The sequence below is a fragment of the Hippocampus bargibanti genome, linkage group LG06 (genome assembly GCF_051943395.1).
Source record: "Hippocampus bargibanti isolate YZ-2025 linkage group LG06, ASM5194339v1, whole genome shotgun sequence".
NCBI classification, from domain to species: domain Eukaryota; kingdom Metazoa; phylum Chordata; class Actinopteri; order Syngnathiformes; family Syngnathidae; genus Hippocampus; species Hippocampus bargibanti.
Genome location: NC_142739.1, coordinates 18,873,219 through 18,997,500, shown reverse-complemented (window position 1 = coordinate 18,997,500; position 124,282 = coordinate 18,873,219). Strand labels below are relative to the sequence as shown.

Here is a 124,282-nt window from a genome sequence, read left to right as displayed (position 1 = left end):
ACAGACTCTAAAGAAATGCAACATCAAGCCCAGCGATCTGGAGTCTGCTGCAGCTAACAGGCCACTGTGGCGTTCCTTATGCCACGAAGGGGTGACACAACTTGAAAACAAACGCACCCAGAGGAGGATCGTGCGGCGCGAGCAAAGACACCTCTGTGCTGCTTCAGTACTGCCTCGCCAGCCCGGTCCTGGCCTCACATGTCCTGAATGTGGCAGGATTTGTGGCTCCAGAATCGGGCTTCATAGTCACCTACAGTGGCATCGACTCCAGCGCCGATAACCACTGTCCAATACCCCACAAAGCAATGGAAGCGACGTCATCTTCGACTTCGATGGACTGCCAAGATATATATATATATATATATATATATATATATATATATATATATATATATATATATATATATATATATATATATATATATATGTATATGTGTGTGTGTGTATGTGTGTGTGTGTGTGTGTGTGTGTGTATATATATATATATATATATATATATATATATATATATATATATATATATATATATATATAAGAAGATCATTGAGAAACAACACGAACAATGAACGAGGTGCACATTATATGTTCGTTGTACATATAATGTTGCACTATTTTTGGAAGTAAATTAATCAACAAAAAAAATAGGATCAATTGTGGAGCCGGAAGGGCCGGCCCTTTTTAGTGAGCCGATCTAAAAGAAACGCCTCTCTAAAAAGAATGAATTCTCATCACTACAGGGCTCTTCCCGTCCAGATGGAGGCACTAAATGGCGAATATTCCGCCAAAGAAGAAACCGATGAAGTCTGAAGACACCAACCCGCAGGCAGCTAACGTGAGCAGCACCCAAGGCAAGGCAACCGCCAATCAGTAGAGTAACAACAGTGCAGAATTTATTTCCTAAAACTTTCACTTGCCGGTTTAATACCAACTATTAAGTGTATTTCTTGTTTCGGATCAACAATAAAGCTGAAATTCAATATACTCACGGCTAGTCATGAAGCTCGTATCAGCCATGATTTAATGCATTTAATTCGAACGCAACAAATAGTTATGACTGTTGCACCTATGACGTAATATTGTTTGGGCTGGACTAACATTGGTCATGTTAAATTCCTTCGGCCTTTACTAGTACATGTATTACATTCATTATTTGCGAGAATCAATGTGTTTACAACAACAAACACACAAACGTAGTTTATGCTATCTTACTCCATCAATGCATGCCATAACTTGGCGCACAGGTGGCATATGCTCGACTTTCAGAATGTTGATATGAAGTGACTAAACTTTTATTTCGATTGAAAATTGAAAAAAGTGTCATGTGAGTGGTTGTCGACATTAATGGAGGGAAAAGGTTTGAACTGATTTATCTCTCGATTTTTTTAATGAACAAACTCGGAGTTTGAACTGAACTGCATTGATTTAAACTATCCACTGCACTGTCATTTGTGATTGCAAGAATGCTGATGCAGCGGTTGCTGCGACTGTGAGCTCAAGTTAATCTGTCCACCACTCAGCATCAACTATGTCTGTCCACTGCCTCCTCCGCTGCAGCATCAGGTAACTCGAGCGGGTGGCACTATCAGAACAAAATCAGTACATGTATTAAGGTTAGGTTAGAAGTGGTCGTTAATGTGTCTGATACTGTAATTAAAAAAAATATATAAACCACAGCAGTTCATTATTATGTCACGAGACTACTCTTTCTTTTATTTTCATTTGTAATGTGACAAGCATATAATTCTGATTCTGACTCTTGCTGAAGCTCTTAGTAATTAACATATGATGACATATTGGTACCGGTACTTAAGTGATGACATAGATGGTGACTGTGTGTACTGGGCAATTTCCGTGTGGTTGACTGGTAACTGTTCGAGCAACTATACAGTGTCTCCCCCGAAGTATGGTGCGATCGACTCCAATTACCTATGACCTTAATGAGGACAAGCAGTATAAAATATTGATTGATGGATGATTGAACCATTTCAGGGCGATATATCACAGAACATTACTTTTGTTTCTCTTCTTCAAAACAGAACAACGATACTTACTATTTGCTAGAAAGAAAAGCAGTTCTCTTTAGAGATGTTGGCATATTAGTGAATAACACTGTACTCTTGCGTAAATTGTACTTTAAAGAAATATGTATGTCAAATGTGGAACCAGTTTAAAGGATAACCGACGTCTCCGGACAAGTTGTGTCCATAATTTGTAAAATGGCTTCAAATTATTTCTACTGAGCATATTTTAATAAGATTCCACCGCATACAGCTATATTTTACGTTTTAAGACTCACTCTGAATATTCAGGAAGTCGTGTTTATGAGTTGGTGACGAGTCCGTACGTGACGTCACGAAAGGACCGCCCCCTGACTGAAAAAAGACACATTGTAGCAGTCCTTTCATCACGTCAGTGTATTTTGCTGTACATATTTGGTCTGACAACCGTGTTGCACCCAAAAGCCGCCAGAAGAGGGCATCCAAGCTACATATAAGGAATTTATCAGCCTGTGGAAGCGGAGGTGGCCACTGGTGGTCGCCATTTTGAGCCTCTTTTTTTTGGGGTGAGAGATTTTCCCCCAATGTTGCCTCAAAATGGCACATATAATTCTTTAATCGATTGCAAACATGTATGCTTTCCTCTTCAGAACTATTTGAATCCTATTCATAACTGGATGTGTAACAAGAAACCATATTCTCCGAATCTGAAGCCATTGTTTTGATTCACAAGCAATGCAAGACGTCTTGGCGTGACGTCACGAACTGGGGGCGGGACTTTCTGAAAATGCCCAATTCGCAGCTAAATTTTTTGCAGATTTTGGACACTTTAAGCCATTTTTATTGGTGTTTTGCATTTGACTAAAAATATCATACTGCGTGTTTTGGGTATTTTAGATGCTATAAAACGTCTTTCTGATGTCAGTTAAAAAACAAAAAAGTGACGTTGGTTGTCCTTTAAGAGAAAATGAATTCACTTGTATGGTTTTTGTAGTGTGTGTGTGGGCAGTATTTCTATGGGAAAAATTACTCTGTTCATGTTTTTTTTTCTTCTGTAGAATGGAAAGAAAACATGTAGCCACACATTTATTCCTGCAGAGAGCTTTGTCTGGAGCAGACGCTGTCAATGCTCTTAGACCATTTTATTTTGCCGTCCATCCTGACTTCTTTGGTCAATATCCCAGAGAACGGGTGAGTCAGTCATTCATGCATCCAGACTTTTGCATTTCCTTAACCATGACATATGCGTCGATGCAACCTAACCTATAGCTTTTTCTTTGTTCAAATGCCCCTGCCTACACTTTGGAAGACCCACCCCACAACTCATCTACCATTGTAACAAAAGTGGTTGAGGTTAACTTTTAGTTGGCCATCATTTTTTTTCCAAGTGCATTTGTTAGATTTAGAAGAGCAATCCAATTGGCTTGGATGTGAGTTTCCGAAAAATCAAAATGTGACTTTCCACTAAAAAAAACAAGTCCCAGTCAATGATCACAATCCTCATGAAAGTTTCAGATGTGGAATTTTTCCAAAGTGCCAAACTTAAATTCCTGTAGAACTCAAAACTTTATACAATTGTACCAGAAACTTTCCATAAATTGTGCACAACATGGCCCCCGTTGACTGCCCCCGGAAGTCAGTTAGTCAGCACGTCAACTTCACAGGTTCAATTCCCCCTGGCCCCCCCCTGGACCTGTGTGGGTTTTCGCTGGGTCTTTTGGTTTCCACCCACATAAAAAAAACATGCATGGCAGGTTGATTGGACATTCTTAACTGACCTTAGGTGTGAGTGTGAGCGCAAATGCTTTTTCATTTCTCTCTGCCCTGTGATTGGCTGGCAACCGGTTCACGGTGTCCCTCGCCTACTCCCTGTAGACAGCTGGGCATTGGGCTCCAGCATCCCCCGTGACCCTAATGAGGATAAAGTGGTTTGGAAAAGGAATGAATTAATGTCTCCCCCTTTTCAGCACTCGTTGGGATGTTGCCACATAGACGATTGGTGTAACCACCTGGCCTTGCCGTTCCGTGTCACAAATACATTTTACACAAACACAATTTTTACATAATTTTACATGAACACAATTTTTGTTGTTGTAAAGTGTCATTGGGTGTTCTGAAAGGCGCTTGAACTTACATGTATTATTATTATTATTATTATTATTAGTAGTAGTAGTAGTAGTAGTAGTCTTTTTGCATTGAAGGCAAAGTAGGCAGTTACCTAACGACTCAAAGCATGGCGCTGCAATGAAATATAGCTTGTGTATGGCAGTGGGCACCCACTTTGAAATGCTCATCATCACCACCACCAACAAGACAGTAGTGAAACTATCAAATCAAGATGTTCATCACACCAAGGTGGAGCTCGGCTGATGGCATTTTAGCAACATTTGTAATTTCGTGGGAATTCCATCCTCCATCTAGCTGTACCAGAGGATTTGTCTGATGTTTGTAACGTCATGTCGCCGGAAGCTCATTGCATCATATCTGTATTTGGTGTTTATGGGTTTGATTTACAGGAAGTAAATGAAAATTCCTTAAAGAGGTTAAATGGCTATTTGGAAAATCTCCTGAAACCGGGCTCACATTCAGTTCAGCCGATGAAGCTCACTTTTTATGTGAGAGACACAAAAGATAGCAGGGACATGCAGCAAGATCTTCAGACCTCAGGTACACATTTTATACTGCAATACAGATGCTCCTCTACTTACGAACATTCAAGTTACAAAAACCGGTACATACAAACATTGCTGGTGCGTCACAACAGCATCTTGACACTGACAAAGGTGGAAGTACACGCCGAAACATGTAAGGTAATTGAATACCTAAAAACGCCACTGTCTGGAAGAAAAGAATCTGTTGTAAATTATACTTAAATAAGCCATAAAGGACAACAGACACCATTTTTTGTTTCCTAACTGACATCAGAAAAACGTTTTATAGCATCTAAAATACCCAAAACACGCAGGCTGATATTTTTAGTCAAATGAAAAACACCATTAAAAATGACTTAAAGTCTCCCAAAACTACTTCAAAATGACCTCAGAAAGTTTCAGTTTCAGAAGGTCCCGCCCCCTTGTTCGTGAGTCACGCCAAGACATCTTGCCTTGCTCGAGAATCAAAACAATGGCTTCAGATTCGGAGAAGATGCTTTCTTGTTACTCATCCAGTTATGAATATGATTCAAATAGTTCTGAAGAGGAAAGCATAAATGTTTGCAATCGATTAAAGAAGTCCTTCCAGATCAATTTGAGCCGTCAGGACTCCATTGTAGCGTCCCAGAAAATGCACAGGATGGCGCCCACCACCATTGGAAATGGGCTGATTTGTGTCAACTAGTATCAAATACAGTAAAGTCTCGTGTATCGTCACACCGTTGGTCACGTGACCAGCTTTCGTGTCTTGCACAGTGTAGCAGAGCTGCAATAGCATCTGAAACATACTGTAGTCTTCTTATACAGTATACAATTGTTCAACACCAATTTCAACCATGCAGAAACGTAAGAATTGTGACCTCGGAACGAAGTACAAGGCAATAGTGGCTGTGGAGGAGAATCCTACAAGAAGCAAATCCTCCATTGCGAAAGAGTTCGACGTGCCGCAGAATACTTTATCAACGTCAGCAATGTAAATGTTGCAGTTTTTGTTTTACACACATGTATTTAATTGTGTTGTATTCAGATATCTTTATCGCTTGCAATAATCACTGTTTTTCATCCAGTATGTACATGCAGGCGTTTGTGGTTTCTCTCGCCTGTATAGAACAATGTTGAGTGCTACTCAGAGTCACTATTGCAAGAGTGCGTTATGAAAAAAATAAATGATGTTTTTATTTAATGCATAAGTTTATTTTTCACTTCACTACAGTACAAAAGCATGCTAGATACGCAATCCATGAACTCAAGGAGAAAATGACATGCCATATCAAAGATCCCCCATTTAATGCAGTTCGGCGCAGGATCGGATATATCGATAGTCCGGTTATATCGATATTTTTTCCGACTCCCGAGAATATCGATATAACGAGACTTTACTGTAGTAGTCTTGGATTCACCATCGTGTTAATTATGTGTTTTCCTTCTAATTTCACTATCAACACGGATCAACACGATGTTTTCAGACCAAACAAAGTACCCAAAATTGTGTGTCGCTTTCTCTATCAGGGGCGTCTGGAATTTTCACCAATTCGAAAACAAGAAGAAAATATTCAGCGCAAGTCTTAAAACGTAAAATATAGCTATATGCGGTGGAATCTTTGTGAAATACGCTCAGTAGAAGTCATTTGAAGTGATTTTACGAATTATGGACACAACCTGTCCGGAGGCGTTGGTTGTCCTTTAAACATACGTACATTCCATACAAAATGTAGCACTGAAGCAATTTACGAACAAATTCACCTTATGAACGACCGTTCGGAACGTATGTCGTTCGTAAGTTGTGGAGCGTCTGTATATTGACCACCGTATCCCATCTGTGGTCTGACTGTAGAAGCTTGAAACATTGTGACTTGGTTTAAGGTTTCCGTTCAGTGAGCTTTGTCTTGCGCACCAGCGATGTCCTGAGCACAGTGACAAATGTGTTGAGATCCTGCAATCTGTCCGTGGAGCACATGAAGGTACTTGAAGCACTTGCTAAAACTACCCAAAGCCCAGACGAAGCCGGCGTTCCTTTCTCCAGACCCATCAAGTGGGATAAGAGCTACTATGCCTTCACTGGCTTCAGAGACCCTGAGGAGGAGCTGCAGCATGCCGCCACAGTTGAGCCAACACTCAGGTTAGTAACTCTGGGCCAAAAAAAAGGATTACTTGTGACTGCTGGCATAAACTACAATTTAAATGTACGTTGTGTAATTTGATCTTTTCTTTGGCAGCACGTGGCTTCAAAACAATGAGTCAGAAGCGACAAAGAAGCACAATGATAGTCTTCCCCGGAGAGAAGAACTCAAACGGTTGAAGAAGCACCTGTGCCAAAAATTTGATCTTGTAGACATCAGGTACACTCATCATGAAAGCACCCAATTTTTAGAACTTGTGACTTGTTTGGCTAAAACGTGGGGAAAATACAGCATAACTTGACACTTGCAAATTTGCATTTTCAACATAATTCCCCATTTTTTGGAGAGAATTATTTTTTGTGTCGTCGTTCAAACATGGCAATTTGCTGCATGCTATTACTTGCTGCTTCCCCAATGTAACTCCTTTCAAACCTTCAAATTTTTATTTCCAAAACCCAATTCAAATCAGCATGAAAAGAATATTGCAAAAAAGAAAAACACCAATTCACTTACATCACATTTTATTTTGAAAAAAAAAAAAAAAAAAAACAGCTCGCTTACTTTTTGCTACAATATTGTGAATAACGGCAAATTGATTTTTCATGCATGCACCTAATTTTGTGCTTGATGGATGTGACTTACCGTACACAGGAATGAGCACCTCCATTATTAGAGCCATACCCTTTTTCAACTGGGTTTTGAGATTAAAAGAAACAATGCTGTTTCTTGTTTAATGAACATGGAATGAAAAAATAATTGTGTCCTCGGGGTACTGGAACAGATGACATTTGACTTCATTTGAACTTCAAGACAGAATGAATGTGCGTCATCCTGCAGCAAATTTAGCAAAATTTTCAATCCAATGTGCAGGTGGCAGCGCAGTTGGGGAGTGACCCACAGGTGCTCTCAGCTTCAGAGTCTGAATCGACTGGCTGTGCAGAATCCAGAGGCCCTGCTCAAACTGCAAGGTAAAAATACTAATTGGGGACACGATCAGCTTATTTCATGTGATATCAATTTGCTTGTTGGAACGAGGGTCAGCACAGCATCGTTTGAATTTCTGGTCATCCATTACGAGCACATTCCTTTTAAGATTTATAATTGTCACATTATACTAGCATTTAACAGTTTCCCAAGTCAAATTTCCCCATTGTGGGACGAATAAAGGTATTCTGATTCTGAAAGTAGGTTATGCTGACAGCCCTAGAAAGATGAAATGCTTTAATTAAAGGAACAACTGCGTCAGATTGTCATTTTTCAGTGTCTACTGGCTCATCAAAAGGCACATCTACTGTGGGTGGATGTGCCTTTTGAGTTTTCTTCCTAAGGCTGTAAAAACAAGTAGTGCACTCCATTTCGTCTAAAAAGTGTGCTCTCGCAGTCGCTTTTTTTGGGGCTTTCTTCATTGTTTGCTTTAGAAACATGAAAACTCAGTCATATTGTGCATGTGGGTTTTATAATAATGCGTTGACACAGAAAAATTATGTTATCACGTGAGGGATGATCTTGACCTGCCTGAAAATTGTAGATGTGTATCATATGCGCAGTAAAACCAATGATGGCACTGGATGATTCTGGGTGTCTAACATGTCACAGAGAAAGGTGTTGTTGTGTCAGGCATCTTCACATGGAATCAAAATAAGAAGAAATTAGGTGGGTGCATGCAAAGAACACATCACATCTTGCCTATGCCAGTTGTTGAATGCACTACGACACAGGTGTCAAAGTCTAGGCCTGGGGGCCAAATCTGGCCCGCCACATCATTTTATTCGGCCCTCGAAATCAAATCAAAATTGTGAAATTCCGAACCAAAATTTCAAACTGTCCCATGTAACCACAAGAGTAGTCATTATTTATTACTTTAAATTTGAAAACTACATATTCATTAATTTGTTGTGCGCTCTTTATGTAATATGTGGAGGGGATGAAACATTCTAAAACATTCCCCAATTTCATAACTGCCCCCGAGAGGAAACCGTAACAACAATGTGACCCTCTGCAAAAAATGAGTTTGATACCATTGCACTACGACGACTGGAGCTCTTGCTTCTGCGGAGGTTCAAGGCACGGAAGTTAATTTCAGCCTAGGTCCAATTCAATACTCGTTGACGCGATAGCATCTGCTAAATGTTTGCGGAAAAATACACATTCAAAGAAATCGCCATCGATCTTGGATTACTCGCTTGGTGACCACAGATGACCACACTTTCCTCCCTGCCAATTGACTTTTTGATTCATCTGTTACATACTGTATATTTTTATCCGTGACACGACAATGCCTTTCTCTGCGGCATGTTATAAACACTGCCACCAGGCAGTCAGGAGACTCAACTGTATATATTTTGTATTTTTTTATTGTTTTTTTTTTGTCAACGTAGGCAAACATGCGGTTTCAAATATCCATTTTCGTAATTATTTTATTGTACTTTTTTTATTTACTAGATTTTTTTATGTGTGAACATAAATAAAACCTACGGTTTCAACTGTATGACGTCCGGGTTGAGTGAACGCTGGCGCGTGTGGCTCCCGCTGCTAACTCGCAGAATGGGCAAGCTACGGCCCGCGGGCCACATACTTAGGCTTTTTAATCCGGCCCGCCGAACTTGTCCAAATTATAGTAAAAACAGTGTCTGAAACTCATGACAAAAAGTTAGCGGACAACAGGGCTGAAAAGTTGCCTGCCCCATTTTCACAACTTGAAACACAATAAGACGACTAATTGCAAAAATAAAACATTGTTGCAAAGTCTAATGGTTTTTTTTTAATTAAGGATGTACCTACCAAAAATGCGACCTTGCTTAAGTTACGGTAAATGTCCATGGCTGTAGATTTCACTGCAGTAGTCATTTGTCATCATGGTGCACAATGCAATGTTTGCATTGCTTGCTACAAGCCACTAAGCCCCTTTCATAGTACAAGTACACTTTACTGTTACGGTTTAATGTAAATTTATGTTTTGTAGCGTCACATATGTTGTTAGCTTCTTTTGAATCTTTCTTCTGGGCTGAGGTTCTGTGCATCTATTTTGGAAAATGATATGCAAATGCACGACCATATAACGCTTGCGAAAGTCCGGAAGAAAGAAGCAGGCTTCTGATTGGCTGCTGTGCCGAGTATGCAAATTTCAACTGCAGGTAGCCTATGTCTGTGTGCTTGGCGACGGTACACGTGTACTGTTTGCGAGGTAAGGCGAGGGCGTCCGTGGAGAGTTTGTAGAGCGCGCGGTCAGGACAATTCATCCATGATTTTGCGGAATTTAACACAAGTAGGTATTTAATTTAAAGCATTCTTTACTTACAGTGTATTATAGGTGTTCAAATACCTGACATGTTTCGGCGTCTACTTCCGAAACATGTCTGTAAGTAAAGAATCTGCTTTAAATTAGATATCAAGTAGACAGGATGAACTTAGTACAACGAAGTAGGTATTATTGAGCTTGAATATTTCATTGTGTAATATGTTTTGAATGTTGAAAGTGATTCCACTTTTCAATAAATATTGATTTCTTTAACTTTGCACCTTCGATTGAAACTTATTAAAAACAGACGCAATCTTGATAAATCACAGTGCATATGTTATTTTAATCTATTTCAATTTCCTCCTGCCAGTATCTGTGAAATAGAATGTAAACGCCATATCTGGCATATTCCTTGAGACAAATTTATTAACTGATCAGGGATATTTTTCACATTTGAAACACAGTTAATAAATTGGGTTGTAGTGTTCTTACTGTGCTATGAGGTTTGTACACACTACATTTAAAGGACAACCGGCACCATTTTTGTTTGCTTCCTACTGACATCAGATAAACGTTTTATAGCACCTAAAATACCCAAAACACGCAGGCTGATATTTTTAGTCAAATGAAAAACACCAATAAAAATGACTTCAAAATGAATCCGGAAATAGCCAGTTTCAGAAGGTCCCACCCCCTTGTTCGTGACATCACGCCAAGACTCCTTGCTCGAGAATCAAAACATTGGCTTCAGATTCGGAGAAGATGCTTTCTTGTTACTCATCCAGTTATGAATATGATTCAAATAGTTCTGACGAGGAAAGCATAAATGTTTGCAATTTATTAAAGGAGTCATCCCACATCAATTCGAGCCGTCAGGACTCCATTGTAGCGTCCCAGAAAATGCACAGGATGGCGCCCAAGCACCATTGGAAATGGGCTGATTTGTCTGCTGGGAATTTGTGTCAGTGAATATTAAATAGTTGTCTTGGTGCAACACACAACGATTCACCATCGCGTTATTTATGTGTTTTCCATCTAATTTCGCCATCAACACTGATCTACACGAAGTTTTCAGACCAAAGTACCGCAAAATGCATTGTGTGTCGCTTTCTCGGTCAGGGGCGGTCCAAACGTGACGTCACATGGGGATCGTCATCAACTCGAAAACAAGACTTCATGAATATTCAGCGCAAGTCTTAAACGTAAACTATAGCTATATGCGGTGGAATCTTTGTAAAATACGCTCAGTACAAGTCATTTGAAGTGATTTTAAAAATTATGGACATAACTTGACCGGAGGTGTCGGTTGTCCTTTAATGCTTTAGGTTTAGTATTTCCGGCCCAAACACTCCCTCCAAATGCTCCTGGCCCAGCCCCTCTGTCAAATTTTAGAACCCATTGCGGCCCGCGAGTCAAAACGTTTTCCCACCCCTGCTTTAATGTGTCCTTGAGAGCATTGAAAGGTGCTTATAAATGAAATGTATTATTATTATTATCATTATCAACTCCCTCCCAGCCCTGCCCCCCCTGCCACTTTCCACTGCCACACCCACCGAACTCGTACACGTTACACGCTGTACTAACATCCAGAACTCTATTTTTTACTTTTTTTCTGCACAACCTCACCTCAACCGTTTTTGTTTTGCATTACTACACTACATCACTTTACATATGACACTACCTCAAACTACATGTATTGTCTGTTGTCAATTGTCTGTCTTTTTTAGCCACATTATAAGTGCCTGCATGCTGGGTCCGAGAGGACAGTAATTTCATCTGTGCTGTATTAGCATATTTGATAATAAAGCTGACTTTGACTTTGATTTACCACTCCCTTCACCATGAGTGCAACCAACTGCTGCACAGTGAAGAACTCATAAATACAGTAGGGCCTTGGCTTACGAACTTAATTGGTTCCCAGACATTGTGTAAGGCGAAAAGTGTGTATCCCAAAAAATAATTTCCCATAGGAAACCACAAAAATGAGAATAATCCGTTCCCAGGTCTCCATAAAATATAATTTTCAACTAAATAGGCCTTAAAACTACAGACAACATACTTTATTCTATGCATAATAAATGTGCTATTGTATTGTAATGAAAGAAATACACTGCACTGTATAATAAAGTCACTTTATTTACATTTGTGATGGTCGTTGATGGCTCTTAATTGACGCCTGTTGCTTTCTGACTTGTAGGGTCTTACGAAACTGAGGCATCACATTATCATTCATCATGTTGATGATTCTCATAGCCACAGTATTTTCTGGATGGAACTGTTCAATAAAAGCCTGCACATCATTTCACTTAGCCAACATTGCCTTGATGCTCTAACTTGATGGTGCAGCCATCTCCTCCTCCCCGCCCTCAGATGACAACTCCTGAATGGCTTGCTTCTGCTTGTCCTCATGAAGGCAAATCAAATCCTCTGTGTTGAGGACCTCATTATGGTCAACAACAAGCTCCTCAATGTCATCTGTATCCACTTCGAGTCCCATGTTCTGTCCAATGGAAACAATGTTGTCCAAAACAACAGAGTCATGAGGATCAAATCCTTCAAAGGGCCTCTCAAGGATGCATGCGGGCCACAAATTCTATCATGCTGCTTTCAAGGATCGAAGGGTAACATCATGCCAAGCCTTTTCTGTCAGCTAAACACAATGATACACATTGAAATGGTCCTTCCAATAATCCCTAAGGGATCGTTCGGTGCCATTAGTCACGTGAAAGCATCGAGTAAATAAAGGCTTTGTGTAAAGCTTTGTTGCGAAGGATGGTAGCAATGGTGGACTTAGTATATCGGTACCGGGCCGCGAAATCAGACAAACGCACAGCTCGTTCGTGTTTCTCAATGATCCCCTTCTTCTCCTAGACTGTAATTTTGTTTTGTGTCTTCTTTGGCTGAACATGAGCCTGTGGTGGGGTCTTTTTCGGTCCCATAACAGCAAAAGTATCCGTAAAAAAATCGTTGAAGACGATCGACGTGTGCATTCAGTGAAATGGGGTGTGGAAAGGTAGGCCGGCTGGGGCGCTGTTCGGTCGTGTGCTTTGGTGTTCTTCCGCCGAAGATTACTCCGCCAGCCGTGGTTGGGCGAAGCTCCATGTGTAACCCGAAAAGTAGTTCTTATGCCAAGGTTTAATTTTCATAGATTTAACGTTCGTAAACTGAAAATTTCGTAAGGCAAGGTGTTCGTAAACCGAGGCCCCACTGTACTAAAGCATGTGGAGAGCAACTGTTCATGAAGAGCAAACAACTGAGCCACAGTAGGCACTAAATCGTTTGTTTTCTGAAGTCACAGTTCCGCAAATACACACATTTGGGAAACGTGATGACTTGACCTGAAAGTCGAACATTGGTTGCATTCAGGTGGGATCAGTCATGATAATGTCTGTTCCATTTTGTACTCATGTACACGTGGCTCAGTTCTTGTCAGTGATTTGGACACATGTTCCTTGAAAAGTAGTGCTTATGCCAAGGTTTAATATTCATAGATTTAACGTTCGTAAACTGAAAATTTCGTAAGGCAAGGTGTTCGTAAACCGAGGCCCCACTGTACTAAAGCATGTGGAGAGCAACTGTTCATGAAGAGCGAACAACTGCGCCACAGTAGGCACTAAATTGTTTGTTTTCTGAAGTCACAGTTCCGCAAATACACAAAGACAAGTTCTACTTCATGATTGAACTGCTGATTACCAATTATCGGATAACTTTTTAGTGACAGCGATGCGTTATAAAGGGAAATGTACTGGTACTGCCGTTCGTCTCTGCCATCTCTGCCACCCAAAAACAATGTGCACTCCATGACGAAAGAGTTTATGTAAATTCATCTCTTTTATCATCCAGGATACACTGTTGTGTTTGCTGATCAATCGGGGATGAATGCCTCGGGCCACGTCATGCTGGGAACGACGGACGTTCACCATCAGTGGACCAAAGTAATCCGCTCCCTTTGATCTCCTTTGAGGCATGTTTGTTCTCCCCTCTGCGCTCACCTGCTGAGCTTGTGCGTTTCACAGATGTTTGAACAGCTTCCCGCCTTGCGTAGCCTGAAACAGCAGACAGAGTGGCTCAAAGAGAGGATCAGTTTCCTCCTGGGTGGTACTCGAGTCGTTCACACAGAGAGGCTAGGACCAGTGGAGCCCATCACGGAGCTCTCTGGCACACTTCACACCTTCCATACCAATCTGATATTGCGGAGGCTTTGTCTCCACCCCAGAAGTCTTGAGGGGCTCAACATGATATTAGAGAAGTACACATTTGTTTTTTCCGATCAATGTGGCCCATACATTCTCGGTGAAGATGACAAGATTTGTCTTCCTTTCCATCAGAGGCCGCTCAAGCCCCAGCCTTCATGAGATGGGGCACTTCATCATACCTACCAACTGTGACCCGCCCAAGCTGCAGGCTTTCCTCCAGAGCCACGCAACCAATGCCCGACAACGCAGCCAACGGAAAAAAATGTGAGTCGTACACAAGGCGAAACTCATTTGGTTCATGTGTTAACAGCAAACTTATTTGTAATACAAAGACGCTCTTGTTTTCGCCAAAACTAATTATTTCTCAAGAATAATCACACCAGAGATTAATGGAACTGTCCCGAAAACCCACATAAGAGTCTGCGATTAACCATGTTAAAGCAGGTATTAAGGCTAATTATTACCTGACAACTCTTTCTCATTAAAAACCCCCAAAAAGTTTCTCTTGAAAGTCTCACCAATACTGTTTATTCCAGCAAAACAGACAACTTGTAGGCTCGACCTGCTTCCTGGCGACCTCATTAAAAATCTATTTACGATTTTAAAACCATCCCAGCTGTCTTTTGGGCAGTAGGTAGGGGACACCCTGAACCGTGATTTGGAGACAGGACTAGTAGGTGATGATGACCCAACCGGATGTCACTGTACGGATTCTGCTCCGATTGTTACGGACATGATTTGCGCCGAGTTGTACAAGAGCTGGGTCAACTGTTCAGAGGCACTGCTATGAAGATTTCTTCATTGACCAAATAGGTTGAGAGGGAGACCCCCCATCTCCAAAGATTATTCCCTGCAGTGTTTTAATCTTGTTAAATGGATTTTGATATCATTCTAACTAACAGTGTTCCAATGTTGTGTTGAATGTTGCACACTTGGCATCTGTTACAGACTCGGTCATCCTGCAACAGGGATTTTTTTCTTTTTCTTAGTTCTTCCCTGCCCCTCTGGTCAGGGGGTGTGGTGAAGACTCGTCAACTGTGGGCATGTAAAGCTCCTTTGAGTCTGTTTGTGAGTAAGGGCTACATAAATAAATGTGACTTGACTTTGTGTATGTGTAGGCTGCAGGCAGAAGAGGAGGCCGTGATGAAGATGTGTCTCCAGAGTCTTTCTCTTCGGGGTCTTTCCAAGGAGCGCAGTGTCACCTCGAGCCAGATGATTCTTTGCTGCAAAAGGCTGTTGGAACAGCGTTCGCCCCTCTTACTGGGCCTCCATATTTGTGTTTCTCACTTCTACTCAGTAATGCAGGACGGAGACCTTTGCATCCCCTGGGACTGGAAAGGTTGAACCTGCTAAGGTTCTGCATGTCCTCAATGTATCATTTGCATTTTGGTTTCTACTGGGTAAAGTATTTTTTTTTTTTTTGTGGTTTAATCATGTCCTACATCCGTTGCGATTCAACAATAATTTAAGAGTCAGTTCGCAATGACTCAACTAAATGCTCATTTCGTTCACTGATATTTGAATAAATAATCATTTTGGAAGAAGCACTTTATTCTTTGCTGAAGATGACCAAATAGAGGATCTTTGTCAGTATTTAAACTGTAAATACATTTTGCCATTGCTTTACTCGAGTATTTGGGAAACGTGATCACTTGACCTGAAAGTCGAACATTGGTTGCATTCAGGTGGGATCAGTCATGATAATGTCTGTTCCATTTTGTACTCATGTACACGTGACTCAGTTCTTTTGTCAGTGATTTGGACACGTGTTCCTTGTTTTGTGCACTATTTTTGTGGAATTTTGTTTTTAACCAAAATAAAGGCTGCCTTAAAAACTGATCGGTTTGGGACTAGAGATGGCTTGTTGTGTCCCCCAATCATCCAACAGTTATATTATCAAATGTTTACCAACTAAATGTGTTCATTTTGTATTCAGCCCCTTTGAAACGTGGTTTGTCAAAGAACGAATAAATCGTGTGCATGAATAGTGGCGCTTAATAAGCCAATGCTTTTATTGTGATGTGGAAAAATAATTTTCAACTCTCACCAAGATAAAAATTTCAGCTGCTACTTCAGCCTCCGTCGGAGCTGTCACTGCTTCTTTGTGACGTGTCTACAAAAACAGCTGACAAGGTTGAGAAATCTGGCTACGTGGTAAGACTGCAAACCAACCTCTCTATCACCCCCATTGAAGTAGTATGTCCCTGTTGATGGTTCTATCTTTGACAACGGGGCTTACATGGTAACTTTCAACTGACTGGAATGTATCCATCCATTCATCCATTTTATAAACCGATTTATCCTCGGGTCACGGGGAACGCTGGAGGCCATCCCAGCAGTCTTTGGGTAGTAGGCGGGGGACACCCTAAACCCATTGGCAGCCAATCCCAAGGCACACAGAGACAAATAACCATCCAGGCAAATGCTCACACCCAGGAACAATTTTGAGTGTTCAATGTTTTTGGAATGTGGGAGGAAACTGGAGGAGCCGGAGAAAACCCACACGGGCCTGTGTAGAAGATGCAAACTACACACAGGAAAGCCCACAACCTCTGCACTTTGGGGCGACACTGGACCAGCGGGCCCGCCGTACTGGAATATACCGGTTTGAAATAGTCAAACCAATTGATGAACTCAGTCTTGTCAGACGGGGACAGAATAACATTGTGAAATAAAGAGTCGCAGAACATATAGTAAATAAAATTGTACTTTTTTGATTCAGCCCAATAGGCAAAATGAATTAAAAATGAGGATGACCTCAGTGAGCCCAGTCTATAATCACTTCTCACATCTGGTGGCAATCAGATTTGCATTTCATACAGCTCTTGATGCTGAAGTCCGAATCATAATAAATAGCAAGGCTCCTCAGAGTGAGTGTGTGTGTCTGTGGCCGAGTGGGATCAAGGTGAGAATGAAGGCTCATTTACGCTGGACTTGTGTGAACGATGAGGGAAGCTGGATCGGCTGCATGGGTTTCTTGCAGGAATCTGGTGACACCCTCTGGACTACCGAAGGCAGCAGCTGGTTGCGTTTGATGATCTGCAAGGCCAGCTGAGTATTCCCTGAAGACGTGGACACGGGTGATCAGTTTTGTGGCCTCAATTTTGAACAAATGGCTCTTAGGCCCGAGTGCAAAGGCTGCATTCAGACTGCACACATCTGATTCAGATCACAATATTTTGGGGAGTGACTTTACAGGTAGTTTTCAGCAAGTGTCCAAATCCGATTTTGCCCTGTTTAAACTGGGCTACATCATTGTCGCACTTGACAGGGTATTAAATATAAAAGCATATCGATGGAAAACCAGCATCAAGGGCATTGAACAAATGTTCAAACCGGGGATGAAACAGTGTTGGGTTTTTCATTACCATTGTTTTTTTTCTTCAACTTTCCTCTTGTTTTTTTTAAAATAAATTCATTTGCAGAGCAAGTTTGTTTTGTTGAGCTTATTAGTTTTAATAAGTATTTTGAGTGTCAAATAATTGTTTTCAAAAACTTACAAATTATTACATTACATTACATTACAAAACCTAATGATCTTCGACCTTCCTTCTTATGTATGATTGAACAGCAATAGTTCAGCTCACATATGACCTACTACACCGAAATGAACGAAGGACATTTTCATTCCAATTATTTTAAAAAATGTTGAATACATATTTTTAACAGGTTATTTATGGTATGTCAGCAATGACTGTCATGATGTGTGGCAACAACAGGAACTTGTTTCAGAAATTGAGGTGGCAACTGACCATTTTGTAACTCCAAGTACACCCCTAACAAGATGGCTTCAGGTGGAATCTCCTTCGTGTTCACCATCGATGCAGCCTGAAGACGACAACAAACGTGATGAAAGGAAATCCTGGAAGAGCAAAACTTATGAAAACAAACTCAGCCAGGCTCTCCCTGAAAAGGCAAGTAGATTTATACAAATAATGTACTCTTGGAAGGCAGTACACGTTAAAACAGGGGTGGGCAAACTTTTTGACTCGCGGGCCACAATGGGTTGTAAAATTTGACAGACGGGCCAGCCGGGCCAGGACTATTTGGAGGGAGTGTTTGGGCCGGATATACTAATGCATTAAATGTAGTGTGTGCAAACCTCATAGCACAGTATGAACACCACAACCCAATTTATTAACTGTCTTTCAAATGTGAAAAATAGCCCTTAACAGTTAATAAATTTGTCTCAGGGAATATGCAAGATATGGCATTTACATACTATTTCGCAGATACTGGGAGGAGGATATGGAAATAGATTAAAATAACATACGCACTGTGATTTATCAAGAATAAAATATTGGGATACTGAAGAAGCAAAAGTGGCTATATAGATTCCCTCACCCATGATGCCAATGTAGAAGACAGGTCACTTTGCGCCTCAAGAAGTAATCAATGTCAGGTGACCGCTGACTGGGTTTACGTGGTTACCTGTTGAAGGCACTTCCGGGCTTTGTCATATTCACTCCGTAAGCAGTATGCGCTGCCAAGGTTGAAGAGCATCATAGCTCGAGCTGAAGTCACACTGCTGGGGTAACAAAGAGGGGCCTGCTTGCCTGCTGCAGAGAGAGAAAATACACAATCAATGACAAAAACACACTCCCAACTCATTCATGTCATTTTTTTATGCACAATAATCGGTGTCATAAGCTGCAACCGACCATTATTCCTAAAATACAGAAGATCCTGCATTCATTTTGTATTTGTTTGAGGTAAAGCTGAAATAAAATGGACTTACAAGATTCAACAGAGTCGTCACCTTTATCAGAACCTGCTGAGGAAAAAAAAAAGAAAATTCCTGAGCAAATCATAAAAAAGTCTCTCTCTCTCTCTCTCTCTCTCTCTCTCTCTCTCTCTCTCTCTCTCTCTCTCTCTCTCTCTCTCTCTCTCTCTCTCTCTCTCTCTCTCTCTCTCTCTCTCTATATATATATATATATATATATATATATATATATATATATATATATATATACACACACACACACACACACACACACACACACACACACACACACACACACACACACACACACACACACAGTAAAGTCTCGTTATATCGATATTCAAGGGAGTCCGAAAAAATATCGATATAACCGGGACTATCGATATATCCGACCCGGTTTGCATGTAATTTTCTCCGTGCGTGCATAGAAATAGTATCGATATAACCGGGACTATCGATATATCCTATATCGATATAACGAGACTTTACTGTATTTTAATCCAGGCGAGAAAATTGGCCTTTAACAGAAGATACAGGTAACATCCGAGTTACGACCGGTGCGACACAACCATGACCGCCAGACCCCTTTAAAAAAAAAAAAATTAAATTCTACGCCAGTCACTGCAACGCCCTTGCAGCGCAATTTTGGCCAGCCAGGATCTCACTGTCGCACAGCAATCGACCGTGTGATGGCACCGGAGGGGGCGGCGGTGTCCACCGGCCAAGGCGAAAGTAGAGGTGGGTGGGCGTCGGTGCTTGGGTGTGCGGAACCACCGTGACGAGAATGGGGGGAGGGTCCCCCGCCACGGATGGCACCGTGGCGGCGAGAGCGCGCCGGCGAAAGTGCGCCGGCGAGAGCGCGCCAGCGAGAGCGTGCCGGCGAGAGCGTGCCGGTGAGAACGCAGCGGCCGCCCCGCAGTGGCGCCCCCGCGGTTGTCTGCGGCGCCGACGCGCTTGACCCGCCACCTTGCCCCAAAGCAGAACGAACTGTCTGCGTCAAACTGTCAACACGTCAGCGGCGAACTGTCCACGCGTCGGCGGCGGACTGTCATCGCTTCGGCGGCAATGCATCAGCGGCACCACGGCGACAAGAACGTGGCGATGAGAACGCGTTCTTGCCGCCACGTTCTCTTCGCCGCATTCTTTTCGCCGCCGCGTTCTCGCTACCGCGTTCTCGCCGTCATGATGGCGCCGCTGCATTGCCGCTGACGACATGACCGTTTGCTGCCGACGCGATGACAGTTCTGCTTCGGGGCGAGGTGGCGAGTCGAGCGCGTCGGCGCCGCAGACAACCGTGAGGTCGGGCCGTGCGTTGGCGCGGGTAAGGCAACCGGTCGCACACCGGCGACCCAGACACACGCCCGCCCACTCCCGTGGCATCCGAATCAGATCGTTTGCAAGCCATTTAGCACGGAGTCTCTATTCAACATTTTGAATTGATTTCGACTTACGACCATTTTGTCGGAACGGAACCCGGTCGTAACTCGGATGTTACCTGTATTTGCAGCTAAGGTCTGAACAGTCAATGTAGCCATTTTATTTTTACACTACTTATGCGAAAAGCAGCAGACCTGGGTCTTGCTCGTTGGTCAGCACCCCAATAGAAACGTCTATGACATTCTCTGGGTTGAGGTGTGTGATGGCATCGGAGATCCTATCCAATGAAATGAGGGCCTCGGCGGCATAGAGGTGACCGAGGAACCTGAGGTCAAAAGTCAAATGATTCCAATCATAGGTCGTTGACAGTGGTTGCGTCTTGACGTCAAGAAGCACTTTAACAGATCTTACTTGAGCGATCCCGACACCTTGGGTTGGTGGAGCAGTTTCTCTGCATGGTTTAAAGCCATCAAGTTGTCTCCTAGTGCCAAAGCCACGTACGCGCTGCATGCCAATATGGAGCACCTACAATGTACAGATGAGACAGCCCAATGACCTGAGGTTTTGCACTTCCAGATTTTGAAATTCTGCTACTGGTCTGTAATTTGCATAAAGGTTTAAAGCACGGTGTCAAAGTCAAGGCCCGCGGGCCAAATCTGGCCCGCCACATCATTTTTTTCGGCCCGCGAAAGCAAATCAAACTTGTTAAATTCCATGATGATTGCTAAAATCTGAGCCAACATTTCATATTTTTGGATGTCAACCACAATAAAAGTCATTATTCTTGACTTCAGATTTGAAAACGAGTTATTCATTAATTTGCTGTGTGCTCTATATGTAATATTTGAAGGGATTTAAACATTCTAATGGGTATCCCAAATTCATAACGGCCCTCGAGAGGAAACCATAACTACAATGTGGCCCGCGGCAAAAAATGACTTTGACACCCCTGGTTTAAAGGAATACTTGAAAGAAATGTGGATTGAATACAAGCCTATCAGGGTTGGGTCATTTAGTGGAACCCATAGTTCAAATTCCACTCTCTGAATTCCTTCAGAATCAACATAGTGCGTTGTTAAATGCTTCTCGGTGTTTTGTTTTTGCTTGTGTGAAAAACATTGAGTTGCCTTGTGTATGAAATAAAACCTGTCCTACTTGCCTTATTACGGTTTTTGCTTGCACATCGCTTGGAAAGGTACGGATAGGACAGTCAAATTACCTGACGTTTTCCACTTCTTGTTTTCTGAGAGGAGACGATGGCGCCGCAGAAAGTAACCTGTCAGCCTCCTGTCCTTTCCCACTGCAAAAAAACATTAGGTTGGTCAGAGCACGGGAAAGAAGAGTGACATGCAACAAAGGGGTAACACACCGTAATAATTTTCAAATTCAGAAATGTTTGGCATTGTCTTGCTTGCTCAACCTGATGATGAAGTTGAGATAAATTATGCTAGTTATATTAGAAACTTGTTCGCCATGTGCTTATATTTGTACACATATCTTGTAGTATGCATGTGCATGTCAGACCTGCAGGCATCACTGTTCTCACTGCCACTCTCTGTGCTTCCTGACTGACTTGAGCTTTTGGAGCTGTTTTCCATCTTGGCGTCTTGCTGTTGGGTTTCAGGCAGCAACAGCAGAGAGTTCCTTAAGCAAATGGCAGCAAACTCCATACTGGCTACTGGAATGGCTGCCGACTGGCCCTCACTGCAAGATTGACAAACAGAGCAATGTAGACATTAAAAAGGGGAATATAATTCAAATTGTATTTATCTTGTTTTAATGCATGATACGATGAATGATGAGGTAGTGAGCTTCAGTACAAACCTGTAAATAGTATTTTGCATGGACTGGGATGCCAACACAATTTTGCGATGGTACCCTTGTCCAACAATTGACTGAACAATACCTTTTTTACAAGGTAAACCTTTGCTCTCTTGTTCTGAACCCTGTACGCAAACAGTGACAGGAGTCCTATTAGAAAGCAAATAGACTAGAACACAAATATACTGCAGAGGGGTCTCAATGATACATGAGGGAATTGTGTAAATATGATCCAGTTTTGGAAGGCATGACATCAATTCTTTTTTTTAATTCAAAACAATAATATAAAAACACATGTAGAAAAAGGCAGAAGTGCAGACACATACACATGTAGAAAAAGGCACAAGTGCAGACACATAAGTTGGGTTCATCGGAAAGGAAATCACAGAAATTTGATTTGGCATACCCCTTTGTGAGCAGAGATGCAACACTCTGCAAGTCGTAGCCACAGTCGAGGGTTTGAATGGTAAACCTGCACTGCCTCAATCAGACACTCGAAAGCAGCCAGAGGCCTGCCGATGTGCAGCAGCTGGATGCCACAATTATAGAGGAGCTCATAGCGTTTGTTGGCTAGTAGAGCACACATGGGGATACCTGTAAATTTTTTGGCTAAAAAAGGATAAGGGAGAGTAGAAGAAAGTGGAACTTATTAAATTTCAGAACAACACAATCCGTGAACAATGTAGCTTATTTTCCGCTGTATAAGGCACACCGGAGTATAAGGCGCACGCACCCCCATCGAATGGTGTATTTTCAAACATAAGTCGCACTGGACTATAAGGCGCAACTTCTATGAAAGAAAAGTTTTCCAAATATAATATATAAATATATTTTTTTTCCCCAAATATAAGGCACACCACATTATAAGGCGCTATAGTAGAGGCTGGGGTTACGCACTACTTCTACAGGGGGGAATGGAGTCAGTGGCTGCTGACAGTCGTTGCGAGACCTGTTAGATTACATTAGATGTACCTTTATTCGTCTCGCAGTAGAGAAATGTATATTTCACAGCAGCAAAGTTATGAAAGGAAGAGGAAAGGAAAGAAAGAAGTAGAAAAACAAAATCCAGGAGATGCTGGTAAGGCAGCCACTCTCGCAGTGCCATCTTGAAGTAAAAAAAAAAAAAAAAAAATGGCTCAATATTACTTCGCACATAAGGGCGCACCTGCGTATAAAGCGCAGGGTCATCATTTGAAGAAAATCAAGGCTTTTGGGTGCGCCTTATACTCTGGAAAATATGGTAAACGTTGGAAAACATTTATATATTTATATATTGTATTTGGGAAACTTGTTTAATTCATTGAAGGTGCGCCTTAAAAATATGGTACTTTATTTATTTTGTGGTATTCACACCTATCCTATATTCGCTTAGTCACCATTGTTGCAGTGTGTAATTTTCAATATGGGTAATCTGACAATTGACATTTTGTGCCAATTTCATGCTTTCAAAGGTCGAAATATATGGAGCCAACATTCTGTCACTCACCTTGCCTGTTGCAGCCATCTCCGAGCTGTGCACAAGTGTGGTCGTTTTCTTGCAATGCCTTCTTGAAGTAGAAAATTCCCAGGTTATGTTTTCCCATTGCAAAGTGAATGCAGCCTAGATTGTTCCAGAACATACAACGAACACATTCACCTGTGTGGGCACAATTGAAAAGCGAAAAAAGGTAAACGACTGAAACTCGACTCACAGGACAAGGATAATTTACAACCTAAGAGTCAAAAAGGGATTTGCTCTCACATCAGTGGCATGTAAAAACAATGTTAGAACTCGTGCAGAGAAAGACCATCATGAGAGGCAAAGTAAACCTGTTTTGATGGGTCCGGGGTGTTCGGCTATATTGGAACTGTTGAGCAGCTTCACTGCTTTCCGGTAGTTTCCTCTCAGATATTCAAAGTTGCTCTTCAGGAATAAAGACGGTGCAGACTGACACGGAACAAGAATAAAGGTTCATTAAATGTTTTTCTTTTAATGTCAAAACCATTTCAGAGTTTTGGTTCTGATTTTTTTCCGGTATATTAAGATCCAAATTGAAAAGGAAAACTTGTTTTCCTCGATCTACAAAAGTTCTGTTCCAAAAGTATTGGAAAATCAAGCTAACTTTTTCGCCCAAGATGGCGCCCGAGGAGGAAGCCATCAGCAAATGCTCTCATGAGCCTTGCTTTTTTTTGTTGTTTTTGTGTTTTCTTCTGTCACCTTGTGTTGTTGTGCGTCGTGTGGAACGGATCCGGATTGTTTTTCAGAATTTTTGGCCACGACATTCATCAAGGAGGAGACTGCTGAGCGGTTGCACCTTTTCGGCAGCATGAATATGCCAGTACTACGTCTGTGTAAGCTCTCAGTCGTACAGGAGTGGTCCATCGATGAAAAGGTTTCTTCAGCCGTCATCTGTACTTGAAGGTGTACATCTGTATTTGAAGGTGTCGGACGTTTCACTTCTTATCCAAGAAACTTTGTCAGCAAACTAAAGTCTTACTGGTAGTTTAGGCCCTATATATATATCCCTAGTGTCCAGACATGGCGGTGCCGGACTCTGCTATGATAGGTCCCTGCTCTCAGGTTGGGGGGAGCAGAGGACGACTCCCTGCAGCTCCACTGATTGTTCCTATTGTTCTGACTAACGACTGGCCTGATTGCCCCACTTCCACCGGTATCACCTCATTAGTATTACTAATCCTATGTTGCCTAAGCAGGCTATTGTATGAACGATCCAAATTGAACCTCACCCCACCATATCGGTTTAATGAAGGATTTAGTTGTTTTATGAAAATCGCTTCTTTTACTCCCATTTCAAACCATCTATGTTCTTTCGCTAAGATTTTAACCTCATTGTCGTCAAATGAGTGGTTGCTAGCTTTTAGGTGCTTATGTACTGCCGATTGAGGCCCACTAGTATTATCCGTGCGATGTTTGATGTCTGTGACAATTTTCATTCTTACAATGTATTGAATAAACTACATTACTGTGTTTTTCATTTGGCAGCCTATCTTTTGGATGCACTAATTTTTGCCTTAAAGTCTTTATCGGTTTGAAATAAGTAGGAATTTTGTGTTGCCAAAGGAATCTGTAGTTATTCAGAAACTCCTGCAATGTAAGGTACTGCTACTCCTCTCCTTTTTGTATCTTCAGAAATTTTGGTTTCATTCCCTATTCTTTCTTTCTGACATTTGTTAATAGACCACTGAGGGTACCCACAGTTTGTGAGTGCACTCCTTTTCTCTACCTTCAACGCTTGTTGGTATTGGTTTAGCCCTATGCTGGAGGGCTCTGATAACTCCTAGTTTGTGTTGTAAAGGGTGGTCAGTAAGTCAGTAAGTATTGGTCAGTGTGCGTATCCTTCCGAAAGATGGCGCCCTTCTGTGTGGCTGCCTCCACAGCAGCTCCTTCCTTTTCTTTGCGACTTTTTCACTTTTCCGTTTTTGCTTTGTTTACTTTCCTCATTACAGAAGGAGACGATAGGGAGTACAGGGGACTGACAAAGGACTTTGTGGACTGGTGCCAGCAGAATCACCTCCAGATCAACACCGGGAAAACCAAGGAGCTGGTGGTGGACTTCTGCAGGAATCAATCCTCACCTGCACCGTTGAAATCCAGGGTTCGGACATTGAGAGGGTGACCTCCTACAAGTACCTGGGTGTTACTCTCAACAATAAACTGGACTGGACTACAAAAACTCCCTAATCAAAAAGGGACAGAGTCGCCTCTTCCTACTTAGGAAACTGAGGTCTTTTGGAGTTCAGGGGTCACTCCTAAAGACTTTCTATGACTCTGTGGTGGCCTCAGCCATCCACAATGGAATTGTCTGCTGGTCAGGCAGCATCACCACCCGGGACAGAAAAAGACTGCAACACCTTGTCAAGAGGGCCAGTTCTGTCCTGGGGTGCACGCTGGACTCTCTGGAGGAGGTGGGCAACAGACGGCCGCTAGCTAAACTAAAAGCTATGATGGACAGCCCCCCCCACCCCCTCCTGCCCACCCTGACAGCACTGGGTAGCTCCTTTAGCCAGAGACTATTACACCCGCGCTGCAAGAAGGAGAGGAACCGCCGCTCGTTCCTACTGACTGCTATGAGGCTTTACAATTCTCAGTGATCACATGTGAAAAAAAAAACTGCACACTTGTATATATGGGTTGATGCAATAATATGCCTTTCTTGATACTTGCACTATGTACAGTTTTTTATGAAACAGTTTTGCACAGTATACATACTACATTTACATTTGCACAGTATACAGTTGACAGTTTTATTTTGTTATGCTCAGAATATCTTGTTTTCTATCCTTTCACCACCACCCCATCCCCTTTCAATTGCTGCTGTGGACTGAAAATTTCCCCATTGTGAGACGAATAAAGGTTTTCTGATTCTGATTCTGAAAGACTTCTGTTTTTAGCGCTCTGTCCTCTTTTATAAATACTTTACAATCCAAAAAGGCTAGTTGGTTCTCTTTAATGTCATCACGAGTAAATTTAATGTTGATGTCTACCGAGTTGAGGTAAATTAAATTTATTGCTTTTTTAATTATGACAAAAGTATCATCCACATATCTAAACCAGTGTCCAGGTTTTGTCCCCAGGAAAGATGTGAGGGCATGTTTCTCCATCTCTTCCATGTACAGATTAGCCACTATGGGTGAAACTGGTGCGCCCATAGCACAACCATGAATTTGTTTGTAAAAGTTCTCCCTAAATTGAAAATACGTAGTATTAAGGCAGATTTCCAATAATTGGCAGATGTGGTCCGGTTTAAGTTTGGTTCTTTCATGCAGAGAAACGTCTGCCAGCAGTCTCGTCCTCACCACTGAGACTGCTGCTGGGGTTGGGACAGAGGTAAAGAGAGAAGTCACACCGTAAGATGCCAATGTTTCCTCAGGTTCCAATATGAGGTCTTTGATCCTCTTTACAAACCCCGTGGTGTTCTCTACGTGATATTCTGTGTTACTAACCAACGGAGCTCAGATAGTTTTTAGTTTTCATCACTTTGCTGCTGTGAAATGTAAATTTCTCCACTGTGAGACTAATAAAGGCATATCCAATCCAATCCAATCCAAATATTTAGCTACATTGTATGTAGAAGAGTCAATGCTACAAACAATGGGTCTGAGGGGGAACCCTTCTTTATGTATTTTTGGCAGGCAGTTGATACAGCGTGGGCTCTCCCGGGTATAATCTAGAATATATCTGCATTGTAAAGTAATTATAAAAGAGGATAGAGCGCTAAAAACAGAAGTCTTTAGGACGGCTACGCACATTGACCAATACTTACTTTTTGACTCTAACCACCCTTTACAACACAAACAACACTCAGAAGCCTCCAGCATAGGGCTAAACTAATACCAACTTGCATTGGAGGTAGAGAAAAGGAGTCAAAACATATCAGGAGAGCACTCACTAACTGTGGGTACCCTCAGTGGTCATTCAAATAATGTCAGAATGAAAGAATGCAACCAAAAATTCTCAAGATACAAAAAGGAGGGGAGTAGCAGTACCTTACATTGCAGGAGTTTCTGAAAAATTACAGAGTCCTTTGGCAACACAAAATTCCTACTTATTTCAAACTGATAAACACGTTAAGGCAAAAATTAGTGCATCCAAAAGATAGGCTACCAAATGAAAAACAAAGTAATGTAGTTTATTCAATACATTGTAAGAATGAAAATTGTAAAGAGCAGTACATTGGGGAGACTCAACAAATTCTCAAAAAAAGACTTTATCAACAACGCAGGGATAATACAAGTAGGCCTCAATCGGCAGTACATTTGCACCTAAAAGCTAGCAACCACTCATTTGACGACAATGAGTTAAGATCTTAGCGAAAGAACATAGATGGTTTGAAAGGGGGGTAAAAGAAGTGATTCTTATAAAACAACAAAATCCTTCATTAAACCGGTCTGGTGGGGTGAGGTTCAATTTGGATCGTTCATACAATAGCCTGCTTAGGCAAAACAGGTTAGGCAACATTCGTAATGCTGATGAGGTGATACCGGTGGGAGTGGGGCAAATACGCCAGTCGTTAGTCAGGAATATAGGGACAATCAGTGGGGCCACAGGGAGTGGTCCTCTGCTCCCCCCAACCTGAGAGTAGGGACATATCATAGCTGTGTCCGGCGCCGCCATGTCTGGACATTAGGGATATATAAATAGGGCCGATACGACCAGTCAGACTTTAGTTCGCTGACGAAGCATCTTGGATAGGAGGCGAAACGTCCGAAACCTTCAAATTTGTACAGATGACGGCTGAAGAAACCTGCTCATCGATGGACCACTCCTGTACGACTGAGAGCTTACACAGACGTATTATTATTATTATTATTATTATTATTATCATCATTCATCTATGCAAGTTTTAATAATTGAATGGTTTTACAGGCATATTCTTTTTCGACCTCTTAACATCAAGTATGTTTCCTGTTATAGAAAGTGAGTCGGGTGAATTTAAAGCAGAGGTGCTCATTACGTCGATCGCGATCTACTGGTCGATCGCGGAGGTAGTACTGGTCGATCGCAGCGTGACAGTAAAAAAAAACATTTGTCAGCCTATCAAACATCCCGTCACTTGATTGACATACAGGGCAACCATTCAGATTACAATTGAATTTTTACCTTTAGGTCGTCGTGCATGCGTAAACAACGGCGCTAAACGCAGCAAAATTTACAAGATAGTCAGCGAATTACCTCAGATTTTAAGTCCTTGCTAAAACATATGGTGATCAACATGAGTGAGAAAGCGGGACCAAGTAAGGGGGCAAAACATATTACTTTCATACGGAATGGGAAAATGTGGAGCGGCATTTTCAGACTGTTCATGGAAAATACGACATTGACTTCCCGCCGAAAAGCCAGCTGAGAAAGAGAACGGTGGACGAACTAAAATCCCAGTTGTCCGGACAGCAGTCATTTTTCACTCAACATACTTCAAAAGCGAAAGCCCCCACCGAAGGATTGTTCCGGGTGAGTCACGCCATCGTTAAAAACAATAAGTCCTTCCAAGACGGAGAGATGGTAAAAGAAGCATTCGTTGAAGCAGCTGACTCCTTGTTCAGAGACTTTAAAAATAAGGCAGCGATATTATCTTCAATCAAAGCTCTGCAGCTGTCAAGACATACACGGCGCGGTGAAGCCACGGCTGAGGATTTAACCCAGCAAATGTGGAAAGACACCGGAGATTGTGAGTGTTCTCACTGCTGAGGTCCAGGGCTCATGGACAGTTCTGTAACTTACTCACACAGGAAAAGTACCCCAACATGAAGAAATGTGCTACCTCCTTGACTGCATTATTCGGCTCCACTTATTTATGTGAGTCAGCCTTTTCCTACATGAAGATCATTAAGTCCAAATACCGTTCCACCATGAATGATGAACATTTACTATTTGGAAATGTGCTTGTGACTGGCTGTCAGCAGCTACTGTCCCGACTATGCATCCCTGGCTGATTCAATTCAGTGCAAGTCATCAAAGTAAACTCAGGTAATTACAAAAAATGTTAAAGTTATGTGCTATTTTATTATGTATAATTTTACTTATGGTTTTGTTGTTATGTGCTTTGTTTTATTGTTTTTATTGTAAAGTGTCCTTGGGTGTTTTGAAAGGCGCTTGAAATTAAATGTATTATTATTATTATTATAGTTATGTATTATGTTATGTATATGTAGTTATTATGTGTGTTGTGCAATATTGGCTTATTCGGTTATGCAAGGTACATCAACATACATTGTACATACAAAGAATCCTTAAAACATTTGAAAATAATTATGTTTTGCATTTTTGTCTTGGGTAGATCATTTTGACTTGGTTGTTTTTACAAGTAGCTCGTATGCTGAAAAAGTGTGAGCACCTCTGATTTAAAGAATACTTGCACATTATGGCACGTGGTCAAGATGATACCATCTCAATTTGAGTCAAGAAAAAAATAAAATGAAGTACACTGGTGAGCTGGCATGCTTTTTCATGCCACATTGTCACGTCGATGCCCAAACTAGTTCATTGTACTCGACAACTGACAAATGTTACAAACTGAGGACCTCGCTTATTTCACAGTGCTTGTATATATATTGCTGTGAATAAATACAGTTCTGTAATTGATGTCGAGGAAAACTGGACATTTACTGTACAGAGGTCAGTAAATGTCAGTCATGTAAATGATTGAGTCCTATTGTTCATTTATTGAGCCAAGCCGATTGATTATTTTACATTATAATTCAACCACTTGTCAAATCTGTCCTCAAATGGAAAACACCTGCGTGTTTCACTACACTACAGAAAATAACGACTAGACTACTTCTCTGCCACAATCATTTAAGAGAACTTTGGCTGCGTTTTGATGTGAAATCCACGTGATATTTATTGCTAGGATGGTACTTAGGAGCTGCTATGCAACTACAAAATAGGGCACTGTAGCGATTTTAGAACTGTTGCGAAACCTCAAACATATACTGTTGCGGGTCATCGATGAGAAGGTTTCTTCAACCGTCATCTGTACAAATGTGAAGGTTTCGGACGTTTCGCCTCCTATCCAAGTGGCTTCGTCAGCGAACTAAAGTCTGACTGGTCGTATCAGCCCTATTTATATATCCCTAATGTCCAGACATGGTGGCGCCGGACACAGCTATGATAGGTCCCTACTCTTAGGTTGGGGGGGCAGAGGACCCCTCCCTGTGGCCCCACTGATTGTTCCTACATTCCTGACTAACGACTGGCCTATTACCCCCACTCCCACCGATATCACCTCATCAGCATAACGACCCTCATCAGCATTACGAAAGTTGCCTAACCTGTTTTGCCTAAGCAGGCTATTGTATGAACGATCCAAATTGAACCTCACCCCACCAGACCGGTTTAATGAAACGAAACCTTCACATTTGTACAGATGACGGCTGAAGAAACCTTCTCATCGATGGACCACTCCTGTACGACTGAGAGCTTACACAGACGTGTTGCGGGTCATGTGATAATGGGGTTCCAAAAGACTCACATTTCCTGCTGTGTTCATCACTGACTTGATCTCCCTTTTGCACGCTTTGGAGGATTTCATCTGTATGTGGGCTCTTACTTTGTACTGTAAAAGGAGAGAATGAGTTATTATGGAGGGGGAAGCAGAGTATCTTGTCAAGCATACCTGGTGCATCTTTGATTTTGCTGCCTCAATCATGGCTGAAAACTCTGCTTTCTGGTTCCCACCATCTTTGTTGTTCTGTAACCCAAACATGCAGTTTAATGCTTACAATGCAGTCAAAAGGAAAGGGTGGGCATAATGGTCATCACCCAAATAAATGTTCAGAACGTTCGAAACACTTATCCTGTGACAGTAAAGTGTCCTTGAGAGTTTTGAATGGCGCTTATAAATGAAATGTCTTCTTCTTTTCCTTTTGGCTTTTCCCTTCTTGGGGTCGCCACAACGAATCAGTCCTCCATCTTCTGAGGTTTGATTTGCATTTTTGTTTTGGCCAAGGCGCTTATAAATGAAATGTATTATGATTAATTATTATTAGTAGTAGTATTACTATTATTACTACAGTAAAGTCTCGTTATATCGATATCGGTTATATCGATAGTACCGCTTATTACGATACTATTTTCATTTCCCTTGCACATTTCTAGTCTTTTTATGTATAATTAGTACCGTTTAGTACGATATCCGGTTATGACGATAATCCGGTTATTACGGTGCTCCTTTTCATCCCCCGCCGGCCATTTTTGTTGTTTATATCGATATATCCGTCGCGCCATTGGTCAACTTGGTCACGTGTCTTGTTACGTGAGCCGCCATCGGTTGCGCCATTGGTCGACTTGGTCACATGAGCCGCCATCGGTCGCGCTATTGGTCGACTTGGCCGTGTGACTTTGTCACGTGACACGCCATCGGTCGCGCCATTGGTCAACTTGGTCACGTGTCTTGGTTACGTGTCACGCCATCAGTCGCACCATTGGTCGACTTGGTCAGGTGACTTGGTTACGTGCCCAGCACCCGTGTAGCAGAGCCATTTTCATTTTCAGACGCTAGCTCGTGTGTAGCAGACGAGATTGAAGTGTTTGTGTTAAAAGGTAAAAATGGGAAGCAGAAGAAGATTGATGACTTTTTTAAATTGTATACATAATACAGTAAGATGTAAGCGTTGCAGTTTCCCTGTTGTGTTATGTACATGCCCACTGTACTGTATATGAATGCAATCGTTTTTTGCAACAATGTTTCTTGTTTTGTCTGCTGAAGCGCGATGATTTTGAAAATTATTAACATTCCATACTGTGTATTAAAGGTCAGCCGATGTCACTTTTTATTCAAATGCAAATAAAAATGACTTCACGCCAAGACGTCTTGCATTGCTTGTGAATCCAAACAATGACTTCAGATTCGGATAATATGCTTTCTTGTTACACATCCAGTTATGAATATGTTTCAAATACACTGTAGTTCTGAAGATTAAAGCATACATGTTTACAATCATTAAAGAATTATATGTGCCATTTTGAGGCAACTTTGGGGGAACATCTCCCAAAAAAAAGGGAGCTAATGGCCAGCTCCGTTTCTTATATGGCGCTTGGCTGCCCTCTTTTGGCGGCTTTTGTTTAATGCAGTTCGGTGCAGGATCGGATATATCGATAGTCCCGGTTATATCGATATTATGTCGGACTCCCTTGAATATCGATATAACGAGACTTTACTGTATTACTATTATTGTATGTGTATAATTTGCATCTTGCAGCACAAACGTGAATTTACTACTTCGGTCAAACCAGCAGAGGCACTGTGAATCAGTCTCAACTAGTTTGTGGTCAAACAAAAAGAATATGATTGACATCCACAAGTTAAACCTCACATTGCCCCAACTGCTCAGTGTAGGTCCCAAAAGGAGGTCGTTCACATACAAAGTGGGACTCTACTGTTAAGTTGAAATACATTTTCTCAATCATTTTATATTTAACCATCTTTAATGAATCTTTGATACAATATTTAACTTTTGAATTGAACTCTGAAAAGTTTTGACTTTTCGTCAAGCTTGTCTGACTGTTGCCTAGGATTTTGGCAAACGTAAATTGGGAAATGGTTCATTTATTTGCACGTGCCCTAAATGTGACAATATGAGACAATGCTTTTCCTTTCTTTCTAAATTTGAAAGAGGGTAACTGCATAAACACCTCCTCGGTCAAAAACTATCAGCATACGCTATGTCTTCTGACTATTTTTCCCCCAGGCCTTCCTTTGTTGCTTCAAGGTGGGTCAATTGATAAATGTGGCTAATTGAGGATACAAGGTCATAATCCATCCAAAATTTGACGCGGTGTCCAATCAGTTTTTTGCCTTGAAGCAATCAAAGAGCATTGCTTTTGACATGCCGGAATTCACATGAATGAACATAACAACTACGTGATTGCAGAAACAGCAATTAGCACCTATTGCTGCAGTTTAGCGGCTGTAGAGATATCTAATTTGAATGGTCTTCAAGTCCAGGTTCAGACTGAATTAGAAAAACTGCAAATGTGACTTTCCATCTTGAAATTGAGTACCTCTCCTTTTCCGTTCTTGTTGCTTCCTTGTACAGAGAGCTTATCCAGCAGAGCCAACAGGTGAAGGGCCTTCTCTGGCTGGAACGTGAGCAGGTACAGATCCACCAGTAGGAAACAGACAGCCTGAGCAAACTTCTCTTCTAGGACAAATTACAGAATGACCCCATGCCAAACTGGATGGCTACATTACAAAGCACAACCCACTAATCTTTACTTTCCGGATTACATACATTTTCAAACGTATGGTCATTTCAGCACAACATACCAAACGGTTCCAGAAACTGATAGAGCTTCTCCCCGATAGAAATGGCTTCTGAGTACTGCCGCATATGATAGTGGATAATGGCTTGATTGTAATACAACAAACTATTTTCAACATCATCCAACCCATCGACATCTTCCGTGGCTGTGTGAACCTGAATGAATCAATGGAACCAAGGAGGGAAGAGTGTTTTTGTTTTTTTATACGGCACATTTCACTTCAAATGTAAAACATTATAAGATGAAAGGAGCTGGCAAAATAGGGGCCCCTTACCTGGGTCTTCATTGCCATTAGGCTTTGCTTGAGGTTTCCTGTGGTAGTCTGACCACTTTTGTAAAACTCTACAATGGCTTTATTCAAAGCAATCTTGTAGTCGTCCTTATTCAACTCCTGCAGAGCATCAAGGTGTCTCAAAGAGTCATCGTACTTCTTACCCTGTGAATACAGCAAGGTTGAGGGGGTTGTTTTTCAAATGGATCCCAGTAGAGGTACCAGTTACCTAGTTCGTTCACCTTCTGTATTTTCACAACTACAAGACACATATAACAGTCTCAGATTTTCTCCTAAACGGACGGGGCGTTGACCAATGCAAGTCCTCTTGTGTATGCACCAACTTCCGAAATCATTGAATGCTTTTGCGCAACTTTGATGGGAGGGCCTGCTGAATACATAGACCAGGGGTCGGGAACCTTTTTGACTAAGAGAGCCATAAAAGTAAAATATTTAGAAATATTTTTCAGTGAGAGCCACACGCACGCACGCGCACATACAGTGGGAAGGGTGGACGTGAAAGAAGACATTAGAGGCAAGTCCCAAGTGGCAACCAAGCTGGGGAAAAACTTTAACACTCACGAAAAATGGCCATTAATACATACTGCAGGGCTCGAAATTCGCGGTAGTCCGGTCGCCCGAGGCGACTTAATTTCCCATTTGGCGAGTTCATTCAGTTACTAGCCAGCCCGGTTGATTGTTGAAAATATATTCTAAAAAACGTTTTTTTAAGTTGAAAAAATAAACACAGCGTTAAAGGACAACCGACGTCTCCGGACAAGTTGTGTCCATAATTTGTAAAATGTCTTCAAATGACTTCTACTGAGCGTATTTCACAAAGATTCCACAGCGTATAGCTATATTTTACGTTTTAAGACTCGCGCTGAATATTACGGAAGTCTTGTTTTTGAGGTGGTGACGAGTCCGTACGTTACGTCACTGAAGGAACGCCCATGACCGAAAAAAGGACACATTGTAGCAGTCCTTCCATCACGTCAATGCATTTTGCTGTACTTTGGTCTGAAAACGTCGTGTAGGACCTAAAAGAGGCAGAAGAGGGCGACAAAGCTCCATGTAAGGAATTAATCAGCCTGTGGAAACAGGCTGATTAATTCCTTACACGGCTTTGTCGCCATGTTCTGCCTTTTTGGGTGCAACATTTCCCACCCTTGATGCCTCAAAATGACACGGAATAAATTCTTAATCGATTGCAAACATGTATGCTTTCTTCTTCAGAACTATTTGAATATTTGAAAATAACTGGATGAGTAACAAGAAAGCATATTCTCCGAATCTGAAGCCATTGTTTTGATTCTCGAGCAAGGCAAGACGTCTTGCCGTGACACCACGAACATGGGGGCGGGACCTTCTGAAACTGGCCACTTCCGGTTTCAAATTGAAGTACTTTTTAGACACTTTAAGTCATTTTATTGGTGTTTTACATTTGACTAATAATATCATACTGCGTGTTTTGGGTATTATAGATGCTATAAAACGTTTTTCTGATGTCAGGGAACAAAAAAGTGATGTCGGTTGTCCTTTAACCGAACCTCCATACAGTACGCGTAAACAAATCCTAAATGTGCCGTTGAATGTATTACCACTGCGCATGTATATGACGCCTCTCGTTGAGTCTCGCGTAATCTCACGTAATATGACAACCAGATTTCAATACTCGTGACCATATTATCGTCCATATGCTCATGTATTTTGTTTTTCTACTTTCATTCTTTTCATCACTTTGCTGCTGTGAAATGTACATTTCTCCACTGTGAGACTAATAAAGGCAAATCCAATCCAATATCAATACACGTCTTTCTTGTTTACACCTTCAACTGTCAAAACAGCTTTGTAATGTGGAATGTTCTGCAAGGTGTTAAGCCGCCACTTGAGATGGGGAAAAAAGAGACCTAGGTCGGAAGTAGAGAAAAGAGTTGCTGATCAGTAATACGAGACAGAAAAATGCCAAAGGCTTTACAAGTCTGCATGGGAGCACGGCCGGCCCTGGTTTCATTACGATGCGCCCGATACATGTTTTGTAACCCGTATTCTGTGTTTTATAAAAACCGCAATTTGACGAAGAAATCCGCGTTGTAGACGGCAGTGGCAATTTCAAGTGTGAAAGTGTTATCGCACACGAGTAGCGTATTTCAGCATTTTTATTTAATGTATTTTTATAGTAACATTAAGTGGGCAGGACCCCTCGTTTGCAAACGTAACATTTTGCTGACTTAATTATGGTGCTCAATTTTATTTATTTTTATTTAGTACTTATTTGCCAAGTTTTGCTCTGTCCTGAATATTTTTTCTTTTATTGTGGTGCTCTGAATTGTTTCATTGTGGTGCTCTGAATTATTCTCATTTTTTTAATTGAACAACAGTATCAAAATACTCTTGAAATACAATAAAATGCATATTAACTATGAACAATTGTAGTCTTCTGTGCCGTTTTTACACAAGGATGAACTGACTGAGATCAGACACATTTTGGCTAGTTGATTTTCTGAGTAACATTGTGAGGTAACTAGTCCGGCTGGCTGGTAAGAAAAACTATGAATTTCTAGGCCTGTACTGTGAGTCAATTATAAGCCTAATCACTATCTTCCATGAAAAATGGGGTCACTCAAACGGTTTATGAAAATTAAAATACAAAAACTCACCACAAATGATTCATATGCGCTGGCTGCCATTTCTTTCTCCTGGTCTGTCATTCCAGGTGATGAGTTGTTATGCTTTGCCTCATTTTGCTCTGATCAGAAAGAATGTAAATGTGAAAAAATGTGCTACATGACAGTTCATATTATTGTGTTTGCACTGTACAGTGGTTACATCAGGATTATCAGTCGTCCTCACGTATTCACTCCTCTTTCATCTATAACTGCTTCAAACAACAAAACGTATGGAGGAAAAGTGGTTAGGATTGCACGGTTGTTTAAGTCTAATGTGCTGTGTGGCATTATTTTGTCATTTTATGTTAACTGTTCGTTTGATGGTGGCGCGAGCATCTCTTTTTGTCTGTTGTCTGGTTGAGAAGGAACATTTTTCATCTGTGCTGTGGCACATTTGACAATAAAGTTTCTCTTCATTTCTCCTCACTTCACTCCAAATCAATTTGAAATGGGTTTGATATCAACATTGCTTTAGTACATCAAGTACATCAATGCCTATTAAGATAGAAATAGAATGTACACCAAGACAGTGTTGCACAAGCCAAAACTCTAGATCTGCTGTAGTTTTTTCAAAATAGAGGAGTAAGAATAAATGACGTTTGGGATTTCCCTGTCAGGGATTGCCATAGCAAGCCACTCACATGGTATATTTTGCACAGATGGATGGCTTCATGACATAACCCAACCATTTTTATCTGGATTTGAGGAGGGCAGTGGCATATAGAATTAGGGTTCTTCAATCTCTATTTTTTTTTTATAATTAGTTGATTTTTATTCATTTGAAAATTACGGATATGGTTAAAATAAATTGAAATTAAAATTAAAATTGAAATTAAAATTAAATCTTCTGAAAAAACAAACAAACCTGCAATCATATGTGACTTTGCAATCAAAGGTGAAGATGGTGATGAAACTCACATTAACATGGTAAAATTAGGACTTTCATGTCTATTATTTTGTTATATATATATATATATATATATATATATATGATATACTGTCATGTGAAATTGTGTTTTTTCATTCAGGTTTACAGCCGACTGCACATAATGAATTCACGCCGTGCATAGAAGAAAACTCCCTTCTTGGTTTCTTGCAGGTGGATAATTTAACGTTTGCTTCATACACGATTACTCACCAACAACGACTATTTCATTTGAAGGTGAACATTTTTTGTTCTATGCAGATTCTTTTCTCTGTACCACTTAACTATTTTTAACTATTTAATTTAATGTAATTTAACTATTAATTTAATTTAATGTATTAATTTAAAAATTAAGTTAATTATATATAATATATATATATATATATATATAATATTAGAATAAAATAAAATATAAAATATTATTATTATAATTAATTATTTTTAAAAACATTAAGTTAACTATTATATTTTTTCCTTTCATCGTGTATGTACATTAGATGTGATATAGAGGTACGGTGTTGTCACCTTTGAGCATTCAAGCTTGTAATAATAATCATAATAATAATACTAATACAAGCGTCTTGCGAAACACCCAAGGATACTTAATTACCTTCTCTTTGCAAGTATTCTTAAAAACGTTTGTTTGGTCTGCCCAGCGTGTCATAATGATAATCGAAGCAGAAATTTAACGAGGTGCAGAAATTCTACGTAGCCACACAGCTCGGTTAAAAACATGGATATCTCAAAGAACAGTAACATTAGTAGTCACATACACAATAGGTTCATAGGCACAAGAGTGACGAAATGCATCGAAGCCCATCTTGTCAAGGACTGTATCCCAAATTTTAGTGCTGGTTCAACTCATTTGACTTGCTAACTGGCTAACGTTAACCAATGCCCTTACCTGTGTTTTCTGCCATATTTTGACCCTTCTCACTTCAGATAATGATGCGAAATCCACGTGTAAAATGAAATAACCAGTCAATTGAATTGATTTGCGCAATACGCGTGAATAATTGAATGATATGGATCTACTGTCTTCAGCAAAGAAAATCAAAAATTGGTCTCGTTTCATACGCTTCTTTGTGGGTAGGGTGCAGTTTGCAACTAAGGCGTAAAAATAAAGTAGCGCCCTCTGTGGGTTAGGGAGAAAACAACTCGAATAGACCCACAAACTGAACGTCGAACGCGAAACAAGAACAGTTTCACTTGTTATAACAACTTTATTGTTTGAGGACAACAAGGATGATGATCAGGCATCAGAGGGTACATTCAGCATCAGACAATGTTTTGATTGCGTAGTAGTTCACTCCGTCTATGTAAGCTCTCAGTCGTACAGGAGTGGTCCATCGATGAAAAGGTTTCTTCAGCCGTCATCTGTACTTTTTTGAAGGTGTCGGACGTTTCGCCTCCTATCCAAGAGGCTTCGTCAGCGAACTAAAGTCTTAAGGTCCTCTGCTGCCCCCAACCTGAGAGTAGGGACCGATCATAGCTGTGTCCAGCGCCGCCATGTCTGGACATTAGGGATATATAAATAGGGCCGATATGACCAGTAGTAGTTCACTCGTAATTTATTTGGACATGAAGATGCATACATTTTGACATTAATTTTTACTTTTCAATGAAGCTGTAACGTTATACTCATGAATAAACATTGCTATAGTTGACACATGTGGGTGTTGGTGGTTTGATTGGAAGGAGGAAGAACACTGCCTTGTGAAGCCATATATTCCCAACATTAAACAAGGCAGCCAGAGATGAATAAATTGAATAGATTCCTGGAGATTGCCAACAAACAAACTAACCTAGGTTTTGGGTTAGTCTCCTTGTGGGCGGCTGGAGGAGAGCAGATGATTTCGTCTGTGCTTTTTAGGTGCCCTGCAATGAGCTGAACTTCCTGTACGGCATGGTGTTGCTTCTGGTGTCTGCTCTGTCTATGCTCCTGCTGGCTTACATCTTGAGTAAAAAGATGTGGAAAACAATGACAGGGTTTTGCCAACATGGCATTAATTCATCCTGTTGTCAGAGGATGTCTCACTGTCTGAAGATAATCTTTCAGATCAGCACCACAGCCCCGGTGGCACTGTCCAGTTGGATAGCTGTGGCTTTGCTAAATGGGAACAACTTTGAGTGTGCAATGACAGGTCTCAACGTGACTGATTACAGTGAGCGTCTCTGTGGAGGTGCCACTTCTTTGGTCGAGTGTCGGAAGGAACTCCACACATTCCCTTGTGGGAGATGCAGCAGTATCAATGACAGAGAAGCTGTCCTTTTCACCATCAGAACTCACTCACAGGTCAGTTTTCAGGTACTCTAAAGTATTGCTCAGCTTTAAAAAGTATTTCATCCTTAAAACACAAGAATATTTTTGAAGGTGTACAATACAGTATATGCAAAAATGTGGTTACAAATTAGCATCAAATCAATACAGTTAAGTATTTACACGCAACTCTAACGGATTAATTTGAAATAAAACAATCCTGTCAGTGAAGTGCAATAAAGAAGCTGAATTTCATTCATTCGTTCATTCATTCATTCATTCATTCATTCATTCATTCATTCATTCATTTTCCATACTGCTTTATCCTCACTTAGAGGATGCTGGAGCCTATCCAAGCTGTCTCCACGCACTAGGCGCAGGACACCCTGAATTGTTTGCCAGCCAATCGCAGGCCACACAGAGACAAACAACGATAAGCTCTCACACGAGGAACAATTTAGAGTGTTCAATCAGCCTGCCATGCATATTTTTGGAATGTGGTAGAAAACCGGAGGACCCGGAGAAAACCCACACAGACCCAGGAAGAACATGCAAACTCCACACAGGAAGGCCAGAGCAGGATTTAAACTCACAACCTCTGCACCGTGAAGTCGATGGTCTATTCGCATTGCTTAAAAAATTGTAATTAATTAAAATTAAAATAGCACGTTTGAAAATATAACCATGTTTTATACTTGGATAAAAATCCTTGATTCTAAAGTCTGGTGAACCAGCACACAACCATTGTCATTTTCCTTGAATGAGTGAAGCTCAGTGTTAATGTTCAAAGTATGCATTTTGTTAAAGACTTTTCAGTCATAAAATCTGTCTAAAATCTTCTACCTTACTCTATTTTGTTGTTGGTCATGGTGATTTATTAATGTTTCACGATGAGACAGTAAATATCTGTGCAAATGATTGAATTCAAACATAAACATTAGAAAACATAAATCGAAATTATGTCTAAAATTAACTATTGGTCAAATCAATATAGTAGTGACTTTCCCCATTGCGGGACGAATAAAGGTATTCTGATTCTGATTCTGATTCTGATTCTGACTTTGTGTTTTATGCAGTTCCTTTAATGTATGACAGTGATCTAAAATAAAGTAATGAAAATATTTTCCCACAGGTATGAAACCATTTGAAGTGCTTATATTTCATTATATATTTATATATATGCCAGTATTTCCAGATTCTCAGCTGGCTGTTGATTGCATCTGTCATGTTGTCCAACCTTTTGCGTACCTGTTTGGCCCGGTGCACCTCGCCTGTCAGCTCCCTACAGCTCAAAATTTGGAGGCTTTTTTCTCATGAAGAGAGCAAGATCATGGACTCCTCCAGCATGATACATGCCAAAGAATTAGCAGAGAGAAACCTAGAAGGTTTCTTCAAACAGACAATGCCCCGACCCCTCATCACTCCTTCCAACAAAGACTGGGAGAAAATCTCCACACTCAACAAATTCAACTCCAAAGACTACTACTATAGGACATTACATATGTTGAAACTGGGATCAACCAAATGGCCTCTGTTAAATCAATGGAGACTCCTGCAGACAATCCTGCTATTTTTAATATATATGAATAAAGCCAGAGAGAGAGAGAGAGAGAGAGAGAGAGAGAGAGAGAGAGAGAGAGAGAGAGAGAGAGAGAGAGAGAGAGAGAGAGAGAGAGAGAGAGAGAGAGAGAGAGAGAGAGAGAGAGAGAGAGAGAGAGAGAGAGAGAGAGAGAGAGAGAGAGAGAGAGAGAGAGAGAGAGAGAGAGAGAGGGAGAGAGAGAGAGTATTAATTGAACATTTAGAGAGGCAAATATACATTTTTGAATTAAATTTTACAACTTTTCCTTTTTTCCCCACATGAGTTTTCGCTGGGTCTTCCGGTTTCATCCCACATTCCAAAAACAGACATAGCAGGCTGATTGAACACTCAAAATGTCCCTAGATGTGAGACTGACTGGTTGTTTGTCTCTGTGTGCCCTGTGATTGGCTGGAAACGAATTCAGGGTGTACCCCGCTGAGAGACAGAGCGAGAGAGAGAGAGAGAGAGAGAGAGAGAGAGAGAGAGAGAGAGAGAGAGAGAGAGAGAGAGAGAGAGAGAGAGAGAGAGAGAGAGAGAGAGAGAGAGAGAGAGAATTATACACTTGAATGAAATTGAGAATTTCACAATTTACTTTTGAATAAACAGAAAGTATCGAGAAACAGAGTACAAACAACTAGTGCATTCCTGAACTCATTGGCATTTGGTGGCACAAGTGCAAAAGTCTAATGAGCATTTGTGCAAAAAGACCTATTAATTAGGGCCGATACGACCAGTAAGACTTTAGTTCGCTGACGAAGCCTCTTGGATAGGAGGCGAAACGTCCGACACCTACAAAAAAGTACAGATGACGGCTGAAGAAACCTTCTCATCACAAAGACCTACTGTATATCCTACCATAGATTATGCATAGTCTATAATGGGAGTTCACATTAGTGGGCTTTTACAACGCACTTTGTCTGAGTAGTCACTGTTTCGAGGCTGGAACAGACAAACCACTGAGAGGATGTGAGTCCATCTTCATTCTGCTTAGCTGTTGCTGATGACCGTCTGTGTTGCAATCACAATGGTATGTTCTGTATGGAAACATTCAATAGAAGCATTGTCATTCTGCATGATTTGTTGTTTACAAGATTCACTTCCTTGCATGCCTTATCGCAATAGATAATTTCATCATGATAACATGGTTTGTCATTGTACTCCTAACTTGCAATGGGTTATGGTAGCACGGTAGTATACATTCAATTGAAGCTGATTGTTCAACTTGAAAAAGGAATACAAAATTGGAAGTTTAGACTGCTTGGATCGAGTAGTTTCCATGTGTTAACCTTTAAAATGATCAGGGGATAACAGTAAATGTGAGGCTACTCTTCCAAAGCTGCAGTACTGCCAAGAGACTGGGGTTGCCTATCCGCAAAACAGGATATGCAAGATTTTCATGGCACAGTTGCAGGAGAAGAGTAGACAAAAACAAAGGGAAGCAGTATTCATTCTTAGCACGCTTTTGCAGCCTCTCTTTTACTGATGGCTACTCTATTTTGTGATTTCCCTTTGGATAAAGTGTAGATTTGTTGAAAGCAAAAGCCATTATTGAGTAGGACCAGTCGAGGGACAGAGGGAGGAGTCAGAAGGAAGGAACACAAACCAAAGGGAGGGGCACGTTTTTTGTCTTTAGCTGTAACAAGGCAAGACCTCGCACATGCTTATCGTTTGCTCGACCATTTTTTTCATTCTGCCGTATCTTTGTTTTCTGGTGTATAACATTTGGAGCGCATCTCAAACCCCACTGGTACCATGGATAAATTCCAGACTGTCCTGCGTTTCTTCATGAATCAGAAAGCCACAATTGGGTACAGTTTTATGGCTCTCCTGACAATTGGCGGGGAGCGAGTCTTCTCCATGGTCTCCTTTCAGTGTCCCTGCAACCATGATCAGAACTTTGCCTATGGGCTCATATTCCTGCTTGGACCTGCGGCTGTGCTCCTGGTCTTGGGTCTGTTCTTCAGCGGCAAATTGTGGAGGCTTTACACTGGGTGCTGCCTGAATCCCATGAAGCTTTGTCCCCGTGGAAGATGCTTTGGATGCTTCAGAGTGTTAATAAGCATCTTTACAGGGGCTTGTGTAGCTCCTATAATGTGGCTCTCCGTGGCCCTGCTTAATGGAACTTTTTATGAGTGTGCTGTCAGCGGTCTCAACGAAAACGTAGTGGTGGACCTGTTTTGTAAAAACAAGACCATGAAATGTCGTGAGGAACTAGCCAGAGTTCCCTGTGGCAGGTCCAAGTTGTCTGATGAGGAGCGCATGGATCTGCTGCTGATGTTCAGGGCCCAATCTCAGGTAAGGGAATTGTCTATAATATTCATCCTTCCTTTGTGATGTGTTGTGTGTGCGTATTACTTCCCATGGGGCCGGAGGTGACTGACAGAGACAAGCCCCAACACGAAACTTAGAAATGTTGGCGCTTGTTACACTTGCCGGTCTATTCTCTCCAGCTTTGTAATGAACAGTCTGTAGTCTGGCTCTCGATTGGGATGAGAGGCAGGGTACACCTTAGACTTACCCGAGGCCTGGCATATCAAGACAAATATTCTCATCCTAATTTACACTCACCGGTAGTGTTCAGTGAAACAAATGTACATGTTTTTGTGCGGTGGAAAGAGTGAATCCACACAAAAACCGAGGTCATACCCAATGTCATCGGATTTGCTGATTCGTTATGCTTAAACTCAGTGGCGGGCCGTGCATGTACTCCTAGGCCTTCGGTAGTGCTTCGGTAGTACAAAGATTCCACCGCATATAGCTATATTTTACGTTTTAAGACTCGCGCTGAATGTTTCGGAAGTCTTGTTTTTGAGTTGTTCACGAGTACGTATGTGACATCACTGAAGGAACGCCCCTGACCGAAAAAAGGACACATTGTAGCAGTCTTTACATCACGTCAATGTATTTTGCTGTGCTTGTTTGGTCTGAAAACGTCATGTTGCACCAAAAAGAGACAGAAGAGGGCGACCAAGCTCCAGAGTGCCTCTTTGCAATTTTTTGCTGATGATGCTAGTGCAGCGTCTTCGACCGGTTCGACAAATTCGTTGTGTGTTCTACATACTTGGCAATAAAGATGATTCTGATTCTGATATAAGGAATTTATCAGCCTGGACACTTTAAGTCATTTTTATTGGTGTTTTGCATTTGAATAACAATATCATACTTGTTTTGGGTATTTTAGATGCTATAAAACGTTTTTCTGATGTCAGTTAAGAAACAAAAAAGTGACGTCGCTTGTCCTTTAAATGAATAACCAAATTAAATTTGATTTTAATGGGTGTTGACTGTTCGGTGTGTACTTCGCTTTTTAATTTTGGGATGATGGCTAATTAAAAATGCAATGCAATCCGCCGATGTGCATTGCTGTGTAAAAGTGTTGAACATCATTTTTTGTTTGTGTACCTGTGTGCAGATTCTTGGCTGGTGCATCATCATCATCGCAGCCACGTTTGGGCTTCTTGGGACCTGCTACACTAACTGCCGTTCAAAAGTTAGCTTCCTCCAGCTCACATTCTGGAAACGCTATGTGGAGAAAGAAAAGGAGCACTTTGATGCCTACGCTCTTGAATATGCTTCCAAACTGGCTGAAAGAAACCTACAAAGTTTCTTTGAGAACAAGGACCCCGATCCATTTCCTTTTCCCAACCACAAGTCCTGGGAGGAGATTTCTGCACTCTACACTTTCTCAAGGAGCGAACAATATTACAGCACTTTGCAACGTTACGTGGAAAGAGTCGACAGGGATTTTGCACCAGAAAAGAGACTGGTACAGAGAGACATGGACTTGGAGTATGGAATTGAAATGAAATAGTTTTTTTGTTGTTTTGTTTTGTTTTTTTCTTTTTAACGAGGGTACAATGAAAGAACAGTGTGAAAACTATTGAAGAATTAGTGATGGGGACAACCACTCTATTTTACTGCCTTGTTGCCTTTATTGCTTTCTGCTATATAATTTTATAAAATGCATACTTTGGATTTGCGCATATATAAATAACATGTTTGAAAACTCAACATGTGAATAATATTCATTTACTCTTTGACTGACAATACCTTGGATTTGGTATTTTATTTGACCATTCCACATTTGGATGCAATATTTTGATGTGGTGGATACATTCAAGTGTTGAGGAAATTGATTTTGTGACCTCCGGATAAAATAAAAAGCGCTTAATCTTGCATATGTGACATGTAACGCAGCAAGTTTCTTAAAAATTAAATGTTATGAGCAGGGGCAGAATAACTGAGGGATCGTGTACAGATTTTGTTTCAATACATTTTTACAGGATGACTGGGCATCCAGTACACGATAACATTGGCTTTGGAGTCAATAGAGGGGGAGTGAATATCGTGTATACTTGCATTTGTGTATGTATGTGTTGTGCAGATAAATCACCTAGCAACAACGTGTTTGGCGGTGGGATATGCAGCTCTGACGAAAACAACAAGTGTCAAGGGATGGGTGAACAAACAAACCAAATACAGTAAATTCTCGTTATATCGATATCGGTTATATCGATAGTACTGCTTATTACGATACTACTTCTATGAACGCAAGGAGAAAATTTACATGCCGCAGGATCGGATATATCGATAGTCCGGTTATATCGATATTTTTTCCGACTCCCGAGAATATCGATATAACGAGACTTTACTGTATAATTATAAAAACACATTGACAACAATGTACGAATCCGTAGGGGAAATCTGTATACTGTTTACATTACCAAGAGACAACTATCACTAAATGTCATGTTGCATCTCTGCCAATCATCGTGTGACAATGTGCAGTGTGGGGCAGGAATCAACATTTTCTAGACGCAATTAAAAAATATAATATATATATATACTTCATTTTTACTCTTGGTGAGCGTGAGCCTCTTCACCAGTGAGGTGCCTGTAATGGATGACTGAACTTATGCAAGTCAATTATGCAATTCCACCATTCAGTCTTATTAGGTACAGTATTTCCTTCATTTATATAGATTTTTTTTTCAAATTATTGACCAATAAATGACGTGCTCCCAATGAAGATGTAGTGTGGATGGTTGAACAAACATGCAATTTTTTAGGGTTTTCTGAAAAGGTGAGGATTGGAGAGATCTGTTTGTCTGATGTATCAAATAATTATGTCATGCAATGAAATACTAATAAAATATTTAAAAATCACCAACTTTGATATTCTGGATTTTTCTTTTAAATTGTGGCTCGCAAAGTTGAGTACTTTTGATACTAATTACAGACCCCTGCCTGCTTTGTAAGTGGGAAAATTACACCGGTGTGTGCATGTGTGTGTGCACGTGTGTGTGTGCTTATGTGACGGGTGTCACAACAGTGACTGCCTTCATCTCCACGATGCTGCCGTCTTAATAAGATGGATGGATGTGTCTTTTTATTTCTTTTATTTCTGCATCACAGTATGGCAGAAGGGATGGGTGAAGTCGCATGGGTTTCGTCTTGTAATTAACATGAATCTCGTCCAGATTGTTCTCAATATGCAAAACATTGTAGATAACAAAACAGAATGAACAACGTGTGATCGTATAGTGGTTATTTACAGAAAATGAGAATACAACACAGGTTCACTGTTATTTACATGATGTGCCTGAACGCACCATACGCGGAGACTCGGCAGAACACGCGGTGCGCTTGCAAGGGCGCACAGTTCAACCCGCCACGAACATTCACGGGCAAATGAAACACGACACAAGAAACTAAATATTGTACAATAAAAACGAAATTAAGCAATTATTACCTGCAACACGGTATGGCAGAAGGGATGGGTGAAGTCGCATGGCTTTCGTCTTGTGATTAACTGCGCAACAGAAAAGCACTATGAAGCCAATGTGCTTCAAAGTTCCACTCGACAAAACGTGAATTAAACAATGGCACAAAAAGTAATCTGGACTCGAAATGAATAAGGGAATTAATTAGATAACACTAGACAGTACAAAAGAGGAAACAAAATAAGATATTGTCATGAAAATGCGCGTTAATCCAGACCATCAGAGAATTGCGACTCACCATGAATCTCGTCCAGATTGTTCTGGAAACTATGGGCGGGACTTGAGCCACACTGTACGCCGTTGCGTCACTTCCATCATAATTTAATAATTTTAGTGTACAACTCCGTTACATACACCCACCTTAAATTATGCAGAAGTGAGGCAACATACACACGGGAGACAATAGAAAGACCAACAGGCAAAATAGACAAGGTTATCGGCCAAAGATGTACAAGGAAGTCAATCATAGGAATTCTTTCAGAAGTGTGGAGGAATAGGGGGGTTCAAGACCCATTCCCATCACAGACTAGTAGAAATGCCATTTACATTTCACAAAACAGCACATAACTATACCCGTTATTGGGAAGCCATAAAGATAATGGCGACAATTGGCACACAGCACAAGCCAAAAAACAGAATCAAATGGTCATATTAAACCCATATTAATGTTGGCATCCCGACTCTCTGATAGGACATTTCACATATCAGCCTGTCCGGGCGTTTAACTGTCCTACCACATCTTGTGAAATTGATGGGGCCCTGTGTGTCTTGTGGTTGTGTGCAAATGACCTCCTCAAGTTCAGTCTCATCTGGGGCTGAGTCAGGAGTCGAGTGTGCTATGTCAAACACCAGGTCTGTCGAAAGTTCAGTCTGTGTGTGGATGTCATGGCCTACTGACTGACTTCTCTCACTGACATCCCCTCGACATGCATCGGCGGAATCATGCTCTGAAGAGAAGTGCTCATATTCCTCTCTCTGAGCCGGAGACTGCATGACCCAGTTCTCAGTGCGCAGCTGAGTGTCCTCCTGATCATCAGGAACTGAGCTTTTGTCACTCCCACAATGTGCGTCCATCTCTGACCCATCTGAACACGAACCAGGCTCCACCTGCCCCGAGAATGTCAAGAAGTCAACCGGGAGCTGTAAGTTCCTGTGTACGACCTTCTCTCTGCCTGTGGCATCATCCCGGATCCTGTACACATTGATCAACGGCTTCACAGACACCACGTCATAAGGGGTTGACTCCCAACGATCCGCAACCTTCCGCTTGCCCTTCTCGCCTCGATTAGCTAGGAGCACCTTGTCACCAACAGCCAATGGCGACCCCTTGACTTTGCGGTTGTAGATCTGGGCGTGGCGGGTCTGTTCCTTGGCTGCATGCTGTTGAGCAATTTGCGCGGATTCAGAAAGGTCTCTCTTCAAGGTGCTCACAAACTCATTGTGACTGACAACATTGTCTCCAAGACATGATGGAACATGATGTCAATGGGCAAGCAAGGGACACGTCCAAACATCAAATAGAATGGTGCAAAGCCCGACGTCTCATGTACTGTGCAGTTATAGCACAAAGTCAACATGTTCAACATTTGTGGCCATTTGGACCTAGACCTTGGGGGAAGTGTTCTGATCATGCCTCCAAGGGTCCGGTTGAATCTTTCTGCGATGCCATTACCCATGGGATGATACGGTGTTGTGTGGGACTTGTGCACCCCTGCCATCTCAAGAAGATCCTCTATGAGTCTACTCTCAAAGTTGGATCCGAATGGATCCTTTTGGGGAACCCATAAATGCAGAAGAACTTGTCCCACAGGCAGCGGGCAACTTGCTTTGCTGATTGGTTCCTGCAAGGGAAGGCAAGAGCCAACTTTGAGAAGTGGTAGGTGACAACGAGGAAGTCGGTGGTTTTCTTGTCGACTCTGCTGTCCAAAAATCAATGCATACTACCTCCATTGCAGCCGAAGTGCGGATGTTCTCCAGTCCACCATGTAGGACTTGGTGTTTCAGAGACCCAGGTATGACGAACTGAAAGACTCTTCTGTTCATGTGGCGATCTTTCCTTACTCTGTAAAGAGTCCCGTCACGAACTTGCAGCTTCTTCCAGTGCCTCAGCAACAAAAGCACACAGCTCGTCTCAGCTGCTCTTTCATGTTTGGTGGGTTTCATATGTCGCTGCACGTAGAAAATGACTCGGTTGACTGTTGAATCTTGGTGCTGTAGGTCACGTAACTGACTATGGGGAATGACAATGGAAGGGTCTTCTTCAGGTAGCTGTAGTGACAATGGGGTTGCTCCAGGGAGTCGAGAGGTACCGCCAGTCTGATGGATGTCTAAAACTGCAGACACCTCCTGCGCATCAATTGCACTTCCAGAAGACTGATCAGGAGCTTCCCCCTGGGGAACTTCTCCATCGTGATCACCAGCCATGTGGACAGCCTGACAGTTGGTGGTGAAACGGAAAGCATCCTGTACAGTCTCATTCACGACCCCTTGGACTCTGTTGAGTAGGTATTGGTAGGGTTCTTTCACCAGGTGATGGCTCACGAAACACTGAACGAAGGGTTCTCGACTCAGTGCATCAGCCACTATGTTCTTGGGCCCTGGGACGTACTTCAAGTCAAAGTCATATGCTGCCAGCTTCGACACCCACCTCTGCTCGCAGGCGTCTAGTTTGGGCTTCGTCAGGATATGTCAAGGGGTTGTTGTCAGACCATGCAGTAAAATGTCTGCCTTTTAGCCACTGGGAAAACTTGTCACATACGGCCCACTTCAAAGCAAGAAATTCGAGCCGATGTGCAGGATAGTTCAATTGGGCTCGTGACAGCGTTTTTACTAGCAAATGCCACTGGTCTCGCAACCTTGTCATCAGGCTGAAGCTGGGAGAAGACGGCTCCAATGCCGTCAAACGATGCATCGACAGCAAGGATGAAAGGTTTCTCAAAGTCAGGATGGGCCAACGTTACACTGTTTGACAGATCGTGCTTCAGAGTCTCGAAGGCAGTTTGACATTCAGTGGTCCAGTCCGCCGGTGTCAACTTCACATGACTTGATGTGGGTTTGGGATGTGGGTTTCGACCTTTGTCTGGCTTTACCACAGGTTTTCTGGCCTGAAAGGAGCTTGAAAAGGGCTTTGGCCTTGATGGAGCAGTCATCAATGAAGTGCTGATAATACAACACTATTCCCAAGAAATATCTAATTTTCTTCTGCGAGGGAGTGAGGCCATCACTGTCCATTAGGTCGGGCACCTGCACACTGTTTATCGCTTCCACATTTTCAGGGTCTGTCTGTACCCCTGACTCTGAGACAACATGGCCAAGGAACTTCACAGATCTCCGAAGAAAGTGACACTTCTTCGGAGCAAGTCTCAGATTATGGTTCTTCAAGCGGGAGAAAACCATTTCCAATCGCTAAAGCGCAATCTCTTCTCTCGGACCAAAGACCATGAGATTGTCAAGATAGCACAGGAGGCTGGTGAAGTTCTTGTCCCCGAAAATGGAAAGCATCATCCGCATGAATGTAGCCGGGCTGTTCGGAAGGCCTTGTGGCATCCGGTTGTATTCATGTAGGCCAAATGGGGACGAGAAGGCGGTGTACTTCTTATGGTCCTCAAACAGGGGCACATTATAAAATCCCGAGGTGAGCTCCATGGTGGAGAAGAAGACATTTCCTCCAAGTGCGGCATGAGCATCAGCCTGATGGGGCAATGGGTGAGCATCCCGCTGTGTCCTCGCATTTTGCCATCTGAAATCCGTGCAGATGCGCAACTCCCCATTCTTCTTCCACACTAAGACCAATGGAGATGCGTATTCACTCATGGACTTCCGAATGATGCCCTTTTCTTCCATCTCATTGAGAGTCATTCTCAGCTTTTCATATTGACTGGGTGGCACTCTTCGATAAGGCAGGCGGAATGGTCTGTCATCCACGAGGTGTATCTTGTGCACAAATTCAGAGGCCTCTCCACAGTCCATCCTGTTCCGTGAAAATACTGCTTCATATCTCTCAATGAGTTGGAAAAGTCTGTCCCTCCACGTATCGGAGACAGCACACGCATCCAAGTCCAGATCATGTAGTCCAAGCTTGTCCAGTGCTATTTTGATGTCTTCTTTGGACCTTGGCCAAGCGGGGGCATTCTGAACAGATTGGGACAAAAAATGGATGTTGTCAGGTTCAGACAAGTCTTCTGTCGCAATGCAGGGAAATACATCTGCAAGCTTTGTGTTTCTTCTCAACACCACTTTTTCAGTCGAGGGGTTTATGACCCTCACTGGGAGCCATCCATCGCCCCACATCGGTGTGATAATTCTGCCAACCAGAATCTTCCTGGATCTGCACCCTGCTTGGGTTGGTTCAACTATGACCGTGCTGCCAACTGACATCGGTGCGCAGGCGGGAAGCTTAGCCCAAACAAGATGTTCACTTTCTGGTTGCAACATCACACACTGCTGCAACTTCAGCGTGCCAACTTTGTCAGGAATCGTTCCACCCCTCCATTTCTCTGTGTTGGAAAGCAGTGAGAAAAAGTGGTGGGAGTCATCATCAATCGTACTACCAGGCTCTAACATGAGCCGCCAGTAGCCTTCAGTCTTCTGCATCAGGTGACGGATTTTCTTAATGGCATTGCTGCCCAGAATTATGTTGTCGGTTTGTCCAGGGACCACAAACATGGGCACAGCTAGCTTGTAATTGTACACCACTATTTCCAAATCGCATATAGCCGAAGCCGTCACCTGATGACCACCACATCCAACAATGACAACGTCATCTGCAGAGTAACGTTTCATGTTAGGGTTGCACACTAACAATCATGCCATAGCCGAATCACTCAATGTGCAACCAGTAGAGCCGCTGTCAATCATTGCGGTCAGGGAAATGCCTGCGACAGTGGCAGTGGTGTAGAACAAGCTATCCGAATTCAGGACCTTGTGTGTGCCTTGGAAGATAACAGTCTTCTCCGTGGGGACACTGGAAGTGAGGGACTCTAATATCGATTCAAGATCATCTGTCGAACTGTTGGGAGGGTCATGAACTTCATCCGCATCATACTCCCATGGACGCGCAGACATTAGTTTCCCGACAGTGGTGATCTTGAGGGCTGCACTTGTGTGGGGCAGTTGCATCTGGAGTGATCGGGTGAAAAGCACAGAAAACAAAGTATCTTTTTGCGGCAGTGAATAAGCGCAGAATGGTCAGCGCTAGCACAGACAGCACATGGTAGCTTATTCAAACTGTCCACCATCGGAACTCTTGCCTTGCGTCTACCAGAGGCAATGGGTTGGTTAGCTCCCTGCAGCAAAACTCTTTCCAGCATGGAAATGACACACTCAAGATTTGCGGAATCGGGTGGACTGGCTGAATGGGATATTTGATCGTTGTCCTGGCCCGCTGTATTCTGCAGCATTTCACCCTTATTGACATGAATGGGTGTGGCAGTTCTGGGATTAATTTCTGCCTGGTACTCATCCAAGATGGCTTGGACCTCATCTGCTGATTTATCTACTGTTTTTTACTTAAATGTCATGGAAAGATCTTTGGATGGGCAATTTTTAATAAACATCCTTGTTACATCCAGGGAAGAACAGTCAAAATCTCTGCCCTGTTCTTTGAGACGATTGGTGGCAACTTCAGCTGCATTGTTAAGTCTCAACCAATCATATGGGGCCTCCTTATCCCTGGGCAGCGTGGTGTAAAAGTCTGCTAGAGGGAGAGGTGAACAAGGGGCAGTAGAAAAATGCTTGCGAAGAAGGCTATAGCATTTGGGTTCTTGGTTACATCAACTCCACTGTTTCTTGTGCTAACCTTGACAACATCTTTAGCTCTACCGCTGATGTTCATGAGGATTTCCTCTGCCTGATGCTCAGGAGCTACTTTTGCTCTCCTTATATAGTTCCTCATTAGGTCTTCACACTCATCTACATTTACTTTATCAGTGTCATGATCTGGTTGGCGACCAACGGGGGGCGCTGTCGACGTCCACATTGAGCCATGCGCTGTCGCGTGAACGTGCGAGAGGGATCGCACTCACGCCCACGACGATCCGTGCTGCGTCTTCGTCCACCCCAGGCTTAGCCCCGTTCCCATCAGGCCACCGCCCGTCTTATGCTGGAGAGGCAGCGGTTGCCGTCTCCACCATTGCTCCCTGGCGAGTGGACCTTTTGGGAGACTGTTGGGACTTCTGGAAGCAGCCCCTTGAAGGGGGGGTACTGTCATGATCTGGTTGGTGACCAACGGGGGGCGCTGTCGGCCCCGCCTGCACCTGCACAGGTGCTGGTCGTCCCAATCAGATTGACGACCAACGGGTAGCGACATCAGCCCTGCCTGCAGCCTCTCAGGTGCTGGTCGTCTTAATCAGTGACACTTAAAAGGACACCCGGCACGACCATCCGGTGTCGGTTCATTGTTTGCTGCATGTTTGTTGCTTGCTTTGTCTGCAATTGCATGCTGTGCATGTGTTTGTTTAACCTTGGTGGACTTTTACACTTGGTTTTCTTTTGATACTTTGTATTTTTTCTGTTCAAATAATTTTGATGTTTTACATTTTGTTCCTGCTGACCTTTATTTTAATACAATTTGTCAAACAACCTCCTGCTCACTTCTGCCTGCTTTTTGGGATCCGATCCCGCCATCACCGCCTTGCAAACCGTGACAATCAGTGTGGTCACCCTTGAAGGTTGGGGGTTTGCGAACTTCCCTGTGCGGCAGTATCAGGACGTGATGAGTCAAGACTTTGTGTTGGCGTGTCAATAGGCGTGTCATGTAGGAGTTCATGGTAACGTTATGTGTTGGGCTCAGGTGTGCAACAATGCTGTCTGCCAGCTGCTGGCCAATGTGTCTAATTATGTCACTCATCTGACTAACGACGTCAGGTGACTGGGGTAAGGGATCTGTCGCTGGTGTGTTCGGAGTCTGTGCGCTCATCGGAGATGTACTGCACTTGGTCTGGGAAGGAACTCTGTCCCCACTAACATAAGTGGCCTCAGCTAGAACCTGCCCACTCCCCTCTACTAAATCATTCTGGATGGGACTCCACAACTGTAACATGGTCATGATGCCTCTACCTCTACCAATACACTTATTCAAAGGTGTGCTAAATGTCCCTTGGAAGGAGCTCATTCTCAAACTTAACACAAAAAAACTTACAGGAAAAAAAGCACACCAAAACAAAAACAGCAAGCTCAGACAATTAACACACAATTTAAAGAACAGGGTCGACACACCGTCCACCGAGTGATGGAATGAAGACTGCAGCATCACGGTCCCGGTCCGAAGTGGAGAGTCACTTGTGATCGACAGGTCACGGCACCAATGTGACGGGTGTCACAACAGTGACTGTCTTCATCTCCACGTTGCTGCCGTCTTAATAAGACCAGACGCGTGGATGTGTCTTTTTATTTCTTTTATTTCTGCAACACAGTATGGCAGAAGGGATGGGTGAAGTCGCATGGGTTTCGTCTTGTGATTAACATGAATCTCGTCCAGAATGTTCTCAATATGCAAAACATTGTAGATAACAAAACAGAATGAACAACGTGTGATCGTATAGTGGTTATTTACAGAAAATGAGAATACAACACAGGTTCACTGTTATTTACATGATGTGCCTGAACGCATCATATGCGGAGACTCGGCAGAAAACGCGGTGCGCTTGCAAGGGCGCACAGTTAACCCGCCACGAACATTCACGGGCAAATGAAACTCGACACAAGAAACTAAATATTGTACAATAAAAACTAAATGAAGCAATTATTACCTGCAACACAGTATGGCAGAAGGGATGGGTGAAGTCGCATGGCTTTCGTCTTGTGATTAACTGCGCAACAGAAAAGCACTATGAAGCCAATGTGCTTCAAAGTTCCACTCGACAAAACGTGAATTAAATAATGACACAAAAAGTAATCTGGACTCGAAATGAATAAGGGAACTAATTAGATAACACTAGACAGTACAAAAGGGGAAACAAAATAAGATATTGTCATGAAAATGCGCGTTAATCCAGACCATCAGATAATTGCAACTCACCATGAATCTCGTCCAGATTGTTCTGGAAACTATGGGCGGGACTTTGTGCCACACTGTGCGCCGTTGCGTCACTTCCATCATAATTTAATAATATTAGTGTACAACTCCGTTACACTGATACATGTACTGTATATTCAAATTACCTTGATTGACATCTTCTTCTTTTCCTTTCGGCTTTTCCCTTCAAGGGGTCGCCACGGAAAATCAGTGTCCTCCACCTACAGAGGTTTGATTCGCATGTTTGTTTTGGCCAAGCTTTTACGTCGGATACCCTTCCAGACACAACCCTCTGTTTTATCCGGGCTTGGGACCGGCACAATAAGACACTGGCTTATGTCCCACTGTGGCTACAGAACAAGCAACTCTTGATTGACATAGTTATGTTAAATACTGTAACGTCCGGTGGTTGTGTTGTGCATGTTTGAGGGCTGGGCTTGTCGGGGAGATGTGACGTCACTGAAAGAAGGAAGGACCTGTGACAGGTTGAAATGTATCTTATTTAGTATTTTGGTTCCATTCGCATAGTTACATTAGTTTACAAATGATATATAGCGAAAATGTTTATTTAAGCAAGGAACGCCTGCTTCGGTTTGTGATTCGTGTCGGACCGATTTACAGGGTTGGACAGGAAGTTGTTGTACGCATACGTTTGCATTACATCTGGGCATTCAAAGTAAACCACTGTTGAGTCAAGACGTATCGCACTGCTTGTCTTGTGGTTTTTTTTCTGGATCCCACAACACCGTATCTCCCTTACCATAGTGGAGAGCGCAACATTTTGGAGGCACCGCTGGGATACTTGCGTTCGAGTGTTGTCTACTCGCCGTGGGTAGAAGCTCGCGCTGAATATACCCCAATCAACCCAATCGGAGTGGCATTGGGTTGTTTTTTTTTTCTACATGTGCTCTGGTTGCATCTCTGTGCGTACATCCACCACTAGAGGGCACTGGAAGTCTATGAAGTGAATCCGGCCAGTTGAACTGCGTGTACCCTCTCGAAAATGGAGCTAGAGGAATTACAGTTGGACGTCAAAGGCAAGTTATTTGGACTGAATTTTCAACCGTTGTCACAGTTATGTGCTGAAATCCAAATATCTGGACTGAAAAGAGAACAACTTACAGACAAGACTCGAGGCCAACGAATTAATATTTTACATCGGGAAAGCTGAATTAGAGCTACAAGATGGGGGAATGTCTGATTTGCTAGGATGGCTTGATTGAAAGTATAAAAGATTTTGAACTAGGAATAGCCAAACCAAGTGAAAAAGGTGAAGATGCAGTGCGAAAGAGAAGCATGCCCCCAGACACTGGCCCCTGGCGCAAAGATTTCAAGATATCTGGACAAATAGGTGAGCTCGGACAAAAAGACAAACTCACATTTCCTAGTATGGTGAGACAGATAGAAAGTGGGCTCAATAAAGGCTACCACGGGGACGAGATCATCGACGCAGTGGAGAAGTTACCTCGAAGGGAAAGGGAACCTCACCCTACCTTCTTTCCGAAGGATTCTCCGTTCTCACTATCAGGAGAGAGGAGCCACTGAATTGTACAAGCAGCTCTCATCGGAAGTGCAGACCAATAAAGAGTCTCCACAGAACTTCCTACTGAGGGCAATGGATCTTTGTCAAAGGATTATTTTTGCATCTCAAGAGGCTGAATCAGGTTTGAAGTATGATCCGACATTGGTCCAGAGTTTATTCCTGCACACAGTTCTGACAGGGTTACAGAGTGACAATGTAAAGAGTGACATGCAACCTTTCCTCTTGCTAACCACCACATCAGATGAAGTACTGTTAGAAAAATGCAAAACAGAGCATGTGCAAATGAAAAAGAGCGGCAGGAAAAAAGAAAAATGCTGCTCCGGGGGTGAATACAGTGAACACTGTCCAGTTAGATGACACACCAGCCCCGATTGGGAAGAAGACAGTCTTAAAGCAGAGTACTGTTACTGTGCCGAATGAACTCCTTTCAGAGATCAAAGAGATGAGGTCAGAGATGATGCTGTTAAAGGAGCTGCGTGCGGAAGTGTCCCAGATCGAAGAGACTATTCAGAAACCAACAGCCACTTCTCCGCCCACCAGCGGAGGGCCTGAATGCCTGCCTGACCACTACCCTGTACAGGTCGTCTTTACTCCACCTTCACCATATCAGGTAGATCCACCAGCCAGGCACTACTACACCCAGCACTCCCCTTCAGCTCTTCAGCAGTACCACCCAGCGCGAGGTCCCAGGCCGATGAGGGGGCAGCACAGTTCCAGCAGCGGTTCGTCCCTCAGAAGTACTACATGCCCCGTCGCCCTCAGCCCAGGTGTTATTCTTGTATTCAGACAGGTGAAGAATATTGTCAGCACTATTTTAAATGTGGAAGTAGTGAACATTTCAGAGCAGGCTGAAAAGCGCAGAACCCAGCCAGGAGCCATGCTTTAAACTAGAAAGGGTTACCCCAATGGGACATGGTGTGACCACAGAGACAGATAGGTCCCAGTGTTACAGTGGTGCTATGAAAATGGAATGTAAGCCCCACACATGTGGCCCCGTTCTGAAGAGACATAAGCAGTCATTTGTCGAGCGTACAGATAAGAAACAGTGTGGCAAATTACCTTCGGTCAGGGAGTTAGTGGGAAAGAAATGTCTTATTCGGTGCTTTTTGGGTAACAAAAGGGTTGAAGCACTCTGGGACTCGGGGTCACAGGTGTGTGCTGTACATGAGTTATGGAAACAAACAAACCTACCTGACGTGTCATTGAAAAATGTGAATGAGCTTATTGACCCTGATAATACTCTCAATATTGTGGCAGCTAATGGAACAGATATGCCTTATGTAGGATGGCTTGAGATACCATTTAAACTTGGTGCTAATGATCCAGGGCTACTTGTACCAGTTTTAGTACTAAAAGGTAACCAGCAACAGTGTCCTATCATAGGGTTTAATGTCATTGAACGTCTTGTGTTAGATAGCCTCTCTGAGACACAAAAAGGGGATACAGAAAAGCTCTTGAAATCGGTTAGACTAGCTTTTCCCCACCTTAGGCGCAATAAAGCTGCCACTTTCATAAAAGCAGTTAGTGTGGGACAAGCACATGAGTACCGTGTAAAAACAACAAATGAGAGATTCACTATAGCTAGATATAGCTCACTTCTTATTCCATGCAAAGTACAGGCTAGGCCCTTTAAGGAAGATGTTACATTGGGTTTTGACCCAAGTGAAAACCCACAAAAGTTTTGTGACTCGTTGGCCTCAGTAAAGGCAGGTTCTATCCCTAATATAGTTGTTAGTGTCCAGAACCCTACTAACCATGACATTAAGTTGCCAGTAAAGACTATTATTGGTACAGTGCAGTCAGTAGGGTCTGTCTACCCAGCCAACATATTTAAAAGATACCTTCCTTCAGCGGTTGTCATGTCCAGGATACCACCATCCCTCTCATAGAGCAGTGAGACCCCCCCAATTAACCTTTCTCATCTGGACGAAGATAAAAGAATGACCGTTCAGCAGATGTTGAGAGAGGAATCAGCATCATTTTCAAAATCGGACGACGACATAGGGTGTGTGGAAAACCTACAATTGGACATTTTGTTAAAAGACATAGAGCCCGTTTCAAAGACATATATGTCTGTACCAAAGCCACTGTACAGAGAGGTGAAAGACTATTTACAGGACTTGATAGCACAGGGGTGGGTGGGAAAAGTCCACTTCCTCCTACTCATCCCCTGTCGTCTGTGTCAGGAAAAAAAGATGGTACACTGCATTTATGTATTGACTACAGAGAGCTGAATCGGAAAACACACCCTAACCGGCACCCCATCCCACGGGTACAGGACGTGGCGGACAGCCTTGGGGGTAACACCATCTTCTCGCTCCTGGACCAAGGCAAAGCATACCACCAGGGGTTCGTGTCCAAAGAGAGCCGACACCTGACCGCCTTCGTGACTCCCTTGGAAGGGATCGTTTTTACTGGCCCTTTATGCAAAAAGAAATAGAGGACTATGTACTGAGAGAGTGTGTGTGTCTAAAACACAAGAAGCCCAACCGTGAGACCAGAGCCCCTCTCACTAATATTGTGACTACTCAGCCTTTTGAACTTGTCTCTGTTGACTTTTTGCATCTTGACAAATGGAAGGGTGGTTATGAATACGTGCTTGTGCTGGTAGACCATTTTACACGTTTTGCCTGCCATTACGGCGCCACGCCTGGGCGTAGCGGGCACGAGGGGTGACGTAAACATTAGTGGCGGCTCACTGGGGGTGGCTTGGCCCCCATAAAAGCCCCCAAGTTCGCCGGGAAAGAAAGTTGGGAGGCCCAGTTCGAATTGGTGGCCGATGCAGCGGACTTAAAGAGTTTGATGTTTCTCTTTATTTGTAAGTAGGTTCGTTGTCAGATCTCCCAGGCAGGTGACGCGCAGAGATTGATCGTGGCGTGGAGTTGAGCAAGTCGTGCCGTGATGTCCGTCCGACGCCCGGCGTTAGCCGGGCGTGAGTCCGAGATGAGTCTGATATGATTCTGCCCCGTGGTTCACCCAATCTCTCTGTCCCGCGACAGCTCCTTTATACAATTTGCAAGCGTGTGCTATGCGTCAGGGTGATACGCACATCAAGGAGATCAAAGAATTGAAAGACATGAAAGTGTTGAAAAGCGCACTTCAAAATCATACACTCGTGTGACGCAACAGGGCTCCCCTCCTGGATCCGAAGTCGGTGAAAACGATGAAGGAAAAAGAAATAAAAACAAAAGTCATTCTGCGACATGGTGAGGCCAGGCAAGATGACGGTCACCGGGCATGGCAGGCGTCGGTGGGGTGGTTTCCGAGGAGGTTTCGTGGTGCCTGAAGTCGTTGTACGGGAGCACGGCAAAGAGTGCCCTACGACTGCCAGTTTGAGTCGATCGATGGAAACTTTCCTCGCGGCCGTCGAGTCGATGCCGGAAGGTCTTCTCACCGTGAGTTGTTCGGCTGGGATCGGTCAAATCGGAGAATCGATGAGGGATTGTGAGGACGAAGGTGCGTGGGGTTGGCCATGCTGCTGGGCACGGACAGGCGGGTCATCGGCGACGGTGGCGTTGATCGCGCTGCCATGGCGCTCTGCAGGACGCTGAGGAAGAACGCTGACGTCGGCGGCCGTGTCGGCCATGAAGCGTCTTCCCGAAGTCCGATCGTGGACATAAGCGATGTCCGACGATGTCCGATCGTGGACATATATGATGTCCGATCGTGGACATAAGCGATGTCCGACGATGTGCGATCGTGGATATATACGATGCAGCTAGTTGCAGAGTCGCCAGGCGAATTGGACGATGTCGGCCATCAGGGTGCGGCAGGTTTCACGGTGGGGTCGGGGCGCCCACGTGTGGTGGCGGCCCATCGGGAGCTCGGCTTGAGGGGTCTTGCTGTGAAGATGCCGGGTTCACGGGCGGCTGGGAAATCTGGATCTTTCCATTTGGAGAGTTGATTGGGCTGAGGAGGAGGGAAAAAATCCTCCTGGCTGGCTCGCCAATAAAGAGTTTGATGTTTCTCTTTATTTGTAAGTAGGTTCGTTGTCAGATCTCCCAGGCAGGTGACGCGCAGAGATTGATCGTGGCGTGGAGTTGAGCAAGTCGTGCCGTGATGTCCGTCCGACGCCCGGCGTAAGCCGGGCGTGAGTCCGAGATGAGTCTGATATGATTCTGCCCCGTGGTTCACCCAATCTCTCTGTCCCGCGACAGCTCCTTTATACAATTTGCAAGCGTGTGCTATGCGTCAGGGTGATACGCACATCAAGGAGATCAAAGAATTGAAAGACATGAAAGTGTTGAAAAGCGCACTTCAAAATCATACACTCGTGTGACGCAACAGACTGGCCGGACAAGGGGAAAGTGACACAGTTGGCACTTTCACTAAGTGATGAGGCTACTTCTTGTCTGCTGCTGCTGAGCCCCGGAGAGAGACTCGATTACAGCGCGCTGGTGGGCACTTTACAGTGGCGTTTCGGCGAGTTTAACTTGAAAGACACCTTGCGCTGCGAGTTGAAATAGCGTGATTGACGTCCCGCTGAGCTGCTGCATTGTCTTGCCCGTGAGATCGAGAGCCTCGGCCGACGGACATATGCTGGGATGCCAAAGGACATCCAAAATGAACTGATTCGTGACCAGTTCATCCAAGCACTCAGACCGGATGAACTGCGCCTGCACGTCCAGCTTGCCCACCCAGCGGCGCTCGGAGAAGCACTCGCTCTTGCGACAGAGAGGGACATCACAGCCAGAGGAGTACTACTGACAGCAGCTTGCCCCGTTTTGTATAACGCTCGAGAAAGTCCGAAGCATGACACAGGCTTCTGATTGGCTGCCGTGCAAATTGCAAATTGACAAACGAAACGAAATTCTAAAATTTCTAAACCAAACGAAGATTTCAAAATTGGAATAATTTATTCATTTAGATTTCTAAATCTTCATTCAAATGTTCGCTTTATTGAATAAAGCAAATGTTTGTTTAAAAAAAAAGTTGTTTTTTTTTGGGTTATTATTATTATTATTATTTTCTTGAAGAAGTTGTTGGCCACCTGGGCAGAGACGTTCTGGAAGCTGTACGCCCGACGTAAAAGTTGCACGTTCCGGGCATCTGGGCAGACATTATTTCAGACACTGGAGTGACCCCTGTATCTTGGGACGGGACTTTTTAAAAGCCACAAAATGTGTGGTGGACTTGGGGGCTGGAGTGCTCACCCTACCGAGCGGTCAGCATGTGGAGCTGATCACGGCGTCTCGGCATAGTGCACCAGAGGTGGCCATCAACACGGCAGAAGCAGAGAGCATGGATGTACTGATGACCCAAACCAGCCTGACCAAAACAGCAGCACTGCTGACTCCTCAGGTTTCGACGGTAGTCAGGTAGAGTTTGCTCGCCCTGTGATGGACTTCGCACCGGGGGGGTCACTTACAATCAACCCAGCCATGTCAGTGAAGTTGACCCCGGGTCAATCAGCAGAGACCGGAGCCGGACCGGGGCTATCCAGTCCATTTGGGAGAAGAACTGTGATGGCTTAGGTGTCGACCAGGAGGAGCAGGTCTGGCAGGTACTGTGGGAATTCAATGACATTTTTGCTGTCAGTGAGAATGAGGTGGGCCTCACTTGGTTGCGCACCATATCGACACGGGTGACGCGCGACCAGTGAAGGTTCGTCCTCGACGCCTGCCTTTGGCCCAGCAGGAGGCCGCAGATCAAGAGATCCAAGCTGTCATGATCTGGTTGGTGACCAACGGGTGGCGCTGTCGGTCCCGCCTGCACCTGCACAGGTGCTGGTCGTCCCGAGCCATGGCGGACTGCCACGTTCGGATTGGCGACCAATGGGTAGCACTGTCAGCCCTGCCTGCTGTCTCGCAGGTGCTGGTCATTACAATCAGTACCGGCCGGCACGACCATCCGGTGTCGAGTCATTGTTAAATGCATTGTGCATTGTATGCTGTGCATGCGTTTGTTTCATCTTGGCAGACTTTTACTCTATTTTTCTGTTTGAAAGATTTTGATATTTTAGATTCTGTTCGTGTTGATTTTATTTTAATACAATTTATCAAATACAACCTGCTCCTCCCTCCTGCCTGCTTTTTAGGATCCACATCTGCCATCACCACCTTGCAAAACGTGACAGAATGACCCGACCCGGACCGGTCTCATTTCCACCCTGTGTCTGGCAGTGCAACGTCCACGTTAGCCCACGCCTCGTCGAGTTTGAATTGCATCACTCGACGAGCCGTAACATCCACGTCAATGTCCGGCCGAGACGTACTTCCAGGTGGCCGTCCAGGGTGACACAGGGTGTCTGGCAGTGCACGCCCACGTCCAGCCACGCTGTCGTTGTGCGTGTGGAATTCATTCGCATCCACGACGAGCCGTGCAACGTATGCGTCAACGTCAGTCCGAGACCCCACTCACCGCTGGATCCCGGAGCGGCTCAGGACAGGTCTCGTTTCCCCGGTGCCGGGCAATTCACGCCCACGTCGGCGTCCAGCCGAGATCTGGTCCCATACGGCCGTCCGGGGTGCCACTCTGCGCCTGGCAGTTCGACGTCCGCGTTGAGCCATGCGTCATCGCGCGAACGTGCGAGAGGGATCGCACTCACGCCCACGACGATCCGTGCCGCGCCCACGTCCATGTCAGGTCGAGTGCCGTTCCCATCGGGCCGCCACCCATCGTATGCAGGAGAGGCAGCGGTTGCCGTCTCCACCATTGTTTCCTGGCGAGTGGAACTTTTGGGAGACTGTTGGGACTTCTGGAAGCAGTCCCTTGAAGGGGGGTACTGTCATGATCTGGTTGGCGACCAACGGGTGACACTGTCGGCCCCACCTGCACCTGCACAGGTGCTGGTCGTCCCGAGCCTTGGCGGACTGCCACGTTCGGATTGGCGACCATTGGGTAGCGCTGTCAGCCCTGCCTGCTGCCTCGCAGGTGCTGGTCCTTACACAAGTGACACTGAAAAGACGACCATTGGTGTGGGGTCATTGATGAATGCATTGTGCATTGTATGCTGTGCATGCGTTTGTTTAATCTGGGCAGACTTTTACTCTTGGTCTTTATTTTGATACTTTGTATTTTTCTGTTTGAAAGATTTTGATATTTTAGATTCTGTTCCTGTTGACTTTATTTTAATACAATTTCTCAAATACAACCTGCTCCTCCATCCTGCTTGCTTTTTAGGATCCACATCTGCCATCACCACCTTGCAAAACGTCACACAAGCTATGCTCAAGGCAGATATTATCGAGCCCTCCAACAATCCGTGGGCATCTGGCGTGGTCATGGTCCCCAAGAAAAAGAGCACCAATTCGCAGTTTTGCGTGGACTACAGACCGATCAATTAGGTCACAAGAAAGGACTTCTACCCACTGCCACGCGGAGACGAGACCTTGGATCCGGCCTCAGGTTCTGCGTGGTTCTCATCACTTGACCTGCACAGTGGCTACTGGCAAGTCCCTCTGACCACAGAGTCCGGACCCAAGACAGCATTCTGCGCCACCCGAGGACACTGGAAGTTTAAGGTCATGAGTTTTGAAGTATGCAATGCACCAGGGACATTTGAGCGTTTGATGGACACAGTACTCACAAACATTCCGAGGCAAAAGTGCCTGTTGTATTTGGATGATGTCCTCGTCCATGGTCATTCTTTTGAAGCGGCAATGGAATCTCTGAGGCTGGTGCTTGGGCAGATTGCAGCACCTGGGCTGAAACTGCACCCAGATAAGTGCCACTTCATGCGGCAGAAGGTGGAGTTCTTCGGCCATCTAGTGGACGGTAAGGGCATCAGCACGCTGGAGGAGAAAGTCCGTGCAATCAAAGACTGGCCAGTACCAATGGACCAGAAGTAGTTAAAATGTTTTTGGGGACAAGCCTCGTTCTACAGGCGGTTTGTGAAAGGATTTTCTTGTATTGCAGTACCCTTATCCCGGCTCCTGTGAGTGCTCCTCTGATATGTTTTGACTCCTGTGGATACCCTCAGTGGTCATTTAAAGGACAACCGACATCTCCGGACAAGTTGTGTCCATAATTTCTAAAATGGCTTCAAATGACTTCTACTGAGCGTATTTTACAAAGATTCCAGCGCATATAGCTATATTTTACATTTTAAGACTCGCGCTGAATATTCTGGAAGTCTTGTTTTTGAGTTGGTGACGAAACCTCGCCCTACGTCATTGAAGGAACGCCCCTCAGCGAGAAAGGACATACCTTGAATCACCTCAATGCATTTTGCAATACTTTGAAAACTACGTGTTGATCGCAAAATTAGAAGGAAAACACATAACGCGATGCTGAATCCTTGTGTGTGGCACCGAGCATCTATTTGATATTCACTGACAAATATCGTAAGGAATTAATCAGCCCATTTCCGCAAAGCTTTCCACTGAGCTTTGTCGACCTCTTCTGCCTCTTTTCGGTGCTACATTTCCCCCCGCCCCCAGATGACACATTCGGTGCTACATTTTCCCCCTCAAAATGACACGCAAGTACTTCTTTAATCGATTGCAAACATGTATGGTTTCCTCTTCAGAACTATTTGAATCATATTCATAACTGGATGAGTAACAAGAAAGCATATTCTCCGAATCTGAAGCCATTGTTTTGATTCTCGAGCAAGGCAAGACGTCTTGCCGTGACACCACGAACATGGGTGCGGGACCGTCTGAAACTGGCCACTTCCGGTTTCCAATTGAAGTACTTTTTAGACACTTTAAGTCATTTTTATTGGTGTTTTGCATTTGACTAAAAATATCATATTGCGTGTTTTGAGTATTTTAGATGCTATAAAAGTTTTTTCTGATGTCAGTTAGGAAACAAAAAAAGTGACGTTGGTTGTCTTTTAACAAATGTCAGAAAGAAAGAATAGGGAATGAAACCAAAAATTCTGAAGACACAAAAAGGACAGGAGTAGCAGTACCTTACATTGCAGGAGTTTCTGAAAAACTAGAGTCCTTTAGCAACACAAAATTCCTACTTATTTCAAACCGATAAACACTAAGGCAAAAATTAGTGCATCCGAAAGATAGGCTGCCAAATGAAAAACAAAGCAATGTAGTTTATTCAATACATTGTCAGAATCAGAATCTCAATCAGAATCAGAATCATCTTTATTGCCAAGTATGTGGAACACACAAGGAATTTGTTTCCGGTAGAACACGCTGCACTAGTATCGTCGTCAAAAAAACTGCTAAGTGGCACTATACAGTTCCATTTTGGCTACTGTTGAAAGAGTTCAAAGAGTTCAAAGAGTTAATGGCTTGGGGGAAGAAGCTGTTTAAATGTCTGCTGGATTTGGTGCGCATGGATCGGTAGCGCCTGCCTGAGGGGAGTAGCTGGAAAAGGTGGTGAGCAGGGTGGGGAGGGTCCAGTAGGATTTTCTGCGCCCTAGTTTGGATTCTTGCAGTGTGCAAGTCCTCGAGAGTGGGTAGTGGGTATATACAGTAAAGTCTCGTTATATCGATATCGGTTATATCGATAGTACCGCTTATTACGATACTATTTTCATTTCCCTTGCACATTTCTAGTCTTTTTATGTATAATTAGTACCATTTAGTACGATACCCGGTTATTATGATAATCCGGTTATTACGGTGCTCCTTTTCATCCCCCGCTGGCCATTTTTGTTGTTTATATCGATATATCCGTCGCGCCATTGGTCAACTTGGTCACGTGTCTTGTTACGTGAGCCGCCATCGGTCGCGCCATTGGTCGACTTGGTCACATGAGCCGCCATCGGTCGCGCTATTGGTCGACTTGGCCGTGTGACTTTGTCACGTGATACGCCATCGGTCACGCCATTGGTCAACTTGGTCACGTGTCTTGGTTACGTGTCACGCCATCAGTCGCGCCATTGGTCAACTTGGTCACGTGTCTTGGTTACGTGTCACGCCATCAGTCGCGCCATTGGTCGACTTGGTCAGGTGACTTGGTTACGTGCCCAGCACCCGTGTAGCAGAGCCATTTTCATTTTCAGACGCTAGCTCGTGTGTAGCAGACGAGATTGAAGTGTTTGTGTTAAAAGGTAAAAATGGGAAGCAGAAGAAGATTGATGACTTTTTTAAATTGTATACATAATACAGTAAGATGTAAGCGTTGGAGTTTCCCTGTTGTGTTATGTACATGCCCACTGTACTGTATATGAATGCAATCGTTTTTTGCAACAATGTTTCTTGTTTTGTCTGCTGAAGCGCGATGATTTTGAAAATTATTAACATTCCATACTGTGTATTAAAGGAGAGCCGATGCCACTTTTTATTCAAATGCAAATAAAAATGACTTCACGCCAAGACGTCTTGCATTGCTTGTGAATCCAAACAATGGCTTCAGATTCGGATAATATGCTTTCTTTTTACACATCCAGTTATGAATATGTTTCAAATACACTGTAGTTCTGAAGATTAAAGCATACATGTTTACAATCATTAAAGAATTATATGTGCCATTTTGAGGCAACATTGGGGGAGCATCGCTGACCCAAAAAAAAGGGAGCTAATGGCCAGCTCCGTTTCTTATATGGCGCTTGGCTGCCCTCTTTTGGCGGCTTTTGTTTAATGCAGTTCGGCGCAGGATCGGATATATCGATAGTCCCGGTTATATCGATATTTTTTCAGACTCCCTTGAATATCGATATAACGAGACTTTACTGTATATATATATATAAGGCCTAAACTACACGGTAAGAATTTAGTTTGCTGACAAAATTTCTTGGATAAGAAGCGAAACGTCCGACACCTTCAAATAAGGACAGATGTCGGCTGAAGAAACCTTGTCATCGATGGACCATTACTGTACGACTGAGAGCTTACACAGATGTCTCAGTTCGGCAGTTTGGCACACATATCTCTAATGGTTTGATCATTACTGATTCCTGCTGTTTTCATTCTCCCCAAGTAAGACTGTCACATCTTTCACCAATATAGGTGAAATATGTCGATTTTTCAAAATAGGAACTCACGAGTCAGGAAAATGTCAATATGGAAAAGAAACGTATAAAATACAGGGAAAACGTATAAGTTGACGAATACGGGGTTTTCATAATGCGTTAAAAAGTCCGTATCAGTAGATTGCACTCCGTGACAGTAGGTAGCGGTAATGTATCTTAACGTTTCTTGTCAAACATTACGACAGGAAGACAACTCGCAGACAAAAATAATCGAAAACACGAACGTTTCTGTTTCTTTAACGAAAAAACGAAGAAACCTGCCTAAAATATTTATTAAATAAGGCACAAATATACATTTATAATCAGAATATTATCAGAAGGTGAAGCACTGTCTCGATTTTAGATATATTTAAAATTATTTATAGAAGGGGGTGAATATAATCGATCATCATCGAACTACCGGAACATGCAGCAGGTGATGGCGGCTGCCCGTAACACCGTGGTGATGGTTTTGCTTACTGGTAGATAACCTGCAACAACGCGAACATGACTGACTATGCCGAAGAGCAAAAAAATGAACTGGAAGCAATCGAGTCTATATATCCGGACTCGTTTACAGGTGTGATTACATGAATGTTGACAATGGCAGACGTCTAACACCCAAGTAGCTACCACGAGCAATCGACTGGCAGGAGAAAAAAAAGTCATTTTTTTTGTTTAGGTATCTTGAAAACCTATCCGTTTGTAGCGTTTTTAATATGCATTTTGACATTGCATTCGTGACATTGTTTATTGTGTAATGTTACATAACAGCATATTGTGATGTATATCAGGTACCCAAAGCTAGCTCAATCAGCTGGGCAATCTCGAATGAGAAAAAGTAGTACAGGACATGGTTGGATGGATTTCATCACATTAACGATTTTCATACGATTGCAGTGCTTTCAGAAGACCCCATCAGCTTCACTATCACTGTAACGTCAGACGCGGGGGAAAATGGTGAAAGTGAGTATGTTGTGCATGATAGTAACGCAGACTGTTTTGTCCTTTGTGAAATATCTTGTCCTTATAAATGTATCAATTAAGTACTGGCTCTTATGATGGCGTTTTAAAATTGAAAATACAGTGGAAGCGTCAAAGTTTCTTCCATGATACTAGTTGTCTTCCAATCTATCTTTATATTTACAGTGAATAGTCAGGGTTCCAATGTCAACTTTTTGTCATAAAACCTTTATTGATTGTTAATATATATTCAATTAAAATGTATATATGTTGACTGTATGTCATGATTTTTACCTCCCTCTCCCCTTGCAGCTGTAGAAGCAACTTTAAAATTTACATATGTTGAAAAATACCCAGATGAAGCACCACTTTGGGAGGTCCACTCCCAAGAGAACCTGGAAAACAGTGATATGGATGACGTCCTAACACTACTGCAGCAACAGGTCTGAACATAACTTCGCAATCATTTGGAAATCTTCGATGGAAATTGTCACCTGAATTGACTTAAATCTTCTTTGCATTCCCGTCTTAAAATCAGTCTAGGATGTTTTGACTGTTATAGGAAAACTAGTTGAATAAAATATACAGATTTTATTTAGATCAAATCGTCCATCTGCCTATCAGTCATTCTGTTTCTAATCTGTTTGGGGGCAGGAAGGATATATCCAATAAGCTTTTCAGTGCTTTCTGGTATACGATTACCATTGAACATTCTTGTTCCTGTACTACAATAATGGGCACGGATGTCACAACATGTTTTTAATTTCAACTTCAACCAGTTCTTCAACATTGCCTCGACTGCACCACATGTTCCTTCTTTTCATCTATCTATACAATTTTCCCAATATGAATGGGCTGGTTAAATGTATGCTCACTGCATATTCAATTTAGTTACATGATTCTACGTTTTGGAGTGCGGCAAGCATTAGTCTGGATGTCATCTAGCATCTCAACAATAACTCAAGTCCATTGCATCTGTTTTTTTTTGGCCTGGACAGGCAAGGTCCGATGGGATTCCAACTGGGTTGGTCTATTACAAATGAAAATTGCCACCTCACAACACAGTGAACAAACAATACAAATATTTTTTTCTAAATGCAATGGCTGCAGTGATCTGGGAATGTGAGTTGTCAGTTAATACGAATGATAAACCTGGACGTACAATCCAGATCTCACTCAATTTAAACATTATTTTCCTTGGCTTGTGTTCCATTACGTTTTGTGGCATGCAGCTTAACAGCTTTGAGGTGTGCTCATAGAAACAACAAACTCGACAATATTCTTAATAAAATGCACATCGTCGTCGTAGAAGATAAGTCTAATTTGTCGATCAGGTGATTGTAAGTTTGTGTGCGCTATCCAAGTAGAGGATAAACACAATTTTAATTATTTGCTTCGATTGTTAAATCTGAAAGCAGCAGTACAGTGCATTAGAAATCGATTATGTAATTGCTCATAACTTAAAATATATAAATACATAAAATATTATTATTAGTAGTAGTATTGCTGTTGTTGTGAATACGTTTTATTTATAAGCACCTTTCATATGAATATCATTATTTATATATTTCTTATACAATATTATTCATATAATTTATTAGTAGTAGTAGTAGTAGTCGTAGTGTTGTGGTCATTAATACATTTTATTTATACACGCCTTTCATATTATTGTTTTTCATACAATATTGTTAATATAATTTATTATTATTGGTAGTTGTAGTAGTTGTTGTGTTTATTATGTTATATTTATGAACACTTTTCATATTATTATCATAATTATAATTCAAGAATACGATTAATATAAATTATTGTAGTTGTATTAGTTACTTGTTCTGTAGCCACAAGGGGACATAAACCAATGTCTTTGTTGTGCGGCGAGACAGCATGCAGGTGGAAAGATGATAAAAGTTACAGCCAGATGCAGGAAGGGTATTGTGAGTTTTCTTTATTTGAAGTTGTGGTTGATATCAGTTTTCGGCAGACCACAGGTAACACTGCTCTCCAGGCTGTCCTTTCTCCCTCTTCTTCCTCCTCCAAGTGACTGGCTCAGTCTGGTTTTAAAGGTGCTTCACCTGAGCTTCGGGCCAATCAGGTCCCAGTGGCAATTGGCCATTCCCAGGTGGTTGCAATCACCTTCTCAGAGTCAATTAGTGGTCGCCCAACTCTACTGTTTTGGATTGGATTGGATTGGATTTGCCTTTATTAGTGTCGCAGTGGAGAAATTTACATGGGGAGAAATGAGCACCTTTCTCCCATCCAAAATCCAGAAAACACAAAATTATTTAACATTTCTTTTGGCATCATGACAGTCTTCTTGTGTCCCAAGCCCGGCCGGATAAATACAGAGGGTTGTGTCAGGAAGGGCATCCGACGTAAAAGCTTGGCCAAAACAAACATGTGAATCAAACCACTGAAGATAGAGGACAGTGATTCGCTGTGGTGACCCCTTAAAAGGAAAAGCCGAAAGGAAAAGAACATTTACAACAAATCAAAGTCTTGCCTTTTCATACAGCTCTCTAAATGTATTTATACGGTTTGTTTTAATGTACATTTTTATTAGTATTTTGAAAATAAGTTAATTCAATCAACTTTTTACAATTGTTGAGCTCCATTCTATAATTGTAATTAGTTTCAAAAAGGGATTTTGTCTTTTGTTTTTCTCTGTAGGCAGAAGAAAATCTGGGAATGGTGATGATTTTTACCCTGGTGACCGCCGTGCAGGAGAAACTCAATGAAATTGTAGACCTGATGAAGAACAGACGAGAAGAAGAAAAACGGCGGAAAGAGAGGGAGGCGGAGGAAGCAGAGAAGGTAGCAGGGGTGCACTATGCTTTATAACATTATGTCTTGTGGTTTAAAGGACAACCGACGCCGCCGGACAAGTTGTGTTCATAATTTGTAAAATCACTTCAAATGACTTCTACTGAGCGTATTTTACAAAGATTCCACGGCATATAGCTATGTTTTACGTTTTAAGACTAGCACTGAATATTCAGGAAGTCTTGTTTTCGAATTGATGACGATGCCTGACATGACGTCACGTCTGGAATGCCCCTGACTGAGAAAGTGACACACAATGCATTTTGGGTACTTTGTTTGGTCTGAAAACTTCGTGTTGGTCAATGTTGATGGCGAAATTAGAAGGAAAACACATAAATAACGTGATGGTGAATCGTGTGTTGCACCAAGACTACTATTTGATTCTAGTTGACACAAATTCCCAGCAGACAAATCAGCCCATTTCCAACAGAGCTTGGGTGCCATCTTGTGCATTTTCTGGGACGCTACATTGGAGTCCTGATGGCTCGAATTGATACGCAAGTACTTCTTTAATCGATTGCAAACATTGATGCTTTCCTCTTTGGAACTATTTGAATCATATTCATAACTGGATGAGTAAGAAGAAAGCATCTTCTCCGAATCTGAAGCCATTGTTTTGATTCTAGAGCAGGGGTCGTGAACCTTTTTGACTAAGAGAGCCATAAAAGTAAAATATTTAGAAATGTTTTTCAGTGAGAGCCACACACACGCGAGCACGCGTGGCCACTTTTCAGCAAAATGTCAGAATGTATTATTTAAAATAACTTTGTTAACATGAATGGTTTTTCGTTCCTCATTAATGTTAAAAAAATCCAGCCAAACGATCGGAATGAAAGTCAACTTGCCGGGTCCTTAGGCGAAGTTACTGCTAGCTAGCCTGCACAGCTTCCACACCTGCTATCTGCAATATACTTGGGCTTGTTGAAATATCACTGACATTCGACTGTTTCATCGATGTTATTGTTTCATTGCAAATTAGAATAGCGAATCCTCCATTGCATTCAAGCTGGAGCGTACTCGTCATTTTTTTTTAATTCGCCGGGCTCATTTAAAGGGGCATTTACCTGTTTCAACTGACGGCCAGTATCATCCAATCAAAATTGCGCTTTCTGCCACCCTAGGTCAGTGTCATCCAATCAAAATTGCGCTTTCCGCCAACTGCAGCCCCAACAGGAAATGAACGGCAACAAAACGAGAATATGTATTTAGGTTTATCGGCGAGCCATATGCAATCATCAAAAGAGCCATATATGGCTCGCGAGCCATAGGTTCCCGACCCCTGTTCTAGAGCAAGGTGAAGATGTCCTAGTGTGACATCACGAACAAGGGGGCGAGACCATCTGAAACTCACACTTTCCGCGGTCATTTTGAAGTAGTTTTGCGACACTTTAAGTCATTTTTATTGGTGTTTTGCAGTTGACTAAAATATCAGCCGTTTTGGGTATTTTAGATGCTATAAAAGGTTTTTCTGATCTCAATTAGGAAACAAAAAAATGGTGTCGGTTGTCCTTTTAAAGTTGTTTTTCCTGGTCCAAATTTAGTCCGATATCTTACCAGGCTGACTAGTTGCACACACGAGCACCCCACTTTTCAGTGAATGAAGGATTGAGATGATTTATTTTTTTCATGTTTTCCAATTTCACATCTTAAATTAAATTTAATGAATGTCATTTAATATAAATCAGATCATAAATAATAGCAGTGCTTTATTTTATACAAAAATGTATATGTGGTCCTGTTAAGGTTAGCCATTTCACATTCAGGGACCAAACAGGTTGTTCTCCTATTTTTTTATATTATACAATGAAAAGTGTGTACTTTATTGAGAAAGAATGTCTTCACCTTTTCTAAGATTATTATTATGCAGTACAATTTTGAGTTAGGGGACAGCCTCTTTACAAATGCTGTCTGCACAGGGCCTGCAAGAGGGATAGCATTCAAAAGGCTCCAGGTCAGAACAATGCATCTGATGTAATTTAATTGAATCCGCCCAGAATTTGGCAGGTGCACCAGCACACCGATAAACCACAGCACAATATTGAATGATGATGATGATTGAATATGATACTGCACACATGGTCAACAGGTAGCGTTCCAGGGCACAGTGGTAACAATTGAAAACTTTCTGGCATGGAAAGCCAAGTTTGAAATCGAAGTGGCTGAAATACGCAGGAAAAAACAGAAGGAAGACGAGCAATCAGGCAAAGCAAAACTCACAGGTAAATCTTCCACTTGCAGCAAGCAGTAAGACATTGACTTTTGCTCTTAGCCCCTTTATCATCATAAATAGCATAATTAAATTAGTCACCAAATGTTTGATAATGTTTTGAAATACAGTAAAGTCTCGTTATATCGATATTCAAGGGAGTCCGAAAAAATATCGATATAACCGGGACTATCGATATATCCGACCCTGTTTGCATGTAATTTTCTCTGTACGTGCACAGAAATAGTATCGATATAACCGGGACTATCGATATATCCGATATCGATATAACGAGACTTTACTGTATTTAAATAAGCTTTGTAAAGATTTAAGATAATTTATTTCCCTTCACTGTATGAGACAGTGTGAATGAATAAAAACAATTTAAACAGCTTCTGTTACAGATTTTAAATTAAGATGTTGACACTTGAAATTTAAAGGCACATGTTTTTACACAGGCAAACAACTGTTTGAGACGGACCGTAATCTGGACACATCAGACATCCAGTTCCTCGAAGACGGTAAATGTGTTGATGACGAGATAGCGTTTGAGTTTCTGTGCAACAGTCCAATGAAATAAGCTGATTTCATAGTTGTAACTTGTGGTCTTGTTTTAACCTGTATTTACTTGACAGTAAAAATTATATTTAATTTAAATTTAAAACAGATTCTTATCTTAGACCAGGGGTGGGCAAACTTTTTGACTCGCGGGCCGCATTGGGTTCTAAAATTTGACAGAGGGGCCGGGCCAGGAGCATTTAGAGGGAGTGTTTGGGCCGGAAATACTAAACCTAAAGCATTAAAGGACAACCGACGCCTCCCGACAAGTTATGTCCATAATTAATAAAATCACTTCAAATGACTTTGACTGAGCGTATTTTACAAAGATTCCACAGCATATAGCTATAGTTTACGTTCTAAGACTTGCGCTGAATATTCACTAAGTCTTGTTTTCGAGGTGATGACGATGCCCATGTGACGTCACGTTTGGACCGCCCCTGACCGAGAAAGCGACACACAATGCATTTTGGGTACTTTGTTTGGTCTGAAAACTTCGTGTTGATGGCGAAATTAGAAGGAAAACACATAAATAACGCCATGGTGAATCGTTGTGTGTTGCACCAAGACAACTATTTGATATTCGCTGACACAAATTCCCAGCTGACAAATCAGTCCATTTCCAACGGAGCTTGGGCGCAATCTTCTGCATTTTCTGGGTGCTACATTGCTGTCATTGACGGCTCGAATTGATATGGGAGGACTCCTTGAATCAATTGCAAACATTTACGCTTTCCTCTTCAGAACTTGAATCATATTCATAACTGGATGAGTAACAAGAAAACATCTTCTCCGAATCTGAAGCCATTGTTTTGATTCTCGAGCAAGGCAAGACGTCATGGCGTGATGTCACGAACAAAGGGGTGGGACCTTCTGAAACTGGCCATTTCCGGATTCATTTTGAAGTCATTTTTATTGGTGTTTTTCATTTAACTAAAAATATCAGCCTGCCTGATTTGGGTATTATAGATGCTATAAAACGTTTTTATAATGTCAGTGGGAAACACAAAAAAATGGTTCCGGTTGTTCTTTAAATGTAGTGTGTACAAACCTCATAGCACAGTAAGAACCCGATTTATTAACTGTCTTTCAAATGTGAAAAATATCCCTGATCAGTTAATAAATTTGTCTCAAGGAATATGGCGTTTACATACTACTTCGCAGATACTTGGAGGAGGAAATGGAAATAGATTAAAATAACATATGCACTGTGATTCATCAAGATTGCGTCTGTTTTAATACGTTTTCATTGAAGGGGCAAAGTTAAAGAAATCAACATTTATTGAAAAATGGAATCACTTTCAACATTCAAAACATATTATTCCACAATGAAATATTCAAGCTCAATAATACCTACTTGTGTTAAATTCCGTCAAATCATAGATGGTTTGTCCTGACCGCGCGCTCAACAAACTCCTCACTGAAAGCCCTCGCCTTCACGCGCAAACAATACACGTGTACCGTCGCCGAGCACACAGACATAGGCAACCTGCAGTGAAATTTGCATACTCGGCACGGCAGCCAATCAGAAGCCTGCTTCTTTCTTCCAGACTTTCGCAAGCGTTATAAAGTCGTCCAATTGCATATAATTTTCCAAAATAGATGCACAGAACCTCAGCCCAGAAGAAAGATTCAAAAGAAGCTAACAACATATGTGACGCTACAAAACGTAAATTTACATTAAACCGTGACTGTAAAGTGTACGTGAGACTCATGAAAGGGGCTGAGTGGCTCGTAGGAAACAATCCAAACGTTGCATTGTGCACCACAATGACAATCGACTACTGCAGCAAAATCTAGCTATGCACATTTACTGTAAATTAAGCAAGGTAGTATTTGTAGTCGGTACATTCTTGATTAAAAAAAAAACGTTATACTTTGTGACAATGTTTTTTAATGTGATTAGTTGTCTCATTGTGTTTCAGGTTGTGAAAGATGGGGCAGGCAACTTTTCAGTTATCTGCCCTGTTGTCCGCTAACTTTTTGTCATGAGTTTCAGACGCTGTTTTTACTATAATTTGGGCAGGTGCGGCGGGCCGGATTAAAAAGCCTAACGGGCCGTATGTGGCCCGCGGGCCGTAGTTTGCCCATGCCTTTCTTAGACAGTGTATTGTCGGTGTTCAAATACCTGACATTTTTTCGGCGTCTACTTCCTCCACCTTCCAAACTACTTGGAAGACGGAAGAAGTAGACGTCGAAACATGTCAGGTATTTGAACACCGACAATACACTGTCTGTAAGATAAGAATCTGTTTTAAATTAGATATCAGGTAGACAGGATGAACTTAATACAACTAGTAAAAATTATATGTGCACTGTTGGAGTTAGGTCAAACTTGAAAAGTAACATCAGTTGAAGAACAGCATTCCAATATGGATAACAAAATAAAATAAAGCCCATATACGGTATGTGGTAAAGAAATCAAGTATAAATAATGGAACTGTATAGTGCCACTTAGCAGTTTTTTTTTTTTTTTTTTGACAACGATACTAGTGCAGCGTGTTCTACCGGAAACTAATTCCTCGTGTGTTCTACATACTTGGCAATAAAGATGATTCTGATTCTGATTCTGATAATGTTTTTCCTAGAAGAAGGTTAAAATATTTACTGTTTTTGATTTTAGTATTTGCTAAATAGTGACATTTTTGTTCATAATATATTCATTCAGAACATTGGCGAGTGTCCTCAGCTTACAACAGCCTTGTTACGTGACTTTGTTTAAGAATGGCGGAAGACCATGTGGTCATGCAGCACAGGCGGATACCCTCAGGATTTGGGGTTGAAAGTCACTTCTGCTGTCTGTCCTCTCCTCTTTCAGCTGGAAACAATGTTGAAGTGGATGAATCGTTGTTCCAAGACATCGAGGACTTGGATTTGGAGGATGATGACCCTGACTTCGACCCTTTAGAGATGGGCAGTGATGAGGACTAAAGCTGTAGAACCATAATGGGCTGTAGGCAACTGACAGAAACTCTGTTTCTCTTGTCTGGACTAATGACTTGACCAGGCATCTCATATCCTCCCGTTTAAATGTTTATGCTTTATGAACGCTTGACTTCTGGTACTGTCCACAAGGGTGAAATATAATCTTAAGTATGGCCATGTAGTTTATACGACGCTCCTCTATTGATAAAGTGTTCATCTGAAGTTTCAGTATTTCATTGTTGTGGGACTAGCTGGATCTTATTTTAAATCCTGTGTTATGAATATCATAAATTGAAGCTCATTTTATTGGAAATTCTTTTGACCATTTTGTGTCATCTTTATGCTGCTCAAGTCATTTTAGGACCATCATGTGAAGATCTGGAGATTCTTATACTTTGAAATTCTCATTTATCTGGATTTAGATCGATTTCATAGTTTTATTTACCTTTCACCCATTTTAAATTGGCATTGATAATCTTAAATTTATAGTGAGAGTATTTACAAAAACATTCAGAGCATTTAAATTTTTCGACATACCGATTTCCCCAAAATCCTACACTATACCCATGATAACAGAATTTACTGTACAGTGATACCTCAGTTTTCGACCACAATCCGTTTCTGAAACCTGTTCGAAAACCGAAACAGTACTTTCCATTAAAATCAATGTAAAAAATCTTAATCCCTTCAAAGTATAGAAAACATTTGAACTATTTCATCGCATAAACCGGATACAAACTTAATAATAGAGCAGGTCATGTGTAAAATTCTAGAAAAACAAACTTATTTTCATCAATTTTTAACATTAACATCTGTACATAAAAATCTATCTTTCTGCCACAGGGCGTGTTGGCACCTATCCCAGCTGTCTTTGGACAAACACAGGGCACACTAACTTTTCAAACAATCCTCTGCTTGCTTTAAAATCATACTATTCAGGAGATCTTAACCAAATATGTCAGCATTTTTGCAAAAATAAAACAATAATGCATCGGTCACAATGAGACAATGAGGAAGACGTGACGTATAAGGAAGCAGAGGGTCGTCGAGTGATGCATTCAGATGCACTCAGTTTGGTTGAGAACCAAATTTCGGTTGTATACCGAGGCATAAAAATGACATTTTTGGTTGAAAACCGAATGGGATGAGAACAGAGACATTCGAAAACTGAGATTTGACTGTATTATCATTTTATCGTGGGTAACTAACAATTACATATACAGTATATACATCTTCACAGATTTTCCTCAGTACCATTAGCTATAATTACAATCTCAACACTTTTCAATATGTTGCCACATGTTTGGGCATGCTTTATCTTTAGGCAGTTTTTCTCATTCGTCTTGCAAAGTCCAAAATGGCAAAAAGTCCTATTTTTTAACAGGAACCTATTCAGCGACACCATATGCATTAATTAGCAAAAAATCCTCTATTTCTATTAATACTTCCTGTAGTTCCCTGTCATATCAGCTGGCTGATTTCATGTTGTAATTATCGCACACATTTTAGTTTATCGTTTAGTACTGTACATACCACCCAGTTATGGGCTGAGATTGGCGCGACCAGTTGTTTTGAGAGCATCTAAGATTATTTTAAGCTGATTGATCTTTCAATTCCCATTTGCCCAAAACAAACTCCACCAAAATGTGAACAAAATGATGTTTAACCTGTTGTTAATAACAATCTGGGAAAAAAACACCATACACAGTTGAAGCGTCACATTTTAAAGCCGAAAAAATACATCCCCTTTTGTTGAACTCAGAACGGTGACCATCGCATCATGTAGAGCAGCAGGCCGCGGACAGCACAGAAATAATAAATTTCAATTTCCGGTTTATTCATTGTTCAATTTGACTGCTGAGTCAAATGGACCAAAAAACAAAAATCTGCAATGTACAATGTGGGGGAAAATGGTCAGGAGAAAGGCAGAATTTGACAGTCCAGGCATTAAAACATTTTTCACACTGAAGAAAGACTTGATCGTGAGACCAAAGTGACTGATCTGATCACCAATCTTCGGCAACATACAAATAACTCACATTCACACCGTCACTCAATGGGAACTGAAACCAGGAAGTTAAGTGAACCACTCTACTATAGGTGAGTAATTTTGAACATTTATTAGCAAATGAGTGCAGCACACAATACATGTTGAAACGATACATTAATATACACATTAAACAAAAAAGATTGTGAGCTACTTTGGTATTTGGGGGAAATCACACTTCATGGGATCCTTTCAGCACACAGTGTTCTGGAGTTTAAGATCCGAATCTATAAAGTCAATAAGCAAAAAAAAAAAAAAAAATCAGTGTAGTGATACTTCAAATCCCTCAAAATATCATTCATGTACATAGAGTATACAGTGCAAAAGTCTTATGATCACTTGGACAGCAAAAACATTAATTTTAAAACTTAGATTTAGCAAGATCATGCAATTTCTATCAATTGATTTCCACAAAACTGTAGCGGATTAGCTCATGCACCAATGATGAAACTTAACTGAAATGTACATATTCAGGAATTTAAATTCATTTATTGCACAGTAATATTACCCCCCCTACCCAATATATTTATGGTCATCATCGCTCAAGAACCCAGAAGCAGCCTGATAACAAATAACAGTACATAAATGAACAGACCACAACTACACACTTTTCTCCGAATTTTGTGAATGATGGTGGTCTGGAATCTACTAAATCACATTTTAACGTAGAATTGCAAAAAAAAAAAAAAAAAAACGAATGGCGGGCTGAGACTTTCGCACTGTACTACTATATGTACAGTACTGTGTACAACACATCTAACCTGTTTCTCTTCGGCAGACAGCACACCCTCTACTCCCACTACCTGGTACTGTTTATGTTTCAAGCTGCCAGGAAGCTTTCGGACATGGCGGATGGCTGTGGACACAGTGTCTCTACTCATCAACTTCATTGTGTCTGACGACGGTGAACCGGGATCCAAAAGCAGAAAGCACAGGCTTCCATTCTTCCGCTGCTCCAAACCCACAATGCAGCGACTATGCCCTAGAGGACAGAGTACACAGGGAATCCTTTGACATAATATGGTCGCAAAACTATTTTAATCTTATAATAAAGTTGCCGTGTTTGCCAAGTTGTTGATAATGAATCTACAGATACATGAATCTATGTTCATCTTTCCATCCACTTCCCATATGGCTTCTCATTGGGTTCATGGGTGAGCTGAAGCCTAGTATAGCAAATGTACACCCTTGACTGGTCACATTGCGATGGGAGTTTTAAGAGAACGATTGTTGGTCTATTTTTTTTAAGGTGCCAATGCAGACTTGAGATACGAGAACTCAAACTATTATACACATGATGGTCAAAATCCAGGCCCAGTTAAATTACTTATTAAGGACAAGACCACAAAGTAAGACGACACGGGTCAACATTTTTTGTAAATCAAACGCAAGTACACTTTTCTAAATGCATTTTTCCATCTGCCTTATCAACATACAAAATACAGGGACAAATAAAGCCAACTGTGATTGAAATTGGTTTTTCACCAGTGTAATACCTACCGTACAACCAAGTGGCCACATGCAGCATGCACATTTTGGGGTGCTGTGTGTGCGTGTGTGTGTGTGTGTGTGTGTGTGTGTGTGTGTGTGTGTGTGTGTGTGTGTGTGTGTGTGTGTGTGTGTGTGTGTGTGTGTGTGTGTGTGTGTGCGTGCGCGTTCATGTGCACCTTGATGCTGTAGGTAGAGTGGGGGCAGAAAGGTCTGGGTGATTCTGGGAGACAATCTGTTACCCCTGCAGGACTGAATGAAGTACTGTTTGACCCACTCAAAGAGCTGGGGATGGGTGCCTCCTGGACCTGTTGGCTGGTGGAAGTCAATGATGCGGCCACTGAGAAAAAGAAAAGATGTCATTTATACTTCTTCTATCATTTAAATCAATCCGCTGCTCATTTTTCAAAGCAGTACGTGGCCACCACCTGGCTGGCCATTGTTACATGGGTCATCTTATGCCGGGCTACATAGATGGACTGAACACAATACATTTTGGGAAACGTAATTGTGAAATGACATTTGCACTCCCTACATATGTATACGTGCACACAATGTGGCATGGTGCTTATAGTTGTTAGGTTCGTTTAACAATAGAAAAATCAAGCTGGAATCAAAAGTAGGAACAAAAATATTATTTAATCTTTGGGGCGGCACATAGTGTAACTGTAGCTTTTATAAAGACGGAGAGGATGTGACATGATGACAGGAAGTCCGAGAAAATAAAACTATGTGAAAGGAAATAGAAATGTTCGTATAGCCTAGCAAATTGCCCTAACAATAGTCCATAGAAACAAATAATGTTTCTACTTTGTACAATAAGATTGATTTGCACAGGGCTGTATAATTCATAGAGCTTAGTTGAGACGAGACTGGTTGAACTGTTTTGTGTGCGTGTATGTCAGTGTTGTGCAAATCGGATAATTAAAATAACAAAGCGAATGCCTGCCCAACCTTTGCATAGAGCTTCAGGACATACATGATGCGAAGTATGACATATTACTCATCACCTGTACTTGAACACTGAGAGACAGACCGATAGTACTTAATGATTAAGACTCCAGTACTATAAAGAGTTTGATGGTTCTCTTTATTTGTAAGTAGGTTCGTTGTCAGATCTCCCAGGCAGGTGACACGCAGACATGGCATGGAGTTGAGCAAGTCGCGCCGTGATGTCCGACCGACGCCCGGCATTAGCGGGGCGTCTGAGCGGGTCTGTGCAAGTCTCTTTGGGTCTGTGAGTCCGAGATGATTCTGCCCCGTGGTTCGCCCCCATCTCTCTGTCCCGCGACAGCTCCTTTTATACCATTTTCAAGCGTGTGGTGTGACGCCACAGGGCTCCCCTCCTGGATCCGAAGTCGGTGAAAGCGATGAAGGAAAAAGAAATAAAAACAAAAGTCATTCTGCGACATGGTGAGGCCAGGCAAGATGACGGTCACCGGGCATGGCAGGCGTCGGTGGGGTGGTTGCCGAGGAAGTTTCGTGGTGCCTGAAGTCGTTGTACGGGAGCACGGCAAAGAGTGCTCTACGACTGCCAGTCTGAGTCGATCGATGAGGGATTGTGAGGACGAAGGTGCGTGGGGTTGGCCATGCTGCCGGGCACGGACAGGCCGGTGATCGGCGACGGTGGTGATGATCGCGCTGCCATGGCGCTCTGCAGGACGCTGAGGAAGCACGCTGACGTCGGCGGCCGTGTCGGCCATGAAACGTCTTCCCGAAGTCCGATCGTGGACATAAGCGATGTCCGATCGTGGACATATACGATGTCCGATCGTGGACATAAGCGATGTCCGACGATGTGCGATCATGGACATATACGATGCAGCTAGTTGCAGAGTCGCCAGGCGAATTGGATGATGCTGGCCATCAGGGTGCGGCACGTTTCACGGTGGGGTCGGGGCGCCCACGGGTGGTGGCGGCCCATCGGGAGCTCGGCTCGAGGGGTCTTGCTGTGAAGATGCCGGGTTCACGGGCGGCTGGGAAATCTGGGTGTTTCCATTTGGAGAGTTGATTGGGCTGAAGAGGAGGGAAAAAAATCCTCCTGGCTGGCTCGCCAATAAAGAGTTTGATGGTTCTCTTTATTTGTAAGTAGGTTCGTTGTCAGATCTCCCAGGCAGGTGACACGCAGAGCTTGATTGTGGCATGGAGTTGAGCAAGTCGCGCCGTGATGTCCGTCCGACTGAGCGGGTCTGTGCAAGTCTCTTTGGGTCTGTGAGTCCGAGATGATTCTGCCCCGTGGTTCGCCCCCACCTCTCTGTCCCGCGACAGCGCCTTTTATACCATTTTCAAGCGTGTGTTGTGACGCCACAACTATAGTACACCTGTCTATTGAGAGGCAGAGTAGATGGTATAGATTAAGTATAGCTAGAGTAAGTCTTAATCTATACCATCTACTCTGCCTCTCAATAGACAGGTGTACTGTAGTTCCATTCCCATTCATTAAAATATCGGTTGTAATTTGTAAAAGATTTTGGGCGTGAAATGTGAAGGTTTATTTCTCAATGTCCTGAAAAAAAATGAACAGACTGCTTTAGGGGACTGCAAGAGTATCTTATGAAAAGAAGTTCATGCAGCCATCCAGTACAGTATAAAGCACAGGTGTCAAAGTCAAGGCCAAATCCGGCCCGCCACATCATATTTTTCGGCCCGCGAAAGCAAATCAAACTTGTTAAATTCCATGATGATTGCTAAAATCTGAGCCAAAATTTCATATTTTTGGATGTCAACCACAATAAAAGTCATTATTCTTGATTTCAGATTTGAAAACAAGTTATTCATTACTTTGCTGTGTGCTCTATATGTAATATTTGATGGGATTTAAACATTCTAATGGGTTCCCCAAATTCATAACGGCCCTCGAGAGGAAACCATAACTACAATGTGGCCCGCGGCATAAAATGACTTTGACACCCCTGGTATAAAGCATCAACTGATAAAAACACTACGAATAGAAAGTAATGAAACTCATATGACTTACGTGACACATTCTAAATACCACATTAAGCTCCAGGTTTCATGGTAAGCACCTGATTCCCAGCGACGTGAGGAGGACATAGATCTCTGTGGCACCAATCCAGGCTCTTGTTCCCTGTAGCTTGTGGTTAAAGTGGGACGCACCTTGAGGATCCAGTCCCAATTTCCATGCATCTTCAATCATACTCTGCACCCGTGGGATACTTGGCACTGATTTGTCTGGTGCAAAGAGAGTGTGAAATAAATAAAAGCCGAAAAGGAAAAGAAGATATACTATTAAAAAAAATAGAATCTGAGCATGCATTCATTTCCTTTGATGTGCAACTGGTTTGGTAATCTGATGAATTTTGTGGAAGAGATGTGCACTAGAAAATAGCAGTGTTAATTGCCCTATTTGCCATGTTTTTGTGACATTAAAAAAAATAAAAGGCAGACAAAGATGAATAATTTTGAAACTTTTTTTCCACCAGTGGGACCTATAAAACCTTTACTATTCTACAGAAAAAACGTAACACAGCTGGGATAGAGTCCAGCATGGCCATGACCCTTGTGAGGATAATTGGATTGGAAAATGGGTGGACTTTGTAGTCACATTTTTTCCTTTCTCTTTTAATGTGAAATTTGAAACATTGTATTTGAGCAGGGGTGTGTAGAGCTTTTTTTCAATTGTAAGTAGCAGATAACTGATGCATGGTGATGTGTACATTTTCTCTCAATCTTTCTTAGTGTACCATCAATGGAAATCTGCCCTTTGTGCTTCATTGTGTATTTAAAGGACAACCGTCATCACTTTTTTGTTTCCTAACTGACAACAGAAAAACGTTTTATAGCATCTAAAATACCCAAAACACGCAGTATGATATTTTTAAAACACCAATAAAAATGACTTAGTGTCCAAAAACTACTTCAAATTGAACCCGGAAGTGGCCAGTTTCAGAAGGTCCCGCCCCCTTGTTCGTGGTGTCACCCCAAGACGTCTTGCCTTGCTGGAGAATCAAAACAATGGCTTCAGATTCAGAAAAGATTTCTTGTCATTCATCCAGTTATGAATATGATTCAAATAGTTCTGAAGAGGAAAGCATACATGTTTGCAATCAAATAATTTATTCCGATCATTTCGATGCATCTGGAGAAAAATGTAGTGACAAACTCTTTAGTACTCACAGTACCCAAAAAAGGCAGAAGAGGGCGACAAAGCTCCGTGTAAATTGTCTCCTGGGACGTTTTGTAAGCGAACATCAAATACACTGTAGACGTCTTGGCGCGACACACAACGATTCCCCATCGTGTCCTTTATGCGTTTTCCTTCTAATTTCGCCATCAACACGGATCAACACAAAGTTTTCAGACCAAGCAAAGTACCGCAAAATGCATTTAGGTGATGCAAGGTATGCCCTTTCTCGGTGAGGGGCGTTCCCTCAGTGACATGAAGTGAGGACTCGTCACCAACTCAAAAACAAGACTTCCGGAATATTCAGCGTGAGTCTTAAAACGTAAAATAAAAAAAAATAAAAAAAAATAAAAACGTATGCGGTGGAATCTTTGTCAAATACTCTCAGTAGAAGTCATTTGAAGCGATTTTACAAATTATGGACACAACTTGTCTGCAGACGTCGGTTGTCCTTAAAGGGGGACCACATTTGTGCTCGTTTCTAATTGAACAATTTGCTTCAAGCGTGTAATTAGAGCCAACTGTGTAAATTCAAAATTGGATGTCCATAGTAGGGTGGGTAAAATGGCACACCTTGTAAAGAGGAAGCAAAGGCATCTAGTCTGTAAAGGGAGGAGAGCAGCATCTGGAAGTTTCTGTAACCGCAGCCCCAACCTTTGTCTCCCGGCGATGAGCAATAGTGGTCGGTGTCAGCGCTCAGCCACACATGCACACAATCTCTGCATTCAGTCTGATAATACTGACACAAGGCTCCAATGACACCTAAGAACAAAAATACAGGGGAAATCACACGGTTCAGAAGGATATTCCAAATGGCATATTAGCAATTCTTCTCTTCCTTTCGCCTTTTCCCTTCAAGGGGTCGCCACAGCGAATCAGTGTCCTCTATCTTCAGAGGTTTAATTCACATGTTTGTTTTGGCCAAGCTTTTACGTCGGATGCCCTCCCTGACACAACCCTGTGTATTTATCCGGGCTTGGGACTGGTAAAAGAAGACACTGGCTTATGTCCCCTTGTGGCGACAGAACAAGCAACTCTAATACAACTAAAATAATAATTGAAATTAATAATATTGTTTAATAACAATAATATGAAAAGTGCTTATAAATAAAATGTATTAATAACAAACACAACTACCAACAATAATAATAATACATTACATTAATAATATTGTATGATAAAAAATAATATGAAAGGCACTTCTAAATAAAATGTATTAATGACAACAACAACAATACTACTACTACTAATAATAATTTATATTCATAATACTGTATAATAATGATATTCATATGAAAGGCACGTATAAATTAAATGTATTCACAACAGCAATACTACTACTACTAATATTTTATTAATAAGGTTAAAAGCAATTACATTATCAATTTCTAATGCACTGTAATTGAGCTGCTTGCAGATTTAACAATCGAAGCAAATAATTAAAAGTTTATCCTCTACTTGGATAGCAGCTAACCTAACCACACACAAACCGACAAATTAAAGACTTATCTTCTCCGACGACGATGTGCATTTTATTAGGAATATTGTCGAGTTTGTTGTTTCGATGAGCACACCTCAAAGCTGTTAAGCTGCATGCCACAAAACATAATGGAACGCAAGCCAAGGAAAATGATGTTTAAATTGAGTGCAGACCTGGATTGTACGTCTAGTTGTATCCTTATTAACTGAAAACTCACATTCACAGATCATTGCAGCCATTGCATTTAGAGAAAATATTTGTATTGTTTGTTCATTTGTAATAGACCACCCCAGTTGGAATCCCATCAGACCTTGCCTGTCCCAGAAAAAAAAAATAATAATTAAAAAAAAAATCAATGGACTTGAGTTATTGTTGAGATGCTAGCTTACATCCAGACCTACGCTTGCCTCACTCCAAAAAGTAAAATCATGTAACTAAATTGAATGTGCAGTGAGACATTTAACCACCCCATTAATATTGGACAATTGTACAGATAGATGAAAAGGAACACGTGGTGCAGTCGAGGCAATTTTGAAGAACTGGTTGAAATTGAAATTAAAAACATGTTGTGACATCGGTGCCCATTATTGTAGTACAGGAAAAAGACTCTTCATCTTTTCCTTTCAGCTTTTCCCTTGAAGGGGTCACCAGAGCAAATCAGTATCCTCCATCTTTAGAGGTTTGATCTGCATGTTTGTTTTGGCCAAGCTTTTACGTCGGATGCCCTTCCTGACACAACCCTCTATACTTATCTGGGCATGGGACCGGCACAAGAAGACTTATGTCCCTTTGTGGCTGCAGAACAATGTTCAATGGTAATTGTACACCACAAAACACTGGAATGCTTATTGGATATAGCTCTCCCGCCTCCAAACAGATTAAAAACAGAATGACTGATAGGCAAATTGATTTATGGAAAGTTGCTTTCCTTCATGTGTTTTTTCACTTTTTGGATAACGTCGGTCGAGGAGTAAAAACAGGCACATACCTTGAGTTCTCGTCCTGCCATCATCCACCCCTGAGGCGAGAGATTCCATCATCTCCACCCTCTTAAAATGATACTCTGCGGGCGCCATTATGCCCCTGGCCACATCCCTCTCCATGGTTTTCTCCATCTGTGTGCGATATCCGCCACTCCCGTCCAGGCCAAACTGCCTCTGCGCATGCAACATACAACACACAACCTATATGCAGAAACATTAGAAAAGCACAAGACAAAACACAAGCAAGTGCAACTGCCACTGACTAAAACTTTAACATTTTCAGCTACTACATCTGCAGTTGTTCTGCTCTGAAAACTTCAGACCTGCAACTTTTTAAATTGCTCCTTCTCCAGTTGGTTTTCCTCCTTCCTCCTCTTCGTCTCCATTTCCTGCTGAAGTCTCCAAGCCAGTCTTGAGTCTGAATCAGAGCTCCCTGAAGCAATGTCAAACAAGTGTCATGTGATTATGAAGTTTACTTTAAAATGAATGGGTCTCTATAATTAGATACATGAAACCAAAGGTCTCAGGTCAAGGTCCGGCCACAAGTTTCCAACCCGCCACATCATTTTATGTGGTTCGCAACACCCTTGCATTAATTAAACAATTGAAATTGTGCTAAAAACTATCCCACCTGCTCCATTGTCCAAATGAAGTTCCACGTGCTGCTGCAGAGAGGCGCTGTCGCTGCAAACAGCTGGACACATTGGGCACTCAAGTTTCTCCACTGAAAAACATTTTAGAAACCTTCTAACGATGAAAATAACAGTATACTTAACAAGTTGATTTTTTGATATATTCATCAACTTAGGCACATCTGTGGTCCTCAACATTTAACCTCAACATTTAATATATGTCAGCAAAGCCCTGGGAGAACCAGAGATTATTTTTGAGTGAGTCGTTTCATGGCACGTCATTTTAAGCAAAAGCAGCAAACCTCATCTTTTATATTTGAGAAACATAAAAAATGCTAAAAACAGATTGTTTACATAAAGGTGATTTAGCTTGTCTTAATTTAATTTTAGGAATCTCTTTTCAGTATTATAGCCCCCTGACACATTAAAAAGTACCTTCAACAGAGTGCTCTTCCTGCAGGTGTAACACAACATGCTCCTGCAGAATGCTGCTGCTGTTGAAATCTAGTGCACACACGGGGCAAGAGAATGGCTCTGTTAAAAAAAACATAAAAATAAAAAAATAATAATTAACAAAAAAATCATAAACTTTTCTATCTTTTAACTTTAAAAGGATTTCAAAGTTTGACGTGAATAAATACCATTGTTTGGAGAATCTAGACGCTTCTGTTTGGGACTTTTCTGGTGAGATAAATATCCAGCATTTTCCACAACAGGAATGCTTTGGGCAAGACCACACTTTATTTTGGGGTTTACAGATGATGTTTTGTCTGACGTCCCCTCAGATGTTAACACCCCTTGACTTTGCATTGGCATGGCAGCTGCTTTATCTTGAAGCGCAAATGTGTCACTGGATGGTCCACAGGGTTTTGCTTCTGTATGAGTCCCACAGCTACCTGTCGTCTGGGGGAATTCAGTCTCTGTAAAGCTAGTGGTGGTTGTAGAAGGACAACAGGAAGTGGAGTGAGATGACTTTTGGGTTTTGTGCTGGTAGTCTGGATGTGCAGCGCTAATATGGCAGCAAAGTTCATCATATGACACTCCATACAAAGAACATAGTGGGCAGCGCATGTCATTTTCCAAATGGCTAATGAGCATGTGTGTCTTCATGTCCTCTTCCAGCATTATTTCCTCACTGCATATCACACGCCAGCATAGCTCCAGCCTGTTAATTTGAAACAGTTAGATTAATCATTTTGAAAAATATCAAACCTCTGAATGGGACACCTAATTTTTCAGAGATATATTGAAGCACCACTTGAGCTAGTGATTCATTAACAAGTCACATTTTCACAAGATCTTTACATATGATTTATTGATGAAATGCCCAATTAAATTGTTCGGCATCTTTAGGAAAAATGTAAAGTACTTAAAACACAACAACTCATCTCTGAATAAATGCATCGCCATAGAATATCCAACGTTATAAAGATTTGAACTGTGGACTTCGAGAGCCAACGCGTGTAATGAGCAAAACGCGACGTGATTATATTTACTTAGTCATACAGTGCTTGATGCAAAGAGACGAACTTGTCCACACGTATATTGCTGCCTTTCACTTTTACACGGCAGTGTTTGCACAATAGCGTGTTAATTTACTTACCGTAAAGGAACTATGCCATATACTTTAGTCAAGACATTTCACGTCTCGGTCATTCGTGCTCAATTTTCATTATGAAACCACAAAATTCAAGGAATGCACTAAAAATGATACAAAAAAAAATGGTCGTTTTAATCTAGAGGCTTTTTTAAGTAAACATGACTATTACACCACCCATTGATTTCTTTGCAAATGGCAAGGGATAACCGCCAAATATATTGGTGCGCTAAACCGGAAACTAATCGATAGTTGGCGGAAATGACGAAAGTCTTGTTGTCGCGAAGTGTTTTCTGGGAAAGTTATCACTAGCACGCCATTTTCCTCTACCGACAGGGGGGGGGAGATTAATAAGAATTTTAGTTTATAAACCGCCGCAACGTTTCTAAGTCTGTCAAATCTTTAGTGGGTAAGAATCTGCGCATGTATTAGCTGTTGAATATATTGTTATCACTGTTGAATGTAAACACCACTGGGTGAGAATAGCTGCTCGTCCTAGTGCTCGACGAGGAACAGATTCAGTATATCTGAACACAAATATCAAACACGAGCAATTTTTAAAAAACGAGTCAACGTTTTGAAAAGCACACCCAAAACCCCCTTTGTGCGGATTTTGAAAAAGTGACATAGTTTCGGAAGAAGGGTGCGAGGACTAAAACTGCAACTTTAGCATCTGACAGCCCTATTTTAAGGGGTAAGCCCCGATACGGGGAACAGTTGATAAACATAAACGTGTCGTGGAAAGATTGACGTTTTAAGTGTTTTTTTAAAACCCAAAACAGCGTAACGCATGTAAAGATTAATTATTTGTCTGCGTTGTCCATTTAACACAAGCTCTTTACCAAACATGCTGTCATTTATTTTTATTTCATTTATTGGGGGAGGGGCTTGCTAATCTTTGGTCCGTAGTCGTGCGGGAGTGTTTTCATTTTCACCAGCTGTTAAAATGAATTAAGAATGTGAACCTTCCAAGGACTAAAATTGCACCTTATCCTGTCATCAAGTAAATTTGACACCTTATGGGTGATACATAGACGTAGAGTATCCAACCGATACTTGCAGCAATTGCTAAAATGAATTGTCACAATTTCACTTTGACAGGCATCCTGCCTCTTAGACCATGGCGAGCCCTGGGAAAGATAGCTACAGGATGAAGAGCTACAAGAACAAAGCCCTGAATCCTCAAGAGATGCGTCGAAGGAGAGAGGAAGAAGGAATCCAACTGCGTAAACAGAAACGAGAGGAGCAGGTAAACACTCACCTGGTTGGAACCATAGTTGTCACGATCACACACTGCTGCTGTTGACAGAATTGAGACACAATTGTCACTTAATGCTGTTGTCCTGGAGTTACCAGAAAGTAAAAAATGTTATGCGGACATGGTGATGTGCAGTTGATTAACATGGAATTTGTCAATGAGTCTTTATGTACAATGACATGTGATTAGGTGACAGAAGAGTTACACTAGTACTTACCAACCAATCATGCTAATCTTTATTGATGGCATCCCGTATTTTACTGTGTGTAAAACTAGCCATGCAGCTCTGCAGCTGTGTCTCACTGGGAACATGACAATTAAACAGCAGTCACACCGCTCAAAAGTCACGACACGTCAATCTTCTGCGGTGGGAAAGAAGACACGTTTCTTGAACAGGAAAAGCAGATGATTACTAATTAACAGTAGAATACTGCTAATACTATACTGCCGGGATAGATGGAGGACACTGATTCGCTGTGGCGACCCCTGAGGGGAAAAGCCGAAAGGAAAAGAAGAAGAGTAGAATACTGCTAATCCAAGCTAAACCGGCTTCAAGCCATCATTAATTGTAGTCTTGAAACACTGGAATATGTTATTCACCGGTATTGCTGGAATGGTGTTTGTTACAGCCAAATGGGACATATGTTCAAGCAAATAAGGTCATGTCTAGAGAGAAAATACAATACTGTATACAGCCACACGCAGGACAGTCCAAAGAATTGATGCAAAAAATATTATTGAGTCATTTTAAAGTGATCAGTCGCTGTATTTGTAGTACAACAAGTGTGCAATTATGCAAATGTCCTGAAATAGGCCTGAGCACAACTTTAAGCTTTGTTGATGTGTAATAATACCTTTTCACATTGTCAGTATGGGTGTATTTTGTGGAGAAATAAATTCAAATAAAAAAATAACATAAAATGTGTAAAAAGTGGACTGGGTATACTGTAAATGACATTTCTAGCAAACTTTAACAAGTATTAGCAAGAAAGGAAGGCTGTGTATGATTGACAAATTATAGTTGCAAAATATTATAATACGTGTGAGGTGCATTGGTAAATCATATTTCAACAACTATGCCCACAGCTGTTTAAGAGGAGAAACGTATGTACGCCATCAGGTGATGATTCAATGTTGGAATGCCCAATCCAGGATCCAGATATCAGCTCAACAGTACCTGTTGCCAGCGTAAGTCATATTACGTGCATCGTCAAATTAAATTGTTAAATCATTGCAGTGAGTATTCATCAAAATGTGTAAACAGTGATACCTCAGCTTACGAATTTAATTGGTTCCAAGAAAGTGTGTGTAAGGCAAAAAGTGTGTCTTTCAAACATTAATTTCCCATAGGAAACCCTTAAAATGAGAATAATCAGTTCCCAGGTAGCCATAAAACATACATTTCTACTAAATACACCTTAAAACTACACAGAATATACAGCCTTCTTCTTTCACCATTTTGAGGAATGATTCCTTGTAAGCTTCGGCAGGTAGCCATAAAACATACATTTCTACTAAATACACCTTATAACTACACAGAATATACATTATTTTATGTATAATAAATGTGTTATTGTATTGTAATTAAAGAAATAAACTGTACTGTATAATAAAGTCGTTTCATTTACCTTTGTGATGGTTGTTGATGGCGAGACAGAGAGACAAAGATGGTAAGATGGTAAGGACTTGCAGCAGGTTCGGGTGATTAAGGATAGAGATGGCAATGTATTAACAGGTGCCAATAGTGTGATGCAAGATGTAGCAAACATTAGCAAGGATGAAGTGAGGAGGGCGCTGAAGGGGATGAAGGGGGGAAAGGCACTCGGGCCTGATGATTTACCAATCGAGGTATGGAAGTGTCTTGGAGAGGTGGCGGTGGTGTTCCTGACCGGGTTATTCAACAAGATCTTAGATGGTGAACAGATGCCTGAAGAATGGAGACGAAGTGTACTCGTGCCCATTTTTAAGAACAAAGGAGATGTGCAGAGTTGTACCAACTACAGAGGAATAAAGTTGATGAGCCATACAATGAAACTCTGGGAAAGAGTAGTTGAAGCGAGACTAAGAGCAGAAGTGAACATTTGTTAGCAGCAGTATGGCTTCATGCCAAAAAAAGAGTACGACAGATGCAGTGTTTGCTTTAAGAATGCTGATAGAGAAGGACAGAGAAGGTCAGAAGGAATTGCATTGTGTCTTTGTAGATCTGAAGAAAGCGTACGACAGGGTGCCCAGAGAGGAGCTGTGGTATTGCATGAGGAAGTCTGGAGTGACGGAAAAGTATGTCAGAGCGGTGCAAGACATGTATCATGACTGTAAGACAGTTGTGAGGTGTGCTGTCGGTATGACTGAGGAATTCAAGGTGGAGGTGGGACTCCACCAGGGGTCAGCTCTGAGCCCCTTCTTGTTTGCTATGGTGATGGACAGGTGGACAGACGATGTGAGACAAGAATCTCCTTGGACCATGATGTTTGCAGATGACATTGTGATCTGTAGCGAGAACAGGGAACATTTGGAGAAACTAGAGATGTTGAGATATGCCCTGGAAAGGGGAGAAATGAAGATCAGTCGCAGCAACACGGAATATATGTGTGTGTGAATGAGAGGGATCCAAGTGCAAGAGTGATGCTACAGGGTGAAGGGATAAAGAAGGTGGAGGATTTTAAGTATTTGGGGTCAACTGTCCAGAGCAATGGAGAGTGTGGAAAAGAGGTGAAGAAGCGTGTCGAGGCAGGCTGGATGTGGATGTCAGGTGTGATGTGTGATAGAAGGGTTTCAGCTAGGATGAAAGGAAAAGTGTATAAAACAGTGGTGAGACCAGTCATGATGTTTGGACTGGAGACAGTGCCACTGAAGAAAAGACAGCAGAGCTGGAGGTAGCAGAGCTGAAGATGTTGAGGTTTTCTTTGGGAGTGACCAGGTTGGATAGAATCAGGAATGAGTATATTAGAGGGACAACTCATATTAGAGGCTTTGGAGAGAAAGTCAGAGAGGCCAGACAGATGGTTTGGACATGTCCAGAGGAGAGAGAGTGACTATATTGGGAGAAGGATGCTGAGCCTTGAACTGCCAGGCAGGAGACCGAGAGGAAGACCGAAGAGGAGGTTTATGGATGTGGTCAAAGAGGACATGAAGGTAGCTGGTGTGAGAGAAGAGGATGCACAAAACCGGGATAGATGGAGGACATTGATTCGCTGTGGCGACCCCTGAAGGGAAAAGCCGAAAAGAAAAGAAGAAGAGGTGATGGTTGTTGATGGCTTGATGGAATGGAGTGGGAGGAGGTGCGAGGGAGAGTCACATTTCATAAGGACTGTAGGAAGGAGGGTTATCCTATCTTTCATAGGCTTATGCCCAGGGACGGACTTCTCTTCCTGTGTAATGAAAGTCTGGTTAGGCATCTTTTTCCAAAAAAGACCGGTTTCATCAGCATTAAACCCTTGTTGACGAACGTAGCCTTCTTCTTCCACCATTTTGAGACTAAACCTCTCAGAAACTAAATCCTGGCTTTCCCATAACTTTCTCAAGCTTAACAGCGAAAAAACGGAACTTCTCCTTGTTTATATCAAATCCACCCTACACAAAGCAAACAGTTTCTCTCTCGCCATTGACAGTTCAACCGTGTCGCCCTCCCTTCAGGTCAAGAGCCTGGGTATCATCCTCGATAGCTCACTATCTTTTCATTCCCATATCAATAACATAACTCGGTCTGCATATTTCCACCTCATTAATATCAATCGTCTCTGTCCCTCTCTCACCCCTCACTCCGGTGCTATCCTTATCCACAGTCTCGTCACCTCCCGCATCGATTATTGTAACTCACTTCTTGTTGTTAATCAGAAATGTATCCATAAACTCCAAATAGTCCAAAATTCTTCAGCCCGGATCATCACTAAAATCCCCTCCTTTCACCACATCACCCCTGACCTCCAGCAGCCCCACTGGCTCCCTGTTAAACATCGGATCAAATTCATTCTGTTCATTCTTCTGTTTACATTCAAAGCCATCCATAACCTTGCCCCTCCCTATCTGCCTGACCTGCTTCAAATCTCCGTTCCCTCAGATCCTCATCCTCCCTTCACCTCTATGTGCCCTCTGCCCGTTTTACCACGATGGGATGCAGAGCTTTCACCCGCTCTGGTCCAAAACTCTGGTATTCTCTTCCACCCAACATCCGTAATATTGACACCCTCCCTATTTTCAAATCCCACCTCAAAACCCATCTGTTTAGAATTGCATTAATGGTGTAGTTCAATCAGCTATTTTATTATTTATCATTTTACTTATGTTTTTTGTTATGTGCTTTGGTTTTATTGTAAAGTGTCCTTGGGTGTTCTGAAAGGCGCTTGAAATTAAATGTATTATTATTATTACACGTAAACACCCTCAGCAACACACGCACCTTTAATAGCTTCCTTTTTCGAAGGATGGTAGCAATGGTCGACTTAGCTATACCAGTACTGGGATGCTAAGTCACACAAACGTACACCTCGTTCGTGTTTCTCGATCTCCTTCTTCTGCTCGACCGTAATTTTCTTTTGTGTCCTCTTCCGCTTAACACTGGCCTGTGGTGGGGTCTTTTTAATAGCAAAAGTACTCCAGTCGATAGCAAACCATTTCTACACTCAAAGGGCGCGTGGAAAACAAGTCCGGCAGCCACAGTGGCGCTGTTCGTCCGTTTGGTTTTGCGTTCATCCGCCGAAAACTAGTCCGCCAGCCACCGTGGTGCTCTGTTTCTCCCCGAAAACTAGTTCGTATGCCAAGTTTATATTCTCGGGTATTTTATGTTCGTATGACAAAAAGTTCGTTAGCTAAAGCGTTCGTAAACCGAGGTATCACTACTTAATTCAGGTAGGCATGTCTCTAAAGATTAAAATATCTTTCCCCTCCTATTGTGGTTACTTTTATGAATGCCTAATTCTTGCCTCCACCTTCTATATTTATTGTTTTTAATTATCCTGCTGTTGAGTTGATGCATCGTGTTTATATATGGTTGTACATGAGTTCCTATATTGCTGCCCTGTTTAATCTATTAATCTGATGGTGACAGGATGGATTCATAACACCAGATATGATTCAAATGATCTTCTCTGAAGAGCCAAACCATCAGCAGATTGCTACACAAAAATTCAGAAAACTACTGTCCAAAGGTTTGTTTTTACTCTAGAATTTCTAATATGTATTTATTTGCCTAAATACAACGAATGTGCACTACATTGAAATGGAATTGTTAGACAGATCTATTTTTCCTCATATTCTTGGTTGGCATTTTTGAGTTTATTTTTGTATATGTTGCTGGCCCCTGTCTTTGGAGTGACCTCCCTCTAAACCAGGGGTGGGCAAACTTTTTGACTCGCGGGCCGCATTGGGTTCTAAAATTTGACAGAGGGGCCGGGCCAGGAGCATTGGGAGGGAGTGTTTGGGCCGGAAATACTAAACCTAAAGCATTAAAGGACAACAGACGCCTTCCGACAAGTTATGTCCATAATTTATAAAATCACTTCAAATGACTTTGACTGAGCGTATTTTACAAAGATTCCACTGCATATAGCTATAGTTTACGTTCTAAGACTTGCACTGAATATTCACGAAGTCTTGTTTTCGAGTTGATGACGATCCCCATGTGACGTCACGTTTGGACCGCCCCTGACCGAGAAAGCGACACACAATGCATTTTGGGTACTTTGTTTGGTCTGAAAACTTCGTGTTGATGGCGAAATTAGAAGGAAAACACATAAATAATGCCATGGTGAATCGTTGTGTGTTGCACCAAGACAACTATTTGATATTCGCTGACACAAATTCCCAGCTGACAAATCAGCCCATTTCCAACGGAGCTTGGGCGCAATCTTCTGCATTTTCTGGGTGCTACATTGCTGTCATTGGCGGCTCGAATTGATATAGGAGGACTCCTTGAATCAATTGCAAACATTTATGCTTTCCTCTTCAGAACTATTTGAATCATATTCATAACTGGATGAGTAACAAGAAAACATCTTCTCCGAATCTGAAGCCATTGTTTTGATTCTCGAGCAAGGCAAGACGTCATGGCGTGACGTCACGATCAAAGGGGTGGGACCTTCTGAAACTGGCCATTTCCAGATTCATTTTGAAGTCATTTTTATTGGTGTTTTTCATTTAACTAAAAATATCAGCCTGCCTGTTTTGGGTATTATAGACGCTATAAAACGTTTTAATAATGTCAGTGGGAAACACGAAAAAATGGTGCCGGTTGTCCTTTAAATGTAGTGTGTACAAACCTCATAGCACAGTAAGAACCCAATTTATTAACTGTCTTTCAAATGTGAAAAATATCCCTGATCAGTTAATAAATTTGTCTCAAGGAATATGGCGTTTACATACTATTTCGCAGATACTGTGAGGAGGAAATGGAAATAGATTAAAATAACATATGCACTGTGATTCATCAAGATTGCGTCTGTTTTAATAGGTTTTCATTGAAGGGGCAAAGTTAAAGAAATCAACATTTATTGAAAAATGGAATCACTTTCAACATTCAAAACATATTATTCCACAACGAAATATTCAAGGTCAATAATACCTACTTGTGTTAAATTCCGTCAAATCATAGATGGTTTGTCCTGACCGCGCGCTCAACAAACTCCTCACTGACGCCCTCGCCTTCACGCGCAAACAACACACGTGTACCGTCGCCGAGCACACGGACATCGGCAACCAGTGAAATTTGCATACTCGGCACGGCAGCCAATCAGAAGCATGCTGCTTTCTTCCGGACTTTCGCAAGCGTTATAAAGTTGTGCAATTGCATATCATTTTCCAAAATAGATGCACAGAACCTCAGCCCAGAATAAAGATTCAATAGAAGCTAACAACATATGTGAGCTACAAAACGTAATTTTACATTAAACCGTGACTGTAAAGTGTACGTGAGACTCATGAAAGGGGCTTAGTGGCTCATAGGAAGCAATGCAAACGTTGCATTGTGCACCACAATGTCAATCAACTACTGCAGCAAAATCAGCACATTTACCGTAAATTAAGCAAGGTAGCATTTGTAGTAGGTACAATGTTGACAATGTTTTTTAATGTGATTAGTTGTCTCATTGTGCTTCAGGTTGTGAAAGATGGGGCAGGCAACTTTTCAGTTATCTGCCCTGTTGTCCGCTAACTTTTTGTCATGAGTTTCAGACGCTGTTTTTACTATAATTTGGGCAGGTTCGGCGGGCCGGATTAAAAAGCCTAACGGGCCGTATGTGGCCCGCGGGCCGTAGTTTGCCCATGCCTGCTCTAAACTGTCTCCAAGCTCCTTTGCTGCCCATCTTTAAAATTTGTTTTAGGGTTAAAACTCGTTTTTCTTTGCCTTGTTTATTAGCGTGACTTGATTTTAATTTTACTGGCTTTATTATTCATTTATTGGTTTATGATTCATTGTGTGTCTTAATCTTTAGCACTTTGTATACAGCGGTGGTTGTTTTCAAGTGCTCTATTCATACAGTATACAGTTCAATTGAGATTTGTTTCATGTTTGTGATTTTCGAAACACCGCTGTTACATTGGTTGTATTTTTTTACCCTTGTTTTATAAACCAGATTTAAAAACTTCCATTTGCATTTTTAGAGCCCAATCCCCCCATAGATGAGGTCATTGCCACTCCTGGAGTTGTGAATAAATTTGTTGAGTTCCTGAAGAGGAGTGAAAACTGCACATTGCAGGTAAAAAGCTTTTCTTAGTCACACAATGCTAAACGTGTGTATTTAAAATTTTACATTCACAATGGTACTTCAGCAATGTTTTTACACAGCAAACAACATTTCCTGGATTGTATTCAAGGGTCTCTGTGTTTTGTGTTTGTTTTAAGTTTGAGGCAGCCTGGGCTTTAACCAATATTGCCTCAGGCACCTTCCAGCACACCAAGGCTGTGATTGAAACGGGAGCTGTGCCTATTTTCATTGAGCTGCTGAATTCCGAGTACGAAGATGTACAAGAACAGGTGAGAACCTTTGTTTGCAAATGCAAAAGCAGAATTGTTGCTTCCCTACAGCTACATCATCATACATGTGTGCACGCGCACGCACGCACGCACACACGCGCACACACACACACACACACACACACACACACACACACACACACACACACACACACACACACACACACACACACACACACACACACACACACACACACACACACACACACACACACACATACTCTATTGACTGTTGTTTTTCAGGCTGTGTGGGCGCTGGGCAACATCGCTGGAGATAATGCAGAGTGCAGGAACTATGTACTCAACTGTGACATCCTGCCTTCACTACAGCAGTACGTTTTTCTTCCCGATACCATCTGTCATTGTGTTGAACATTCTTGAGTCACATCTTAATAATCCTGCACCCTGCTACTCCTCCAGGCTACTTGCAAAATCCAATCGGCTCACAACAACTCGAAATGCAGTTTGGGCCCTGTCCAACTTGTGCCGTGGGAAGAACCCGCCACCAGATTTTTCCAAGGTCAGCTATCGAGACTTGTCGTCTATTTTTTCTTTTTGAATGTGACTTTATGCCTGCAATCAAGCTGTTCTTGTCTCCTTTTACTTGTTGTCAGGTGTCACCGTGCCTTAGTGTGTTGTCCAGACTTCTATTTAGCAGTGATCCAGATGTCCTCGCTGATGCTTGCTGGGCCCTGTCGTACTTGTCTGACGGGCCCAATGAGAAGATCGAGACAGTCATTGACTCTGGTGTCTGCCGCAGGCTGGTAGAGCTGCTCATGTAAGAAACATTCCACTCATCTTTGAAAAAGCGAATTAAGTAAATAAAAATGTTCTGAAAATGAAATACTCCAATGCAGGCTTTGTTTTTGAATTGAGGTTCCGAAAATGTATTTAAAAATGCTAACTAATGTCGCAACTATGGATAAAAATGATAGTAGCCTCAATTTACTATTTTGGTGTGCAATCCTTTGAGGCAGTCACTGCAATGAAATGATTTTTTTTAACTTTCAAGAAGACGTTTGCACCTATGAGTAGGTGTTTTGGTCCACATTTCAGGAGCAAACTGCTCCTGAAATTTGAAGCATACTTTCTTTCTTTGGAGGACATGTTTTTGGCCTTTCCATGGATGTTAAATCTGGGCTCAAAGAAGGGCACTTCAGAATGGTCCAAAATTTTGTTCTTGACTGTTTTTAGTTGTGTTTGGGTTCATTGTCCTGTTGCAAGACTCATGACCCATGACTGAGACCAATCTTTCTGACATACAGCAGCACATTTCTCTCCGGAATATCTTGATAGTCTTGAGATTTCACTGTACACAAATTCGAGACGCACTGTGGCATTATTCTGCAAGACCACCACAAAAATAACACAGTCCTCTCCGTGGTCTTTTCTACGATGCCTCATTTTTGTATCTGTCAACATTGAGCTGATTGGCGTACCTCGTTTTTTCTCCAGGCCTGTTTTTGAAAATAATTTTGTTAAACCACAATTTAAAAGCAATATCTTACTTTGATTGTTTAATTCTAAAATCAAATTTCTGTTTATTGTTCCTCTAGTCCGATTCCAGTTATTTCTGTGACCATTTAATATTTCTTTCATTAACAGAATAGTATCAAAAATTTTGTCATCGTCGACAACAATGATAATTGCTTAATTCCTGCGTTCTGTGTGTGTTCTCCCGTCAGGCACAGCGACTACAAGGTTGTTTCTCCTGCTTTACGGGCAGTGGGCAACATTGTGACAGGAGATGACATTCAAACACAGGTTGAGTCCAACAAATCAATTAGCTCAAACGCACTGGATTTATGTGCTGCTTTTGTACTTGAATACTGAGCAAATTTCGTTCTCATCGCAGGTGATCTTGAATTGTGCAGCACTGCCTTGTTTACTACACTTGCTAAGCAGTCCCAAGGAATCTATCAAAAAGGAGGCCTGCTGGACTGTGTCTAATATCACGGCTGGAAACAGAGCTCAGATTCAAGTAAATTGTTGCTTCAAACATTTGACGTTTTATTAACTGTCTCACACCAGGTGAATTCATCTGATTGCTGTGTTCCTCTCACCAGAGTGTGATTGATGCCAACATCTTCCCGATACTGATTGAGATTCTTCAGAAGGCACAGTTCCGCACAAGGAAGGAGGCAGCATGGGCTATAACTAATGCCACCTCGGGCGGCACTCCTGCACAGATCAGGTAGCAAATGTTTTACCTGATCAATTTCCTCTGGAATTGGGCAACGTGTGTTGACAATTATGGACATGATTGTAAGATTCTGAAGCGAACAAGGGCTTAAGAATTAATAGTAACAGAAAGAGGAAAGTGATTGGTATAAAGTGTGGATTTTTTTCTAATTTGGGCAGAAGAATGACCCCAACCTACACCCTTACTTGTTGCTGCTCATTGCAAATTGTAAATTTACAACTGGGGCATTATTTCATAGGAAAATAAGCATGCAACCTTTCCAACATATTGTGACAACTGGCTTATTTGTTGCTTTCTCTTTTGTGTGAATAGGTACCTGGTTTCTCTGAGCACTATCAAGCCCATGTGTGACCTTCTCACCGTGATGGACTCAAAGATCGTGCAGGTCTCTCTGAATGGTCTGGAGAATATACTTCGATTGGGAGAACAGGAGGCCAAAAAGAATGGAACCGGCATCAATCCTTACTGTGCGCTTATCGAGGAGGCTTACGGTACAGCTCTGCATCTCAGCACAGTCGGACATGACCAATGTTACTGATCTAAAGATATTCCCAATAGGCGTATTGTGCGCTTCATTAGGTTAGTTTAAGTTTTTTACTTTAGCAACACCATGCTCAATTTTGATGGAAAGAGTTATATTATATTTGATATTTTTTCAACACGTTTCTGTCCTCTCATTTGGAAAAGTTCCCCACGTTAAAAAATTGTTTTTAATTTGGGTACCTTTAGAGCGCCCATGATAAAAAAAAACACAAGGATGGTTTGAATTTCTTAAATGGAAAAAAGAAATAAATAAACAATAAAATGAATAAAAAAACTGGTGAACCAGGTGAAAAACCTGACAGAATAGAGCATAGATGCCAGCCTATAACAATCCTTTTCGAGAACAATTTATCATGATTACACAGTTTTTAACATTTTCAAAATCACTACGAGACTACGATTGCAGTTTCATGGTTCATTCTCCAAACCGTCTCAGCATAGATCAGCGGACGGATGAGTGCTCTGCTTTTTACACTATTTAACCATCGGAGCATAAGTCATTGCGATAGTGTCCTCTTTTTTTCTCCATTATTAAACCTCAGACTGACTCAAAAGGCCACATAAAACTCAATGTCTCCTCCACTGGAAACATGTACAAAGCTGCTATGTCTGCAGCTGGAAATTCCACTTACATACATGTACACAGACTTCCAGCATTGATTGCCTTGATGCCATTCATGTGGCAAAAAAGACTGATTTCCCGAGAAAGAAAAAATATATAAATAACTATTACTACTACAACAACAGCAACACAGGAAAAAGAACAGCCACGTATATCAGACCCCTGCACGTTTCCAAGCTTGATTACGTTTTAAGAAGCTGGTCACAGCGTGCTCATCAAAAGCGATCTAAACATTCTCACGTGGCGAATGACATCCCGCCCCCTCACTTTACATCGGACCCTTTTTTGTGTGCACATCAGGCTTGGACAAGATTGAATTCCTGCAGAGTCACGAGAACCAGGAGATCTATCAGAAGGCGTTTGACCTGATCGAACACTACTTCGGTGTGGATGAGGAAGATGCCAGCTTGGCGCCACAGGTGGACCAGGGTCAGGGCCAGTTCATATTTCAACAGCAGGAAGGACCCATGGAGGGTTTCCAGCTCTAACATTACCCACTTTGCCGCTTCATCATTTTCCCGATGTCAAGGATCTCGCTATCTGACAAACTGGGTCCAAACCTAGTCTGGCTAGGGTGGCTCCAAAAGCTCTCCCCGAGACCATCCACATCCTCCAGGCCTTCAAAAAACAACCATATCTGAAACGACGTCAAGATGTGTGAATACTGAGGTAAATGTGAGAGAGCATTAGGCCAATGATGCTTCTCCGACACAGTCGAGCGTGGAAAGGGTGGTCGTACCTGCACTAAGGGGGGGAAAAGGCTTCCTGTTTTGTTAAAGTACATCTTTTGGTTTCCTTTGATTGGTCACAATTGGAAACCAGTCTCACAATTCACATTCATCTCCGTATTGAAATGTGAATTTACTTACCCGTTTAGTCCTCAGATGGGGTGCTAAAATCCTTCCATCATCAGGGAAGATTTTACTGTGTACTGGTCAAATTTTGAAGGGGTTCCTGTCCGAAGACTAAACAGGTACTGGATGTATATACAGTGCAACCCTAAGTCCTCAGAGCCCCCCTTCCATTTGATGGACAAATGGGTGGGTTCTTTTCTTATTTATTTACAGTTCCTTGCGTGAGGGTTGAGTAGAACCCAATCAAGGATTGTAGCCTAAACTAGCAGTGTAATTGTGAAAAGATTAAGGAGGTTGATTTGGAGGGCCTTGTGTATCCTACATACATGTTAGTGTGCTTAAATGGCAGTGGGATGTTGGTATATGAACGTGTAGTGTTTACAGTCATGACTGCTTTTCCTTGATACCTCAATAATTAGGAAGAGGTTAATCAACTCTGAACTTGTATTCTTTTTGCATTTGCTCTATATTAGGGACTTGGGTGGTTGAAGTTGTGAAACAGAAGCACAATGTCATTTTTTTATGTGATCCTCGACCTTACATTAAACTTATTTCTTGCACATAAATGCACAATTGATCACTGCAATGTTAATTGGTGGACAACAAGAAATGATCTATATTTACATGGAAATACAGTAAAGTCTCGTTATATCGATATCGGTTATATCCATAGTACTGCTTATTACGATACTATTTCTATGAACGCAAGGAGAAAATTTACATGCCGCAGGACCGGATATATCGATAGTCCGGTTATATCGATATTTTTTCCGACTCCCGAGAATATCGATATAATGAGATTTTACTGTATTTGTAATGCAGAACATATTTCATCTAGCACATTCAACAATGTATAGTTTTCTAATATTTGTGGTTTGTGTGACCTTCCATCATTTTTTTAGGTTTTATTAGTACATTTCATATTTGGGAATTCTGTTGCAGTGTTGTGGCTCTCAGTAGAAATCCAGACGGACCTGCAGTTGTCTGTGCAGGTGAGACATCTTACAGCCAAACTTTGAGACTTTCTGAAAGTGAAGCTGTATTATGCTGCTGGCAATGCCCGTACGGGTCTGGAATACACACCTAATATTGTCTGGCAAGAACTAATAAATGGACCCGTTGGACATGGACTCCACCCACATTCCTATTAGTTAAAATGTTTACTGCGATAAACACAACATGAATTGCAAATTGTTATGGCCACTTATGCGAAGAATGATACTGGACTGGTACCAGTCAGATAAACAAAATAACATTGGAATGTTTGTCAGAATCTGAAAGTTTTCATTTTTAGTAAGTTTGAAGTGTTGGTCTCAAATAAAAGATGATGTTGTCCATATATCCATACATTGGGTACATATGATTCAAGAATGTTAGATTTCTCAGTGTTTTGAGATTTCTTTTGACACAGCTGTGTAAATAATGTGTGTAAATAATAATAATAATAATAATAATAATTAAGACTACATTTGAGCTAATGTGTTATTTTCGGAGAAAAAATGGTAACACTTCAAATCCATCAGTCCACAAAACATTGTTCACTTCTGATTTATATGAAATTGGTTTGTGGTTGTTTTCAAGCATTGGAGATTTTCGTGGGCTCCAATTAGCCTTCTTTGCTGACGTCAATATAAGTTGACACCACATCTCCCTTTTACAACCCGGCGGTTGAACCATCTCATTTTGATTCACAGGATATCAACTAAGAAATTTCACGGGAAAGCATCACCAGTGACGGGCCCTGCATGTGACTCCTAGGCCTTCAGTAGTGCTACGTCTAAATCAATCAGCTGCGAGTGTGGTGGGATATTACTACATGTCTACTAGAGGGTGCTGTTGGCCATGAAATAACTTGTGACTTGAAGTAATAATAATAATAATAATAATAATAATAATAATAATAATAATAAATTTCATTTATAAGCACCTTTCAAAACTTAATACTTTCATGAAACATTGAAATTTTACTATGGACATGTGGATTCATGATAACCTCATGAAATTGCAACATTATTTGCTATTTTTGCTAGCTTCGGAGATGTCCAAACTTAGTGACCATACATTCTTGAAAAGTTCTGTTCAGTACAGTATATCTGCAACCAAATAATTTCTCTTTCAGCCATTGTGGGTTGACAAAACTGCTATTAAATTATATATATATATATATATATATATATATATATATATATATATATATAAAAGGATCCCATTAAAATGTTCCTGGGGCGACAAAGTTGCTCCAGCTCGTGCTCACTGTTCCACCAACTACAGCATCAGTGGAGCGCTCATTCTCAGCACTGAAAAGACTGAAAACATACAGTCGGAACAGGACTGATCAAAGACTACTTTCTTCACTGGCAGTGATCATTGAGACAGCGACTTTTAAAACTGAAGAAAGATAAGGAAGGCTTCTACAAAGAAGTTATCGATGCCTTTCTTCAGAAGGAGCGGCACATGGACTTCATTTCTAAGTCAAGGTAACACAATAATAATTTTTTTTTAATTCTGTTTTTCTATGCTACAGTTTGTATATACAAAGAACACTGACATGACATTTCAAACAAAACATGTTAACTTGCCAATCAAATGGTGAATAAGCTACTCAGTAGAGTTCATGTTTGTAAATTTGACTGATGACGCCTCACCAGCCATGAACCTCACCGCATGCCACTGATAGCTAGCGAGATAGATAGATAGATAGATAGATATAGACTGACTGACAGACAGACACTTGTGTTTTTTTCCCCCTTTTTAAATAAATGAATACAATTAAAACTGATTTGGCAGGTCTGGTCATTTTTTTCTTTCAACCCCAGCTTATTCTCCCAATATGATCAAAAATGATCATCTCCAACTGCATTTAGTTCCGTAATGAGTAGAACATATGTCAATGTTTCACCTTCAGAGTTTTACGATGGAATAGCAAGGTTGGGTGGAGCTGTATGCGGGAAGTTCATTTGTGATGTAACTGCTATGAAACCAGTCATTAAATAATGTGGAATTAATTGGATTCACCACTCCCTTGTCATTTCCTCTCTTCCTCATTCCACCACAGTTATCACAACAGCTGTATGCTTGTGACTTACTGATGAACCAGCTCCTCCATAATATGGCCATATCTTTTAAAAATGACTGAGATAGAAGAACGTTGTACAGGTAATTCTCATTGACCAGGTTTTTTTTTCAGTGCAAAGCAAAGTTCAACATGAAGTGACAGCAGACAGCAGCAAAGGTTAATTTGAGCTGCTCTTTGCCTCACAAGCCAACCGCCCATGATTTTCATGAAACTTGCAGACTTATACAGAAATGCCCCCCAAACTCTTTGTATTCTCAAATCTAATTCATAGTTTTGTTGCTTCTCTCTTTTGAGGGAATGCACAGTATTTTTTCTTTGCTTCTTCTTATGGTGCCGCTGTGTGCACTGTGTTCCCAGTTTGTTTTATGTTTGTTTCCTTCCTTCTTTGGGTCACCTGGGTATTATATAGCTATTTTAACTCTACTGACAAAAATATGGGACTTCAACTCTGTTTGATGGCATCCATCACCCAGTCAGTAAAATTGGTCTGGCCCAGCTCTGGCCCACACACGGCAGCGCACTCGGCCCAGATATCGCAATGAATGACGGTCCTGAAGTGGCCCTGGTCCGGCAACCACAATGCGTACCGCATAAGTCCCGTATCAGAGCCACATTCAATCACCTGATTTGGCACGATGCTGGGCCAGAACAGATTCCTGATGTCAGCCTTCATTCAACCTTAACTAAGCCACTTCTTTCATGAGCCATATTTGACCTTCCTTAAAAAAAAAAATCAAAAACGATTGTTATAAAAATGTTTGTCAGAATTTGTCAACCTCACATATAACACCACCTACACTGGAAAACCACACTTTTCTTTAACAGTGAACACAAGAGTCTCATATAGCAATTATATTTTATAATTGACAGAGTTCATTGACGTAATCGTATCACAGTTACAATAGCATCTGAACAGAATAGTGACCATGATGTATTGAAAATGGTGCTGCTGTTTTATTTTCTTAGTTGACAGTAGTTGTTTTTTAACAGATAAAACATACATTTTGTAAATCCATGTATTCGCTCTTTCAGAGTACAGTATGAAAAATGTTAAGGTTAAGTATTCCATTCATCAGTAAAATTGATGCAGTGGTCTCTGCTACAAGTGGAAGATAGGGACCCTGCACTGCCACTAGTAAGCACCCACCGCCCCCATTCCGAGGCACACAAAATGGAGTGAACTAAAAAATGATGCTTTAAGGTCTAGAGTTCAAATGTTCAGAGTGGCAATGTAAAATGCTATGTGCGCAAGTAAAAAAAATAATGGTATTCCATCATTATCCATCCATCCATTTTCCATACCGCTTATTCCACTACATGTCTACTAGAGGGTGCTGTTGGCCATGAAATAACTTGTGACTTGAAGTAATAATAATAATAATAATAATAATAATAATAATAATAATAATAAATTTCATTTATAAGCACCTTTCAAAACTTAATACTTTCATGAAACATTGAAATTTTACTATGGACATGTGGATTCATGATAACCTCATGAAATTGCAACATTATTTGCTATTTTTGCTAGCTTCGGAGATGTCCAAACTTAGTGACCATACATTCTTGAAAAGTTCTGTTCAGTACAGTATATCTGCAACCAAATAATTTCTCTTTCAGCCATTGTGGGTTGACAAAACTGCTATTAAATTATATATATATATATATATATATATATAAAAGGATCCCATTAAAATGTTCCTGGGGCGACAAAGTTGCTCCAGCTCGTGCTCACTGTTCCTCCTACTACAGCATCAGTGGAGCGCTCATTCTCAGCACTGAAAAGACTGAAAACATACAGTCGGAACAGGACTGATCAAAGACTACTTTCTTCACTGGCAGTGATCATTGAGACAGCGACTTTTAAAACTGAAGAAAGATAAGGAAGGCTTCTACAAAGAAGTTATCGATGCCTTTCTTCAGAAGGAGCGGCACATGGACTTCATTTCTAAGTCAAGGTAACACAATAATAATTTTTTTTTAATTCTGTTTTTCTATGCTACAGTTTGTATATACAAAGAACACTGACATGACATTTCAAACAAAACATGTTAACTTGCCAATCAAATGGTGAATAAGCTACTCAGTAGAGTTCATGTTTGTAAATTTGACTGATGACGCCTCACCAGCCATGAACCTCACCGCATGCCACTGATAGCTAGCGAGATAGATAGATAGATAGATAGATATAGACTGACTGACAGACAGACACTGACAGACAGACACTTTTTTTTCCCCCTTTTTAAATAAATGAATACAATTAAAACTGATTTGGCAGGTCTGGTCATTTTTTTCTTTCAACCCCAGCTTATTCTCCCAATATGATCAAAAATGATCATCTCCAACTGCATTTAGTTCCGTAATGAGTAGAACATATGTCAATGTTTCACCTTCAGAGTTTTACGATGGAATAGCAAGGTTGGGTGGAGCTGTATGCGGGAAGTTCATTTGTGATGTAACTGCTATGAAACCAGTCATTAAATAATGTGGAATTAATTGGATTCACCACTCCCTTGTCATTTCCTCTCTTCCTCATTCCACCACAGTTATCACAACAGCTGTATGCTTGTGACTTACTGATGAACCAGCTCCTCCATAATATGGCCATATCTTTTAAAAATGACTGAGATAGAAGAACGTTGTACAGGTAATTCTCATTGACCAGGTTTTTTTTTCAGTGCAAAGCAAAGTTCAACATGAAGTGACAGCAGACAGCAGCAAAGGTTAATTTGAGCTGCTCTTTGCCTCACAAGCCAACCGCCCATGATTTTCATGAAACTTGCAGACTTATACAGAAATGCCCCCCAAACTCTTTGTATTCTCAAATCTAATTCATAGTTTTGTTGCTTCTCTCTTTTGAGGGAATGCACAGTATTTTTTCTTTGCTTCTTCTTATGGTGCCGCTGTGTGCACTGTGTTCCCAGTTTGTTTTATGTTTGTTTCCTTCCTTCTTTGGGTCACCTGGGTATTATATAGCTATTTTAACTCTACTGACAAAAATATGGGACTTCAACTCTGTTTGATGGCATCCATCACCCAGTCAGTAAAATTGGTCTGGCCCAGCTCTGGCCCACACACGGCAGCGCACTCGGCCCAGATATCGCAATGAATGACGGTCCTGAAGTGGCCCTGGTCCGGCAACCACAATGCGTACCGCATAAGTCCCGTATCAGAGCCACATTCAATCACCTGATTTGGCACGATGCTGGGCCAGAACAGATTCCTGATGTCAGCCTTCATTCAACCTTAACTAAGCCACTTCTTTCATGAGCCATATTTGACCTTCCTTAAAAAAAAAAATCAAAAACGATTGTTATAAAAATGTTTGTCAGAATTTGTCAACCTCACATATAACACCACCTACACTGGAAAACCACACTTTTCTTTAACAGTGAACACAAGAGTCTCATATAGCAATTATATTTTATAATTGACAGAGTTCATTGACGTAATCGTATCACAGTTACAATAGCATCTGAACAGAATAGTGACCATGATGTATTGAAAATGGTGCTGCTGTTTTATTTTCTTAGTTGACAGTAGTTGTTTTTTAACAGATAAAACATACATTTTGTAAATCCATGTATTCGCTCTTTCAGAGTACAGTATGAAAAATGTTAAGGTTAAGTATTCCATTCATCAGTAAAATTGATGCAGTGGTCTCTGCTACAAGTGGAAGATAGGGACCCTGCACTGCCACTAGTAAGCACCCACCGCCCCCATTCCGAGGCACACAAAATGGAGTGAACTAAAAAATGATGCTTTAAGGTCTAGAGTTCAAATGTTCAGAGTGGCAATGTAAAATGCTATGTGCGCAAGTAAAAAAAATAATGGTATTCCATCATTATCCATCCATCCATTTTCCATACCGCTTATTCCTCAGGGTCGCGGGGGGTGCTGGAGCCTATCTCAGCTGTCTTCAGGCACGAGGCGGGGGACACCCTGAATTGGTTGCAAGAGAACATGCAGAGAACATGCAAACTCCACACGTGAACCGGCGACCTCTGCACTGTGAAGCAGGTGTGCTAACCACTCGACTACTGGGCTGCCCTTCCATTATTATTATTATTATTATTTATTAATAATAATAATAATAATAATACATTTAATTTATAAGCGCCTTTCAAAACTCAAGGATACTTTACAGTGACAGGATATTTTCTTCTGCGGCTGAGCAGCGGCAGCCACATGCGCCAGCGTTCACTCAATTGGCTAATTTAGTTTTGCCTATAACAACACCGAAAGAGAATCACCAGCAAAGCTCCAACGCCATCAAGCATGTGCCCTATTATGAATTCTTGTTTAATAACGACTAGTTAAATTCTTCAGCTGAATCCATCTTGCTTGAGGCTCATCAATCGTTTTGAGCTTGCACACGAGCCGAATGTGAGACGGCAGCTAAAACTGCTGTGACCGCATAAATTGGCAAACAAATATATGCATACTACAACTTCATTTACACACAATCATCCATGTCAGGGAATTTAAGCAAACAGTGAATGTCTCATCGAAGTTGAATACAGGGACTAACAGCTGCAAAACGAGAGAAGCAAAAACAAAATTCTCTCATACGGTACATTGAAAGACTGCCAACAAGACAAATGAAAATAAAAACAAATAAAACCGAACAATAGCACAAAAATTCCCTAATAATACTTGTATTGCTTTGGCCTAGTCACATTCTAATGGAAATAGACACATTTTAGTAAATAAAGGTAAATAAAGGACAACCTTCCACCCCCCCTTCCAAATTATAAAAATAGGTGAATTTGTCAATGCCGAGCAACAAATGTGTGGGAGTTCACTCTTTATAAAAGCTAACCAAAAACAATGTTAAAATACTGCGTCCATAGGTCAGTAGTTAAAGACCTGTACAACCAAACCCCAATAGTTACGTCTGTCGTTTTACAAATTATTCTGACTCAAATCGACAGGATAATGAACCGCGGGGAAACCACCATCAGGTTGTTCTATGTGACAAAGTATTACGAAATCCTTGAAGAGGAAACGTCAAGGCATTTTGCACAGTTGTATTTTCAAGAAATTCACATTTCTATTGAGATTTTTGGGCAATTAGCCACTTGAATCCCTTAAATCTTGACCCTGAGTTGTCCCCATGTTCATCATTTAACATCGCGGCACAGTAATAAAAGGACGATGACCGAGACTGATTCGATTGAATTTATCGAGGAACAAAAGGTTTCTTCAACTTGCCCTCCTCCCACAATGTGCCGTGTCTTTGTCAAAAACTGGACTGACAAGTTTGCAGTTGAGGCTTTTCTGTGTGCGTGAAACGTGATGACATGCCGCACCTGAGGCTTTTCTGTTCTTGCTCTGACACCAGTTATCTTTTGAATTAATTCATCTTTTAATCTGATTTCCTTACTGTGGGAAATGCCTCAGTGGCCTTGATGGACACAATTAGGTGAAAAGATTAAATCACTTGCACACATCCAAAAAGAAACAAAGGTTTAAACATGGCATGCCCTGACGCATAGATGCCGAAAAGGATGTCCTTCAAAAACCCAAAATATTGCACACATATCCCTTAATCCTTCCTTCATCATTTTTTTTCACGTGAAACGAGGATTTCAAGCACGTGTTTCATTTATTTGAACAAATGTTATGACAGGTGTGGGCATACTTGATTTAAATTTTGTTCATGGTGAAAAATAGGTTTGCTCGTTTTGGGAGCATTCCACCTGGAAAACACATTGCTTTGTAGTTGTTTGGATTGGATTGGATTGGATTTGCCTTTATTAGTTTCACAGTGGAGAAATTTACATTTCACAGCAGCAAAGTGATGAAAGGAATGAAAGTAAAAAAAGAAATACATGAGCTGCTGGAAAGGCAGCCACTCTTTGGGATGTTGAATGAACTTTTGCATTATTTCAATGAACACTGAGCGTAGACCAATGACCCTAATTTGGATCTGCACCAAAATTGTACAGTTTCATCGATGCCCACCTGCTGTGTGGGCATCTGTTGTGCAACAAACTATTCACCCACAAATTGCAAAGAATGCCCTGGCAGAAACAACAGGAAGTAAACAGAGCAACTACATTTACAGTATCTCGTTACACTCCTTAATGTAATGGGTTCCAGATATTGGACACATCCCACTTTTACAGTACACGATGGTTTCTTGAAGTTGTTCGTGATTTTGTAAGAGTACACCATGAAAATGTAGCCTCCCCAGTTGAAATACAAAGAGATCGCCACTTATCTCTGAAGTCAGAAGTTTGATGAATTACAAAATCTGAGGTTCATAAAGGAAGCAAGCAGGATTCACTCAGTACAATTCTGTACTGTTGAGCCGCTCTTTACCCACGCCACCAGCACAACGACTGACCCTCTTTCAACTGGACTCCATTATTGTTGTAATAGCTAAAATAGTTTCTTTATAATGGTCCCTTTGCATTACCGGGTGTTTTTAAAGTTGTGCCAGCCTGTTAATCAGACAACTATGCATTTCGTGCGAACAGGATCTCGTTACGCTGCAATGAAGACTTCAGTACAGGTACTTAGCTTGTCCACATTCCTGAATGCCAGTCAATGTCAACGTTTTTGTCAAAGGTATTCAGGATTGTGGTTACTTCATCCAAATCACTTTTGAGAACCACAAGACTGGCGCTTCATGACCCGGTATTCTTGTGTTTCAAAGCTTATTGGGCACTGGAAATATAGCCATCCATTTTCTTTTTCTCCAGTCAACCACAGAATGTGTTTAGGCAGACAACTGTTCACATCTAAAGTAATTTCAAATGGCAATGTTCTGGCTTCAAATACACACTAAATAAATCAAAATTAAATTTAGTAGCGAGTAACGCCAAAATACTATGGAATCATTCAATTCTAAAGAAAAAAAAAGTCATCAACCTGTAAATTTCCATTGCCAAAACTAACAACTACATCAGGTTGGAACTGCTTGTGAGTCTGCAGTTAAATAGAAGTGAGTACAAAGCTGTTGCACCAAGTGGATAAACATGATTCCTGCTTCATTTCAAAACAAAGGGCAGGATTACCAAACTTCTTAAAGGTTAGCCATCACGCAATGTTGCCCAAAATCCAAAACAAGTACAAACAACCGGGTAAGCGTGTCAAAGGCAAGCACCCTCGTGGAGTGAAGTAAACGTCAACGCGTCAGCCCCCCCCCCCCCCCCAAAAAAAAAAATAAATAAATAAAAAATAAAAAAATTAATGAAAGGAAATGGGATTCACATCCAGAGAAAGCTCAACAAAACCCATCAACAATAAATGTAAACAGAAAAAAAACATGTATAGTAGGCTAAGGAAAAGAAAATTTCAGTACAGTGGATGATATAGAAAAGTGATTCTGATGGCACTAAAACATTTGTTTGGTGTTCCAAGGAGATTTATGAAGATGACTGTCGGAATAAAACGTGCACATTTCCACAGTCATTGATTATAAGGGGTTGGGTGTCATTACGTCTTCAATCAAAGTACAACTTGACGTTCAAGTTTTGGACACTTTTCTTATTCCATCAATTGAATGGATGTTTGGGGATGATCAAGCGGAGATTGCATCAAGCCACCAAGCAACAACTGAAATCATTCATTGGATAAAGACATATAAGGTCAACATCATGGGCTGCAAGTGGTCTGGATATTAATCCAATTGAAATCTTTGGTGGAAATTGAAGCAAATGGCCCACGGTCAAGTTCCAACCTATAAAATGGATCAAGCTTAGATACTTGGCTGCAGATTGCTGTTTGTCATGAATTACAGCTGTTCGTGAAGACAGAGGTACTGCAACAACTACTGTTTTTGTTTTTCTTTAGTCTGGGAAAGCCGGTAAGCTGGTGCTTCTTTTGAAGGAACTGTGTCGATCGCTGACTTTATTTTGCCCCCTGTACGAAACTTTGAAAGTAGCTCTGTTGCAGTAGTTTTTCTCCGCAGCACGTTTGACAAAGTCCTTTTCAGTAGAACAGGACAAAGAATGTCCGATACTCTCCTTATTGCTAAAATGTTTCTCTGACATAGAATTCCCAGACACGGAAAACGAATCTGTACTTTTGATGGTATACTGATACAGCTTTTCCCTGAAAGCGCTGCTGGTGTTTTGGGCTTTCCGAAAAAGAATGATGTAGCACTTTGGGAGAAAATGACAGCCTAAGATGCCGTAGTTGGAGATGAGAATGACCACCATTTCCACCGCCGGAAGGTACACTCCATCAGTGGTGATGTAGATGGGGATGAAAATCATCCAGGAGGTGAGGTACAGCAGCATGCTGAAGGTGATGAATTTGGCCTCATTGTAGCGCTGTGGTAATTTACGGCCCACGAAGGCGCACACAAAACAAACAAAAGCCAAAAGTGCGATATAGCCCAGCATCACGCCAAAGGCCAAATTTGATCCTTCATCACAGTATTCCAACATCGTTTGGGGTTGCGAAACAACATGTTTGTAAGGGCTCTTGAGGACCAGCCAGCAGATGCAAACAATAACCTGTAATGCTACACAGGCAATGACAATTAAGTAGGACTGGTAATCTTTCCGCAGTGCTCCCTGCATGTCGATATTCAATTGGAATGCCAGAAGGATCTTGAGTGATTTGACCAGGATGCAGGATACGCACACTGTGAAGCTGATACCAAAGAGTACTTGTCGCGCTTTACACTGGAGCGAGCGAGGCTGGCCAACAAACAGCACCACACTGATGAAACTTACAACTAAAGAGTACAAGATGACCTGAGTCAGGGGTCCTCCGGCGGCTCTCACCACAGGGGTGTCTCGCTTATGGAGAAACAGTGCCGACACCAACAGAACCAGCAGGATGCCCAGACCCGAGAACGACAGGAGCGCCAGGGCGAAGCGGTCCTGCCACTTGAAGAAGATAACAGTTTTCGGCAAGCATGTGGCGCTTCCCTGAGGAGACCACTGGCTGTTTTTATCACAGCTCATACATTCGTCCATATCTGCAAGAAGGAAGAGGGACGCCCATGAGAACCTAATGAATGCAAGCGGTTCGTTTAAGACAATGAAAAGGATGGAGACAATTTGTAGACAATTGTGTATGAACCTGTTCGAGTTCCACCTTGCAAGTAATTTGTGACTGCTCTTTCAAGAGCACAAATTGCCCGCTCTGACCCTCTAACCCAGGGGTCGTGAACCTATGGCTCGCGAGCCATATATGGTTCTTTTGATGATTGCATCTGGCTCGCTGATAAAACTAAATACATACTAAATACATCAACAGTAGCCAAAATGGAACTGTATAGTGCCACTTTATCAGTTTTTTTTGACGACGATACTAGTGCAGCGTGTTCTACCGGAAACAAATTCCTTGTGTGTTCTACATACTTGGCAATAAAGATGATTCTGATTCTGATATTATCGCTTTTTCGCTGTTAATTTCCTGTTTAGGCAGCAGTTGGTGGAATTTTGATTAGATGATACTGACCGATGGCCGTTAATGTCGAAACAGGTAAACGCCCCCTTTTAAATAATAAGCCTGACGAGTAAAAAAAATACGAGTGTCGTACCCTTCAGGTTGAATGGACAGAAGGATTCGCCTTTGTGGAGAGAAAAAGTTCTGCCGTGATTCTAATTTGCAATGAAGCAATACCATGAATGAAACACTTGAATATCAGTGGCACTTTGACAAGCCCCATGCTAACGTTAGTATCAATATACTTCTGTGAGAGACAGCAGAATGCAAGCAGACAAGCTAATGAGCAGTGTGCAGGCTAGCTAGCAGTAACTTCGCCTCTGGACCTGGCAAGTTGACTTTCATTCAGATCGTTTGGCTGGATTTTTACCAATCATGAGGAACGGAAAACCATTCATGTTATTGGTATTATCACAAAGTTGTTTGAAATGCGACATTCTGACATTTTGTTGAAATCACGTGCGTGCGTGTTTGCTCTAACCCGAACTTCAACTTGGAATGGCAGACGGCAATCACTTGCACTGCACAATAGGGTCAGGAGCCTCGAGAAGGAGCATCAAACACCTGAAACGCTGATAACAATGAAGCACAAATAACATCGTCACACCCAAATTAGGTTTGGAAAATGAGAAACGATTGCTTTGCATGAAAAGCATGCTAGTAGCTCGCTAATGCAACCAAGCTGCTTCCTGCCAAAGACCTCCAAACCTACCACAGCATTCAAAACATGTTTACTTAGCACTCAAGCTAATGTAAGCATCAAAAGCATCCCAATAGTTAGTTTGTCTTGGTCCGTGTCAGAAAATATACTCAGAAGTAATAATCTGTTCATTGTGTGCACGTCGATGAGAAGGTTTCTTCAGCCGTCATCTGTACAAAAGTGAAGGTTTCGGACGTTTCGCCTCCTATCCAAGAGGCTTCGTCAGCGAACTAAAGTCTGACTGGTCGTATCGGCCCCATTTATATATCCCTAATGTCCAGACATGGTGGCGCCGGACACAGCTATGATAGGTCCCTACTCTCAGGTTGGGTGGGGGCAGGGGACCCCTCCCTGTGGCCCCACTGATTGTTCCTACATTCCTGACTAATGGCTGGCCTATTACCCTCACTCCCACCTGTATCACCTCATCACCATAACGACCCTCATCAGCATTACGAAAGTTGCCTAACCTGTTTTGCCTAAGCAGGCTATTGTATGAACGATCCAAATTGAACCTCACCCCACCAGACCGGTTTAATGAAGGATTTTGTTGTTTTATAAGAATCACTTCTTTTACCCCCCTTTCAAACCATCTATGTTCTTTCGCTAAGATTTTAACCTCATTGTCGTCAAATGAGTGGTTGCTAGCTTATAGGTGCAAATGTACTGCCGATTGAGGTCCACTTATATTATCCCTGCGATGTTGATAAAGTCTTTTTTTGAGAATTTGTTGAGTCTCCCCAATGTACTGCTCTTTACAATTTTCATTCTTACAATGTATGGAATAAACTACATTACTCAGACGTATTATTATTATTATTATTATTATTATTATTATTATTATTATTATTATGATCAGGGCATTGTCATCAAATGATGAGTATAGTTTTTGCTTTTTTGAATGTTGCTGTGCCAATGACCATTTTTGGGATCATTTTACAGAGCGAGTTGCTTGTTCTGTAGCCACAAAGGGACATAAGTCTTTTTGTGCTGGTCCCAAGCCCGGATAAATACAGACGGTTGTGTCAGGAAGGGCATCCGACGTAAAAGCTTGGCCAAAACAAACATGCAGATCAAACCTCTGAAGATGGAGGGCACTGATTTGCTGTGGCGACCACTTGTAGGGAAAAGCCGAAAGGAAAAGAAGTTAAGAAACAAAAAAGTGAATTTGGTTGTCCTTTAAGGCTTATTTAATTTAAAATTATATTTTATGGAGACCTGGGAATGGATTATTCTCATTTTAATAGTTTCCTATGGGAAATTAATTCACTTCGCCTTACACACTCTGTCTGGGAACCAATTAAGTTCGTAAGCCAGGGGCCCCACTGTAGTTTAAAGAAAAGACATCTTAATATTTGTCCTCTTTCATTCAAGGAGAGAACTCCATATGGCTCCAATTAGTCTTTTTCTTAATAATAATAATAATAATAATAATAATAATAATAATAATAATAATAATAATAATAATAATAATAATAATAAGAAGAAGAAGAAGAAGAAATTTCATTCATAAGCACCTTTTCAAAACTCTCAAGTTTTTATGTGGGTGACCAGCGGCAGCCACACGCGCCAGTGTTCACTCAACCCGGAATAACTCAAATAGATCGAAAGCTAGCTAGCTAGCTAATAGATAGCCAATAGCTAGCTAGCTAGATAGTTAATAGATAGCTAGCTATATAGCTAATAGATAGCTAGCTATATAGCTAATAGCTAGCTAGATAGATAGCTAATAGATAGCTAGATAGCCAGCTAGCTAGATAGACAAAATACATTTAAAGGGATAAAAAAAGAAAGAAACTACACTAAATAAAGCAAACGGTGTTTGGATTTTCAGGTTGATACTAATGACATTGATCATAAAATAAAGACAAATGATCATATCTAAATGCACCATTGATTATTATTATTATTATTGCTATTATTAATAGCATCATTATTATGTATTTATTTATTTGCTTGTTCGTTTACGATTTATTTATTTATGTATTTATTTATTCATTTGGAATACATGACTTAACTATTTTATAACATATTTACGCCTTTGCTTTTCACAGACCAAGTGAAGCTTGACTCACAAGGTGCTTAATTGTGTGCCTTGCCTGACTGAAGGGTAATTAATGTTACTTTGTCTTGGCACATGAAAGTGGAAAGATGCCTTGTGTGCAGCATGTCTGTGCCCACAGGCTAATTACTTGCCTGTGTCATTGGAGTAGTAATTCTCGGTACAGTTGATGCACTCATAACAACAAGTGTGTAGCCCCTCCGATGTTTTCTTGAACTCACCAGGCATGCAGCTATTGGAACATTTTGAGACTATTTTCTGTAAAGCAAGGAAAAAAATCATATTGGCATTTTTTATTCTTCACCAGCGCTGTGTCAACGTCATTAGGTAATCAGAAAGATTTCACCAAGACAGGCTTCTTAGGTGAAAATTTGAGTGTTGCAATAAATGTGACCAGTACATGAAAGGTTGTGTATTATAATAAATGTGACCAATAGATTCAGTAAGCATGCACTATGTTTGTGTCTACAAAGTGATATGGAGGTAGCGAGGTGAGATGTGATGCAGGTGGGGGGGGGGGGGGGGGGTCACCTGCAAGTCTTGAAAACGACCCGTGGAGTTGCTGTCTGTTAGGGTGAAGGTGTTGACTTGTGGGCTGTACTCGGCAACAATGTCCTGAACATCAATTTTCCCTTCAATTGACCTCCATAGGACAACATCATAACCTTGGTTGATGTCACCTTGGTTGTCAAATGTGTATTTCTTCCCATGAGAATCAAATGCATGACTACGAAGCACTTCCAATACCTGCAAAAAAATAAAACCTGAGTATTAACAACTTTTGTCTTGAAGATATAGTCTTCCTGTAACAATCTGATTTTTTTTCACACCACAATATTGCACCTGTTTTTGGTGTCGGCTTTTCCATCGTACAATATGATTTTGTCCAAACCTCCATTTTCTACATATGCAGTTGAAATTTAAAAAGGGGATCACATTCAGACACATTTTAAGAAAACATACTGTATGTTTACCTTCATACTTCTTTACTTATGTGTGTGTGTGTGTGTGTGTGTGTGTGTGTGTGTGTGTGTGTGTGTGTGTGTGTGTGTGTGTGTGTGTGTGTGCGTGTGTGTGTGCGTGTGTGTGTGCGTGTGCGTGTGCGTGTGTGTGTGTATTTAAGAAAGAAAATACAATTCCAAACACCAGTTAAAATGTTTTTTTCCTCTTTCAACATGAATGTGAGCCACATACACTACAAGTGTTATCCGTGAAAGAATCGAATTCCCTGTGTGTCTTCAACTTGACAGTCTGTTTATTTTAAAACACAGATTTAGATGTGGCGAACCAGGAAATCATACCGAGATGCGTGTCTGGTTCTAATCCGGAGTCTTAAACCTACAGTATTTCATCTCTTCCCCTAATGCACGATAAACATCTCAACTATTTGACCTTGTTTCAATGCCATCGCCAACACTTTGTATTTCCCGTTTCATTAGTACTTACCCCAAGACACATCTTCAGAAAATCTCTTCTTAGCTTACTCATTGAAATTTACCCAGCAGCTGTTCTCCACCACAATTTAGCATTCACTCAAAGGTGTGTATGGCTGGATGTGCATACGGTTGTCTTTCAATATTAGTTATGTAAGTGGGTAAGTAACATTGACTGTACCTCCCAGGGTTGCAGGCTGCCAGGAGTTTTACAATCTCTGCTCCTACAGAGAGAAGCTACAGCTTGAGCTATGGCGGCCACAGCCAATTCGATACTCAAAACTGTGGCCGGGTTTATGTTTTCTCTGATGGTCTTCACCACTTGAGATGCCAGTGAAATGTTTCCGGAAGGCTGGCTGATATTCGTCAGCATGGTGAGTTCTTGCAGGAAGGCGGTAATCCATGTGTTGTTGGAGCCGGTGGCCTCCAGCCTGTCCAGGTACTCGTTGAAGGATGACACTTTGACGGTTTTGAAGTTGAAGCCCACGACATGTCCTATATCTGCGAGGTTGAGGTCTCCTTGCACCGAGCTTGCGGTGGACCAGCTGTCACTGGCCAACCACACTCTCTTCATGGAATCAATGCTTCGCCCTTTTCCCAGAATCTCATTCCTCATTTCCTGGTAAAGGTCTTTCATGTGTGACGTCTTTGAGAAGGACACAATGATCTGCGCTTTTGGATTTTTATAGATGGTTTGAACAGCTATTCCCAAGGCAGAGCGTAAATCCTGATCCGTACTGGTGCTGGGAAGGATGCATTTGAATGCTAAACAGATTCCGCTTTTCGCGGCTTGATCGGCAAAGTGCTCAAGTGCCGAACGACCGTAATCACCATCCGAGATGACCATTCCCACCCAGTTCCAGCCATGATGCTTGATGAGGTTAACCATGGCAGCTGTCTGGTGCTCATCATTAGGAACTGTCCTCATGAAGCTGGGGAAGCGGTGCTTGTCACTAAGAATCACAGCTGTTGATGAATAACTGATCTGCAGACATGAAGGGCATTGTTAGTTGTCATCGGGAAAGGGAACAGGTTGAATATGAAAAGAACATGAGGAGGACTAACTTTAACCACCACTCTTTTTTTGTAGTTGTTTTGGACAATACATAACCATGGTTACATATAGGTCATTTGTGGGATACAAAGATCTTCCCGGAACAAAAATATTCACGTACTGTAAAATACGTATACTATCATTGTTGTAGTACGCACATCTATATAAATCAAACTGAGAAAAACTCCAAACGTACTTGCGGAATCATGTCAAGGGCGAGATGCCTGGCAACAACAATTGACATTTCGGAAAAGGCCGAGCCCAAAATGGCAACAATTGGTTGATCACATGGAGAGCTTGCGTGTTCTGTTCCACACTTTGCCTGCTGGATGAAGTCAGCTGTGGCTCTTAGACCCATGCTGACATCTCTGCAGGAGTCTTGCATCCGGTAACCCAGAGTAATGTCCAGATCCACCAGGGGAGGTGATTTATTCATGACATCAATTGCATTGATCATAGCCAGCATTAGTTCGATACCCTTCACTGATAACCTGCGTTCAAAAAAACAAAACAAAACAAAACATTTTTTAATCCAGCGCTATGCACTTTCACACATTTACCCCAATGGATTTTTCTCCACTGGGCCCTGTACACTTGCACATCCGCAAAATGGTATTATGATGGTGCAAAAAGACATCGCCAGACTAATTGGAACACCCTTTTATCAGAAGTTCAAACAATGTGTGAAGGGTTGACTCAACTGACCAAATCCCAATTTTCAGGGTCCTATTATGAGTATTTTTTTCATATAAGCTATATTGTGAATTGTGTACCGTATATCCCACCATCCAGCCATTCAACCATTTTTCCGATCCCGATTCCGATTCCGATCCAGAAGAAACAAATGTGTGCTCAGCCTCACACCGAACGGCTATTTTCAAGGATCAATTATTCTACATCTAATGCTTTTGGAATGTGGGAGGAACTCACGGAGTACCTGGAGAAAACCCACGCATGGAAACTCCACACAGAAAACCACAACCGGAATCGAACCTTGCGCTTCTGCACTGTGAAGTCAATGCGCGAACCACTGAGTCACCGGGTCGACCGATTTGTGTCCAAGCAAATTTTGAATAGCAGTCAACAACTGTTTGAAGGCTGGATCCCGTACAGACCTCAGCAATTTCCATGTTTTCTCCCTGGAGATGTTTTGCCAGAGATTCACTATAATCAGCTTCACTTCATTCTTGTTTGTAAGTTTTGCTGCCTGGGTGCTGGAGCCTATCCCAACCGTCTTCAGGCACTCGGCGGGGGACACCCTGAATTGGTTGCCAGCCAATCGTAGGGCACACAAAGACAAACAAGAGTCACTCTCACACCTCAGACAATTTAGAGTGCTCAATCAGCCTGGCATGCATGTTTTGGAACGTGGGAGGAAACCGGAGGACCCAGAGATGAATGGGGAATCATTTTAAATAGAATTAACAATAGCAACTAGTCAAATCGCAAACTGCAATTGCAGACTGCTGACGCAGGCCTGAGGAGAACATGCAAGCTTCACACAGGGAGGCCGGACTGGGTCTTGAACTCACAACCTCTGCACTGTGAAGCCGGTGGGCTAACCACTCAATTACCAGGCCGCCCTATTAGAATTTCTTCTTCTTCTCCTTATTATTATTATTATTATTATTATTATTATTATTATTATTATTATTATTATGACTTGAAAGCGGAAAATCTTTATCCAGTTTCGCTCAGTTGCTTCTTCTGTAGCCACAAGGGGACACAAAGTCTTATTGTGCCGGTCCCAAGCCCGGATAAATCAGAATCAGAATCAGAATCAGAATCAGAATCATCTTTATTGCCAAGTATGTAGAACACACAAGGAATTTGTTTCCGGTAGAACACGCTGCACTAGTATCGTTGTCAAAAAAAACTGCTAAGTGGCACAATACAGATCTTTGTGTCAGGAAGGGCATCCGACGTAAAAGCTTGGCCAAAACAAAAATGCCAATCAAACCTCTTAAAATGGAGGACACTGATTCGCTGTGGCGACCCCTTAAAGGGAACAGCCGAAAGGAAAAGAAGAAGAAGAAGTCATATTCTCCCTTTCCTCATCTATCACTGAGCATCTACTCCTCGAGTGTGACTGCGCTCACAAGGTCGACACATTCACACATGCCATCAACAAATAAAAGTTGACTTTAAAAAGTTCTTTTGTGGGTCTAAATGTATTCATATCTTGGATAGATGCTGTTTATATTCACACACGGACAATCACAATATTACAACCATGTAAACATTATAATGAGACCAATTATAATCGGAATGAATACAGGTAATGTCATTTTAAAAAACAACAGATGCCATTGAAAAGCTCCACCAAATGTCCTGCTTTTAGAAAGCTTTAAAAAAGGGTTTTGATTGACAGTCATTGATGTCTCGTGTCAAGAACAGGTTGATAATTGTAGTTTTAGGTAACAGCGGTGTACAACTGTGCTGTATCCTATTGAAAGATGTATCATATTTTGGTCACCTCAATTAGTTACACGAGCAAGTTGAAATTATTAGTAGCAGGTAAGTTATTATACTGTATACTGTACTGGTCTTTGCGTTGTTGTACTATGTCAGGGTTATTTTAAACATTGCATTATTATTAGCAGTGGTTGTAGTAGCTGTCAGTCAGACACATCAATGGTTAAAAAATTGTCCTGGTTTGCCTTTTATGTAGTATATATCACACAAACCTGGCATCTGAACCAATGCAGACTTTTTTCTTTTTAATCCTCTTTAATGTCAAACTAACTGTCCACTTACTTGGAAAACATATTCAGCAAAATAACTAAAAAGGATATTCAAATGAATCAGAAGGAACATTCCGAGACAATGGAGCATATAACATAAGTGACACGGGGTGGAAAAACCTTATTCCGTATTAGATTTATGCGGAAGTTGAACTTACCCAACACACTTGTGAAACTGGGGAGCAAAGGAACTGTCATATTTGTCAACACCTACATGGAGAGGGAACATTCCTCCTATGATAACATGTCCTCTGGCTGTACCTTCTGGTGCTTTCGTATCATATTCCAAGGCAATTTTCCCCAAAATAATGCAACATAAATTGACGTACAAATAAAGTATCGCTGAAATCTGTGCCATAATTATGCCCTCTCCTTCCCTCCCTTCTCTCACTGGCTCGTCTGCACCACTTTACGTCAGGCAAAGTGATGCATTTCTTTTTAAGCATCTTTGCTGGGGCAAAGAAAACCACTCCTCTAGCTTTGTCATTCTCAAGTCTGTGATCTAATTACCTCTCCATTGGCCCTGCCCACTCTTATGTGACAGCCATGTGACTCAATGTTTCAGCAACATATTTCTTGTTGTGCATAAAGCATATTTTCTCTAGATGATTAGCGGGTGCAGTGGTTTACTCTGTATGGAAATTGGCCAATCACATACTTTAAAAACCATCATTTAAAATAAAATTAATGATTCCAAGTCTGATACAGTGTAAAATCACGG

At 41.7% G+C, this 124,282-nt stretch overlaps 8 protein-coding genes across 17 annotated transcripts; 5 read left to right on the top strand and 3 right to left on the bottom strand.

Annotated features, from left to right (window-relative positions):
* The first annotated feature begins 723 nt into the window (after positions 1-723).
* tcaim (T cell activation inhibitor, mitochondrial) lies at positions 724-16,161 on the top strand. Of its 2 annotated transcripts, none has more exons than XM_088998085.1 (11): positions 724-848; positions 1,460-1,560; positions 3,056-3,188; positions 4,514-4,664; positions 6,512-6,767; positions 6,865-6,987; positions 7,639-7,736; positions 13,850-13,941; positions 14,023-14,255; positions 14,335-14,466; positions 15,321-16,159. In XM_088998085.1, exons 2-11 carry the CDS (start codon positions 1,526-1,528, stop codon positions 15,544-15,546), a joined length of 1,479 nt encoding a protein of 492 aa, XP_088854211.1. In that variant the 5' UTR covers positions 724-848; positions 1,460-1,525; the 3' UTR covers positions 15,547-16,159. The 2 variants fall into 2 exon arrangements, with proteins under 2 accessions (XP_088854211.1, XP_088854212.1); XM_088998086.1 differs by lacking the exon at positions 724-848 and adding an exon at positions 857-1,354 and having other exon boundaries at positions 15,321-16,161.
* Positions 16,162-16,891: 730 nt separating this feature from the next.
* Positions 16,892-38,825, bottom strand: cnot10 (CCR4-NOT transcription complex, subunit 10). 2 transcript variants are annotated; one of them, XM_088998082.1, is made up of 19 exons: positions 38,654-38,825; positions 36,816-36,904; positions 34,159-34,320; positions 33,889-34,039; positions 33,624-33,763; positions 31,237-31,311; positions 31,093-31,176; positions 23,933-24,050; positions 23,610-23,759; positions 22,530-22,732; positions 22,127-22,248; positions 21,827-22,006; positions 21,522-21,602; positions 20,714-20,827; positions 20,497-20,627; positions 18,941-18,976; positions 18,634-18,761; positions 17,955-18,030; positions 16,892-17,264 (listed from the first exon to the last, which is right to left on the bottom strand). In XM_088998082.1, exons 1-19 carry the CDS (start codon positions 38,667-38,669, stop codon positions 17,122-17,124), a joined length of 2,199 nt encoding a protein of 732 aa, XP_088854208.1. In that variant the 5' UTR covers positions 38,670-38,825; the 3' UTR covers positions 16,892-17,121. The 2 variants fall into 2 exon arrangements, with proteins under 2 accessions (XP_088854208.1, XP_088854210.1); XM_088998084.1 differs by having other exon boundaries at positions 18,941-18,973.
* Positions 38,826-39,506: 681 nt separating this feature from the next.
* On the top strand, positions 39,507-41,599 carry calhm6 (calcium homeostasis modulator family member 6). Its single transcript, XM_088998475.1, is given in 4 exon segments — positions 39,507-39,624; positions 39,627-40,045; positions 41,205-41,508; positions 41,511-41,599. Coding segments are annotated over 4 exon segments (930 nt in total).
* Positions 41,600-43,114: 1,515 nt separating this feature from the next.
* On the top strand, positions 43,115-46,754 carry LOC148896667 (calcium homeostasis modulator protein 5-like). The gene is made up of 2 exons (XM_088998658.1): positions 43,115-43,883; positions 45,001-46,754. The coding sequence occupies exons 1-2, from the start codon at positions 43,341-43,343 to the stop codon at positions 45,397-45,399; spliced, it is 942 nt and encodes a 313-aa protein (XP_088854784.1). The 5' UTR covers positions 43,115-43,340; the 3' UTR covers positions 45,400-46,754.
* Positions 46,755-68,205: 21,451 nt separating this feature from the next.
* rwdd1 (RWD domain containing 1) lies at positions 68,206-77,483 on the top strand. The gene is made up of 7 exons (XM_088999317.1): positions 68,206-68,369; positions 68,690-68,755; positions 69,065-69,195; positions 71,420-71,563; positions 73,659-73,791; positions 74,237-74,299; positions 77,155-77,483. Exons 1-7 carry the CDS (start codon positions 68,297-68,299, stop codon positions 77,265-77,267), a joined length of 723 nt encoding a protein of 240 aa, XP_088855443.1. The 5' UTR covers positions 68,206-68,296; the 3' UTR covers positions 77,268-77,483.
* zup1 (zinc finger containing ubiquitin peptidase 1) lies at positions 77,388-91,929 on the bottom strand. Of its 4 annotated transcripts, none has more exons than XM_088999313.1 (12): positions 91,108-91,929; positions 90,894-90,931; positions 88,677-89,200; positions 88,471-88,539; positions 88,035-88,127; positions 87,727-87,836; positions 87,409-87,604; positions 85,514-85,702; positions 83,823-83,988; positions 80,976-81,136; positions 80,070-80,290; positions 77,388-79,535 (listed from the first exon to the last, which is right to left on the bottom strand). In XM_088999313.1, exons 2-12 carry the CDS (start codon positions 90,905-90,907, stop codon positions 79,488-79,490), a joined length of 1,791 nt encoding a protein of 596 aa, XP_088855439.1. In that variant the 5' UTR covers positions 90,908-90,931; positions 91,108-91,929; the 3' UTR covers positions 77,388-79,487. The 4 variants fall into 4 exon arrangements, with proteins under 4 accessions (XP_088855439.1, XP_088855437.1, XP_088855438.1 ...); XM_088999311.1 differs by having other exon boundaries at positions 88,471-88,569; positions 91,108-91,927; XM_088999312.1 differs by having other exon boundaries at positions 87,409-87,577; positions 88,471-88,569; positions 91,108-91,927.
* kpna5 (karyopherin alpha 5 (importin alpha 6)) lies at positions 89,922-105,885 on the top strand. 5 transcript variants are annotated; one of them, XR_016115397.1, is made up of 17 exons: positions 89,922-90,041; positions 90,734-90,881; positions 91,977-92,078; positions 95,935-96,034; positions 98,484-98,578; positions 98,725-98,856; positions 99,100-99,188; positions 99,277-99,376; positions 99,471-99,634; positions 100,542-100,620; positions 100,712-100,837; positions 100,923-101,050; positions 101,372-101,550; positions 102,525-102,893; positions 104,021-104,070; positions 104,773-104,879; positions 105,440-105,885. XR_016115397.1 is itself a non-coding variant. In XM_088999315.1 (14 exons), exons 2-14 carry the CDS (start codon positions 90,753-90,755, stop codon positions 102,710-102,712), a joined length of 1,611 nt encoding a protein of 536 aa, XP_088855441.1. In that variant the 5' UTR covers positions 89,922-90,041; positions 90,734-90,752; the 3' UTR covers positions 102,713-104,425. The 5 variants fall into 5 exon arrangements, 2 of the variants coding, with proteins under 2 accessions (XP_088855441.1, XP_088855442.1); XR_016115395.1 differs by having other exon boundaries at positions 102,525-104,070; positions 105,440-105,881; XR_016115396.1 differs by lacking the exons at positions 104,773-104,879; positions 105,440-105,885 and having other exon boundaries at positions 104,021-104,425.
* A 6,008-nt stretch (positions 105,886-111,893) lies between these two features.
* gprc6a (G protein-coupled receptor, class C, group 6, member A) lies at positions 111,894-123,955 on the bottom strand. The gene is made up of 6 exons (XM_088999310.1): positions 123,720-123,955; positions 121,014-121,308; positions 119,945-120,748; positions 118,862-119,077; positions 118,465-118,588; positions 111,894-115,095 (listed from the first exon to the last, which is right to left on the bottom strand). Exons 1-6 carry the CDS (start codon positions 123,917-123,919, stop codon positions 113,954-113,956), a joined length of 2,781 nt encoding a protein of 926 aa, XP_088855436.1. The 5' UTR covers positions 123,920-123,955; the 3' UTR covers positions 111,894-113,953.
* Positions 123,956-124,282: the final 327 nt, after the last annotated feature.

What these genes read in the sequence shown, in the direction of transcription:
- tcaim (XM_088998086.1), top strand. Translation starts at nt 1,526, where the DNA reads ATGTCTGTCCACTGCCTCCTCCGCTGCAGCATCAG. An exon ending in ACAGTTGAGCCAACACTCAG is followed by an intron (nt 6,768 to 6,864) that starts GTTAGTAACTCT and finishes TTTCTTTGGCAG; the next exon opens with CACGTGGCTTCAAAACAATG. An exon ending in TTCACCATCAGTGGACCAAA is followed by an intron (nt 13,942 to 14,022) that starts GTAATCCGCTCC and finishes TGCGTTTCACAG; the next exon opens with ATGTTTGAACAGCTTCCCGC.
- cnot10 (XM_088998082.1), bottom strand. An exon ending in CAAGAAGTGGAAAACGTCAG is followed by an intron (nt 20,828 to 21,521) that starts GTAATTTGACTG and finishes TGTACATTGTAG; the next exon opens with GTGCTCCATATTGGCATGCA. An exon ending in GACCAACGAGCAAGACCCAG is followed by an intron (nt 18,977 to 20,496) that starts GTCTGCTGCTTT and finishes TTTTTTCCTCAG; the next exon opens with CAGGTTCTGATAAAGGTGAC.
- LOC148896667 (XM_088998658.1), top strand. Translation starts at nt 43,341, where the DNA reads ATGGATAAATTCCAGACTGTCCTGCGTTTCTTCATGAATCAGAAAGCC. An exon ending in TGTTCAGGGCCCAATCTCAG is followed by an intron (nt 43,884 to 45,000) that starts GTAAGGGAATTG and finishes ACCTGTGTGCAG; the next exon opens with ATTCTTGGCTGGTGCATCAT.
- rwdd1 (XM_088999317.1), top strand. Translation starts at nt 68,297, where the DNA reads ATGACTGACTATGCCGAAGAGCAAAAAAATGAACTGGAAGCAATCGAG. An exon ending in CGCGGGGGAAAATGGTGAAA is followed by an intron (nt 68,756 to 69,064) that starts GTGAGTATGTTG and finishes CTCCCCTTGCAG; the next exon opens with CTGTAGAAGCAACTTTAAAA. An exon ending in CATCCAGTTCCTCGAAGACG is followed by an intron (nt 74,300 to 77,154) that starts GTAAATGTGTTG and finishes CTCCTCTTTCAG; the next exon opens with CTGGAAACAATGTTGAAGTG.
- kpna5 (XM_088999315.1), top strand. Translation starts at nt 90,753, where the DNA reads ATGGCGAGCCCTGGGAAAGATAGCTACAGGATGAAGAGCTACAAGAAC. An exon ending in AACAGAAACGAGAGGAGCAG is followed by an intron (nt 90,882 to 91,976) that starts GTAAACACTCAC and finishes CTATGCCCACAG; the next exon opens with CTGTTTAAGAGGAGAAACGT. An exon ending in GCTTATCGAGGAGGCTTACG is followed by an intron (nt 101,551 to 102,524) that starts GTACAGCTCTGC and finishes TGTGCACATCAG; the next exon opens with GCTTGGACAAGATTGAATTC.
- zup1 (XM_088999311.1), bottom strand. An exon ending in AGCAATTTAAAAAGTTGCAG is followed by an intron (nt 87,605 to 87,726) that starts GTCTGAAGTTTT and finishes TTCTGCATATAG; the next exon opens with GTTGTGTGTTGTATGTTGCA. An exon ending in ACTCTACCTACAGCATCAAG is followed by an intron (nt 80,291 to 80,975) that starts GTGCACATGAAC and finishes TCTGTCCTCTAG; the next exon opens with GGCATAGTCGCTGCATTGTG.
- gprc6a (XM_088999310.1), bottom strand. Translation starts at nt 123,919, where the DNA reads ATGGCACAGATTTCAGCGATACTTTATTTGTACGTCAATTTATGTTGC. An exon ending in CCCTTGACATGATTCCGCAA is followed by an intron (nt 120,749 to 121,013) that starts GTACGTTTGGAG and finishes TCATGTCTGCAG; the next exon opens with ATCAGTTATTCATCAACAGC. An exon ending in GCAGCCTGCAACCCTGGGAG is followed by an intron (nt 119,078 to 119,944) that starts GTACAGTCAATG and finishes ATTTTTTTGCAG; the next exon opens with GTATTGGAAGTGCTTCGTAG.